Raw genomic sequence first — 137,412 nt, forward strand, 5'->3', positions numbered from 1 at the left:
ACACTGCAGACATCTGCTGAGATGGTGTGCTCTTTCTCAAAGGGCATTTTCTTGTGTTGTGAGCACCAGGTGGTCAAACTTTATTTGTGGCTAGCTGTCTTTTAAAGCATATTTTTAAATAACCGATGTAAAGACCTATCAATAAGCCCAGACAGGAAACGTGTAATGATGGACAGTAGGGTGGATCATCAGGCAATGAAACGCTGGCAGAACTATATTGTCAGATACATTAAAACTATCAACAGCTACTAGCTATGTTCTGCCTTCATGGTGTTTTGTCAATGGGTTCTTTATCTGGGATGTATGAAGCAAATGCAAAACACAAGCAGTAAAGGAAGTCTGAAACTTATTGAGCAGCAGGCTTCTCATACACAAGGATACAGAATCACTCCTTTGCACATGCATAGACACAAGATAGGATAGACTAACATGCCAGGCCCTCCTTTACACAAGGATATCAAGCAAGCAACAATCCCTCCTTTACACAAGGATAGACACAAGAATAGAATGCACTAACATACCAGGCGAATGGCAGAATCCCTCCTTTCAGCTGCTGGAAGCACCAAGGATGTAGCAGCAGAGTAGACCCTAATCTGGCCAGACTATACAGCACATTCATCAGTTTAGGCCTGCATCAATACTGCTACCCCCCAAGTTACCTTCACCTGGCTTGATTGTTACTACCTTCACCCGCCTTGGGGGTCTCATGAGCTAGGCCAGCAGGCAAGCAAAGTAATTTTGCACCAGAAGCCCTCCTGTGAGCAATCAAGTCAGCAGAACTCAGCATTAGAATCACTGCTGCTGAGCTCATGGTGACATGAAGGGTTCATTGTGAAAGGCCACCTACACCTCCTTGGTAACCATCCATCTTCTGCATTTCCACTACTCCTAATCAGAGGAAGTATGCTTCTGAATATTAGTTGCTGGAAATCACATGTGGAGAGAATGCTGTTGGATCCTGTTTGTGGGCTTCCTACACACAGGCATCTGGTTAGTCACTGTGAGAACAGGATGCTGGACTAGATGGGCCATTGGCCTCATCCAGCAGGCTCTTTATTATATTTAGATAGTCTCATGGTTGCTTTTTGTTTTGTTTTTGTTTGTTTGTTTTGCTTTTAACAGGAGAGCTTTTCACAGCAAATTACCCCATTCATTGATCTTGTCCGGTGCTGCTTACTCAAACCAACAACAGCCCTTCAAGGGCAAAGGTCTCTATGGATCCTGTTACCAAGACCCTTTATCTGGAAAAGCTGGGCAGTGAATCTGGTGATTTCTAAATTCAGAGCACAGGCACTGCCAGTGGGTTGCGCTACATTAAATATATACAATTGGAACATGCAACAAAATCCCTTTTGCAGTAAATCCTCACCTTCTATCAGCCGTGCTCCTGTTTAGGGTTTTAGTCAGCCATGTCCCATTCCAGGAGGATAGGCCATTCCACTTAATTCCATCCCGTCCCACAGCACTAGTTTCTTCTTCTTCCAGTCATTAGAATTCTGCGGCATGCTCAGTCCTCATTGGGCTGTTCGGAACGTTGTGAGTTTCTGCACCTTTAAGGTCCTATTTTCTACTTGCCATTTTGCAAATCTCAAGGATCCCCCAAGCATGCTGATATCCTCCTCATTTCTCAGTTGTTTTGTTTTGACTCCAGTTCTGTCAGCGCTCACCACCTGAGTTTGCTGTTAGATGGACTGCTAGCTACCTCTTGACAACAACTCTTGGTAGGGCTTGTAAAATGCGAACCATTTTAAGAACATTTTAACCAGCCTTTCAAGGGGCATAACTTTGAGTGCCTCTTTATTTCCCCCTCATTGCTGGCTGCGCAGGAAAAGTCTAGACATTACTCTTCATGCAGAGAGGAGGAGGAGAATAACAAAGAGATAGAGGCAAATTCCCACTGAAATGAGTGAGATGTGATTTCAAATGCAGGTGTGTATCACTCAAGGTGCACAGTTTGGATAATGGATTTTTGCCTGTATAATCCCCACAGAAGCAAATTCAGTTTTGTTGCCACTGATCTTATCCAAGTGAAGAAAATAGGCTGAGGGATACTCTAACCTGCCTTCTGGAATATTTATAGCTTCCCATTCTTGCATTAATTCTGTATTCTACAGTGAAACAAGTTGTGTTTCGTTCTCCCAGAGGGAGAAACAGGTAGCATTAAAATTAGGTTCTTGCTGCCTCCTTAATGAGGCATCCTCATTTGTTATGGATGTGCTGTACTCTGCCAACCAGAGAGGTTTTGACTTCAGCTACCATTTTCTTATACAAAAGACCTCAAAGTCTGATTGGGGAAAATATCAGAGATCTTTTAAAAAGTGGGTGTGCTTGTGAAAAGGCCTTTGGTTTTGTTAGGCACCTGTGTTTCAGCTCCAAATGCAATTAAATCATTACATTGTACCTTTAAATTCACTGACATGGAATGGGCATGAGCACAAAATTTGCATTCTCAAGAATCTCCATTTTAATAATAATAACAATATTAATAATAATAAACCTAACCGAGGATTTTATCTGATTAGTCCAAACAAATGGACCTAAGTTAGTCATGTTCATTAGCATCAATGGGTCTGCCCCAATTATGATTTCCCTCATGGCTATAAATATATGTGTGAACATGAGCGGGCTGGATGATGCTTGCCAAAAATCAATAATAATAATAATAATAATAATAATAATAATAATAATAATAATAATAATATACCCCGCCCATCTGGCTGGGTTTCCCCAGCCACTCTGGGTGGTTTCCAATAGAATATTAACAACACATTGAAAAATCAAACATTAAAAACTTCCCTAAACAGGGCTGCCTTCAGATGTCTTCTAAAAGTCAGATACAGTAGTTGTTTACAGTGGTACCTCAGGTTAAGTACTTAATTCGTTCTGGAGGTCCGTACTTAACCTGAAAGTGTTCTTAACCTGAAGCACCACTTTAGCTAATGGGGCCTACTGCTGCTGCCGCACCGCCGGAGCACGATTTCTGTTCTCATCCTGAAGCAACGTTCTTAACCTGAGGTAATATTTCTGGGTTAGCGAAGTCTGGAACCTGAAGCATATGTAACCTGAAGCGTATGTAACCCGAGGTACCACTGTATTTCCTTGACATCTGGTGGGAGGGCGTTCCACAGGGTGGGCGCTCCACAGGGTGGGCACCACTACCGAGAAGACCCTCTGCCTGGTTTCCTGTAACCTTACTTTTCACAGTGAAGAAGGCCCTCAGAGCTGGAGCTCAGTGTCCGAGTTGAGTTATGGGGGTGGAGACGCTTCTTCAGGTATACTGGGCCGAGGTAGTTTAGGGCTTTAAAGGTCACCACCAACACTTTGAATTGTGCTCGGAAACGTACTGGGAGCCAATGTAGGTCTTTCAGGACCAGTGTTATATGGTCTTGGTAGCAACTCCCAGCCACCAGTCTAGCTGCCGCATTCTAGATTAGTTGTAGTTTCCGGGTCACCTTCAAAGGTAGCCCCATGTAGAGCGCATTGCATTAGTCCAAGTGGGAGATAACTAGAGCATGCACCACTTTGGCGCGACAGTCCGCGGGCAGGTAAGGTCTCAGCCTGAGTACCAGATGGAGCTGGCAGACAGCTGCCCTGGACACAAAATTGACCTGCGCCTCCTTGCACAGCTGTGAGTCCAAAATAACTCCCAGGCTGCGCACCTGCTCCTTCAGGGGCACAGTTACCCCATTCAGGACCAGGGAGTCTCCCACACCTGCCCACCCCCTGTCTCCCCAAAACAGTACCAGAGAGATGGCGGAATAAGAGTTTCAGTGGGTGGAGTTAAGCATTCAATGTGTCCTACAATTTAGCAAAACATGGAAAACTTCAATATAGATGAGGTGGAGAAATAAGATAAAAATACAAATTTGCTCGATATGTACCATTTGGGCATGTCACAGAGTTTACTGTGGCCTGCCACGGGCTTAGAATTGCCCAGGTGCAGAATTTTAGTTGGATTTTAGCCTAGATTAGTAAGTCAGCTCCAACTAGCCTTATAGCTCCATGTGGTTTTCAAGGGGCTACTTGGGAGCAGAAAAAGAACAGTGTCACTTCACAGTCTATCCTAAGAACACTCAGAACAGTCACATGTCCCTGGCAATAGTACACAACAGGGCAACATCACCATTCATGCGACACTTGGAAACTCTGTTAAATTGATTTATTCCCACCCACAATTCCATTTATTGTTCAGTTTATTATGCTGGCACTCAGTTGTCCTTCCCTTTTCACGCTGGGTTGTTTTTTGTGAAATAGTTTCAGATGCGCTGAGAAAACTAGAAAACAAACCACTACCCAGACATACCAACCACACCTAAAATCTGTAAGCATGCTAGACAACCAGGCACATTTTTTAGCACATATAAAGACTCGTTTTACTTCTGGCATTCCATGTGCCAACAGCTAGAAAGAAGTTTGGGAACCATAAAATCAAACAAACTCTGGTGTTTTTTCAATTATTTTCAGATGATTTCATTGGTAGGACCAAGGAATTGCTTTATTTAAAAAAATGTGTTTTGGTCAGGGTTTTGCAGGAAGGATTCAAGTGCATGTAGGGATTGCACAACTGGAGTGAATTAAAGTGCTCTGTTTGGCCTAACACAATAAATCCACTTTTAAAAAAAAAAAAAGTGGACTTTTTGCAGTTTAGAAAGTAATGGGGAAATTCACTGAAAAGTGTGGGGTGGAGATTCATGGGAAGACATATGAACACTACGCAAGCAAATCAGGATGATTTGTTGTCATATCACCTTCCCGTAAACAAGTCAGAACAAACACCCAAGCAAGAAAAGACATAGTCTAACCTCCCCATTAGCATTACGCAAGCAAATCAGGACGAACACTCAGTAAACAGGATGTTATAGCCCTGCTTCTCTAGTGCTGCTCAGACACCTCTTCCTTTCCTTTTCTTGCTTGGTGCAGCTGAAAGCGCTGTCATGCTTTGAAGGGCACTATTTTAGGCTTAGTCCTCCCTAAGAGCAGAGGAGGTGGTAAACCTGTTTGTGGACTGTACCATGTCAGATGGAAGGAGGGGTAATGGCAGAGCTTTTTTTTTTTCAACTGGAACTCCCTGGAACTGAATTCCGGCAGCTCTTAGAAGGTGGAGGTCCTAAAGCTCAACAACCTTGGGTGGGTGCTCAGCAAGTTCCACCACCTCTTTTTTCTAGAAATAAAGCCCTAGGTAATGAAATGGCCAACTGCTCCCCATCCAATAGACATTTCTTGCACATAGAAAAGTGGCATGTCCCTTGGACTTTATGGATTGGCATGCCAAGGGTGTCTGATGTAAATGCCCTACACCCACCCTCCCCTTCTTCAGACATAACAGCACCCCAACCTCTGCAAGCAGGCCTGTGCAGAGCTTGTTTAAGGTCTGGGGCATGAGGCTTATTAGAATAAAGTTGTAAACTCAAACAAAAAAGCAGCTTATAATTTACTGGGATGCTTTCTTAGGGAGGTCTCTGATTTTATGTGGAACACTAGTGACACCCGGTGGTTGCTTGTACTCATTACAGTTTTACTTTTTTGAACAGTATCTCCATTGCATGCAAGAACAGGCCTAACAACCAAGGTCTATGAAAAAGGAGTGTATCAACAAGGCTTCAGGGTTTTTTGGTGTTGTTTTGTTTTTCTGCAGAAACAGGAATGGCAGCAGCAGCAGCAAGTAAGCACAGTGGCGTAGCGTGGGGGTGCAGGGGGGGCGCTCGCGCTCGCAGCTCTCTGCCCCTACTAAAATCCACAGGTTAGGGGGCGCAAATTACTTGCCTTGCCCCGGGTGCTGACAACCCACGCTACGCCACTGAGTAAGCACATTTCTGACCTTAGTGGCTGTAGAATACAGGGCATCAATCAAGTGTAAAGATCACAGTTTAATGATTTCCAGAAAGGAGCAGCCAAGTTAGGTATGTCTGGAATGTACTTCGGCACATTTTTGAAAAGGGAATTATTGGGGTTAATGCTATTCTAACACTGTCATAGTACTAGATCTGTTCCACAGAACTTATGCGTTACCTAACCCTCACATACAAAAGGGAGCATTTTTGTTGTCACGTTGAAGTAAGCTACTGTAGCTGAGCAACTTCCGCAAGTTCTCCCACCAGCTATACCTGCCCACTGGGTTCTGAGACAGGGCCAGCCATAGCTCAGTGGTAGAGCATCTGCTTTGCATGCCAAAGGTTACAAGTTCAATCCCTGGCATCTCCAGCTAGGGATGGGAATGCTCTTTGTCTGAAGCCCTGGGGAGCCACTCACTGACAGTCGGTGTTGACAGTACTGAGATGGACCATAATATCTAAGAGCAAGGAAGCTTCCTATACACAAAATGTCCAATGCAGGACATTCTGTTGCCTGAAGCAAAGGGCAAGATGCCACCCTCTCATTCCACATACAAAAATCAACCAGACTGGCAAATTAAATCATATTTCAACACTCTAGCAATGAGACAGTGTCTTTTACAACACCTGAAGGCCAACGGCTAGCTTAGTGGGTGCAGGGCAAACTATCTCCAAAACAACAGCAATGGACAGTTCATATTCAATAGCTTTACACTGCTATTGCACAAGAAGTTGGTTTTTTTAATTAAAAAAAATCACTTCAGCTCTGGCCCCAACTCTCCTTTATTTTTTGGATTCCTGGCTTGTTCTTTTCATGAGCTCATTTCTGCCTTGGGCTTTCTGACACAGAATGTGCAAATGAATTCAGTCCCCAACTCCAACCCCTAGCTGACGGATAAAAAACACGTACCCTTCTTTCAGGACACCTACAAATGCAACAGGTAGAAAAGGGCGTTCAATCATCACGTTGTTCCTTCTGTCTTTGAACCTGAAATGGCTATTCATGCATTCTGCTTAATGGATTACTTATCCCTAGAAAATATTTTTGTCAGTAATAATTGGGAGATAATATCCAAGAATTCCATGTGCATTATCCATGCACACACAGAGAGATTGAAAGTGTCAATCAGTATTATCAGCATCTACTAAATGCCTTCCATCCTAAACTCTTTTTATAAGAAAGTTAAAATATAATCCAAACATGGAAAACTTTGGGGAAAGCGAAGGAGAAAGGAATAACGACACATGATCCAGGTTTAGTCTTCTGCAATTGTTAAAAGCCTTGGATGGGATTCATATAAAGAAGTTATCGAGCTAGTTTAATAGGGCCCAGCTGAGCATTAGCGCATGGATACAAATGAGTATTCAGGTTCACATTTGCAGTCTCATTCATTGCACATCTGTAAACCTGCTTGTGCTATCAACATCTCTTGCTAGATTAGATGCTGCTTGCAAGCCTGAATAGGTAAGATAAATTGACATATGGAGGCAGCTTGTTCCAAAGAGAAGAAATAGAAAGCAAAAACCGTCAAAGATGCAACATGAAAGAACAAACCTTAGGCATATGTAAGGCAGCAAAAGGTAACAGGGAAACAGATGCCTTGTGACAGGTTTTGCCAGCCTTCTAGTGCTGGGAAGTTGCATAAACACAAGGTCAAAGTCCGCAAAGCAGAATAGCAGGAAAAGAAGCCAGCAGGTTTTTCCCCATGCAAGGAAGTCAATGGTCAAAGCATGAGAGCACTTAGGAAAGGGTACAATTCCCCTCTCTGATAAGACTAGGTTATGCATTTGAGGCAAAGGCAAAGATTGACACACCTGCAGTCCTCGGGGCGTGGGTGGGTGTTTATATATCTGTATCTATAATCCTCTTAAGTGAAAAATTCTCAACAGAGGAGAGCCTTTTTAAAAAGCAAGAAGTCACCAGAGAATTGCTCACCTGAGGCCCCATGAGGCATCATTATGAATTACTTGCTCATTTCCTGAAGTGTTGGAATATTTCTCCTCTGCAAGGAAAGTGTGAAAAGCCTGGAATAAAAATGCAAACAGCCAGATGTCAAATTGTAAGATGATAACTGATTCGGTGCATAGCATTACACAATGGCTAAACTGCCAACATGCAGTTGTAGCCAGCTAACCTCTACACAGAGTAGACCCTTCAAAATGAATAGACCTAAGGTAGTCATCTCCATTAATTTCAGTATGACTAAGACTGTACAGTACTCAACTGAGGGTGTAATAGTATATCTCTTTTCAACCACCTTCATTGGCTTCCTGTTTGCTTCTCTACTGAATTCAAAGTGCTGGTGCTTATTTATTTACCAAGTTTTACATCCTGCCTTCCTTCAAGGAATTCAAGCTGATTGCATAGGATTCCCTGTGTAACTTCAGCAAAATGGTTGCCTCATGACCCGTCAGATCAAATTTTCACTTTGGAAGTGGTGTTTGAACTTGCCAGTAGCTGGGGAATGGGTGCTGAAATGGCAGTAAAATCCAGGGGTGTTTTTTTTGGTAACCAACTTAGGTTTGCTTACCCTACCTGGAGAGAATGGACCTACTCCAGGATGCCCTACTTCAATGAACGCTATGTGTGTGTGGGGGGGGGTCTCCCTAGAGATGGTTTGGAAATTTCAGCTGCTCCAAAATGCTGTTTGGGGTCAGTCAGTCAGAGCATATCATGCCCATATTGTTACTTCAGTCTCATTTCTTTATTGAGTTTATGACAGGTGTTACAGTTAAAATGCTTTTGACACTTTATAGCTTAATACTTTGGTTCATGAGTAAGGGACACTTTTCGTCAGTTACCCACACTATTTGCAATTCTACCACTGAGGTACTCCAGTTAGAACCCAGGGAGTTACCTCACCCCTTGTTACCGGCTTGGGAATCTTTTCCTAGAAAAACTCTCTCCTCCTGACTGGAATGAGACCCAGGGAATCTGTATTCCCACAGCTTCTACCTCTCCTGCCTCAGACTCAGCCCTCCAGTGAACTCCTGTCTGTTTACCTTCCTCAGACACTCAGTGCCATGTTCCTTTCGAAGCTGCGAGGCTCTTTCCTCTTGCTGTCGACGGTCTCCTCAGAGCAGATGTTCAATTCAAATCAGATTCTCTCAGACAAACCCTCTCCTAATCCCCACCTCCCATTTCAAATCGAGCCCTCTCTCTCTCAAACTAAACCCTCTCCCTTCTCTGACCCTGTCTAACTCTGTCCCTCAGAAACTGCTCCTTTTATTCTTCCCTCCAAAGTGCTGTTCCACCCCCCCCCCCCCAGCTAGCTGTCTTGGTGGTCATCAGGGTCTGGGTGCAATTCTGAAGGACTTCATCACCAGATTTTGGTCTGGTTCCGCTGTCTATCACAAATACTATTATGTTGGTGGTTATATGCAACAAGACCTTCTCAGAGGTGGCCTCACAGCTGTGGAATTTCATCCCATGTGAGGTCAGGCAAGCCCCGCCCCTGGATAATTTTAAACAGGCCTTTTTATGGCCTTCAGACGCTAATTGCAAATATTGCTGTATAAATGGCATTGCGGCCTAGTTTCTAAATAGGCTATTTGCTATTTCCCTGCTGGCTTTTAGAAAATACGACACAGATATTTTAAATGGTTTTCAAATGTGTTTTCAAATATAAATCATTGTCAATTAGGGTTTGACGTGAGTGTGGAGAAATTACCATTTAAAATGTGTTTCCTGAGACAGGGTTTTGTTTTTTTTAAATAAGAGTTTGCTGTGGATGTGGGGTTATGTGAAGGATTAAGTTTAAAATACCATGAATCTGAGGGTCGATGCCAGTTGGCAGCTACTCAGTTGCAAAAAGAATGGTCATGGAAAAGCGGGTTCTTTTTATATGAACCAAGAGGATTGTAAAATTTCACTGGGTAGAAATTCTTGGTCACTTATTGGACACAAACAAAGTGGTCTGGTGAGGGGGTAGAATTATATGCCCCTCAAATCTGACTGGTTGGTTGCAAGGGTAGGCTGGCTGGAACATAAAAAGAACCATTCTCAATGTATTTTTGCTCTGCAACACATTTAAATAGGGCATGTTCATTCATCTACTGCTGCTGCAGCAGCTGCTTCTGCCATTTTCATCCCGCACTATTTCAGTTACCTTTGAGTTGAAATCTGACAAACTTTTTTTGTGCTTGCTTTGCACGAGGAACCTGTTAATGCAATGTCGGGGTTATTTGCAATGAATAATACATTGACATTTTATTCTCCTGAGGAAACAACTTTATTTTGAATTCTTTGTTTTGGTGTGCTCATTTGAGGCTGGAACATTTTGTACACTTAGCTGCAGGAACTGGAATAGCTGGTTGCACCCTTCTGCTTCACTTATTAGGATCCCAGCAATAAAATTGTCTAATTTCATACCTACTCCCGTATGTCCCCCCCCCTTTACTGCTGATGTAATTATTTTAATCAAAACTGCCCTGTTCCCACAGGCTCAGGCAAACTTACTATTAATAAAGCAATATTTCCTTTGCTTTTTGCTTATCCTCATCGTTTACTTAACCTCCCTACAAATACTTTTCATTGAAATTATTTTAAACAAAATCTTAAAAATTGTCCTCTCCCCCCCCCCGGGGGGGGGCAGGGAAAATGAAGCAGGCACTGGGTAGAATGTGCTAATTATTTTGTTCCTATCAGCATCCTATTGGTTGCATATCGAACCGACGGCAATCTCCAAAGGCAGCCACAGACATGTAGCAATCCCAGGAGCCCAGTCTGAATTTAACCAGTGCAGGAATAACCAAAAGCAAATTGCCATTTTCTGCTAGCTTTGGCAGCCTAGCAAAAGCTGGTGTTTCTAGAGACCAATGCTACCTGGGTAAGCAGAAACACTGAATCACAGAGAACACCCAAATTGTATCCTTACCTTTTTTAGCTCTCTCCATATCTTCACCCCTATCTTTGTACCATTGTTTCCAGTTCTATCTCTCCCCATGAGCTTCAGTCCTCCAGTTTGAACCAGCTCAGCCACCGGCTCTGCCTACTCTTCCTTGCTACCTCTCGTGCCTACTTCCAAGAGTATCTAGCGAACGGGTAGGTGACGTGGTGCCCTCCAGATGTTTTGTGGACTACAACTCTCATCAGCCCCAGCCAGCATCACCAATGGGCAAGAATGATTGGAGATGCACTCCATTGGTGATATTCCATTAAATATCTGCACCAGTGCAATGGGATTTCCTCCCTCTCCTCCCCTCCTGTGTGACCTGAACCATTACCAAATCTGCTCTGGAGGGTTGGAGGAACCCCCAGTACAGATTTTGGGGATACATGGTGTGTGAGAGAACAGTCTATTGTACAAGGAGAAATCTTGCATTGGAGGAATGTTCACCTTATTGTTAGGTTGAATACAAGCCCATTACACCAAGAGGGCACCACGTTGGCTACCCCTGATCTAAATAGTGCTCCCTTTTTGTCTTCATTCAGATCCCCACCTTTAAGCTTCACCTTGCCGGTAAAACCTTTGGCCTACCCTTTTAAGTCACCATCGCCGGCTAAATTTTAAGCTGTGTTTGTATCTTGTGTTCTCATCCTGTGAACCACACCGGGATCTTTTTATGAAGGGAGGTATATAAATCTAAATAGTAGCAGTAGCAGCATCTAAAGTACATGTATTCATTCATACCCACCCCTTGCCCCTTAACATCAGCTTCTCTCGGCAGAAGCTCGTCTTTTGGGGCTAACTCTGTACAGTAGCACATAGACTGATAAGATTTCAACCAGCGCTGGCAACAGGGCTCTATATTGTTACAAGTTCCTTAACATATATCCCAAGCTGCCTGTGGCTGGAAACGAGGATACTGGACTTTGATGGGCTACTTGCTTCACCTAGTGTTCATTGCAGTTTGAATCTGAAGCTGCAAGCAAGCACCGACCGCAACCAGTGCACAGAGTTGGTGTTTAGTGTTGCCGCAGTCATCCCCACCGTTAAGGAGAAAAGTCCCAACTGATGCAGCAAGCAGGAGAGATGAAATGGCACAAGAAGAGTATTTTGGAAAGCGGATGAAGACGATGCCGCGAAAGAAATGCAGGAGCCAGGTAGGAACACTCAGAAAGGTGTCGGGTAGGTGTGAAAGCATGAGATCCACTACATTTAGAACAGGTTTAAACATCTTAAAATTCTGGACCCACTTTCAATAAGGCACAGGATTCATGTTTGTTTGTTTTTCTTTTACCATATACCACGCCCCCCTCCTTTTTACACCCTTACATTATCCAGAGACACAGAAAGAGAGAGGAAGCTAAAAGTATATTGTTTATGATCAGAGCGTAGGTTGCTTTGTGGACAAAAAGACTATATAGTTTCAAAATTCCAAGGGGTAAAGAGAAAAATCATATATTGTTTGTTTGAACTCAACATAGCTAAAATTGTACAATCCTTCTAGCAAAGCTGAACATTTAAAGCCAAGTTTTAAAGCCAAGCCAAACAGAATGAGCCCCACAAAAAGCCAAAGCCAACACAGATGGCATTAACGTTATAAAAAAGAGACTACTTGTTTAAAAGCCTTTTTATTTTCCTTCACCATTATTGTTTTACAATACAAATTTCACCTTGTTGAACACACAAAAAAACCCTACAGAAGATAACTCTGTTTCACGTAAAATACAGAATGAATATATATATTTTTATATAGATAGATAGATATATGCTTCTTCATTCTTAAAAAACTATTTTGTTCTGCACATTGGCAAGTATAGGATAGAATACTTCCCCCAGACACAATATGTATGGCAGGACTGAAATTTTAGAGTTACATGCAGTTTCTGCACAATTCTGTTTTCAAGAAATCAATTGTTTTTCAACAAAATTTTCATTCAGGGATGAGACATTGTTTATAGTTTGATTTTTGATTTGCTGATCATTTGGAGAGAAAAATAATCTTATAAAAAGGAATCCATAGCTGTTTTCTTGCTATAGTTAAAATCCATGTATGGAATGGACAATAAAATAATTTAAGAAGCAAATTTCACTCTAACCTCTCCACAATATGTGAAGACTTGATTATGGTATTTGGTTTTTCTTCCAATTTAGTCATCTGAACATTGCAAGCAGATTCCCAATTTAATTTAGATATAAAATCAAAATTTAGTAATGTATACAATACATATAATATTTGTTTCATGGAATACTTTATTTTAAATTAAAACTTGTAAAGACTGCCTACTGACCATACTATCAAGACAAGAAAGGCACTAGAAACAGATACATCTCTCTCCCAAGAAGCTTTTTTTTATTTTAACTCTTTTCTCTGACATGTAAAAATCTTTTTTAGATTTTATTTTTACGCATATCATTTTGAAAAATAAAGTTAGGAAATACTTAGAAAAATCACTTTACAACAGAATAATTTTTTTGCACTTTTTGACACTGTCACTGCAGATTTACAAAATCAAAGTTTACCAAACCTTTCTGTGTCTATCATTAGTAGCTTCAGTGAAACAGGTAGAAAGATTCCTGTATATTATTATCCCAATCAGGTATTTAGAAACCTTCATATAGACATTTGCTAGAAAATGGCTTACAGCCCAATCTTTGGGGCAAGAGATATGAAAATTATGTTTTCCCAAGAAAATAATACGCTTTGTTCCCAGACGAGACTGGAAAGACCAGAACTTATGATATAAAAGCCTCTTTTTCTGTTTACGCTGCTGCATGATATACAAAGAAACATGGTGATGAGCAATGCAAATCCAAAATCTATTAACAAGAAATGTATACAGTGCATGATAATTTACGGTTTCCTTATTGTTGTCCATCGCAGATCCTTTGGAGAGAGAAAAAGATCACAGTGCTTACCAGGTAAGAGACTAGATTACAGTCAAGGTAATGGTTAAAAGGTAGAGGAAAGGGAGCAGTTCAGTTTTTATGGCATCTCTTCTTGCGGAGTTCTTAGCACTTTTGGACAGTTCTTTCGCCATCTCTTCTTCTTCTTTTTTGTAGCTGTTATGTGTCATTCACCAATCTGCTGTACTTAGGCTGTCTACCCAGTCGGAGAGCTTGCCAGGAAAATGGCCAGTGGTAAGAGCGTGGGACAATGCCCGGAACATTCTTTTCAAAGTACTGGAAGGGTCTATACCACCACACTCGTGCAAGGAGGTTTGTCTGGGAAGCTTCTTTTAGCACCTGCAAAACAACAGCGTTTACAAATGAAGCCTCAATAAAGGAAAACCCGCAGGCAGCAGTTTATTTGCTCTTCCAATATATTCCATGCCTGAAACACATTATTAGGGTCCCATTATGACTACTACTACTAGGGGCTGGGGGATAGAAGAAACACGGGGGAGAGCTTGCTATGTACCCCATCACACCAACAGAAAAGATGACGATCACAACAGAAGTGGCACATGCAAACTATGATTTAAATGTGCTTTGCTTCAGGAACTCTTTTTCCTTATCATACCTTATTATATCTCGGGAAGCAATCAGTGTTTTTGCATAGTATCTATTAATAATGGTTTCACATCTTAGAACAAAAAAAACCCCCTGTCCCTGACTGTTTCACAAGTAGGAAAGCACCGAGCAGGAAGTACTTAACATATTCAGGACAGGGGACGCTAGGGGGCGCCTTGGAAGATCTATCCAGCTTGCACGAGGTAATTAGAGGCTGATTATGGGGAGTATATCAGTCTCCCTTCATCTCTCCAGGGGGGAGAGATGCCGTTTTCACCCGCTGTTGCCATAAATCACCCCCGAGTTCGGAAGAAGGAGGGGTGAGGCACTGGGTGCATAACCCTTGGCGGGCCTCGGAACTCCTCCGAAGCTGCTTCCAGGAGCAAAACTAGTTGCGTTACTAAAGGAAAAAAATTGGGAAAGATAACGCACATGCTTCAAGAGAGGCAGGAGGTTTTTATCTGCTAACAATTTTACCACTGAAAGGAAGAAGACTGAGACGGACTGAGAAGGAAGATTACATCAAAGTACTACAAATATGGTATGTGGATTGGAATGCCGGAACTAAGGGGGGGGGAACGACTTACTATTTTTTTTGCTCTATGTGATTATTAATAACCCTCCCTCTGAAGATCTGTCACAGAAATAAATTGCAAATGGGACTAAAAATGAATTGTGTGGGAATAATTATGAACTTAAAGGTTTTACTCTGTGAAGGATTTGGAAAGAAGAAGGGCTCTCTCTTGTGACGCAGTAAGAATGGAAACTTGATAAGAGACCTGTGTTGTTGGAGTTGGTCTTGGGGAGGGCGAGCCGAAGATATATTATTTTCGAGGAGATTGCGAACTGGAAGGGGCAGCCCTCCTGCAAAAAGACTAATTTACGATGCAACAGGTCAGAAAAGCTAAAGAGCGAGTTTCGAGACACTATTTCATCGGAACGACAAAAATGGCGATTACTCGCTCGAGCGGAAAAGACTGTTGGAGGAGAGTGATTTACGAGAGAGCAGCACAAAGCCCACACAGAAATACAAATAAGACTGTCTTTTTCAACCCACTTGCGGAGCATATCGGAGGAAAATGGAAAGGAAAATGAGTAATGACAAGTATTGAGAAGAAGAGACTGGAAACATCATTCTTAATATGGAAGCAGAACAAATATTCGAGGATTGGACTCCTGCCAATCAAGAAGCTTGGGTACCCCCCCACAAAAATTTACAATTTGGAAAACAATTGGATTATATGATATGTATTGTTATAATTTGGACTAATTGATTTGATGTGTTTAATTTGGAAATATGAAATTTAATAAAAATTATTTTTTTTAAAAAAACATATTCAGGACAAGCCTGAAAGGCAGATATGAGTAGCCAAACTTGTTTGAGCTTGTTGCTTCTCACTCTCCCACCCAAGTCCCCTCCTCATGACAGAAAGTGTGAATGCACACATATATAATTTTTGCTTTCCTAGAGGGTCTGGATAAAAAATCAGATCCAGCACAATAACAAATGTATTGGAATAGGTCAGCTTAAGCTGTTGGGGGAAGAGAGACTCACTTGTTGGTTGGCCATTGTGTGATACCACCAGAAAAGTCTTGTAGTGATGTAGTAAGCCACCACCACATCCACAGTGTAGTGGTCGTGAGCCAAGAGGATACAGAACATCCCCACTAAGCTGAGAGTCCAACAAACCCAATGATACCACCAGAGTCGCCGAGGTGAATCTGAAGGCAAGGAAAGGTGGAAAGCATTAATGCCATGCACACAGAACATTCTCTTTCACAGGATGAAGAATTAAACACAGTATCATAAGCTGAACATCTTCAAATGGGATAACCCCCAGCATTCTGTGGAATGGAAAGAGGATAGTAACAATATCATAGATATCTGTGGCTTCAGAACTCTAGCTGCCATTGCCTCCCTGAGAACGTTTCAGGGAATAGTGCAGCCATTCAAATGAGAGCTCAATTTAAGCATGCATTTCTTGTTTACTTACTATTGCTTTCATTGTCACTACAATTTATTACCTGCCCTTCTTCACCCCCAAGCCCCAGGGTGGGTTACCACAATTAAAACACAGTATTAAAAGCAGTTTAAAGCAATTTAAAATTGCCAGACACACTTCTGTTGGAAGGGAGTTTCACAGCCTAGGGTCTGCCACAGATAATGCCTCTCCCTGGACCATCACCCTCCAAGCTTCTGAAGGCTGTGGAAGGGTGCTCCCTCCAATGATCTTACTATCCAAGGCAGTCTGTAGGGAATGAGGTGGCTTTTTTCCATCTCTCCCTCAATAATTGTTATCAAGCACGGCTAGCAAAGTGGTCTGAAACCAGACTGGAATGGATCCAAATAACCAGCTTCCTCCAAGCATGCCTGAAGCTGGACTGCCACCAGCTTCTTGAGCACCTTGCCGGAATGGGATGGGGTGGGGGAATGGGGTGTTTGCAGGCTTTATCAATGGTGTTTCAAAAATTATGCAATTTCACTTACACACGCAGTGCCTCAGAACATAAATGGGGAGTTGCCTGTATACTGTACTAGTTTGCACTTTTAATAAGCAGTTATCAGCCATAAAGCATACAAAAACAAAATTGAAAGAACCAAAATGAATGGGAGGATCATGATTCTCCAAGAATTACAAGTGTATGGGTATTTATTGATGCTTCAACTCTGCAACTGGTTTATAAACGGCTAATACTGAAATTTGGTAGCAGAGAATTAATCATGACAAAGGGAACCAAAGACTTAGGCTAATCTTCTTCCAATCTCAGTTGCTTTAGAGTTGAATTGGTTTTCCCATTAATCTTGGCTACAGATCAGAAATGACTGAGCCAGCCACACCAGACCAGCATAACTGTATTAGCATTCAGATGTGATGTCAGGTAAAACTTTTATTCAGCAACTATTTTCCTTGGAAAATACATTAACATAGACTACACTCCAATCCCAGCAAACAAATATTATTAAGATGAGATGTGCCTTTCCTTTTCCCCCAGTTTGTTTTACACTGTAAGTTGTTGTTGTCATAATAAGAGAAGGATGAGAATGCTGTGCAATGAGTTTGGATAGAAGGGCTAAATTACATTTTAATCCCATTGTATGTTCCTCTAAAAACATGCTCAAAGGAAGGCTAGCGTTCTTTGTTAAGAGTTTCAGTGTTTACTTTCATTGTTGGATATTTATTTCCACTGACATACTTTTTAGCAAAAATATCAAGGTACAAAGTGCTAACAGCAAGGCAGTATTTTACAGTGTGTTCTCATATTAACCAAGATACATTTTTAGTCCAAAACTGAAAAAGTCAAACTTACACTCTTTGATAAATAAGTATGTAAGTGTTAGCATAACTGTGTGACCGCTGAACAAGTAGTCACCACACAGATCGTGTGATCCTGTGATGGACAGCCCGCCTCCAGCAAGCATCTTCATTATCCTCCTCATGTGCGATTCCCAGTCTCCAAAGAGCTGGTGGAAGGAGAGGGGGGAGGAAACATCAGCACATTTCATCGATACCATTTAGAATAATCTTATAAAAGAAAGCTTAATTTACATTCAGAACCTGGCAATTAAAAAAAATCTTATTAGGCATTAAAACTCTATACCACTTAATGTATCCTAGCATTCAATAAATAAATATATTTTTTAAACACACACACACACACGATCCTAAGAAGCCAACAACCATGTCTTTGCATTCATGAATTTTTCAGCAACGGAAAGGCTTAAGAATTGAAATAATATCACTTTAATTATTTCAACTGCAAATGCATGAGTAATTAAAAATATAGGGTTGTATCGAACTAAGCCATCCCATTAGCGCTAGGACTTCTGCTTGCATAATTGGATTTCTTCTCCTTTGCTCATACCTTCCCTGCCCCTCCCTCCAAATCAGCTCCAGAGGGTTGAGGAACCCCCTGAACACATTTGGGAGGCATTCAGAGAGAAGAACTCCCACTGCACAGGTGCTAGTAGTATGACTTTGTTCGATACAACCCAAAGCCAAAAAAGCAAATAACTTGCCCAGAACCATCATTTGCTAGGTCTGAATAATTTGGCGAAAGAGAAATCAATTGGCATCTTCTTTAAAGAAGCTTGTTGGCTGATAAGAAATGGCTGACATGCATGTTATCCTCCGTGGCTACTATGTACATAAGGCAAGATCCAGCCAGTGTTGCACACTTTTAATTGCCAATGGTCTCACATGTTAAACACACGCCTATTAAACATTATAAATCTCGCCTGAAAAATCATGATATTGGAATTCATAAAACATCTGGGATTCACATTGGCTTCTGAGATCATTACTCTCACTGCTATTACATTTCTCTCTCTCTCTCTCTGAGATTTCCCTCTGCAACAAAAGGAGCTAAAGATAATTAACAGGCTGTAAGCAGCTCACCTCCAATGACCATGCCTGGGAGCATATCTTAACAGCAGATAAATGGCCATTCAGATACAATAAAATAAATAGTGAAATGTTTATAATGTTTAAAATCCTGTCCCTGCCCCCAACCGGGTGTGCATGGCTCACAATGTTAAATGATGCCCATTACTGTGTAGAAAAAGTGTTCCCGCTCAAGCCATGTAAATGGGTAACTTGTCTGTATTCTCTCAGTAGCTATAAAGGCATAATTGAGAATGGTTTGTAAACTGTGGCAGCACACTGTGGAATGAAAAGGAGAGATGTAGAGCTCCTCCTAGAAGAACAGCTGTTCAATCTTGTATCTAGCACTTGCCTTCTATAATATACAAGTGCTGGAACATAGACAATAAACCAATAGCAACCATGTGTGAGATGTTCCTTATAAGTACCATGGCTTCATATTATTTCAGCCAAATAGTAATTAAACTTGTCAAACTGCAATATCCAGTGGAGCCCTGCAGGCACTAACTCTGCATGAATCGGGTCAAAACAGATAAACAGGAAGCTCCAGCTGCCTCTCACAAGCTGCTCGCCATTGTCTTGGATTCCTCTCACCCCAACATTAGTTCTACAAAATAAGAAGGTTCACCTTTGGATATACAAGTATATACAAGACTTGGTCTGCAGGATTTGTACATCGACACCAATGATTGTTTTGGCATCCAATAAAGACCTACAGGTCCACTGGAATAGTATGCTAACCCTTGACATGGTATATTTAGGAGTTCCTCTTTCTCTATCCCAGGGGTGACAAACTTGCAGCCATCTAGCTGTTGTGGGAGCCTCATCTGCTCTAGCTAGCATAGCCAATTGTCAGGGATTATGGGATCTGTAGTTCAGCATCATCTGTAGGGCCACTTCTCCTTAGGTTTGTTTAGAAACAGAGAGCTTTGCAATGGCAAGGCAAACAACAGACAAGAGATTCACAAAAACCTTGCTGCAAATGGCATGCACAGTGCTTGAGAAAACATTATGCAGTGAAGAATATAACTCTTTCCCGTTATTGTGCCTGCCCTCTATCATGCAATGAAGACTTATAGAGAATTGTTGAGGCTACTCCTCTTCCAGTGACAGAGTTATGGCATGTTTGTGGGATATTGTGCAGATAGCAACGCTTGCATGTATATAATCTGAAATGCCATTGGTAGAACAAGGTTGATGCCAGAGATAGCAACAACAACCTCCTGTCATGCTTGCTTGTACAACCAACGGACCTCATCTGTCCTGCTTGGTGAAAATCACTAAGCATCCCCAGTGCTCTACTGCATGGTATAAAAGTAACAATTGCCACTGAAGATGGTAGTCACAAACAATCCCATAAATTATGAACCAGTCTTTCGCATTTTCATTTCAGGGATGGTGACTTGATGGTTGCAACTCAGCTCCTGACTACCCTGGCTTTTCAAGGATTTTTATTTATTTATTTAGCAGGATTTATATACTGTTTAATCATCAAAACCTAAGTGAGTTACAAAATTTACTAATAAAACTCAGGTATTCCAACACAAAGTTAGCCTAAAGGTTTTCAAAATAAAATCAAAGTGTTTTTAAAATAGGCATTGTAAATCAAACTACATGTTTAAACACATGTCAAATGCATGTCTCTAGGCAGGTTCCCTCAAAAACAAACAAAAAAAACAACCCTTTCTAGTGGTTGCTGAAAACAGTACAGCAAAAGCACCTGCCTAATATCAATGGGCAAGGAGTTCCAAAGTGTACTGTAGGCGCCACTGCACTGAAAGTGATGATTCCCTGCAAGTTTGTCAGCAACATTATGTGGCACCTGTAGAAGTGGTGGTTCTATAGTTCTTGTCCAGGTTCTGGCCTAAGCACGAGGCAGAGATATAGTAAACCATAGTATGAGTCGCATCTCTATACCAGCAGAGGGAAATCAACACTACTGAGCTTCCTGGAAATTTCAGCAACCTGCTACATGTGTCTCCAGCAGAGCTGATGGTATAAGCACAGGTTAGTCCTAGTAATGTCTAAAAACCATGTTCAAAATGTGGCAATAGGGGACTCCCTACATTCTGGGAATGTATACAGCTCTATCCTTTGTAGTGAGGAAGTCACTAGTAGTTGTGCTCAAGCTCCGACGGTGCTGATCACCTTTCAAGAGGGCTGGTGGGAATGTGGACTGCCTTCAGAATGACAATCATATGACTGCTCTCAAATTGAACACTGTTTGTTTCAGGTGATCCAAGGAAGGTGGTACTGAGCTAAATTCTGATAGAACCTGTTTATTATCAAACACTACGGTTGAGCAACAAGCAATACTGATCAGCTGTGAAAGAACTGTTGCCAATTCTCCTTGGCCAGCGATTCGCAGCTCACCCTGACTCAAGTTTTCCAAATCTTTGGGAAATTAAAGAGTAAGATTTTAGACAACAATAACACAAAGAGGGGGGGGGGAGTTACCTTTGGAGAACAGTTGAAATGCATGCCAGGTACCGGGAGGGTAGTAACATACATCGTAATACACCGATACAGGTACAGTGTGCCAACTATACAAAAATATCGCCTGCTAATAATGGACCTGGAGAGAAAAGGGAGGAAATTATGCATCATTTGAAGTTCTTCAGGATTGTAAGTGTTTTCAAGGCAAAATAAGCATGGGGCTCTAGATGCAATTTATGTGCTCTAGAACAATAAATAATTCATATTCATTTTGGTAAATGAAACATTCATTTAAAAACAAATGGAAGCTATTATTCTCACTTAGTGGAATAGACCAGAAAAATCAAGATAGCAATGGCAGCAGGGTAATCGGTTCCAAACATTCCCTCCTAACCTGACCAAGAACAGAACTGTGGTCAGAATCATCCAGATATCAGCAGGCTATTGGACAAAGCACAGGCTGTAATCTGGGATCCAGCTGAGGGGCAGAACCAGTGGCATGTGGTGAATTTTTGCATAGGGGAACAGTCAGGGCCAGAGGCGCCAGCTTGCAAGGCAGATGACGTCACGCACATGAGCATTGTGCTTCCCTCTGGCAGGATGCTGGAGCCCTCCTGCTTCCTTCCCAAAGCTGGGTGGGCTTTGGGAAGGCCGTGGGCAGGCTTTTGGACCCTCTGGAGCATCATGCCTCCCTCCTTAAGCCGGGTAGAAGCTTCCCAGGCTTTGGGAAGGAGACGCCAGGGGAACATTTAGGGGACTATCCTAGTCTCCCTAGTCCAATGACCGCACGCCACTGGGCAGAACCCGCCTCTAAAGGGGCAAAATACAGCCTAGACTCCAAGTGGGTCCTTAAATAAATGCCTTTATTCTACCCATGCCCCCATAAATGAGAGGTTGTCATTTATTCCTTTGGGGAAAGGTGAAGTGCACTGGAGGTCCAGTATGACAATGCTCCTGCAGAGGAAGGCAACAGGCTTCTATGAACATTGTGCAGAAGCTTCTGTTTCTCCAGTACATCAGTGTGAACCATTTGTTTCTATGGAAGAAAGAGGCTTAGAGGAGAAAATCGGGAAGACCTGAAGGTAAGCTCCCCTATTGCCTCAACAACCCCCCCTCCCTGTTTACACAGACTTAACTTTCTTTCACATAAGCCAATAAAAGGCATTCAAGAGAGAAAAATAAATGTATCTTGCCATGTTTATGGGCACCTCACTTGTTCTGTACAGGCCAATTTTAAGTGCAGCCAGCCAATTAGTATAGCTTCATTCTAGGTCTTTTTGATATCTACACTAAGCTAGCTTGGAACATAAATAAATATCACAAGACATTAAATGCCATTTATTGCTATTCCTTTTACATTTGGAACTAGTAAGTACTTTATATATTAGAAAAAAATATTATGAAACACATTTTGAAGTTTTCTTTATAACCTTATAAGGCAGAATTTCAGCTGTACTGGTAGCAAAGTGTGGTTATAAACAATTTTCATAACATTCCAAACTATCAGTGCATTATAGCCTGTGGAGAATTTTTATTCTTATCTCTTAGGAAGTGAAGATAATGACCTGAGAACAGAGGATATACTCACGGAATGAATATATGTGTGTGCATGCGCAAGCACAAGCACACACACACACACACACACACACACACACAAATGTGTTTGAGGTGTAATGTAGATAACAATGAACAGGATCCAAAACGGCATGGGACTTAGGGCTATTTTCTCTTAAGTGCAAACATACACTTCATAACCGAGGCCATATCTCATACTGCTTTTGCAAATCCCCCTCCTGCCTCCCCAGTTTAAAAAATGCCATGCCATGAGGCAGGAGCTGCTATGCAAAAAGCTTTATTAGATGCACGGAGCTATCTTTGTGCACATGCTATTTTTGAAATACAATGGAATCTTTCCCTCATAAAACATCAACACATTTTCAAAACTAAACAAACGAACAAAAAATGAACTCGAGGCTTGAGATTGCATTTGTGCAGGCAGCATTCTAGGGGGAAACCATGCTGCAATACTACTATAACGGGCCCTCTTCCTCATGCCCTCTAAAAGCAAGAGTGGCCGTCTTTTTCAGCCAGGTGGCAGCACTGAGAGTTGGCCAACCCTCTGACAGCGGCATGCCAGCAACAGGAATTGCTGAAGGGGCCAATGCACACATGCACATGTGCTGACATACATACACCCCACACATTCTGATGCCCCCCCAACCCCCGGAAGGAAAACTCCCTCCCTTGTTACCTAAACCTCTACAGCTTTCTTTTTAATGGTGCTATGCCAGAGAGAGAAGAGGCACTTTTCCAAAGTAAGGTGAGGTGCCCAATTTTGGCAGAGGAAAGGCTGACTGCTCTAGGCTCTTTCATGGGCCTGATCTGGCCCATGGGTCATAGATGTGCCATGTCTGCTTTAAGGGCTTCAGCAGATCAGGCACCAGTGATCTTAGCTGCATGAGCAGCCCAAGTGCTTTCCCCTCCTATGGACATGGCTCTGAAGGCACATCATGCAGCAGCCTGGCTGAAGCTAAGCAGGTCCATGTATTAACTGGATGGGACACTGCCAGGGACTCCCATGCAAACTGCCTTGAATTGCATGGAAGGAAGGAAAACAAAATGAATAAAATGGTCCTTTGATACTAGAGGAGAGCAACATAACTAGTATGGAGAAGCATCGTCATCCTGCAAGGAGAAGGAGGGGTAAATTGCCAATGCAAGTGAGCAGTATTGGGGCTGGTGGGAAACTTCTTTCTAAATAATTACTTACAAGCCAAGTTAACATCTTAGTATAAAAAAATCCTTATATATCTGTTTAACATACAGATTTCATAAAATTACTGTTCTTGCCTCCGACTGTATTTAACACATCTCTCCACCACATTTTACAAGCCAGGCTCATTATTAAAGAAGCAGAGTCAGCTTGAAAAAAATAAATCAGCAAAGTATAAAAAATAAAATAATATTAGTATCTGGGACTGAATTAAATATTATCAAAATATGCATGTACTTACTTGTATTTTAAGAGCAGCCACTGAACTGCCCAGAGTCCTACAAGGATCAAACCATTAATTTCACAGATAGAAAAGGCCCATTGAACTCGACTAAAGTGATCAAAAAAAGCGTCTGGTAGGGGCGGATCCACCTCCTTGGGAGGCACTCGTTCATGGACAACTGAGATTGTCACTGTTGTAAGGACTAGACAGCAAAGTGCATAAAAGAAAGCCAAAAATGTCTTCCCCCATTCCATGGGATACTGAGAACGTTCCGGTTCTGGCATGTGGATTTGTATCATATCCTTCCTGTACCCATTTGGCATCCCGTTTGGTTTGCTTTTGCTGCTGAAACCATTTTCATTGGTGAGGGCCTCCGTACTGATGACCAAGTGGCCGTTGGCATGCCCGTTCTTGTGTACCTCAATATGGTGCTCCATTTTCAAAGTCTCTATCATGTCCAGCAGACGTTGTCCATTGTCCGAAGACACACGCGACAAAGGGGGCTTCTTGAAATCCTCCTTTGTTAGGTTCACCAAGTCCTGCCCAGTGAAATTCTTCAATGCCTCACAGTATTCTGGCACAACATCTGACAACCAATCGACCACTTCCTCGCATGACCAGAGTGCGATTTCTTTCATTTCGTCCAAACACTTGCCTGCAGTCTTAAAAATCACGTTTAAACAGGACAGTTGTCACTATTTTTGCTTAACAGGAAATCCTTCTTTGACTCGCTCATCCTGTCTAAAGATCAGTAGAAACCAGTTTTGCAGGTCGATGCACAACAGCTTCAAATCGCCTGGTACAGATATTGACATGTGGCATGTAAAAGGAATGTTCACTTCATTTTGCATTTGCCTTTCTACAGTTAAGGGAGAGAAAGAGAGAAATGCAGTTAGAACATTCATTTTTCTTACTGCTGCAAAAGACATGATATTCAGGCAATATCTGCTTTAATAGAATCAGATGCATTTCATTTATTTATTATTTGTACTCACAACCTGCCCTTCACCAATGGTCCCAGGGAAGATTACAAAAAAACCCCCACAAAATTAAAGCAGCTAAAAAACTAAAATAAGCTACAATTGTAGTAAACCCATAAAATAAAAACTGTGAAATTAACAAACTGGCACAGAACATCAATTCAGCAGGAGGGATAACCCCTACTCAACCAAAGGCCTGGATAAAAACATATAATGATTTGGGGGAGGGGGGCTCATTCCACAATTTGTAGCTTCTCTTTACTTTGTGCCAGCAAATAATCATGGCAAATGTGTGTCTGTGTCATTCCAAACACTTTGAATCACGGATGGCATGAACTTGCTGGCGGAAGTAGAGAATAAGGTAACCGGAGCCCCATCCCTTCAATGATCAGAAGCCAACCAGGCAGGCAGCTGAATCTTACTTTGACACTGGCAACAGGACAGCATCTCATTCTGCACCAGAGGGCAGCAAGATAGGGGACAGAGGATGGCCATATAGCAAAGCAGGGGGGTGGGGGGGTATGGTTGTGGCTGTGACTGTGACTGTATGTGACAAAAGGTAAAAATATACTGCATGACCCAAGACGAAGCAATTTGCCCTAAGTGGGAAGGGTTTATTCACTGGTGCAATCTCAATGCACCACAGGAGGTTAAGGGATTCCACCTGCGATGCCTTAAAATTAAAAGAGATGATGAAATTGTCATTCAGATCAATTTCTTCTGGCAAGTGTCGGGGTGTGGGTGGGAAAATCACTCTATTGAGAAGATGGTTTGAGATCACATAAGTACCAACAGGCAATCTGTTGGGAGAATCAGAAAACAATACCTTGGGCCGCAATTCTTAAGCATAGCTTTCCTTTAAAGTGAATTACACAGAGAATTGGGACGCGAGTGGCGCTGTGGTCTAAACCACAGAGTCTAGGCCTTTCTGATCAGAAGGTCGGGGGGTCGAAACCCCACGACGGGGTGAGCTCCCGTTGCTCAGTCCCTGTTCCTGCCAACCTAGCAGTTCAAAAGCACATCAAAGTACAAGTAGATAAATAGGTACCAATCTGGTGGGAAGGTAAACGGTGTTTCCGTGCACTGCTCTGGTTCGCCAGAAGCAGCTTAGTCATGCTGGCCACATGACCCGGAAGCTGTACACCGACTCCCTCGGCCAATAAAGCAAGATGAGCGCCGCAACCCCAGAGTCGTTCGCGACTGGACCTAACAGTCAGGGGTCACTTTACCTATACACAGAGAATTAAAGGGCACTTTCAAGTAGAGGTTCTTAGGCTGAAAGTGCAAGTCACATTCACCCTTCTGCAAGTCAATGAAGAGAACACAACACATGATGAAAGCGGGTCCCTAGCCCTACTGTTGGAGGTGGGGGGGGGAGAAGCCTGGAAGCATGTGGGCAGTGCATGAAGAACCTCAGACAGCCTACTGTTGCTGAAAAGGGAATTTCACATCCACCCACAGAGACACATATAACCCTTCTCTCTCCCTGACCCCCATGCATAAGGCAATATAGTCAGCTTTGTGAATAGTGAGACTTTTAAATATCAAGTCCCCCAAAGCAGCCCCCACAACCACATTGCAAGGGAAAAAAGACTCCAGAAACTCTGGTTTTCAAAAGGTTCTTTGGCAGAATAAGAAGCTAATTCTTGGGGTTGGAACACCCCTGTGTGTGCAAATCCAAGTCTTTTATAGTGGGGTCGTTTGGACTACGGCAGTTCAAAATGAAATCTGTTTCTTTGGGATTTGTTTAGCCTTATGCTGGTTACTTCTCCCTTTAGAACAGCATGCTAGCTGAAAAATGACATCTGGGTAAATAATCTTGGATAAAGCAAAGTATTAACTTCAGTGGAGATACCAAGAGACAAGGGATTGCACAAGGCTAACTTGCTGGCAGAGGAACAGTTTAATATTTTTCAAGAATTCAGCAGAGATGTCTGCCTATTAATTGTCTGTGCAATCCAAGTAGGTGAAAGGTTGGGTTGAACAGTAAGACATAAGATGGGAACATGTGTTTGGAAACTGAGTGGGTGAAAAAAATGGAGTGGGTGAAAAAAATGGGTGCAGCAATACTGAACCTGTTCCCATATAAACACAGTACAGTGGTACCTCGGGTTACAGATGCTTCAGGTTACAGACGCTTCAGGTTACAGACTCCGCTAACCCAAAAATAGTACCTCGGGTTAAGAACTTTGCTTCAGGATGAGAACAAAAATCGCACGGCTGCGCAGTGGCAGCGGAAGGCCCCATTAGCTAAAGTGGTACTCCAGATTAAGAACCGTTTCAGGTTAAGAACGGACCTCCGGAATGAATTAAGTTCTTAACCCGAGGTACCACTGTAGTAGGGACTCAGGACACACTGTTACTCAATCTATTGCTTGGAAGTTCATGTAGATTCAAGTAAATAAAGTAAACATGTTTAACCAACGAAATATATAAAGCAGAAGGCAGAAGTTTTCATTGAAAAATTGTGCTTGCGAATGTACGGTCTGATTAACTAGCCAAAATGGCCCAGTGTAATTTGGTATCATGATTCTGATGACAGATTCTGCTTTAAGAAGTAAAAAATCATATAGTTACATACTGTCATCCATATGTACAGCAATGGTAGCCAATATGGTGCCCTCCAATGGTTTTGGACTCCAGCCCCCATCAGCCTCAGCCAGCATGGCTTGTAATTAGGGATGATGAGCAGTTATAGTCCAACAACATCTGGAGGGCAGTGTGTTGGCTTTATAAAGAATTAGAGGACAACTCCCTGGCCCAAGGGGCTTACAATCTAGATAATGAAAGAATTAAAAAGCAGTGGAAGAGGAAGGGAATAGAGGCAAGAATAAAGAATGATCAGTGACTAAACCGATTCATTCCTTTGATGTAATACATATGTAGGAATTATTCATTTCATTATTGCTGTTTTGTTTTGTCACTTGCAGGTTTTCCAATTAACTATTTATTAGGGTTCTGGGTCCTTTTATATCAGTAAGGAGCAAAAATAATTTCTTCATTGCAAATTGTTAAACTTAAAGTATTGCTCCTGTTGCAAGTTCTCCTCTCCAGAATTTGCATCATTGGTAGCAGTGTAGCACTTGACTGCATAGGCAATAAATAGGCTGTAGTTTACAAAAATGTTTCATTTCTTATTCTTCCTGCATTTCTGGTTCTACTGCATCTCATGCAATTGGTGAGCACTAGTTCTAAAAATGGTTAGCTTATTTTCTTATGCTTGTTTCCATGCTTGTGCATTTCAGACATTTTTGTATATATAGCCCAACAGAGTTGCCAAACTGATGTATCCAAAATTGTAGTGGCCTATGTCACATCTCTTCCCCAAAATTTATTTCAATGAAGCATTTTTAGGCATAATCTGTCCATGGTAAAATAAAAAGAATCTGACATGCATAAACCATGCTGTAATCTATCTGCTAGCTCAAACAAAACTCAAATTAATTCTGCAATAGGCTTTACCAATGTTCAAACTATCCCAGGTTGAGCCAATAATGTGCTGACAGTCTGTTATTTCTGTGAGTAAGGCTACAGAGCATTAAAAAGACAAAAGGGCAAAAGTGTATGCTTACTGTGAACACAATCAGTGGAAACTTTATTCATTAAAAAAAAATGTGCCAGAGTGTTATTTCTTTGTAGACTACTTTCAAAACAACTGGTCTGTAAATGGTCACTTTCAGGAACCCTAGGAGACAAAGACAGGTGCTGGAAGAGACACAAAGTTTGCTCTGATCTTTCCCTGTAACGGTTTCTATTAATTGCTTCATAAATGACAGCTAAACTAATGTGTGACTTTTCAAAGAGAACTAGTACACTACAATGTAATCTAGTGATTAAGAGAATCGGTTGTGAAATTGGTTATCAAAAGTGGGGTAGAGAGACTAGATTTTGTGGTGTACTGTACACTAGAATATGATGCAAGCAGCTGTTTTTATGTTTTCCATTCAGTTAAAAGCTTCTTTCTGTCAGCAACCTGGATCCAGTTGTTTCCAAGGTCTTAAATAGGTACTCACAGAAAAGCTAATTTTGGGGAATTAGCAATATTACTGCTGGGAACTTTACTGGCGACAATTGTGCGCACACAGAACACCATTGGCTTTGAACGTGGTGCTTACTACAAGAGATATGGCAAAGACCAATAAGAACCTGATACTAGTGTGCCTGCTCCACAGAGCCAACAATAACCACACTGTTGTTGCAAGTGTGATATTTATTCATATAAAAAAGGTTTAAAGGTAGTAACATGACAAAACAAAATGATTCCGAAGCAAAAAAATGCCGCTGCAACTTGAAATGCCACTATAAAACTAATGCGTACACAGGCTACCCCAAAGTGTTGCCTGGTCTATATGCTTAGTTACTGTAGCAGAGATAAGACTAGAGATGGAGAGTCACCCAATTTTGAATTGTGAGGTGGAATCCTAAGAGCTTTGCTACAGGAAAATGAAAGAACAGGGAAGAGAAGGAGCGATGTTAGATGCAATTATAGAATTTTTTCCTGTCTCATGAGAGCCACAGAACTCTGGAAAAACAGGAAGGCATCCAAAGGTTGAGATGCCATATTTATGCATCAGGTGGTAGGGAAACAGCTTAATTTCTTCACCATAACTTAAAGGTTCACTTTCACAGACAGGCAAAAGGACTCTTATTGAAGTAGGCCGCAGAATGGCAGCTATCCATCAGAATTGGTTTGCAAACCCTTTGGTAGCATCAGCCTCATCCTTTTGCTACCCATTACAACTTGGAGATAACAAGCCAATGCTGTTATAAGAATTACTGAGATGTTATACGTGAAGCACTTTGAGGACTTTGGGAAATTGCTTTTGAAGTGCAGTTTATAAAAAATATACTACGGCTGCAGTTCTGTGTACATTTATGTTGAACCTTGAAGCAATTCATTACGAAGTAGCCTGCACAGCATTGGGCTGCATAGTGCAAACCTATGTACAATTACTTCAGATTAAGCCTTGTTGATTTTAGTGGGATTTACTTTCAAATTAAAACGCAGAGCATCTGGCCATCAGAATAAATCTGCAGGGACTCAGAAGCATACATTTATTTTGTGCTTTGCCACCTTGAAGCATATTATGGATTGCTGAAATTCTGTTCCCTCACTTTTGCTGAACTCACTGCAAAAGATAAACAGGGCAAGATGAAGCATTTCACTGCTGTGCAGCAATGCAGTTAGTGAAGTTTTCTTCACTCAGCCACATCACTTTGCCTTAAGGGGAGACATAAGAAACAGTTGCAAGTTATTTGCCATTTTTGCTATATTATTCATCCTGCACTCAGCTCTCACCTGTGGATCCTAGAAGCTGTCAGCATGCGACAGTGGCCATACCCTGGGATCGGCTTCAACTAGCTGGTTAAACCAGATGAGACTAGCCAATGGGTCTCAAACCCTCAGTGAGTTAGGGACATGCCCTGTATGCAAAGATAGACCCTGTCGGATGGAGCGGACAAGACCAATAGTGGGTCCAACAGAGCAGGCTTCCTCAACCTCAGCCCTCCAGATGTTTTTGGCTTACAACTCCCTAGTTAGCAGGAGCAGAAGTCAGGGATGATGGGAATTGTAGTCTCAAAACATCTGGAAGGCCGAGGTTGAGGAAGCCTGCTGTAGAGGGAAGTAAGGGGCAGATGAGGCTCAACCTTTTCCATCTAAGAAAAAGAAATCTCTGGTCCTAAATCTATGCTGCCTTGTGGGATATCTTCAGGAAAAGAAAAACCTAAAGGGTAAACCATGGGTAGGCAAACTAAGGCCTGGGGGCCGCATCCAGCCCAATCGCCTTCTAAATCCGGCCCGCGGATAGTCTGGGAATCAGTGTGTTTTTACATGAGTACAATGTGTGCTTTTATTTAAAAGGCATCTCTGGGTTATTTGTGGGGCATAGGAATTTGTTCATTATTATTTTTTTCAAAATATAGTCCGGGCCCCCACAAGATCTGAGGGACAGTGGACTGGCCCCCTGCTGAAAAAGTTTGCTTACCCCTGGAGTAAACCCTACACAAATCTGGAGTGGACACCCTAAGACAGTTGGATGGTGCCTTGTACACCTTCTTCCGGGCTGGTACCAAACATATTGCTCTGCTTTGCTTTCGACCACATCAGTGAGGCTGGGGGTATTGTCATCTGACAGCCTAGGACTTCCATACACACCGCCCAGGCTTGCACCCTGGAGAGGTCGCTTTGTTGCAGCTAACGCAGCAGTTTGACTTCACCCCCAGAGACGCACTCAGTTGTATCTTGAGACAGACGGATGCCAACTTTAACATTACCAATTTCCTTGACAGTTTATTGTGAAGCTAAAGGAGTTTGCGATACAAAAGAGTGAGTCACTGTAATAACACTAAACTGTCAACCTAAACCAAAGAGGTGATTCAGAAAAACCATGGCAAGCAAAACAAACTTCCTACTTCTTTACAACCCAATCAGCAAACTTTCCAGCCTCTGCCGTTTTAAAATGCAATGCAAGTAATTTTAAAATACTAACTGGAAATTTTCTTCACCATAAGTATCCATATCAGTGTCTGACATTTGTCATTTTAAATACCCTTCCGAGAACCAGGTGAGCCAGAGTTGAAGAAGAGAGACTGACTGCTATTGATTTACTATCTATTTAAGTCAAGGCTGAATGAGAATTTGAACTGAGATCTAAAACTACCCATTTTTCTACTCAACCTGCTTGGCTCTTATGCATTTAATGCCTGGAATTGCATTGCAAGGGCAAACACAAAATAACAAACCAAACAAAGGAGTTTTCAGTAAAAGCCTAAATGACATTGAATTGATCTTTAAATGCACGTATGCATTACCTGGTGTATATGCACTGGACAAAAAAAAAAAGGAGGAGAGAAGAATGTTGTCTTCTACCACAAACGTGAAGCCTACTTAAGGGCACAAGTATGTAGAAAAAGGCAACATTTTCTTCGGGACTCCTATTCAGATAGCTCTATTATATCAAAGCCTGACAAAATTGTCCAGTTACTGGTGAACCAAAAGTAGCACAAAATATTCACACTGCTTTTGCCAGCATTTTCCCCCTAATCCCATGTCTTGTCTTAAAATTCCCAAGGAAATTTTACCTATATGAAACTTTCATCTCAAACCCACATGCCTAAAGCCATTCCATTACACCACTGTTCTGTCTGTAGGTTATGATGTATCCCTGCCTGTAATGCATGGTATCTATGGCTACATTAAAGGTAAAGGTAAAGGGACCCCTAACCATTAGGTCCAGTCGTGACAGACTCTGGGGTTGCAGCGCTCATCTCACTTTATTGGCCAAGGGAGCCGGCGTACAGCTGCCGGGTCATGTGGCCAGCATGACTAAGCCGCTTCTGGTGAACCAGAGCAGCGCACTGAAACGCCATTTACCTTCCTGCCTATTTATCTATCTACTTGCACTTTGGCGTGCTTTCGAACTGTTAGGTTGGCAGGAGCAGGGACCAAGCAACAGGAGCTCACCCCGTCACAGGGATTCGAACCGCCGACTTTCTGATCAGCAAGTCCTAGGGTCTGTGGTTTAAACCACAGCACTACCTGCGTCCCTATGGCTACTTTACCTTGTAACATATTGGGACATGGTTTTGTTTTATATACGCAGTGTATATAAATTCACAATGTATGTGGGATTACATGAAAGGTTCAGTTCAAAATACAAAGTATCTGTTGGTGGTTGTCACATAAGACTAGCCTGGGAAAAGTGGGTTCTTTTTATACTGAGCTAGAGGAATTGTAAAACCTCGCTTCTAATTGGCCTGCTGGACGGAAATTCTGGATCGTTCGCCACACAGGAAAAGCATTCTTATGAGGAGAGAGAATTCTATGCCACTCAAATCTGATTGATTGAAGCGTGGGCTGGCAGGAACATAAGCAGACTGGGTCTACCACTGTTCAGAGTGTGTTGACCAGAAGGAGTAGAAAAAAGAAAAAGCTGGGATAGAAGACAGAAGGCTTCTGGATGGACAGCAGGCTACTGAGGCAAGGGAAAACCAGGAAGTACAGTCTGCCCCCAAAAGAGCTGATTCACTGGCTTATGCCAAAGATTAGCAGAGAAACCATGAAAAGTCTGTGAGCAGTGAAGGGAGAGTTTATAGCAAGAAAGCTTCTGGAGCTGAACAGAAATTCCGGCAAGCCTGGCTGATAGGAAAACCAGCAGAAGCCATCTGCACCCGATAGTGGTGATAGCTGCATGCCTGAGGAAAAGAGACTATGGATAATTGGCACTTTTAGGAACTGCGTTTTAGAAATCCATCTTAATTCAATTTCTGTATTTGAAAGCAACTGTCATTATAACAGTGTCGTTATAAAAGCAAGCATTAGTGACCAATTTAACTGCGGTATTGCCCTTATTTTACCCCTGCGGGTGGTAATAAATAAAGAACATTTCGTTGTTTTGATTTGCTTACAAAGCTGCTTGGCTACTGGGTTATAGTTTAACATGTCTGTAAACAGTAAAGCATACATCACATGGTGGGAGTGCTTAAAGGGTTTTGAAACATACAATAATGGTGGGAGTATAACAGAAACTGTTTCATACATCTGATGAATCAACAGGGAGAAATAGAGGCTGTTTCTGCGCATATAAGAGGAAGTAATTCTCCATCACAGAACATTATAGCGCGGCTGAATGGACCCTTATGATAAGAGAAGGTGGAGCTACACTAACAACACACTGCAGCCCTCAGCATAATAACTTTGTAGGCTGGCATGCATGAGAAAAACAGGCTGACTATTGCTATCATATCTTAACACTTGTATAGTATAAGTAAAAAAACCCAAAAACTAGCAATGCCAGTTTCCCAACAACTTCAGGGTATGATTATTTTCCTACCTAGTGTAAGAAAACAAGTGTTAAATGGTTGCAAAACGTTAGCCACACTACTTTAATTTTGTTTTTCAATAGGAAACACTCTCCAGAATTAAGACAAGTCACCTAATACCCATTCTAGCCACAATTTGAAAAGCACTAACATGCTGCTAGGTCTTTCCACTCATGCTAGAGCAACAATCCAGAAAGCACCAGTGGTTTTGGCCTACTAGAGAGTTTCCTCTTTAATTTCTAAAGCAGCTTACCATGGACCTGGGGTGAGGGGAGGGAGGGAGGGAGAAAGAAAGAAAGGAAGGAAGGAAGGAAGGGGGGAGGGGGAGTGCTGCTGTTGCTGTTTGACGGGAGGAGAGTGTGTGCCTCCTAGCTAGTCACATTGTTCTCTGGGTTGTGGCCAAGATTTGAGCTTAGTATTGCAGCTTAGAGTTGTTTGAATTGTGTGCTTTTACGTAACTTGAAGCTGGTCCTGAACAGATATTACAGCTTCGACCAGTTATACTATCTTTATTCCCTACTCACGTGGAACTGCAGTGATTTCAAAAGATCACCACATATGTTGTGGATACTGAGAATGAGCCATAGGCGCAGGAGCAGATGTCAGTCATGTGGACAGTATGGGGGGAGGTGCAAAAGGGCAGACTGTGTGGTGCTTCTCTGAGACAACAACTATGGCTGCTTCTAATTACATCACTGCCCACAAATTATCCTGAAGACATTGCCCTGTGGGTTTCTGGGAGTGGCATCTGAAATGCTAAAGATTAAGAACATAGCACAGCCTATTTCCACTCTCTTTAAAAACAACAACTGGAGACTTCAGATTTGTCCTGGCTCTTTTGACTTTAGCATATAATACTTTATGTGAACCTGAATAGTTTTTCTCCCCGCCCCCCCACCTTGAGCCTCCAATGTGTTGGCCCCACAGTGACCAAGTGTCCTACACTACAGATGACAGTCCTCTGTTGGGAGGGCTGTTCAGTCTTATCATTTGCTATTGGCAAGGTATATAATATTTCTACGTATAGTAATTCTTTCTAAATTTGTGCGTGTACCTGTAAATTAGCACATGCACATTTCACATAGTTCTGTGCCCTCTTTTGACTTTTTTGAGGATGCATTTCTTCCTTTTCATGGCAACACAGAAGGAAAGGTTCATCATACATCGAGCTCAACCAGCACAGTTCCCACTCATCACAGGGGATCCATATTGTGCATGCACTCCTGTCTGAAAAAAGTGTTAAATCTTTTAAGACTATTTTACTAATGTTTAGCTATAAAGACTACCTCACTTCATAATCTCTCCTTATGTACAACCAGTCCAGTACTCAAGCCTTCTTCAAAAGATGAGCAAGATCTCTACAATGTTTGGGGAAAGCAAATTTACTATGGTTTTACCTAAAGCTACAGTCAACGTCTATTGATATTTTTAGTGTTTCTAGATGGAGATTTTGCCTTGTTACTCATAAAGCAGCCAACGCTGAACAGCATTTTTTCCGCAATATCTTCAAATTCAGCAAGACACTATGCAGAAACGTAATAGACTCAAGGCACTTTGGAGTACTAAAATTGCATTCACTAGTGTTCATTTCACTTACAAAATATATGTAGCTGCAGTAAGTGGAGAATTCCCATCAGGAATTCCTAATACTACCTAAATTGTTTAGTCAACCATGGAGACAATGAACCTCATACACTAGTCTGAAGTTCACAGACTGTGATCCATTGCTAAGGTGTTGGCCGTTCCTCGCATCCCAACACCTACACTGCATTTGAAGATGCTAAAAATACAATTGTGCCATGGCATAATCCTATTATGCCGTGACTCACCAAGTGACTATTAAAGACGCAGCACAGTCCTAAACAAGTTAACTACTAAAGTATTAGGGCACCCTTGGCTGGAATCCTTTATACAGAGATTACAGCTGACCCAGATAATGAAGACAGCTTTGTTACGGAAACCTGGATGAAAGAAACACGCCGACAAAAGTACCCATTAAACAGCCGGTACAATGGACCCTGAAACCTGTTTGCTTTTGAAATTGCCCACTATTGTAATGATACAGAAAGTGCACCCTAAAGAGAAACAGTGATGGCAACTTCTATATTCTAAAACATACAATGGTAGAGAACAGAGGTAGGTAACCTAAGGCCCGGGGACCAGATGCGGCCCAATCATCATCTCAATCCAGCCCGCAGACGGTCCGGGAATCAGTGTGTTTTTACATTAGTAGAATGTGTACTTTTAAAAGGCATCTCTAGGTTATTTGTGGGTCATAGGAATTTGTTCATTTTTTTTCTCTCTTCAAAATATAGTCCAGCCCACCACATGGTCTGAGGGATGGTGGACCAGGCCACGGCTGAAAAAGGTTGCTGACCCCTGCTGTAGAACAACATTGTTAAGTCTTAAGTAGGTTTTAATTTGCTTTTCAATTTATCACAATTTCTAAGTAGCCAATCGGCACGTCCACACAGTGAAATACAACACTGCAATCATTATCCCTATTTCAAGTGAGAAAATTTGGTTCCTTGTTTTCTTTAACCGCTGCCTTTGCCATGTGCAAGTGCAAGAGGCACTTTGGCAGACTGGCTTCAGAGTGCTCACATTTGAGAACTGCTACTTCCCTGCCTTAGTGAGAACTCCCCCATGCTGTGTGATCAGAGAGTAAGGGGAGGCTACGATTACATGAAATCATAAGGAAAAAGAAAAGAGTCGGAACTTCACTGAAAGTCACACAGAGAGCAGCAACGCCAAGTCATACATGCCTAGATAAAGCTCTTAAATAAAACACTCACATTTTCCCCCCTCCAGCTGCATTTCTCCATACAATGTGTACAAAGCGCGACATCAGTAGCTTTTAAGAAAAAGAGGCGGAAGAGAAGACTTTACTGGGGAATTCGGTTCATCTGGAGGAAGCCTGTAACTTATGTGGGAGGAACTATGTACCGTTAGAGAGAACTTTAAGCCTATCGCCATTCACAAATGCTAGATTTATTTCACTGCAGCTTTCACAGATCACAGAATGAGGAAGGGTGTGCCAAGAGAATGTAGATTACATGGTATGTTGGGTGTGGTGGTATTCAGCAAGCTCAGTTTTCCAGTGCTTAAAAATGGTGGGGCAATTTTAGGATTAAAATATATTGCTTTTAATTTCTTTTTTGCTCCTGAAAAGTATCTGCAACCTAGATAATTAAAGCTGAGTTACAAAACTCCAGTTTTGAGTATCTTAAGTATATTAATGGGGCAATCCAAAATTCATTCCAATTCCTACCTATGTAAGTATTTGCAGATGCTAAAGTTGCAAATTGAAAACACAACAGTCAGTTACTGTAAAGAAAGCCTTTGTTTTGATTGGTTTTACAAACAAAGCTAATTCTTTTAAGAAGGGTGCAAAATCACAGAGAGTGGATTTTAAGGGGGGAAACTGAGAAAAGGCAATCCTATTTTTACCAAATTACTCTGTGAAAATATTAAACAATTACAGGGAAAAGGAGGTTTCTAAAACTGATCTTTTAAACCCAAGTTCCCTTAACAGAACACGGGACACGGGTGGCGGTGTGGGTTAAACCACAGAGCCTAGGACTTGCCGATCAGAAGGTCGGCGGTTTGAATCCCCGCAATGGGGTGAGCTCCCGTTGCTCAGTCCCTGCTCCTGCCAACCTAGCAGTTCGAAAGCACGTCAAAGTGCAAGTAGATAAAAAGGTACCACTCCGGCGGGAAGGTAATCGGCGTTTCCGTGCGCTGCTCTGGTTCTCCAGAAGTGGCTTAGTCATGCTGGCCACATGACCTGGAAACTGTACGCCGGCTCCCTTGGGCAATAAAGCGAGATGAGCGCCACAGCTCCAGAGTCATCCGCGACTGGACCTAATGGTCAGGGGGCCTTTTACCTTTCCCTTTCCCTTAACAGAGACACATCAGAGGTCAAGGGATTGTACTGTGCCAATCTGATCTTTTTGACAGTATAAGAACTTATAGACCAATTCATATTGTAATGCTACTACTGTAGTTGCAGTTGCTACCTGCTACTAGTTAACACCTGTAACAAAGTCTGACTGCCATTCAATGTTCCTTTGCCACTACTGATACACACTTACCGCTGGTCTTAGAAACACTTCCCCAATGCAACACTCCAGATATAACAGCTGTCCCCAATAACTACTGTGGTTCTCAGGCATGACCCATCCCATTTCACCACTTGAGGCAAAACAGGAATTACCGCCTCCTGCCCCTCCTACTTTCCCACCAACATTGAAATGTCCCAGCTCTCACTGAGCTCGGCAAGCACTGGGGTGTTCCTCAAAGTGTTGCCTCTCAGCTTTTCCACCTTGGGTGAGGAAAGACTAGCAGCAATGCTGCGTGCTGAAATGTCTCCCTCTTGCCAGCAAGAAGGGGCGTTCCAGCAGCAGTGGAAGCGGCGAGGTGGGCGGAGTTCTGCCTCTTGTGCTTTGCCCACCTGAAGCAGGTGGTTCTGCTCAAGTAAACATTCTCAATGGAAGTTACCACGGTTGGTAGCTTACCAATGATGCAACAACTACTGCTAAAAATATTAGCACTTAAAAGAGTCAGCAGAAGAGGTAAGAAAGAGCAAGAGTCAAGAAGTAAAAAACAACACATGGTGTAAATAATCAAAGTGCCAGCACACGTTCCTAAATAAGAATGAAAAAACTGCAAGTAAACACACACACATAAAGGTAGAAATTGTTTCATGTGTGGTCAGAGAGAATATCAAAGCAACTTCAGCCAGGCAACAAATAACTAACATTCATAGAAAATCATTTAGTATGGTAACATGGGGGAAGGAATAAACCAGAACTACAATTCAATGCATGTCTATAGAAAAGTAAGCCCCACTGACTTAAATGGGGTAATGTAAGTATGCACAGGTAATAGGCACAGTAGGGCTGGCCGATGATTTTCAACATCGCAGTGTATCACCAGCTAAACACTGCAGTTTGGCAATATATCACAATGCTGAAAAGACAAGATGCATTGGCCTCTGCCCGCGAGACATCAGGTAAAACTGCCCTAGCTCTCACCTTGAGAGCTGAGGCCGTCTCACCCAGGCTCACGGGCTGGGACAATGCAGCTTGTTTGTGCCTCTCAGTTGTGGGGAGGGAACTCCCCCCCCCCCCGACTGAGACAGTCCCGGTGCTCTCGCCACTGGCACGTGAACGGCAAGATCATCGGGGCTCCTTTAACTGCTCGCTGCAGGGAGCGGCAACCGCAACTCCCCTCAGTCAAGCAGTCTAAAGATGCAGAGGGAGGAACAAGGTCTATCCACACCTAGCCATGTGAGGGCAGAGTGGGCAGTTTCACTCAGCGATATATCGCTGGTGAAACCGTCACCGCTGCTGAGTCCCTCTGCTAGCGGTGCCGCTGGAGGAAGGAACTCTTGAAATGCAATGTCACAAAAATTAAACGGAAGTGTAAAATTAATTCTCGAATGAAAATAGGAAGGAGAAACAAGGCAAGTGTACTTGCTGAGTTTTAACATTTCCCACGCAAAATGCAGTTCAAGTCTGCACAGGATTAAACAGAAAGGGCAGGCATTGCCTCTTTCTCCTGCCTCAGTGCCACTGCCTTTCCATAAGAATTGCCATCTACACCACCAATGCAGAACGTGTGTTATGTGGACTGTGGACAGGACAAAGGTCAAAAGATTAGCCATGCTAAAAAGATTTATATTCTCCCCTAGAGTTTATGTTCTAAGAATAATGCTGGTCATTGACCATAACAAAGAGATTGATTGATGAAGGCAGAAATATTAGCAAATTCTACATATGGTATAAGCTTCTTTGAACTCTGAACCTCAAAAGCATGGAGTACATTCTGCAATCTCGTATCATATATAGATCTCTGAGTGGTTACTTACAGTTCATGGGCTAGCTGAGGAGTAGCTAACATAGTGCTTAACTACAAAATTCCTGATTTGCCATGCTGGCTGAGACAGTAGCATTATAGCTTAACAGCAACCTTGCTTTAAATAGTAGAAGATTAGCCACATCCACACAGTCAATAAATAATCTATGGAAGTAAACTGTAAAGTGGCAAACTTGTTTCAGGACCTGCAGGAGTATCAGCGGGGGGCGGGGGGGGGAGAAAAAACCTCAACTTTGCTGAAGCCTCCCTCATAGAGACTCAACAAATGTGGGTGTTCCTCTCCCCAAAAAGCTCAACAACTTTGATAAAGGCTCCCCTAAAAAAGCTCAACCAATGGGTAGATCATTGCCACTTTTTTTATAGTGGGAGTAGATCACAGTCTCTTGGAAGCTGGACATCCCTGATATGAAGCGGGCGAGAACCTTTACAAAAAAAGATTGTCAGCCACTAGAATACATATTTGGGAAGCTATTCAAAACAATGCACAAAATATTTATTTAGCACATTTATATACCTCCCTTCATAATGCAAATTTCAGGACCGTTAAAATATGAATTGAAACTTGCAGGAAAATCTTGTATTGCACATTGTTAGTCAAGCTGATGTTACTTCATGTGCTCACTTTTAGTACTTTAGCCTGTGTTTGCGCACACACACACACACACACACACAAACACAGATGTCTGTATGTGGCGAGAGATTTGATGGTGCTTGCAAAAGTACATGGGAGAGGTGAAAGAATGCAAGAGATTTTACCTTCAGGGATGACTGATGCAGTACAGTGATAACTGCAAGTTGTTGGGCTTTTTTTAAAAAAAAATTATCAGCATTTCTTAGGAATGTAAGCTTTCTTGTTTTGCCAAAATCCAGAGATCCCCTCCCTCTATCTAGACTTTACAACAAAACACATTTCACATGCTTTTTTTATTAAAAAAAAAAAAAAAAACTTGGCTTCAAAGTTTCCCCAGATATTGCAAATGAAAGGATCACTTACACATGAACCAAACTACATTGCAATTTTGATTTCAAAGTATTTGTAAAAACAAACCGGATAGTATGAACTTTGAAGGTGGGGGAAAAAAATACAGTCGTACCTTGGTTTTCAAACGCCTTGTGAGTCAAAATGTTTTGGCTACCAAACGTTGCAAACCCGGAAGTGACTGTTTCAGTTTCCAAACTATTTTTGGACCTCAGATATCCAACAGCTTCAGAAGCTGTGCTCTGGTTTTTGAACATTTTGGAAGTCGAATGGACCTCCAAGGTATGACTGTATATTTTAAATGCACACTAAAAAAAACCAAACTACTATAAAATGTGTGAATTGGCCAGATTAAGATTTGAACTTTGCAAGGTGCTTTTAGACAACTCTTGCATAGTACTAATACAGCTATCTATACTACTGTATTTCCTAAACTGGCTACTGTAACACCCTAGCAGGAACAAATTTAACATCTTAAGTATATGACATCAGAGTTTTCTTCCATGCAATTAAAGCTTGTTATTTTATCATGAACAGTACAAACAAGTATTTGAAACAAATATTTAATCAGATGTCACACATGGTGGGGGAAAACCTCTTCTTAATTCAGAAACATGGCCTCTGAAAGAACATACTCAACTGTGCAGATAGTTGGTGACTTGAAACTGGGCTAAGAAGACATGCCTGCATGAATTAAACAGCACCAGTCTTTTTCTCTCTGGTGTGATACTTTACACATGTACTTTTTAAAAATAAAGAAATGGAACTGCCTTACCTATCTTGCTCCTTGAAGTCATAGTGTCACCCATCCTTTCAATTTGTTGCTGTCTTGCCTTTCATTTGTCTCCTACCAAGCAAGAAGAACTTTTTCACTAATTTCTCACTCAATGACATTGTTTCATATATATTTTTCTTACATACATTCTATAATACCAGGAAATACAAATTTAATTTTGCAAACATGTGTTTGGTTGCTGCTGGAATTCTTCTCATATACCCCACTCGCACACAATCTTGAGGATTGGACAAAAGTCCAATGTATATTTTTTGGTCTAATTTTTATTCCTGGGCAGCACTACAAATGTCCTCTTCGCCAATCCAATACTTATTTGGAACTCACATCGCAGCATTCCTGTGCCTCTGTGCCAGTTGCTGTGATGATAGGAGGCAAAGGGAAGTTAAAACAGTATCTGTGCCAAATTTCAACTACCTCAATCACTTTTCAGCGAGTGAATGAAGATCAAGCTTCACCACATAGAGACACTTGAAAGTCAATGTTCACAAACAATTCCAGCTACTTAACATAGGTAAAATACAACTGTAATTGCAGTGCAGTTAAGGAAAATTCATTTAACTCATCAGAAAACAAAATACAGTGGTACCTCGGGTTACAGACGCTTCAGGTTACAGACACTGCTAACCCAGAAATAGTATCTCAGGTTAAGAACTTTGCTTCAGGATGAGAACAGAAATCGCGTGGCGGCGGTATGGTGGCAGCAGGAGACCCTATTAACTAAAGTGGTATCTCAGGTTAAGAACAATTTCAGGTTAAGAACGGACCTCCAGAACGAATTAAGTTCTTAACCTGAGGTACCACTGTACTTTACTGAAACTACAACATCTTGTTAACATATATCTGCACACGCATATATCTAGCAAGAGCCAGACAAAGCACTTGTAGGCGGCCAGCACAAGGTCTGAGGTGAAAATTCCTTGCTTGATTGTCCTGTCGCTGTTTGCAAGCCAAACAAGAACATTCTTTGATCCACTGAGATACAGGGCCCCAGAATGCAACAAGACCAACCTTATACATTTTGAGAAGAATGTAGCTATGCTGGAAGAATTTGACCAGCTTCCAGGAACAGAAACAGATGCTGTTTCAAACTAAAAAACAGCAGGAACAGGCGCACACATTGCTACACAAGTGTGGAGTGGTGGTCAGAGTGCTAGATTTCGGTGTGGGAAAACCCAGGTTAAAGAGCTTTACTCAGCTGCAATATTTATGGAATGTCTAGGGCAAGTCACTGTTCTCTCTGCTTTATCCCACCTCTCTGGGATAAAGATCCTTGAATCAGCTGGCTATATATAATAAAAAATGGTTACCCATTCTGATTTTACTTGAGATGCCTATTCTCAGCAGCACATTTCTCAACAATTGCACACTATGAATCGGGTTGTTACTTTTATTGGTTTCTAAAGATACAGAATAAGGATTTCTGCAAGTCACCTAAGAGAATGTGGGGCCTTTCGAATTCAGATGTCTTCAGTGGTTTGGAACAAGATCAGATCAGTGATCTTCTTGCATGATAGGCTACCAGTAACTGCAGAGGGTATACCATGGACATTATATGCATAGAGTTTCTCTTATACTCCCCATCCTCATGCTGTTAACAAACCAGGAAAAAAAGCCAAGACAGACATACAGACATTAAGCCAGGGTTCCCTGGTTTGGATGCAACAGGGAACGGCGGCTTAATACAAACTAGAAGGGGTGAGGTATAGGAGCACTCAGCCCAAACATTAAATAGAGTGTGTGTGTGTGTGTGTGTGTGTGTGTGTGTGTGTGTGTGTAAAACCTGCAGGACTGCAGCTAACTTGAGTATTGTTTTATAAATTGTTTAACAAAGGACAAATGCCAATTTTTAGTGGGTGGGGGATGCATGTGCATACTTTACAATAGTCTGATCTAGAATTGTAAAAACTCTGGAAAGTGTTTGACTGATTACATGCACAGTAACCACAGTTGGGTCTCTCTTTAAAAAAACAAACCAAAAAAACTCTTCAATCTTTTCAGCATTTCTGCCATCTTTAACAGTAAGAACTAGAAACTTTAAATAAACACACAGCAGATGGTATTCTGGGAAGGGTCCGACCAAAAAAAAAATGCATAAGGGGCTGTATTGCAGTCACTTTCCTACATGCAGCCTGCCTCAGCCTTCTTAAGCCAAAAGGGTGTTTCCCCAAATGCTTTGCTGTGGCAACAGCTCCAAAACAAAAACAGTTGAATTGTACAGCCATGAATAATTTGCAATATTCAACAGCAACAGTTTCAGTTCTTCCCCGAAATGAATCATAACATAATACTTTCAAGTCAGTCATTTCCATGTCAGTATCCGTTGCCATAGTGGCAGACAAATGCCACCTTTATTACCTTACCCAAAACCTTATGATGAAGCAGTGTGCTTTTACAAATACACCTTCTAAAGTTGCATCAAAAACACTGAGCAAGTCTCCACACAAGCTAATAAATATGCTCATTTTGAGAAAGGTTTGTTAAGGTGCATGTTAATCAATAAATCCCAAGAGATAGATGTGTTTTCCTCTGCTGTCCTTGGCAATTATCCAAGTTCTTAAAAAACACATGAAAAAACCTCCAGAAAGAGTTGTGATCATTTTCCAAGACAACTCAAGGCTTAGAAAATGTGTTCCTCCATGCACAACAGATCTTGCATCTTCTAAAACAACTTTCCTGCTGGGCCCTCCAAACACCCCACCTTCCAACTGGTTACTGGCATGTAGAAATGGGAGCACCTCTTCATCACTCTAGTGTTTTGCTATACTGTATACTAAGGAGAAAGGGTGTCATAGTTCATACATATCAAGGGCATTTGTGCCAGTGTGCTGGAAATGGAGGAAGGGGATAGATCTTCCTTCCCTATATATCACCAGGGTGGGGAGGGGAGAGAGAGAAAGGTAGGCAGGGAATTTAATCTGAGACTGAAATGAACCAGAGAACTTGTAAGGCTCACCTCCACCATCAGGTAGGCTTTTTTAGGAGCCATCCAAGTTATTCTCAAAGTTTTTGACCTGGGAGAACTTTGCCAGCAATCTCCAGTGATTTCCTTGAAACTTGGTAGTCCAAGTGCCATCAAATCTTTCTGTTAACCAACAACTTAACTGCAGGCTTAGCCACATTATTTATTTATTAAAAGTACATCCTGCCCTTCCAACAGCATGCTCACAGACAGCTTAGCAAAACTGTGAAAAGGAATTACACAGACGAATATCAAATTAATAAAATTCACAATATCTACTTCTTCAAGAAGGGATGACAAACTGAAGGCTATTCCTCTCCTATTAGCAATTGGTAGACCTGTAGCTACACCAGGTATTGAGAGCTTTATTGATTTGAGTACTCCTGGAACTGAAAAATGTGGTTTTCAACAAGGGTGAAGAGATGATCACACTATGGATAGTGGCAGTTAAAGAAAGCAAACATATATATATCACATGTTATGGGGCAGTGGTTTGCCAACTTTGTTGTATTGCAGAACACACTGCTAGTTCTTTGGGTTCTCAGCACATTTTTCAGCTCCAGGAGTACTCCAAACAATAGGAATCAAAAGTAAATAAATGTTAACAGCATAGGATCAAAACAATTGGTGTGAGCCGCAGATCTTACAAGCTTTACGACAATGCTGAAGTGAAGAACTAAATCAAATTCAGTGTTGCCTGTGGTACCCAAGGGTCATCTAGTCCAGCCCCCTGACATGCAGGAATCTCGACTCAAATATCCATGACAGGTGGCTTAAAAACCTCCATGGAACGCAAGTCTACCACCTCCCTAGGGAGACTCAGAATCTGAGCATCTGAGAACTTCCTAGCCAGGGAACTGAAAAACAGTAATTGGCATCAAAACACAGTTTGCCCTCTTTTTCACTATGTTGAGCAGAATACCCCCCAAAAAGTTACAAAACTGAGTTAGAACATGGTATGTACTAAGCAAGTGTAATCCAGAGTGTTATTATAAATAAAAATTACTAATGAGGATCAGGATTGGGTATTGCTCAGGCTCAGTATGCCCAAAGCTAAACATGAGGTTCATGAGCTTGAAGGTGTCCCTTGGAAACCCAGGTCCCAAGCCATTCAGAACTTCATTGCTTACTGCATGCACTTTGAATTATTCCTGAGATAGACTAGAGGCCTTTGATCTGCAATTAACTTGGCTTATGGGTTTCAACAGAACTTCATTGTGATTAACTTCCACTGGATCAGAACCAAAGTCAATTTCCGTAAATTCACTACTGTTGCTAGCACCAAATCATAAAGGTCAATAACCAGTTCCATCTTCACCAACAGAAAGGTGAGAGAAGATGTGATCTTATGAAAGAGTCCAAATTTCTAAACACTGGCCACAATCCAGAGCACATGCTGGACTTTCTCCCTGCCAGCTGTGAAAGAGAAAGAACCTGATGTACTCAGAGCTGTTTATCATAGGTGTCACTGGAAGTCCTATAATCTGAGGCATTGCTCTGAACTACTGATGTGCAAGATAAATTTGTTAATAAACTAGTAGTACTTATCAACATGCCAGTAGCAACAAGAGCTTGGGCTCTTTTTTTGTGGAAAGAAGAGCTCATTTTGTTTAGCATGACTTTCCTGGAATGACTTGCTACTCCAAGCAGTTCAATAATCCAGTAAGTCTGTGCTTACCAGGAATGAGATAGATAGCATAGGCTAGTTTACATGATGTGGTTTGACGGGAGAAATCCAATTATTTTTTCAAAGGCTTAAGTAACCAAGTTGCAACACTATTACCAGTTCAGTGGAAAACTCATAGTGAAAATGCATCTACATCACAAATACTATACCCTGTCCAGTTAAAATTACTCTGCTTTCAACAGAATAAATTCTACGCTCTGTCAGTATTGCTACACTTTTAATACAGCACATGTCCAGAAACAGGTTTCATTACATTGGCCCATTTATTAGGTTCAAAACAGCATGCAATGGAGTTTTTATTTACTTTGTGATTACACTGTCTTTGCAACTTACTACTGTCATGTCCTCTTTGCAACTCTTGAACTGCCAGGATTTCAACAGAAACTGAAAGGGCACTTTATGAACTGTAATATATAACAAGTCAAGAACTGGATGTTACTCTGAACGAGACTGCAATGTTCACTGGGAAATTATATGCAATACTATCAAGAGAATAGCAGCAAGCAATAATACAGTTGTACCTTGCATCCTGAACGCCTTGCAAGTTGAACGTTTTGGCTCCCAAACGCAACAAACCTGGAAGTGAGTTTTCCAGTTTGCTAACGTTCTTTGGAACCCAAACATCCGACAGGGCTTCCACGACTTCCAATTGGCCGCAGGAGTTTCCTGTAGCCAATCGGAAGCTGTGCCTTGGTTTCTGAACGTTCTGGACTTCCAGAATGGATTCCGTTCAACTTCCGAGGTAAAACTGTACACCGAGTATGAACAATTACCATCATACCCACTTCACCACTGTTTAACTCACTAGTGGAATTCTAAAATTGTGAAATTGGCAAAGGGTCCCAAAAAGGCACAATGCACCATTTAAAATTGGAGGGTGGTATGAGAGGCTGGGGTCAGGAACTTATCTTAATAGAAACTGCACAGGCAGGGGTGTGGGAGGCAAACCTCCCTTTCTCCTAGAGAATGATCAATTCCTCAGTAAGTATGGCAAAAGAAAAATTCAAAAACATGGAGGGAAAGCTCCAATCCTTCAGGTAGCAAGGCCTGATTAATAGTTGCTAAAATAGGTTATATTATGGTTTATTTTTATGCTGCTTTTTGACCCCCCCCCGACCCCCCAAACAGTGAATATATTAATACAGAATAAATATGCAGTAAAAATACAACACATACAGTAAATCAAAACAATGTACGACAGCAACATCACAAAATACCTGTCAGCCACACTGGGTAGGAGTTTGTAAGCTGCATTCATGCTCTAACTACAGATACAGCTCCCCTGCATAACTTTCTCCCATAAACCAAGTTAACCCATATCCCTCCCACCCCATGCCTCAGCTGCCACAACCTCTCACCTAGAAGCAAGCCCATCTACAACAAATTGCCCAGGAAGAGTGCCCTCACTCTCATCATGCCACAAAAAATGGGAAACCCCTTTCGGTGTTTCACCCTTCAAGACCATCCCATTAGCGCTGGCCTGCCAGCACTAACCCACCACCAACAGAGGCTTTCCCATTGGAAGCCAGCTACGGTTGTGGCAAAATTCATGCTCTTTACTGGCAGGTCTAGCTAGCCAAACTTTCTGTTTCCACTGACAGGCTGCAACAGAAAAGGGCTGGGGAGGCTAAGGTTGCTATCCTAGCCTCCGAGCGAGCATCAGTCATGTTACGGCTACCCGCTTCCTCTCTGATCCAGTGGTGGCTTGACTCAAGAGGGAATGGAAATCTTCATCAACCAATAGATCTTGGGAAGAAGTAGGCTCCTACTGGATGAGAAGAGACACTACCCATTGTGGAGTGCTGTCTGGTACAAGCAGAAATTAATGTACACTGCAGATACCCTTTCTGACATAGGCTGTCTTACAAACCTAGGTACATGGAGGTCTAACCCTTCAAATAATTTCATATGGTATGCTCGGCTCTATGAATAAGTGACAGTTTTTCAAATATTTGGTTCATTGCACCCAACTGGCATATTCCTACACTAAAAAAAGAACCATTGTTACATTTATGTTAACACTCAATATTTTTCTTTCGCAGCAAGTATTATATCCCTGACTGCACAAGGAGACTTGTCTATTTATCAGAACCAGAATGCATCACTTATTCATCATAATCTTTTTTATTATGTACCTAAGGATACATTGTCTTTATTCTAGAGACACAGAAGAATAACTAGGACAAATTATTCCATATCAGTGACAAACTCTTTTTCCAACCTGCTCTAAACCTCTGGCTGGAGCTAGCAGGATCAACATTCATCATTTCTGAATTAAGTACACCAACTGAATTTGGGGTGGGTGAGGTGTTATTTTTTATTTGGTTTTTGTATTAATTTTCCGCTATACATTTTGTAGGGTCCATAGATGTGTAATTTTCTTCTACTTGTACCATTATCTGACAACTGATCTTGGAAGCTGTACTTGATGTTTTATTACAGTATTTTTAAAAGCAGATCTCAAAAAAATAATATCCTTATATTTATTCTCATAAGGCTAGGCAAGAAAGCATTTTTATTTTTTTTGCATGAACATCCTACAGTGCTCTCACAGTCATCATAGAATGAACTACTGAAGAAACCCTGTGGCAGACAAACAGCAATACAATCCCAAATGCACCATTACAAACTGGGGGGAAACCAAGCAAGGTGGTTTCTGCTGCATCTGGTCTAAAACTAATTCCTCTTCTCTTACCCTACATTTCCCCCCTCCCAATATTGCCTCAAGTATTTTTCTTAGATGTGTTAAAATATTCAGAACAGGAATATTCCTCCAAGCGAAACGCAAATTACTTATTTCTCAAACCCTTAATTAAAACGTGTTGTAAGAAAATCAGCATTTAAGTAAAGGGTGGGGGGACTGCATGAATAGCTCTGCCTCACAGCATGGGATGGGAACACATGGGAGTCTTGGCCCTTCCAAATCCAATCTGTGTACAGTGCAAGTTTGCATGGGGAGCACATAGAAAAACACACAAACCTCCTAGCAGAACAAATGACATTTTATCTGTGTAAAGTGATTGATTCAAAACGTTAATAAGCAAAGTTACAAGCATGGCGATCTCCTGGTGCTGTTGGAAACCAACACCCATCAGTCCCAGCCAGTGGCAAAGCTGCATGCTCCGGCAGCTGGGGCGGAGAGCAGGCGGGGACATGGCTGGCGCACATTCCAGGGGCGTTATGTGCATCCTGGGGGCGTGGCGCGCTGCCTGGCACGACGGGGGGGGGTGCCCGGCGCGTTCGGGGGCGGCCATGATGGAACCCCCCTCCCCCATGGTGCCAGGGGCGATGTTCTCCCCCTGCCTCCCCATTCCTCTGCCAGTGGTCCCAGCAATGCATAGGGATGATAGGAATTGTAGGCCACCGAGGCCAGAAAGGCATCACATTGATTACACTGATCTAGAGGGTAGGAACATTAAAATAAGAGGTGGAGGTCACACTGAAACATCCACACTTTGACTCCTTTACAGTTAATACATCTAAATTTGACTTAGTATATGAAAGAGCAGCTATATAATCTGTTACATCATGTGGGCAACAACACTGGAGAGAGCAGGGTGCTCATTGTTAATGAAACCTCTTTCAGCAATGGGCTTTCATTAAGATCCAAAATTCCCATTTTGCTCAGTTGTTATACATGTTGTCAGTTTTTTGGTCTTCTGAAATTACGCTTTTTTGTGCTCCAACTATAACCACAAAGGGATTGTCTGCAGTTGTTGGTTTTTAGTCTTTTTAAACTATTTGTATATTTATGTGTTGCCCAATTAATTCAAGGGCAGCTTTTAAGTAATCAAAATATTTTAAATTTAATTTAATTAACTGACTGATCAGTGAAAAGCTTTACAGGAGTAGAAAATGCACACTTGCATAATAATAGCTAAGCAATTTAACAATAGCAAGCAAAAAAGAAAAAGAAAAACAAGTTGTGAATAAGTATAATAGAAGGGCTGACAAAACCACAAATCCCCCTTCAGCCAGGCAACTCACTAGGGGGCCTTGGGCCAGTCACTATTTTTCAGCCTAATCTGCCTAACAAAATGGGGGGGGGGCAGAGAATACTATTGATGCTGCCTTGAGCGTCTTCAAAGGAAGGTATAAATGCAGCAAACAAATTTGTAATTTTTAATCACTTTTTTCCCAAAGGCTATGCAAATTAAGAAAAAAATACATTAACAACATAGGTGAAAAGCACCTTAAGAAATCACTCATTACACGGACTGTCCCAGAATAACCATTGACATAGTTTCAGATAAGTGCATTCTATTTTCTAAATTGAACAAACTCAACAGAATAGTGGGAATTTACCATCATAATGCAATTTTCCATGTGAGATTAATCTTCTTCTTAGCTTCAAACGTCTCTTTCTAGAAAGAGAGAAAGAGAGAGAGAGAGAGAGAGAGAGAGAGATATTGAGTAAGCCTATAGTTCTTTTTTAATATTTCAGATAATTATAGCTTTCAGAGTGAATGCATTCCCCATTGCTTAGTTTCTCATTCTTGAACACTGGATACACAAAAGGGGGTTATCATCATTACCTATCCCATACACACAATACTTTTGCTGCAGCTTGGCTTCCCAAACTACGCATGTGAAACAACACTCAAGGGTGTGTGCATTCTTCCCTGCTGGCAGCTTATCTTTGTGTAAAAAAACAAACAAACAAAAAACCTCCTGAAGGGGTCCTAGATTCAGGCAAGATATTGCTCAAATATTCTCAAACTATTATTTCTCCCATGGCTTGTGCACTGTAACCAACCATATTAATTACATACATTAACAGGCTAAAGCATTATTTTTCTTTATGGCCAGCAGTTTTCTTTGCCAGGTTTTTCTGATGCTGAAAGCATGGGCATAGGGAAGAGGGGGTAGCTGCCCCCCATTCAGGTAAATAAATAAAAATGCTTAACTAACTGGCCAATTGCATCACAGATAACTCGGTTCTGCCCACCAAAACATAAAGCCTGCCTCTCCCCCCCCCCCCAATTAAATCCTGGCTACGCCAATGCACTTAAGTACCAGATTTAGTTACACTTTAACTAGGAATAACTTAGAAATTTTACTTATGATGCCTACAACACAGATGAAATCCAGTGTAACTTTGGATTTTGCCCTCAAATGAAGCATCGTCAATGTGTTTTATAGCCATAATTTTACTGTTATTTCTTACTGTGAATAATGACTTGGAAAGTATGTTGATAACCTCTAAAACAAACTAGTTCCCTCCGCCATCAAAAGCTGTGCAGTATGTGCAGTAGGAAACGGCAACGGATACTGATATTATGGGTAATGTTATTTTTGGTCTCAGAGCATAATTGATTGCTATGTTAGGGATCAGGAAGGATTTTCCACATTTTTCCGATCTGGTGGCTGACTCAGGCAAGAAAGGAAATGTTGACCTTTCTGTGCAGCATGAAGGATTGTTATATCCCTGCCTGAGTCACAGGAGAACCATTTTACTGTGCATACCTATCCTCCTAGCATCCAAAGCAATCAGTGCTTTATGCTAATGTGACAAGCCCAATTAACAGGAAACAAATAGTAAGCCAATGGTATTATCATGCTCAACAGAATGGGGCCCCCAACAGTCATTTGATTCAGCTGTACATAGAGAAACTGCTGTCCTTGCCACCATTACAAATCCACACCATGTTCCACAGAAAGATACAATATGAATTATTGGGAAATATAATGGAGAAAGTCCACATTTCATGGATTTAAATAAAAGACTGCAACTAGACATGTGTTCCTCTGGGAACACACCACTAGCTTCCATATTTTGGAGCAGTGGCATCTAATACCACATGTCCTATGAGTAGCGCAGGCATTAAGAACTCGCCTTTTCCATCTTGAGTTACATTAACAATGCAATTCTAATCATGTCTACTTAGAAGAAAATCCTACTGAATTCAACAGATAAGTGGGGTTAGCGCTTGAAGCCTAATCTATCTTCTTGACCGAGAGCTCTTGTATAATAAACCTAGCCAACCCAAGGAAATTTTGAAGTTAAATGTTAAAGAGTTAAATCTAACCCCTTTCAATGTTCAATCTACCCAATCCTAAAATCTGTGACCCAAGCTTTGGTACTGATTGTGAAGATTCTCTATCTAGGCCAAGTCCATTATGTAATTTCTGTAATCTTTCATACTAACCCTCATTAGCTTGGCACATTCTCCAGGGTATCTTGGGTCATGTGTTACATACTGTTCCCTTTTCCAGTTAATAAATTAAGGCACATACACACAAAAATCGTATAGACCATGCAACAGCACTCTGCCTATTTGTTGTGAATTGGGGATGGCTGAAGATCTCCAATTAGCTGATAGTAACGCCATCCTTATTCCAAAATCAGTGGTAATACCATTTCCTACTGCTCCTTCCCAGTTTAAGGCCCTATACAAAGAAAGCCAGTCTTCCTCCCTTATGTTGACCTCTACAGTCCTAATAGGAGTTGGCCATTCCCATCATGTACAGTGGTACCTCGGGTTAAGAACTTAATTCGTTCTGGAGGTCCGTTCTTAACCTGAAACTGTTCTTAACCTGAGGTACCACTCCCACTACTGCCGCACCGCCATGCAATTTCTGTTCTCATCCTGACGCAAAGTTCTTAACCCGAGGTACTATTTCTGGGTTAGTGGAATCTGTAACCTGAAGCATCTGTAACTCGAGGTACCACTGTATGCAGCATGGCAAAGCATCTTCACCCCGGTGCATCCGTCTCATGAAGGTAAGGCAGCTGGCAGTGGGTGGGTGGCGGGCCAAGTCGGCCTGGCCAGGTTGGGGGGTGGCGTGTGACATCATGCACACGCAATGCCCCACCCCCCAAAAAAAATGTTGGAGGGACCTCTGCATATATCTGTTTACACTTCCATGCTTGCAGCTGTCAAATAATCATAGAATAGTAGATTTGGAGGGGGGCCCAAGGGTCATCTAGTCCAACCCCCTGAAATGCAGGAATCTGACAGGTGGCCATCCAGCCTCTGCTTAAAAACCTTCAGTGAAGGAGAAACCACCACCTCTCATAGGAGTCTTTTCAACTGTCAAAGTTCTTCCTGTTTAGTCAGAATCTCCTTACTCGTAACTTGAATCCACTGGTCATCTTCACGTTTGATTAGCATTCCCTCAATACATTAATCCAAGTTGTTTATAAATATGTTGAACAACAGCAAGCCCAGGGTAGAATCCTGCAGCACCCCACCTGTCACCTTCCCCCCAGACTGATGAGGAGACGCTAGTGAGCACTTTCAGGCAAATTCTTTATTACCGTATTTTTCGGCCCGAGCTTCCCCCGACCCCAGCCCCCAGAACAGGCAGCTCTCCACAAGCCGTGGGAGAGCTGTGCAACTTTGTGCAGCCCTCCCACGGCTTGCAGAGAGCTGTGCGAAGCCCGAATCCTGGGGGGCGCTGAGCTCAGCGCGCCCCCAGGCTTCGGGGTGCAGGCAGCTCTCCACAAGCCGTGGGAGAGCTGCGCGAAGTCGTGCAGCTCTCCCACGGCTTGCGGAGAGCTTCCTGAAGCCTGGAGAGCGAGAGGGGTCAGTGCGGACCGACCCCTCTCGCTCTCCAGGCTTCAGCAAAAGCCTGCATTCACCCCATAGGACGCACACACATTTCCCCTTCATTTTGGGAGGGGAAAAAGTGCATCCTATAGGGCAAAAATTACAGTATTTTTTTTCCCCTCACCTGTACTGTGTTCCCTGTGTTTCCTGCAAGTATTTTGTTCTAGCTTTGCCTTTCTTAGCATTCCTCTCTCTTCTGTCAGTACAGTACAAGGTGAACTTTTCGTCACTGTTACAGTTAGTACATTGTTTCTGTCTAATCAAGCATCATCTCACTTTCTACAAGACCAAATAAGCTCACATTAACCTGCTATCCTCTGCATAAGAAATAATTCAAAATAGAAAGCAATTCCCTTTCCTTACCAAAGGACTGCAAGTTTCCTTTTGCTATGATAGAAACCTATTTTAAAATATTTGCCATTTCCCTGCAACCATCAGGATGTAGCACAAGTAATTTAATATATTTGTATCTGTATATGAACTGAATAATTATTTGATTGCTATACTGTACTAAATATCAAAAAACTTCACCCAAAATATCAAGCTATAAAAGCCAGCAAATGGGGGGGGGGAGTAACCTGACATTTCTCTGGCAAACAATTATGTCGAAATTCAAAGTAATCATCAGACAAAATATTAATATAAACATTATGAGTCACAGCGTTGGTCTGTGCGAACCTCGCGTATCTATCAGCCTGGGGGTCCTTGCAACAGGAATCTCACCTGCAATATCAACAGTTGGGAATATAGGTGTGGTGTTACCGCACAGGGAAATTAATCTGGTTCAAACAGGGTCAACATTTCCTTGCTTAAAACAAAGTACTTCACATGGAAATATAATTGTACCTGAAAGAATTATCCATGAAATATTCCAGAAGTAGGATTCTAGCTCAAATGTTTTGGGTTTTTTGTTTTTTTGTTTTTTACAGGAACTGTTGCCTAAACTATGGGAAGTGACAACTGTCAATTTAGCAAGTGAATGGCCTATTTAAAAGTGAATATAAAGGGGTGCAGGATGCGGGTGGTGCTGTGGGTTAAACCACAGAGCCTAGGACTTGTTGATCAGAAGGTCGGCGGTTCGAATCCCTGCGACGGGGTGAGCTCCCGTTGTTCAGTCCCTGCTCCTGCCAACCTAGCAGTTCAAAAGCACATCAAAGTGCAAGTAGATAAATAGGTACCGCTCTGGTGGGAAGGTAAATGGAGTTTCCGTGCGCTGCTCTGGTTCGCCAGAAGCGGCTTAGTCATGCTGGCCACATGACCCGGAAGCTGTACACTGGCTCCCTCAGCCAATAAAGCAAGATGAGCACCGCAACCCCAGAGTCGGTCACGACTGGACCTAATGGTCAGGGGTTACCTTACCTTTACCTTATAAAGGGGTGCAAAAGAAGTTTGTTTTTTTAAAAAAAAACCAATGAACCTGGGCTTCTCTTGTCAGGTTTCTAAGGAACAAGCCTTCATTTGGAATTCAAGACAAATATCGTTTTTAAAAACACATTTTAAATTACAACCTTCTAATAATAGAAATCAGTCACTACCGGTTATTTTGTAATTTGTGAAACATTAAACAGCAAATGAGAATTAGATAGTTTCATTTTCAGAGATTGGCAGGAAAGTCCAACACTGTTGCATTTGATTTCATAAAAGGAAATTTATCTAAAATGACAGGGCTAATAAAAAAGTTAAAAGGGAAAGCCAATGTATTCAATTCTCTCCAGAACACTGTGGGTGGATCCAACTAAGTTTTTGTATGAGTAGAATGAGGTTCGCTCGTGCAATGGGACTTCCACAGTCTCCCCCCCCCCCCAAAAAAAAATCTGCTCTGGAGGGCTGGGGGGAAACCCAGAATAGGTTCAGGGGGTTTGGGGCATGAATTTCCACTTTTATATTTTAACACTATACTGAATTGCACCTTTGGGGATTATATAATAATAATAATAATAATAATAATAATAATAATAATAATAATAATAATTTATTATTTGTACCCCGCCCATCTGGCTGGGTTTCCCCAGCCACTCTGGGCGGCTTCCATAAAAACCAGAAATACACTGATTAATCAAAAACACATTCAAAGAAGCTGAGCTGGAATGCATACCGTCACATGAAGGTTTGGTTTTCATTAGAAGCATGATAGGGAAGGGGTTAAGCCTCTCCTCCTGTGCACCGTGCTCTGGATGAATATTGCCTTCCCTGAACCTATGCTGAAGTTAGACAATATGTTAAATCATGTGGTTAGCAACCATGTAAGGGGATTTTGAAAAATACTAGGTACTAACTTTACGGATGCATCCTCTCTACAAGAAAAGTCCACAGTTTCAACACTTTGTAGTTCAGCAAAAGGGAAATTACAGAGGAACATGATCAACGTTCATAAAAACCTTGCAAGGGTGTAGAGTCTAGGCGAAGCTTCTTTTTCCACCCCTCCCTCAATATACTGAACCTCAGGCCAACCAATAAAGTCAAAAAGTGGGAGATTCAGAACAGACAAAATGGACTTCTTCGCATTGTGCAAAAACTATGAAATTAGGCAACACAAGATGTGGTGATGGCCACTACCCTGGAGGCTTCTAAAGGGGATTGGACAAACTCATATCAATGATACGATGGCTATCTGCTACCTCCAGGATCAGAATGTGCCACTTTTTATTTATTTGTTCCTTTATGATCAATTTTAATTAAGATTTTCCAACACACTATACAATAAGAAACTAACTAATCTAGAAAGAAATAATAGAGAACAATATATAAAAAAGGAAAGAAGGCAGGAGAGAGGGGGGAAACAAAATAGTAACAACCGCCATAATAGTACTGATTCTAATAAACACGAAGTTATATATTTATGTACATAGGTCTCTATCATCATTTAATCTTAATCTTCCATCTACATACAGAGTTTCCTCCTCCTAGCTCCCACCTGGGAGGCTTCCCCCCTTTCTCAACCTCATACCCGGAGAAAGACCATATACTTGAATACAACCCTGTCTTGCCTAAAGCCACCCAGAGAGTGCCAAGTCTTAAAATGGAGATGAGTACCCGTAGCTCAGCTGTGTGTTTTTAAACTAGAAGGGAACCCGCTGGATTTCATAGAATCATAGAATTGTAAAGTTGGAAGGGACCCTAAGAATCATGTAGTCCAATGCCTGGAATGCAGGAATATGCAGCTGTCCTGTACTTGCAACCTTGGCATTAATCAGCACCATGCTCTTATCAACTGAGCTACCAATCCTCATACTGCAGCCTTATGCAAACACAGTGTTGTAACTTAACCCCAGCAACAGTATAAGCACACCTGCTTGGCTGGAGATTATTGCTACTTGGTCAGCCAGAAAAAGAGAAAAAATGTTTTACTAACATATCACATCTAGCCTATTGGATGCTAGAAACCCTTCATGTCAATTGGTGAAATTTTACACACATATATTTCTATGCTTCTTAACTATGAATCAGAACGGTGGTCCAGTATATGGGATGTTGGACTTTTATTGAGGACCCTGCACTCAGAAAGACTCACCGAATAATACTCAATAGGGCTGTTGTGAAGATTAATGTTGTATTACCCCTACCTGAGTTTTAGGTCCGCAGTCTCTTTGAATAAATTAACCCGAATCCATCCATTTATCAGCAACAAGAGAAGAGTAGGGATATAGATTTCTACATATGTGCAACTCTTAAGTGTTTGCTTTACTTTTTTTAGTCTTCCTTTATTTCTATGAGACAAAATAGCAGCTACGTTCTTGAAAATCACAGAAATGTCGAAGTTGAAGGGTTTTAAAAAAAGAGAGTCCTAATGCAAATGAGTTCCAATAATCAATTCTGTAGTGGAGAACAAAAAAAAAAAAGGTGAAAATATATGCATCCACTACTAAAACTATTCATACTATTGCAAATAATGATGTTCCTAAATGGAAAGAACACTGCTAATTGCGTGCTGTCTGAAACCAGAATTTGATAAATAAGTTCAATTATTTTCCCTTGTAAATCCTTAATGGCACCTTGTCTGGCACAGGATATTTATTCTTATTGAAGGTTTGCAAAACCTGGCAGGTGCTATGAGACTTCCTTTATCTAGGCAATAAATTGTTAAAGCTGGGAGAATATTTATTTGAAGCATGTATCATATTTACCGTGCAAGATGATCTAGAAGAAAGTAACAGTTTCTTGGGTTTTTTTAAAGCCAGGCAATGAAATAATGCCACTACAAAACATTCCCCAAAACGGAAACAGTTTTACTTCCAAAATGCACTTTCTCACTATGTTAGAAGTGGGTGTAATATCCCATGTTCAAATAGCCAATTTAACTTAGAATCTTAACAGTTGCCTTTGAGATAACATCATTCCTCAGTCTACATCTACTTTGCAGGCTCACCGTGAGGCTAAGATCCTGCTCTAAAACCCATGGGGAAAGGGTTAGATGCAAATCAATCAAAACCAATAAAATTCTTTAAGATCCCACTGATTTCAACACAACTCACTTTCAAAAAGAATGTGTAAACAACAGGTAAGTTCCAAAGAGCATCAATGGCCAACACTAGGGGCAGTCAATGTGATGTGCTCCAGATGATGTGGGACTACAACTGTCATCATCTCTGCTTATTGGTCATGCTGCCTTGGGCTGCTGAGAGCTGAAGTTCAACAACATCTGGAAAGCACCATGTTGACTAGACCTGACCAACACACACTAAAGGCATACTTCTGAGTAGACATGGACAAGATAACTGTACATCCCAATGAGTTAAATGGAGCTTAGTCACAGGTATAGTAGGATTACAGCCTTGGGTGGTTTGTTTTTACTTGATTAAATGAACTGCTGTAGCTAGCTTCTTATATTTATTGGAAGCTGCTCCAGAAGCTCCTATAATAGCCCACTGGGTGTAAGGACATTTGGCCGCCTTATCTCCCTCTGGACTCCGGCATAAGTAAATATGTACATAAGGGACTGAATGGCTATCAACATTTACATCCATTTAATACAAACAACATACATTGATGATCAGGTTTCACTGAGATAAAGAAGGGTGGGGAACCTGTGGCCCTCAGCTTAATTTAGGGAGGTGGGGGAGTCTGCAAGGAGAGATGGAGGGTGAATACTAAAACGAATGGAGCAGTGTGAAGAGAAAGGGGGAAAGCCCTATTCAAGCATGCAATTCAGACCTCACACAACAGCAATTTCTTCCTTCCAAGGTAACCCACTAGGGCAGGGGTCAGCAAACTTTTTCAACTGTCCCTCAGACCTTGTGGGGGACCGTGTCATGTGACAAAGACACATGAGAGCAGAAGCAGCAAAGCAGGCTGGGAAGTGCTGGGACTGCACAATCATTTGGGCCTACTAAGGTTATTCAGGCCTAACTGCTAACTGTTGAGTCACTCTGACATGTGACTTAGTAGCCAGTTTCTCTTTTGTGCTCTCTGTAAGATGTCAGTCAGAGTCAGTCTGTTTCAGTTGTGAACAGTCAGTATGTAATCTCAGTCAAACTGTTTGGAACCATGTTGTTTATGAAGTTTATTTTAATTCAGTAAAGCTTTTATTCTTTAAAACTCTGCATTATTAATTTACGCTGCGTGTCAGACAGGACTATATTTTGAAAAATAAATGAATGAATGAATTCCTATGCCCCACAAATAACCCAGATACGCATTTTAAATAAAAGCACACATTCTACTCATGTAAAAACACCAGGCAGGCCCCACAAATAACCCAGAGATGCATTCTAAATAAAAGGACACATTCTACTCATAATAATAATAATAATAATAATAATAATAATAATAATAATAATTTATTATTTGTACCCCGCCCATCTGGCTGGGTTTCCCCAGCCACTCTGGGCGGCTTCCAACAGAGATAAAAAATACACTAAAATGTCACATATTAAAAACTTCCCTGAACAGGGCTGCCTTCAGATGTCTTCTGAATGTCAGGTAGTTGTCCATCGCCTTGACATCCGATGGGAGGGCATTCCACAGGGCGGGCGCCACCACCGAGAAGGCCCTCTGCCTGGTTCCCTGCAACTTGGCCTCTCGCAGTGAGGGAACCACCAGAAGGCCCTCGGAGCTGGACCTCAGTGTCCGGGCAGAACGATGGGGGAGGAGCCGCTCCTTCAGATATACTGGACCGAGGCCATTTAGGGCTTTAAAGGTCAGCACCAACACTTTGAATTGTGCTCGGAAACGTACTGGGAGCCAATGTAGGTCTTTCAAGACCGGTGTTATATGGTCTCGGCGGCCGCTCCCAGTCACCAGTCTAGCTGTCGCATTCTGTATTAGTTGTAGTTTCCGGGTCACCTTCAAAGGTAGCCCCACGTAGAGCGCATTGCAGTAGTCCAAGCGGGAGATAACCAGAGCATGTACCACTCTGGCGAGACAGTCCGCAGGCAGATAGGGTCTCAGCCTACGTACCAGATGGAGCTGGTAAACAGCTGCCCTGGATACAGATTTGACCTGTGCCTCCATGGACAGCTGTGAGTCCAAAATGACTCCCAGGCTGCACACCTGGTCCTTCAGGGGCACAGTTACCCCATTCAGGACCAGGGAATCCTCCACACCTGCCCGCCTCCTGTCCCCCAAAAACAGTACTTCTGTCTTGTCAGGATTCAACCTCAATCTGTTAGCCGCCATCCATCCTCCAACCGCTTCCAGACACTCACACAGGACCTTTACCACCTTCACTGGTTCTGATTTAAAAGAGAGGTAGAGCTGGGTATCATCTGCATACTGATGAACACCCAGCCCAAACCTCCTGATGATCCCTCCCAGCGGCTGCATGTAGATGTTGAAAAGCATGGGGGAGAGGACAGAACCCTGAGGCATCCCACAAGTGAGCGGCCAGGGGTCTGAACACTCATCCCCCCCCCCACCACTTTCTGAACACGGCCCAGGAGGAAGGAGCGGAACCACTGTATGACAGTGCCCCCAGCTCCCAGCCCCTCAAGACGGTCCAGAAGGATGTCATGGTCGATGGTATCAAACGCCGCTGAGAGATCCAGCAGAACTAGGAAACAGCTCTCACCTTTGTCCCTAGCCCGCCGGAGATCATCAACCAGTGCAACCAAGGCAGTTTCAGTCCCATGATGAGGCCTGAATCCCGACTGGAAGGGATCCAAATGGTCCGCTTCTTCCAGGCGTGCCTGGAGTTGTTCAGCAACCACTCGCTCAATCACCTTGCCCAAGAATGTTTTTACTCATGTAAAAACATGCTGATTCCCAGACCGTCCGTGGGCCAGATTTAGAAGGTGATTGGGCCAGATCCAGCCCCCGGGCCTTAGTTTGCCTACCCATGCACTAGGATGAGAAGAAAGATTGTATGTGAGGGTGACAAAGGGTAGCCCTACCCACTTTTTGCTCCAGCCCCACCACCCACTGCTACTCAAATCCACCCTCTCCCAATCATTCATTTGGCAAAACAACATTAGGAAGCTATTAGGATCAGAAAGTCATCATTTATAGATAACTTAGACTAAATTAAAATTTAAGAATAATTCTAAAGAAGTGTAATTAAATGCCTTTGAAAGAATATACATATAAACAGAGGTGTCCATGTGGCAAATCCAGAGGGTGCTCCTGTACTGATTTACAACTGAAAGAAAATGTCATGCAACTGACATAAATGCATAAGTTCCTTTTAAAAACAATGATTGCCTCAAAATACCCCTTTGAATACTATTTTTTGGTCATAATTCCAACTCTTATATCACTTCCAGTAGACTTTTATAAAGGGCACTGATGAACATCTAGGGAAAGCTGTAAAACATCAAATTGTTCTACAATTATGGTGCTGCCTTCAAAAGTCTCTGTGTGGGTCAGCATTGTATAATGGTACTGATGGTGTCAGCATGAGACCATCGTAGCACCACCACAGGTTACAATGAACTTTTGTAGTCTATCTTGCAGCTTTTGAAAAATGCAGAATCCATGCAGCCTACAAGCTTTAAGCCAATTCTTCTCTATTTCAGCAAAACAATTTATTTGCAAGAATACATAGAGAGCAATCAAAGGCAGGAAGATCTGCCAACACTTTCCATTTATTAAGGCAGAAAAGTGTCAATTACAGTATTAATTTATAGCACACTGAAAAGACAATCATTAACATCTGCCTAAATTATTCATAGCATTTTACTACAGAAAAGGGAGAGAAAAAGAGCAGCAAAGTTTGAATTCATAGGGTGCTGCTAGTCACTGCTGTTTCTAGGAGAAGAGAATGTGTTCCATTGTTAGTCTTTACATAAGTGAAAAGCTTGGCAGGAATTTTAAAGTCCCTCATGAAAAAGAGACCCAGGTTCCACAAAGATTTCTGCAGAACTGTCAAGCTAACATTATTCTAAAAATGTTGGAGACACAGAAAGCCTCTTTTTCAACTGAACAGCATTTGGACCCGTGTGCCCCAAAATGTCAACATTAACAAACCCAGAATTAACAATAACTTTATTTGGCCACCTCATGAGAAGAGAAGACTCCCTGGAAAAGACCCTGGTGTTGAGAAAGACTGAGGGCACAAGAACAAGGGGACGACAGAGGACAAGATGGCTGGTCAGTGTTCTTGAAGCTACTAACATGAGTTTCACCAAATTGAGGGAGGCAATGGAAGACAGGAGTGCCTGGCGTGCTCTGGTCCATAGGGTCACAAAGAGTCGGACACGACTAAACAACAATATTTTATTTTGTATAGACCATGGGCAGGCAAACTAAGGCCCAGGGGCCGGATTCAGCCCAATCACCTTCTAAATCCAGCCTGCGGACGGTCTGGGAATCAGCATGTTTTTACATGAGTAGAATGTGTCCTTTTATTTAGAATGCATCTCTGGGTTATTTGTGGGGCATAGGAATTCATTCAATTTTATTTTATTTTTCAAAATATAGTCCGGCCCCCCACAAGGTCTGAGGGACAGGGAGTCTTCTCTTCTCATGAGGTGGCCAAAGTATTGGAGCCTCAGCTTCAGGATCTGTCCTTCCAGTGAGCACTCAGGGCTGATTTCCTTAAGAATGGATCGGTTTGATCTTCTTGCAGTCCATGGGACTGTCAAGAGTCTCCTCCAGCACCATACTTCAAAAGCATCAATTATTCAGCGATCAGCCTTCTTTATGGTCCAGCTCTCAATTCCATACATCACTACTGGGAAAACCATAGCTTTAACTATACAGGCCTTTATTGGCAAGGTGATGTCTCTGCTTTTTAAGATGCTGTCTAGGTTTGTCATTGCTTTTCTCCCAAGAAGCAGGTGTCTTTTAATAGGGTAAGGCTAATCTCTACTCAGGGTCTAAAGCAGAAATGGGGCAGGAAACATAATTTTGACGCTTCTTGTATGTCAGGTGTACCAAAGTGTCAAAAGAAAAGACTGCTGTGGCAAAGATTGAGTGGACATTTTGTAGCAAACAAAGAATTCCTCAGCATCAACAAGCTACTGTTCTCCACGAGACAAAAGCAAGCTCTAACTTCTGTAACTTAGTACATTTACTGAATTCTGAATTACAAACCAAAAGGAAGAAGAGGGTTTTAGCTCAAACGCTTTGATTCCAGCAACTCCAATACATATTTGTAGCTCCAGGTGCACAAAAGCTTCACTGAATGCAAACCTTTCCCTTCAAAAAAAGAGGGCAGAAATTGTTGTGCATATATGTCTTGTGCGCATTCCATTTATCTATAAAATGTGCTGTGAAAAAAATATTGCCTGCTTAATAAATGAGGCGGTCAACAAAATCATTTACGCTCACTTGCTCCATCAATAGACACCCTTTGTTGATCAAATGTAAATTACTGCCAACTAATTTTAAACTTTGATGTCTCTTGCTTGATATCTGTGTGAAAACATGTTTGTATTTATAGCACGAAAAGGAAGCAGTTCTAGAAAAATAGCTCTATTATCTGAAGAACAAAACAAAAGTTCAAGAACAGCCCAAAATATTCTTAGAAGATTTCAAGTGTTCAGCAAACAATAGACATTTCCTTCAGGACCTAATGTACTTGCTATGGGACAGGGTGAGGGAAGCCAAGGGAATAACTTGCTACACAGGACAACAAAAGTACCAGCTAATTGAAAAAGCTCCACATTATGGATGTATTGTCTACAAACAACAACACTGACTATCTTGTTTTCTGGAAACACACACCTACAAGGTCATAACAAAACCTGAGAGAGCTATTGCTTCTATTTTGCTGTAGTTTTGTTCAACATATTCTCTTCTAATATATCACACATGGGGTTACCATTATCTTCCTCAACAAGGCAAGATTGGGAATATTATACTTGTAATATTCTAAGATAGATTCTTTACACAATCATTGTCACTCCAGCTCTCAACGGCAATTTTCTTAAACTCTAAATGCTTGAATATCGGCAAAGCAAATTTGTTTGTCTTTTCAGCAGGATAACACTCCTGGCTGCCCAGCCTGGCATACACATAGAAACATGAAAATAAAGTTTTATAGAACAGACAAAATTCAATTCAATCAGAAAAAGTCCTGGTAACAACCACAAACCTATTGGTTATTTTTAGTAAAATATGTAACAGTAAGATTATATAATTGAATTTAGGTCTTCTGTCCTTTAATTCTGGTGGGAAAAACTCCACTTTATATATGTCAACCTACTGACTTGTCTACGAGCATTCAGTATCTTGTTCATAAGAGAAGGTTTAGCCATGTGCATGGCTTGGACCTTGAGCCAATCCTACTCTTCTTTTTAATAAAAGTACCCTGTCTTGTTGGGGAAACGGGTGGCGCTGTAGTCTAAACCACAGAGCCTAGGGCTTGCCAATCAGAAGGTCGGCGGTTTGAATCCCAGCAATGAGGTGAGCTCCTGTTGTTCAGTCCCAGCTCCTGCCAACCTAGCAGTTTGAAAGCAAGTCAAAGTGCAAGTAGATAAATAGGTATCACTCCTGCGGGAAGGTAAACGGTGTTTCTGTGCGCTGCTCTGGTTTCACCAAAAGCGGCTTAGTCATGCTGGCCACATGACCTGGAAGCTGTCTGCGGACAAACGCCGGCTCCTTCGACCTATAGAGCGAGATGAGTGCCACAACCCCAGAGTCGTCCGCGACTTGACTTAACGGTCAGGGGTCCCTTTACCTTTACCCTGTCTTGTTACGTGCTGGTTTAAGTTTCAAAACTAGAATTAGCAATTATCTGCTTTCTAACGAGCATGAGGAAGCAGGAGCTCAATATGGTTTTATAGCAAAGCCCCAGGGACCATAACAAGACAACTGATCAACAAGACTGTGGATGGAGATGGAGAAATGCAGACACAACAACACTGGATGCATTTGTGAGTGACATGATCACTCCCCAGTGACCCTCTCTGGCTGCAGGAAACCCAGAAACCTTATTGATCTTCTGAGGAATTCCAGGCAATGAAATGGGCTGGATGGTTAGAGCACAGGTGGCACGAGTCTTGGGTGAATACAGCAGAGAATATGTGAAAGCATATAACCATGGCTACCATGTGGATTGGCAGAATGGAAAGTCTATTCATCTGCCTCTATTGCATCCTCAGAACAGCTCTGGCTGAACAGGCTGGTTAAACCCAATCTGAGGGGGGAGAAACAGCTAATCACTCAGAAGTGCACTGTGATGCATTTACAAAAGCACCAAGAACAAAGCTGCAGACATCTGTATCAAACTAGACACCACAGTTGAGGCAGGTCCTGCAGATCTGTGGGATCAGTTTCAATTCCTGAGGCCTGAGAATAATAAACTGGACATTTGCAGGCAGTGTTAGAAACTCAGATATGTAAGCTAGGCACCAAATGGCTCCTTAAAACAGGGTTATGGCCACCAAAATTGAATGCCTAGTTGCCATTGGGGGCCAGATGGCTCAAAAGTCATATTTTTCAATATGCATTTTTGGTTCCTGAAATTTGTTCTGATTGTGCAAATAAAATACTACAGATAGAATTATTGTTGCTTGTTTGGGAAAACAGGCAAGATCCAAGGATTCCTAGGCATGCACCTCCAGATGGTGGAGACATCAGGTGCCATCCTGGCACCCAGGCATCTTCACTTAGTGACAAGCTACATACAATGCGCCTGGTGCCTGATGAATTTCGAACACTGCTTTCAGGGGTTAAGCTCTGCGAATGCTCTCACCCCATAGTTTAGAGGAGATCGCAGTTTAAACCAGCCTTCCCTCACCTGGTGTCCTTCAGATATTGTTGGCCTCAAACTCCCAGTCTCGGCCAGCCTGCCAATGGTCAGGGAAGACAGGAATTTTAATCCAAAACACCTTGAGGTGTAACCCATATATCTTCAAAATAAGTTTTCACATCACATTTTGGTCTTCAGTTTCACTTCCAAATGATAAGAATCCTATCAATGGACTACCTTATTTCTGCTGTTCTAAGTATTAAAGTTGTGCATAATACACTAAAGCAAGTTATTCTGCTGCAAATATGAAACATAAAAGAAAAACAGTGCAAAAACAGGGGTATGATGGCCATTAATGAGCTAATTATCAGATTTCCAGAACCTGTAAATTACTTTCTGTTGGGGAAAAACCTAAGAAGTGCATACTAATTGTGTGTGACTGGAACAGTCATGCAAAGGCACTGTTAATTAACTTTTAAGTTCAACTTGCTGTGATAGTTGCATTTTATTTACGATCTTGTATACCTCTTTTTAGTCATAATTGTTCTGACAAGTGCAATATGAATGACAAATAGTTGTAGCTGATGTCCAACATGCTAGTAGTGTTCAAAGCCTGTTCCCAGCTCCAGCTACTTAGCCCTTACACATGCTTGCCATTTCTTTTAAGAACAGTTTCACAGGCTACAGCCATAAGTGTGCTCATGCACACCTCTAAGTATTCCATTGTCTAAATATTTAATGTACTGCAAAATAGAATCACTGAGAAAAACTACTTATACATGAGTGTATCCATATAGTGCAATAATCATATGAATTTCCCATATGTTTGAAAATTTCAGTGTAAGAATTCACTGCTGTGATACATATAAACGGCATCCCAAACATAATGCAGTCCTAAAACTGCACCAAGAAAGCAGCTTGTCTGTTCCCCATAAGTTTATAAAATGACAGAATTGTAGACATGGAAGGAACCCCAAGGGTCAACTAGTCCAATCCTCTGCAATGCAAAAAATCACTACTAAAGAATTTCTGGCAGATGACCATCCAACCTCTGTTTAAAAACTTCTGATGATGGGGAGTCCATCATCTTCCAAGATAATCTGTTCCACGGTCAAATAGCTCTTACTGACCAAAGTTCTTCCTAATGTTCAGTTCGAATCTCCTTCCTTGTAACTTGAATCCATTGGTTCAGAGCCTACCCTCTGGAGCAGAAGAAAACAAGCTTGCTTCATTTTCCATGTGACAGCCTTTCAGTTATTTGAGGATGGCTATCATATCACATCTCAGTCTTCTCTTATACAAGCTGGACATACCTAACTCCCTCAACCATTCCTCATAAGGCTTGGTTTCCAGACCCTCTGTCATCTTGGCCACCCTCCTGTGCAGATATTCTAGCTTGTCAATATGTTTCTTAAACTGTGGTGCCCAGATCTGAGCCCAGTCTCTTCCTGTAAAGCCTCTTCCCTTGCAAATGTAAAAGCAGCTCGGTAAGAAAATTTTCAACAGGAAAATGCCCAAAGGAAAGTGGTTTAACCATCTATATTAGTACCAGTTCTCAAACAACTTGGAAAGGAGCTACTTCTCCCTTGCTTCAATTCTCAATCTTGTTTCTCTCCCCCTCCCCCACTTCTATCAAAAACAGTAAATATTTTAGCTTCAGCTGAGAGAGCTGCTTTTTTAAAATGTTATTTCATACTACTGCTTATTGTTTTTTGACTGTAAGTTGCCCTGGACTTTTATGGAGGGGAGGATATAATTGTTTTAAGTAACAAATTGTCACTGAGTGGTTGGACACAGAGGAATAGTGAGAAGAACCAGCTGGGAAACCACCAAGGGAAGAAGGCTTAGAGCCAGGGGAGCAGTGGTAGGATGACAACAACGACTGGTCAGAGGGAGAAGAGGGAGAAGACTGGGAAAGGGAGGTGTTGGAAGCTAAAGATGTAACACAGCTTAGTGAGCTGGGAGAGTCTATGGCAGAGAGAAGTCCAGAATCAGAGGCAGAAGCCAAGGCCAGCGAGTGGGAGGAGAAATGAGGGCAAGAGGCAGACATGAGTCAGGATGGTGAAGAATCATGGGTATCTCCCCCTCCTACTATGCCAACAAGCACCCCTCCTCCCCATATCCCAGAACCAGAAGGGGGCTGAAACGGGCGGAGAAGCGACAGGCTGCATGCAGGTGAAGTGTCTGATTGTGTGGGGAAAGCCCTGGAAAGGAGAGAATTTAGAAAACTCTGGGGAGGCGGGAACTTTCGGTCTCAGCAACTGATTCATGGGATAAGACCTACCAGGAATGAGGTGCAGTGCTCATTAGGCCTGACACTCTGCCAAGTCTGTGGAGATCATGTTTTTGCTTACAAAGAGTTAACTCCCAACTTTGAATGGTCTGATTTACTGCCAACTCGCTCTTTGACATAAATACACAAATAATAAATTTCCAGCATCCACTGTTAGGAAAAAGAGGTGTATGATTGATATTCAGAAGGCAAGAAGGAATGTCAAGTATGCTGTTTCTCACTCTCATCCAAACATGTTTGAGTTAGCAATTACAAGACTCCTGGGCATACTAGCTAAACAGAAGTATCAGCTGGTAAGAGAGACATGGCAAACAAAACCTCCCATAAGAAACTGTTGGAGGCATGCAGCTCATGTGAGAAAAAAATGTGAACACACGTATACATGTTTCATCTGAGTAAATAAAACAATGTTCTCCTTTTTCCTGTCCCCCATTACTTGAAGCTGCTAACAACTCAAAGTACCAAATGCTAGAAAAGATTTGGAAATATTACCAGAATTTCTCTACTGAATTGCATACGGAGGACAATTGCTGCATGACTAACTGTCCAACGTTCTCATTTCCCCTAAATATCTTGGGGAAGGGGAAGGGAAACTTTTCTATCCCGTAGAGAAATGTTGTGCCTGGATGGAATGGCATTTATTTAAGCAATGCAATGCAACTGTATTGCCCAGCACAAGAAACACTGCCACATTCCAGGGACTCACATTATAAATCAAACTCCCTATCAACTTTTGCTTTCATTTGATAGCAAAACTGCTTCTTTGTTTAAGCTACAGAATGGTATCCTTGTTATTATTGGGCTATCTTGCCCAAACAGCTGTGTACTGTACTGCACTTCTCACAGCAAGACATTGCAGTTCACTCAAGCCAAAAGGTAAGAGAGAATGACAGAGTAGTTTTGCAGCAACTAATAACTAGATTTGCAATACATATTTCTCAAATTTCTTTAATAGTTCCCAAATAACAGCCTTGTTAGTCTCCTACCCTAATGAAGACATATCTTGCCCTTTTTGGTTTGCCACAATAGGTCAAATTACTTTTCCTCTTCTCAATCCCTCAATACCTACCAACTTTTAAAACTAAATAGTTAATCCACCCAATGTGCTCTGGTCCATAAAACCTAATGCAGCAATAAAATTATTAAGTCTGTAAAGTATCCCAGAACTTTCCTCCTTTTTCTTGACTACCCAATCTCTATCCACCTATACATTTCAAGGTTGCAGTTGCCTTTTATTATATGCCTAAAAAGAGGAACACATAGTTTATGCTGTGAGGATTCCACTAAACCTGTAATCGCATTACATTCTTTGTAGTCTCAAATAATTCCCAAAAAGCCTTTATCACTGTTACCCTTTTGCTCCCTCTCTAAACTGAAAACTTGTCTGGTGTCTTCAAGAGATATAGAAAGGCTAGATATCAGTGCTGACTGGTGAATGTTGGTGTCAGACAAGGAATCACTCACTTCATTTCCTGTACATCACTGTAAGTTTACCAAGTACTAAAATCCATTTGTCGTTTCATAAGCTGGACATTTTATCTTGACAAAACTCAGGGTTTCACTTCCCATTTAGGTGGTGCTCTGCTGAAGTGACTAAGCGGAACCTCCTGTAAGTAAAAAATGAACAGTGGTATTTCCTTTGGTAGACCTTTGGGCAATATTCCACTAACGAGTCTCGTCAGTGCAAGGATTTTGACTTCTACAACAGGCCTTTCCTACCCTCTTCTCCACCCACACGAGTCCAGCACCTACCTCAAATCTTCTCCAGAAGGTTGAGGGAACCCCTGGAATAGATTTAGGGGCATGGGGAAGGAGAAAAGGATTAAGTTCTGTTGCACAAGCAGAAATCCTTATGCTGATGAATGGCTCCCCTTAATGCTATTCTGGATTCCAACCTTTGACTTTGAAACCAATTCCTTTCTTGCTTGGATAGTTATGAGTGGATGCCAAATGTGAAAACCAAGGGAGTACAATCAGAGTTCATTTAATTAGACACCTGAAAGGTTGTTTTCTATTATGACGAGAAAGTGTATTCTCCAGACACAAAGAAAGCAATATTGTTTTACATGCCCAATGGGTCTCCCCATAGGATTTATTATTATTATTCTGTTATAAGCACTTGTTGTGCTACATTTTGGAATTAAAAAGAACATTTATGTTGCTGAACAATGATTTATCACATTTTTTAAAAACGTAGGAAATATAGGTCTGTGTTACAGACAGAGTTCAAAGATTCATATTGCCCCTATTAGGAAGAAAAATACTTAATTACCAACCTACATTGCAGAGCCCAGACACTGAAAAATGCTGTGGCACCTTTGAAAAGGTCTAATTGCTTTGAGCCTCCTTAGGCTAGAGTCCAAGCACGTATCTTTACAATTCCTTTCAGTACACTGGTGGTAGTTCTGCAGAACATTTCACAATACTTATGTTCTAATCGGTATATAAATAGGTCTCTTCTGGTTTGGCGGAGCAAGAGGAACTTCAATAGCATGGTGAGTTATTACTTTAAAGCAAATGAAAGATTGCACCAGACGTTGACATAGTATGCCAAGTCAGCAGTAGGAGGTCAAAGGTTCATTACAAGAAAATTTCGTGAACTTAAGGAGCAGTCTGAGATGGCAAGTGAGACAGTCTACCTAAAAGGGCACAATACTGTAGAGCAGGCATGTCCAAAGTCCCTTTCAGGGGCCTAATTCGGTCCGCCAGTCGGTTTAATGCGGCCCCCGCGGCAGCGTATGTCCTGGGGTAAAATCCTAAAGAAAAGCTCAACAATTTTGGTTGGCCCTCACGCATGTTCCCTTCAGCAAACCTGGCCCTCTTTGAAAAAAGTTTGGGCAACCCGCTGCAGAGGCAGAAGTCTACTGCTGCTGGTTGTCACAAACTTCAGTTGATTACATAGCTATTACATATAACACACATACTCATGGCTCAACCCTATGCACAATCATTTCAGTCTTTCAGAAATGAGATGTACATGCATGGGTAGTCATGCCAGGATACTACCACAATTGACAGCACTGAAGTAATGACCAGAGTAGCCCCCAAAACTGATGCTACAGAAGTGGGCTGCCTACCCATTTTTGTCAGAAACCCAAGACCCAGCCTGGATCTAGAGGTGGGGTTTATTGCTTTATTTTTACTGATAATGCTAGTGTTTCTGTCCCAATTTCAACCATTCATTTTACACTGCAGTACCTACTGTGTTATGGAACCGTGGCTTTTTTTTATCCATATACTGCCAAGTTGTGTTAACTTTTATATAGAAGGAAAGAACTGCATACTAAGATACCACCCAAGATTTCAACACATCATCAGCAGTGGTGCAATCATGTAAACCTGAGGAAAAGCACAATGCAAATCTCTGTGGTTTTCCAAGCTAACACGATTGCTAACCATTTTTATCTGAAAATGGATAACATGAAATGAGCACTAGATTTCTGCTAGACTCCACTGGATTACCAAAAGTGATTTTTAAGTTGTAATAATAATAACAGCAATAATAGTAGTAATAATAGTAAGAGTAAGAGTAATAATAATAATAATAATAATAATAATAATAATAATAGCTGTTGTTGTTGTTTATATGCCACCCATCTGACTGGGCTGCATAGCCACTCTGCTCTGGGTGGCTCCCAACAAAAAATAGTAAAAGATCAGATAAAATGTGGAAATTAACAGGTAAGGAAACATCAGGAAAGGGGGGGAAGTGCCATCTGAATGCAGTCATTGTGACAAGTGACAGCATTGCGTCACTATGGATGAGGCATGAAGCTTATATTATTAGAGACTCATCAGCCAGTGAAACCACACATACTAGAATCAGCAAACTTTCCTCATGTTATTTGATGAGAGCACATGAATCATCAAAGACATTTTTCAATCTCTTTACACAATCATCAGCTAACACGAGACCTCATGCAGCACCTTGTACAACATGTCAATATGTTGTGCTTGTGCTATGTTCCACATTTTGCTAACTCCTGTGCAACACTTTACAAAACAGTACCACTGCCAGAATTCTTTCCATTGTTAACATCGGGAGTATTAGAGAGGATACTACTTTTAGTATCAATTTTAATAGTCTGAGTGCACAAAAACTGTAAATAGAAGATTTCTTATTCCCACACTCCTCAATATCATTGCAACCAGCCTCTTCTTTAGATACAGAAAATATATATACTGTATGGATACCATTGCTAACCACAAAAGACAGGAGACAAGAAATGAAAGGTAACAAAAATTTGCAGAAAGGGTTATGCAGTACTAAAAAAAAAGAAGTATTTTAAAGTGCTGTAATATGTAGTACTATTTATCTGAAAGACTTTCTATACAGTCTACATATATTGCTTTTTTAAAAAAAGAAAAAGAAAACAATCAAGAAAGTACTCATTATTCAGTTTTAATGACAACGTTCTAGAGACACACTCTAGACACTTGTTGATGTATTTTGCAGCTCAACCATAAGAGAAATTCCTGATTTATAGGACTTATTTCCAAGTTAAAGTGTTATTAGTATTGCAATCTTAGCCACAACAAGCTACCTGGCATTCGCAATTTCAGCAGAACGTGTTAAAGCCAACAACAAAATTAACCCACATGTTAAGCAGGAAGTGGCAGAGAAGGTACTAGAAACATCACTATGAAAGACTGCATTAATATTTGAAGCACTACTTTAGGTGAACACTGCTGTGTGTCATTCCCTCAAACAGCTGCCAGATCTTAACTGTCAGGCTGATCCTATGCATACTTACACAAATGTAAGCTCTATGTCCAGTGGAGGCAACTTCGAAGTAAGGAGCATATATTTTCTATCTTTGTAATACAGCATATAGACCATACCACCTTCTATTAATAAATCACCCCTTCAAGAAAATAAAAGCCCTATAATGACAGACAGCAACCCCCTGCTGTTGACAACAATAATCATAAATTCACGTACTGGCTCATTCCTTTGGTTTTTGACAATCCAAGCTTGTGGGTGCATTTCTTGCAAGATGAAACATAAAATAGGAATAGAAAATATATGTGAAAGGGAGCCCTATACTAGCAGCTGTCCACAAGTTGTTGGACTCCAACCCCAGTCAACACTGTAAGAAATGACGGGTGCTGTACTCCATCCAGCACCAACTAGAAGAGTTTGGGGTTCCCTACTCCTGCCCCATAATATGCTCTCCTGTTCAGCATTATTTATTAATGGAACAGATTTATATCATACTTTCTGCTATCTAGGTCTCTAAAATAGCTTACAAACATGTTTGGATAAAATGTATCTTCTGAGCAAGGACAGGCCTTAATCTTATAGATAACCTATTTTCCAGGTTATCTTTTAGCATTCAATCAGACCTAGCAATCAAAGTTAAATATCAAAAACCTAAAGAAGAAAGGGAACTACTGATGAACTACAACACACAGGTCCAAGTTTACGACTTATTTTGCGAGGAAGCTAAGCTAACACAAACTTGTTTTTAGATGTCAAACTATTAGCAAAATAAAACTATCAGATATATTGATTATCTTGTGTGGCAAAGCTAAAGCAGAAACCTATGTGCAGCAGAGTACTGAATAAAGATATAAGACTCCAGTCCTTAGCACACTTGCAAGTGCGGTTCATTGAAATTGCCAGGAGTCTCTTTCAGGTAACCTCATTATAGTCAAGTTGTAAGAATCTTGATTATGAGTTGAATTCCCTGCTGTGCAGAGTTCACAGTGAAAACTCTCATGCCAGCTCTTCAGATCATCTTCTGTAACTGAAAATTGCATTATCTCACTTAGCTGTTATTAACCATTATTAATATTTCATACAAAGCCACAGCTGGAATGCAGTAAGCTCAGGAGTAATCTCAACTACAAAAGAGAAGAGGGTGTGGGAAGAAAAAGGACCTAACATTCTTTTACTTTGAAGCACTTTTCAAAGCAAAAACTCCACCCCTCCAGAAGAATTGTTTAAATATCATGTTTATTATTGTTTCCAAATCAAAGACAACAGCTTCTAAACACAACTTTATCTGCTGCAACAGCAGATGAACAAGTGACTTTTACATCACATCTGCAGTTCCTGTGTGCAACATTTGGAACTGACTTGGGATGGGTGGAGAGACTTTATGGTACAATGGCATCTAGGACAAGTAGCAATGTTAAAGTTCCTAGTCCGTTCATGCAGAAACTTTCTTCCGTGAGCAATCAAGTTTCAATAGTTTGAAAAGCCTTAAATAAAGGGCAGCTGGCCACCCGGTTTTATAAGCAGGCAAATCACTGCCAATGCTAACATGTGAAACTCAACTAAGCTGCTCTGTATTGTGTACAAATAGTTGCTAGCTCAATGAGTGCTACTTGACCCAGAGGACTGAGGTAAGCCACATGCTCTGCTCCTACCATCATAACAAACCTTCTGCTAGGCAGAAGTCCTACTATGCAAGATGCACGGAAACATAGGAAACTGCCTTATAACTGGGTCAGACCAGTAGCCCATCTAGGTCATTACCTTCTTTGCTGATTGGCAACAGTTCTCCAGGACTCGATACAGCAATTTTGCCCAGGCTTAACAAGAGATGCTATGGATTACAGGCTTGTTAGCTGCTACATTTATACTAGAGCAAGTGGAAGATAAGCCAAAAATAATTAAATGCAAGCTCCTCCTACAATTCTTTTCAGCTTCCTAACTAGGCCGAAATCCCACTGTTACACAACGTAATAGCATCAACTGTCTTCCCAAGCTCCTTATTGCAATACACAAGTTCTCAAACTCTCATTGCCTACTGATCAGGAGAACTGACCAAGATTTTGTTATACTCTGTGGAAAGCTGTATTTACTGTTAATTATTCTTCTAGTCAGCAGAGAGTGGGGCACAGAGGAAAGGATTAACTCCACTTCTAGAAGGCAAGGTCAAAACGGTATTAAGCTTCCTGTGACCATCCAGAAGAGGAGGGGGTCAGTCCCCCAGTCCATAGACTTGGTCCTAGCAATAACAGTGTCTCCCACAGACAACTCTAGAGCAGTGGCAAACCAGAACTAGGTAACTAGAAGAGAACAAGGAACCCAGAATAAATCTGAGATAGAATAGTGAAAGGAACACTGCAAAGTGCAGAAGATACAAAACAGAAATCTCTCCCCACTTCATAATATTCCAGGCTGAACTCACAAGGCAGGGCTATCTGCTCCAGAGGAACACTTCATGGTAAATTCAACTTTCCACTGTCAGTCAGCCGAGGACTGGAGCACACAGGAAAAGTTTTTCAGAAGCAGTATCCACAAGACTAGGTGGGAGAATTTCCAGTCACAGGACCTGCTGAAGGACCCTCCTGCTAAAGGCCACCTCGTCAAGGACATATTTGTCTCCCTTGTAGAGTCTCCCAAAGATGAAGCAATGGGCTTAGCGGTTGGCTAAGATAGAATGGGTCACAGTGCCTAAGAGAATAGGCTGAGACTTAGAATGGTAGGTACACCAGTGCTATACATTCCCTGACCAACCAGTTAATGGTTCCTCTGGACACTTTCTTTGCCCTGGGCCTCTGCCTTGTAAAACACAAATAGGGATTCTGTGCATTTCAACTCTTTGGTACGTGACAAATAGATCCAGACTCCCCTCCGGACATCCAGTTTATGCCATTTCTTTTCCTATGCTTTCTTTTTTCTTTTCCTAGCTTTTTCCTAGCTTTGAGAAGTCAAGCAATATAGACCCCAGGAACGGTTGACAACTAGAGTTCACCTTGGGTAGGAAACTGAGATCAAGATGCAAGGCAACCCAGTTCAGGATAGATGCCACATAGTTCCTGACTGACTGATTGATAGCACCCACAATTTCCCTATCTGCTCATGGAGGCAACTGCCACCAGGAACACAAACTTCCACATAAGCTCATGTGGGATGGAACCCAATGATTTGAAGGAAGATACCATGAAGGTCCTCTGCATAAAAGGAGACATCCCAGTCAGGAGGTATGTGGATTACCAGAGGGGAAATTATGGAAGCCACTCACAAAAACTGAGATGTACTCTGGTACCCACATAATGCTATCCAGGGCCACTGGCTGGTGTTTAAAAATGTTGGGAGCAAGGCCTTGCTTCAGATCTGCCTTCAAGAAATCCAAGACTACTGGGACTCTAGCCTCCAAATGGCAGACTGTGTCACGTGCACCTCTGGAAAGCCTTCCACAAAAAATGTTGCAAAATGTGTTAGCAAAATGTGGAACATAGCACAAGCATGCATATTGACATATTGTACAAGTTGCTGTATTAGGTCTTGTGTTAGATGATGATTGTGCAAGAGACTGAAAAATGTCTTGTGCTTGCAGAAACACTCCTGAATTTCATTTCTCTTTTCTTGCCTGAGAGTTTTATATTAAGCCTACCACAGAGCAACTGACTTGGTTCCCATGCAATGATGTTATCATGTGCGCTCATCAAACAATGTGAGCAAAGTTTGCTGATCCAAGTATGTGTGGTTTCACTGGTTGATGAATCTCTACTAATATACCGTTTTTCGCCCTATAGGACACACTTTTTCCCCTCCAAAAATGAAGGGAAAATGTGTGTGCGTCCTATGGGGCGAATGCAGGCTTTCGCTGAAGCCTGGAGAGCGAGAGGCGTCGGTGCGCACCGACCCCTCTCGCTCTCCAGGCTTCAGGAAGCTATCTGCAAGCCTTGCGCGCCCGGCGGGAGTTCCCGCAGGCTCGCAAGGCTTGCGGGCAGCAGCCTGCAGCGCGGAGCACGGGGCGCCCTCCGGAGGACGCCCCGTGCTTCATGCAGGTGTCCGCAAGCCTTGCGAGCCCGGTGGGAGTTGCCGCCGGGCTCGCAAGGCTTGCGGATAGCAGCCTGTTCTGGGGGCTGGGGGTCGGGGGAAGCTTGGGCTTCCCCCGCCCCAGCCCCGCGGCTGGGGGGGGGAATATATTTTTTTTATTCATTTCCCCCCCCAAAAAAATGAGGTGTGTCCTATGGGCCAGTGCACCCTATACGGCGAAAAATACGGTAATGTGCATGCATAGTGATGCATAATCTCATATATCCAATTAGTAGATACTTGTCAGTGACTATGTTGAGGAATCCCTCTTCTAGCAATGTGTGTTGTTCAAACTCCCGATGCAGAGTTGGAGCTAGTGCATGTGTAGAACTGCCCTTGGAAAAGCCCAGGCATAATGGAAGTCACCATGCCAGAATGGAAAGTCCAAAAACCATGGTCCCCACAGTGCAGAGCCACTAGAAGGACCTGGGCCCAGAGAGCCCTAGTCTGGGTAGAAGAGTTGTATGCACCTTGGGGTCCCAGAATCTGGACACAAAGAAGTCCATTTTCTTGTTGTTCGTGGCAAATGGATCAACCGTGGGAGGCCCACCTTTGTTTATGATGGATTGAAACACTACTGGATAGAGATACCACTCCCCTGATCAATCTCCATTCTGTTCAGCTAATCCACCTTGATGCTGTGGATTACCCAAATGTGTTCTACTGAAATTACAAGGAAATGTTCTTCCTTGTAGGACAGTAATAAGTTGTTTCTGTTTGATCAGATCAACAAAGGCTAGGAGGATTAAGTAGACAGACCTCAACTCTAGTCAGCTGATGGGAGTGGGCTGCCTTCTCCACACACACTTGGACAAAGCTGCCTCTCCATCCAATCAAGCTGACATCTGGAACAACCCTGAGCAGTTTTGGGAAGTACAATCACCACTGGAGGAGGTGGTGGCGGCGTTCCCTAGACAGACATACCAACCAACTTCCCAGCTATCAAGGTCTGGAAGGGCAGAAGAAGCCATTGCAGCGAATGTGGCATGGAACCGCCCTAGGGCAGCAAGTTGATGACTGCCATGGAGCCCTGAAGGCAAGCAAAGTCCATGGTCTAATGGTTAAAACTTGGAATTGGCCAGTTCTCTCTCTTTTGAGCAGTGCTTATGGTCACCTCAAGATGTTGAATTTAATGTTAAATGTTGAGAGAACTCTTCCAGTGATTCTTATCTGAAGGAGCATGGGTTCATGATGAAAAAAATAACCTGAACATTCCTGGTTGATTTGGTGTAGGAAAGACCCTGATCATCTTACCATTGACACAAGGATACGAGTATACCCCTATGAGCCACAGCTGGGCCAACAGTGCCAAGGACTGAAGAACAACTCACACACCCTCCCCCTACAAAAAAGGTATGGTGGACAACCTTGATTTAGATTATTGATTGCCTTACCAGGGTTTGAGCCACAGGTTATGTCCCTGCAGCACTTTCTGGAAGAGCTGATGAAGAAAAAGAGAAAGATGGTGGGGGGAATGAATGTTCCCTTTGTCTCTTTGATCTATGCTCTCAGTGCCTAGGCAGGCATGAAATACATTCGGCAAGTGTTTCTTTCATAACCTCTTCATTAAGCCAGCCCAATATCTCTGTGGGCAAGTGGATCTGATCCCCTGAAGGATTCACTGTCCTTGCAGCAGGGCTATCCCCAGATAAAAGCTCCTGTCCTTTGCTACATGTCTGAAGTTTCCCTCCATCCAAGGAGATGATGCCTCACAAGCAATGGACTCTTCTCACTAAGAGACATGATGGGCCTTCAATTCCTTCCCTACACTCTCAAAACATATAGTCTGTATTCCCAAGCAACTGGCATGGGCCAAAGTTTCCTGCTACAACCTGCCTCCTTACTGTTTTTAGAGATGGTGAGGAGACACAGAGCTGCCTGGAGCACATTCCTTGCCTATCAACCTGGCCCCAAAGAAACAGAGCACCAACATGAGCTAGCCATGCTGTGTTTAGCACTGGCCCCAATTTTTTGTTTGCTCAGGAAGAAGGGGGGGTGGAAGGACAGATACATGCTAAGCTGTACAAAAGCATGTTGTTGTCCCTCTGCATGGTGGTACGCTAGGGAGGGGAAGAGCCAGAAGGGGCCTCTAGATATACCCTCCCCTTAATCTGGATCCCTGTCTCTCCTGGCTACAACGCTGGGGTGAACAAAAGATAAAATAAGAAGCTTCCCTTCCTTCAAAACATGTGATGCTGGAGAGCAAAGGAAAAGGGAAAGGAAAAGGAAAGGGAAAGAAATCATAACTGCTCCTGCCTGCAAAGCACACAGACCTAAAAATTAGTCATGCTCTCTAATTGAAAGAGTCAAAACTGTGGGGGAAAGGTTCCTTCCTCTTCTGGGCAGCCACAGCAAACCGTTTTTTAAAATATAGTTTTGACCCTGCCTTCTAAAAGCAAAGTTAAACTTTTTGTCTATGCTCCACTCCTCCAGTGACCAAGAACTAGGTATAGTATTAAAAAAATGCTTTACAACCACAGAAGATCTTTGACAATTCTAACAGTGCATGCAACATGGCATGTGATATGGTTATTTAAATGTTCTCCTAAGAACTGATACCCATAGCACTGCTAAAAGAGACTAACAGCACACTAGCCAGGTCCAATATTTCCCAAACACACCCCTCTCCAACCTTCACATTAACCTCAGATAGTACACAAATCTTCTTTCCCAATCAATTTCCTCTATGGTGAAAACTCTAATTTTAATCTTAGCACACCTTCAGATAGCATGCTAAGGCTACAACTCTAATAATTTCTACTCAAAAGAATTGACAGGGATTGCTTCTACATAAGTGGGATTAGAGCTGCTTCCTAAGCAACTAGTTCAAAGCCAACATCAGGTATGAACTCAAATGATGGCTTTATGCCAGAGGCGTAGCTAAGGGGCAGCTAGCCAGGTTTTTTGCCCTGGGTGAAGTCTCCAGAGGGGTGTGCCATTGAGGCTCCCAGCTTGTGTGTGTGCGTGTGTGTACACAAATGCACATGGGGGGATAGCCAAACTGAGTCTTTGGCACGGGTGAAATAAAGCCTAGTTTTACCCCTGCTTTATGCCATCACCCAAAGCCCCTCATCTGCATGGTATCTAATATTGCCGCACTGTGCATGTGCACTGATATAAATGCACACAAAGCAGTTTAAGGGAACAACAGGTGTTATCTAGTTTTCACTGCAAAACATCCCGTAGCCTCCTGTTCACACACACAGTTAAAACCTTACTACTCTTAACCAGAATCACCAGCCCCACCTCATCCCACTTCCTGCCTTATATATTTACCCCAGGCTGTAACCCTATGCACACTTGAGCGTAAACCCATTTAAGTCACTGGGACTTCATAGGCCCAGCCTTTCTTCAAAGCTGCTGTCTCACCCCACTCACTCACACACAACCCTGGCCCTGTAACTGCCTCCAGTCATAGTATTAAGAACCTAAGAGCTGCCTTTGCAGGATCAGACCAAAGGCCTACCAAGTTAAGTCCAGCTTTCTGTTGGCCAAGCCAGCTGATACCTGGGGGAGGTGATACCTGGGGGAGGGAAACCCACAAGCGGGGCGGAAAGCACAACAGCACTCTCTGCCGTCCACGTTCCCCAGCAACTGGTCTCACGAAATACTTCACCTGGTCACTTCAGACGGGCAAGGCGTGTGTACACAACAGCTCTCGACTCGACCGGCTCCTGGCTGAGGCGACGAGGCCCCTCTGCCTCAATTCCCTCCTCCTCCTCCTCGGCCCCCCCCCATATCGTAGCAACTCACCTGGCCAACAACCGCAACCCCGTCCTACGTAACACACCAGCCGCACCTCGACCTCGGCCGCCGGAGTTGCTGCTCTCCTTTCCTCGCCAGCGCGCGCCCCGCCCCGGCCGCATCTCCTCGCTCGAGCAGAAACCCCGCCGCCCTCAGCCGCCCCGACGTTGCTACCAGAGCGAAGGCTTAATAGGAGGACGAAAAAATACCACCACCACCACCACTATTACTACTATTACTGCTGCTGCTGCTGCTGCGACTAGCTGGAGTGCAATTCCTCAAGTGTCGACCCCCGCTCTCCCGGCCCCCTCCCCCGGCCACTCTTGCAAACATCCCAACCCCACGCTCGCGCCTCCCTCGCCCCCAACTTCGGCGCGTTTCGCCTCTGCTCCCGCCTCCCCCCCTCCAGCCACCAGTTCGCATATGTCTCCAAACCTGGCCCTCTGCCCGTGCTCCCCTGACGCGTCAAGAGCTATATTGGGAATCCCGGTTGCTCCCGCTGGCGCCGCTGGTTAGCCAGCGGGCGGCGGCGGCGGGGGGGGGGGAGGTTCCCGAGGGGACCCACCGGGCACTCACCTACCTTCCTCTTCCGTGGGCCGCTTTCCCTCCGGAGGCTCCCGGTTGCCGGTGCCTGGCGTGCAGCAGCAAGCAGCTGTGGTTCTGCAGCAGGCGCTTCTCCGCCGGCTGGGCTAGCTCGCGACGGGATGGAGGAGGCTTCTTTGGACGGGGCTGCCTCGCCTCCTCGCCCGCCAGCAACACGGGGAGCGCGCGGCGGCGGCGGCGGCGGCGGCGGCCCGTGGGGTCTCGGACGGAGGCGGAGGAGGAGGGGACTGTCGGCCGGGCGGGCGAGCAGGCAGGCAAGCAGGGAAAGAGGGAGGGAGGGAAAGCGACGGCTCCGCCACGTGACGGGCCGTGTCATCCTGCGCAGCCATCTTGCGTCCTTGCCGCGCCTCCTCCTGGAAGAAGGCGGCGGCGACAGGGCAGCGGCATCCCGGCGGCCTCGGAGCTGGCTTCCCAGGCGCGGCCTAGAAAGAGGAGGCGGCCCGGGGAAAAAGGACGTGATGCATGCAAGGGTGGCTACTCGGCCGGCTTGTAGGGGCAGCGGGAGACCCGCCGGCGCCGCTTTCTATAGGCGGAAAGCCGGTGACTTGACTCGGGTGTGAAAGCCGCCAGGTTACTCGGGACCTCACCTACCTCGCAGGGTTGTTAGTGAGGATGAAATGGGGGGGGGGGGAGAAGCATGTTGAGTTGAGCTCCTCGGGTGGCCAAGCGGGGTGTCCGTGTGAGTAGGAATTAAAAAGGGACAAACCATCGACTGGGGAAACCCAACTAGGAGCTGCGAGTACGTGTGTGCGCGCTGTTTGAGTGGTTTGCTCAAATAGTCCCCTGGGCATAATGGAGCAAATGTGCGCAGGGTTGCATCTTCAGCCTATTCACTTAACTGAGCAGTGAATCCCACCGGGTTCCAGAACTCCTAAACAAGGGTGTGAAGGGTTGCGTCCTAACATGGCAGGCATTTGAAAGCGTGAAGCCTTTCCCTGTATATACGGATTGGGGTTAGGTGGGAGTTTCAAGCTGCTGGTATTTCTGCATGGCAGCTTACTGTTAAAAGATTGCTAAAGCAAATTACATTCGCTTACAGAGAGTGAGAAGTTATCCCAGGGTTCAAATAAGTTTTCTTTGTTTTGTACAGTAGTATCTGTTTCCAAGCAAGCATGTCCCTAACATATATCTAAGCTGTAGAATAGGAATTTCTGACACCCTGTATATGTGAGAAGACTTGTGCACAAAACAGTATTTTGATCACCCCAGGCAACCCCCCCTGGTTTTGGGAGTTTGATCTGGAGTAATTCTGCTGGTGCAAAGTAGTAGTGGTTTTATTGGAGAGGAGGAACGAGACTATGTATACTAATCGCTTCACTGACATAAATAGCAATAGACAGTGCCTGGCGTTTATAAATAGCTCCATTTCCTCAGTGATGAAACCACTTCAACATACACAATTTTTGTAATACTTCAGATGATGCTAGTCTGTAAAGTAAACTTTACCAGTCTTATAGACTAGCAGGATAGAAGTTGAGAGAACAGTGACTTGTCTGAAACCACCTGAAAAGGTGATGGCTGAAATGGGATTTGAACTGCGAATTGTCTAGCTTACATTCATAGTCACTATACTATAATGCTTCCTCACAGTCCTTTTTTTTTCAGGGGATACCTCTTTTGTTGTTAAAAAGTGTGGCACTTGACTTACTGTAACAACTCATGGTGAGTACCTGCACCTCTTTCTTTTTGGTTAAAAAGTGTGATACTTACTGTAATAGCTTCATGGTGAATACTGACACCTATTTTTCTAGAAAAAAACACCGCTTCCTCATAACAGTTTAAGTATGGGGGGTTGCTTTTAAATATAAAATGTAAACAATATGGAAAGGCACCCTTCGTATTAATTACATACATATTTTTAATACCAAAGTACATTCTCTATTTCCCCCTATAAATAAAATCATCCTGAAATCAGTATATCTGACCTAGAATCTTTTCCACTCACACTCTGCTCTCTAGGAAGGAAGTATTTCACTATGGTGGGTGAACCTAGAAGGGGATGTATGATTACCCTTCCCCCTCCCGCCCGCCAATTCTCAACAAATATATCTAAAATGTCCAGACATTGTTGGGAGGGGAGAGGTTAATATAACAATACAGGCAGTAACTGGCATAAAAGGAACCTTGAATAACTGTTTTTAGATACAGATAGGTAGCCATGTTGGTCTGCCATAGTCAAAACAAAATAAAAAAATTCCTTCCAGTAGCACCTTAAAGACCAACTAAGTTAGTTAAGCTCATACCTAGAACTAACTTAGTTGGTCTTTAAGGTGCTACTGGAAGGAATTTTTTTATTTTGTTTTGTTTTTAGATAGCAACCATAGCATATGACAGTTGTACAAATGCTTATACTTCAAAGTCCAATAACTTTAATAAGCTTTAGACCTAGCTCTATGACAAATAGTTCAGTAGTTACGGAAGAGAAACACAAAAGGCTACATCACAAGGAAGGACAACAAAGAAGGGACTTTGAAAATAATTGGAATGGGGGTGTATAGAAAGAACAAGGTGTGATAAATTGGATAAAAGGAGAATAAGCACTTAGCCAATGTCAGGTGTTGACTTGAAATTTTTGCAGTTCATCTCTCCTCCATAAATTCAACAACTAATGGGCTGTAAAATTGACTATATAATACAACTAGTGTTCAGTGCTTGACATACTCAACCAAAGAGGTGTCCTCTGTAAGTAAGCAAAATACTTGGGGAGAAACATGCAGGAGTTTTTATTATTATTTTCAATTGCTTGTGCTTCCTTTTTAAGGAAGGTCACTGCCCACAAGGTGAATCTTGGTTTTAGCAAATTCAGGGTATGTCTACACTATCATTCATTGTCACATTTCATTTCCATTTATCCTAAAACTGCCACTCACTTTTTGACTATAGAAAAACACACTTTCTCCTCTTGGGATGTTGGGCTCAGTTTTTTATATATCCTGCCCTCTCCCCAATCATAATGATAAACAATGTGCCTCTACAGGTATCAATATTTTTTATATAGCATTCCAGAATGCTATATAAGGGAGGAGGTGGCTGACTGGGCCCAACCTTGGATACTTTTAACAGTATAAAGCATTTAACATCAAATAAACGTTTATAAATGAATGCACATGAAACTGCACTACACTGGGAGGAAACGCATTACAAGCAATTGGTCTGTCTATGCCAGTAGACATAATCTGGCTCTCAGCATCAAGTGAGTGTCTTTTGGATCTGAAATCCTTGTAGCTGGAGATTCCAGTTACTGAAGCTTGGACTTTTTGCATGTACATCATGTGTTCTTAACAAAAGTACGCACAGAAGGCAAGTGCAGAGCAGAAGCTCATGCAGAATTGCAACAGGCAAACTCTCCTGAAGGCAGATAATGCAACAGCATACCTGCATGGACAATGAAGGAGTAGCCCTTGTCCACTTGGAAACCCAGCACAATTATACCTACTCTACTCTCACAGGCTTTGGGAGTAAACCCCAAGGAAAAATCCACACCCAGTGCCTTGTGAGACATCTTTGGGAGAATAAAGAGCTAAGGAGTAAACCCTACACAAATCTGGAGTGGTGTCCCTAAAACGGTTGGGTGGCGTCTTGTACACCTCCTTCCGGCAACTCCTGCCCCCAAGCTGGTGCCAAATGCATTGCCCTGCTTTCCCCTTGGACCACATCAGTGAGGCCAGGAAGGGGGTCTGGTTATCTGGGCAGCCCAGGACCTCCATACACACTGCCCACGTGTGTGCCCATGGAGGTCACTTCAGTGCTGCTAATGCAGGAAAATAATGCAGGAGGCAGCAGTTAGAAGTTATTGGTCTCTGCAGCCACAGCAGGTGCTGTGATTTCAGCAGTTTGACTTCACCCCCAGAGGCACAGTCAATTGTCTCTTGGGGTAGATGGAGGTCAACAACTCACACAGAAGAACGAGACAGTTACCTAGAATTACTGTTCTCTCTGGTTTGCTCATTTTCTGGGGGAAAGGGGCCATCGTGGAAACACACAGCATCTGTTTTGCATGCAGAAGGTCCCAGGTTCAAATTCAACACCTCTAGGTAGGACTGGGAATGTATCTCCAGAAAGTCACTGCTGGTCAGTGTAGACAATACTGAGCTAAATGGACCAGTGGTCTGACTCGGCATAAGGCAGCTTCCTGAGTTCCTCACATTCCTATAGCAATAAAAAGGTTAAGGTAAAGGTATCCCTGTCCGTACGGGCCAGTCTTGCCAGACTCTAGGGTTGTGCACTCATTTCACTTTATAGGCCGGGAGCCAGTGCTGTCCGCAGACACTTCCGGGTCATGTGGCCAGCGTGACAAGCTGCATCTGGCGAGCCAGCACAGCACACGGAACGCCGTTTACCTTCCCGCTGGTAAGCGGTCCCTATTTATCTACTTGCACCCGGGGGTGCTTTCGAACTGCTAGGTTGGCAGGCGCTGGGACTGAACGACAGGAGCGCACCCCGCCGCGGGGATTCGAACCGCCGACCATGCGATCGGCAAGTCCTAGGCGCTGAGGTTTTACCCTATCAATTAAAAGAGGCATAGTTTTAATCATAGCCCGCCCCGGGCCCCCTCTCACACACAGGGCAATCTAAGGGGAATTAGCAACACTAAATCACTATGCAAATAATTCATTTTCTTTTACTGCATGTCTGTTTTCTATTATCTACAAGCCCATGTTGGAGAAATGGGCAAAAGTTATTTCGCAAATAATAAATGTGTTTCTGTTATTGTGTAGATTGGTGGGTTTTTTTGTTTTTGCAATAGTCTCAATAGAGAAACTATAGCTTCTGATTGGAAATACCAACGTCACGCAAAGCAAGACCTTCATTTCTCAGTTCCTCTGTTTTGACTTTGTCCAAGCAAATAAGAAAATGAAATTGTAACCTTGAAGGTGTTTTCAGTGACAAACATGAATGCAAACTGCTTCTCATTCCTACTCATCTCATTCGCTGTCCTTGTTTTTTAATAAAAGTTTTTTTTAATAATAATCAAGAGTTTGTTTATTGCATTTATAACTTGGACTTGAACCTGAAGGTTCTCAGGGCAGTTCAGAACATTTCAATAACATTCAACATAATGTAACATTTTGTTAAAATACAGCATATCAAATAAAACATAGAACCCCATAAAATCAATGTCCTTCTTCAAAGTAGCTAAGAGGCAAGCTAAAAGAAAGAAAGAAAGCTTAAATGTGAATGATGGATATGAGCTAATATGATGGTAAGTATCAGGAAGTCCTACAAGAATAAATTTAGTTTCAGAATTGGGTGGAAGTTCTAGAAGAGAATCCAGGAAAATGGAAAGTGATTAAAGAGGGTTTCAAAAGACTAGTAAACTGGCAGCCTCCTGTGTGCTTCTAACCTCAAGCTGCTACCACAACCATTGGCTGTTCTTATTCAAAAGGTTTGCAGTTTTTCTGGTTTATGCAACTAGTTTATTGCCGCTTCCCCTCTGGGAACTTGAAGGAAACCCATCAAATCTTACTTTATTTGGACTGTGTGCAATGAAAATACTTTTGTTGGTGCCTTTAAGACAGCAGGGAAAGTGTCTTGGTTGGTTTTGAACTAGAGTCCCTGAGATTTCAAATACATTCATACAAAAAACCTGTGGTGGCACCAGACTTGGGAGCACATTCCCACATCCTCTTTCAAGCTGTACATAAGGTGTTTCATGTCAACTATTTCTGAAAGACAGAAGGCAAAGACCACAGCATGTCTAAACTCTTCTGTTAATCTATTGTCATGAACTGGCTGGATGCCATGGAGTGGTGGGAGGCACCAGCTGGGGAACCCCCAGGGGAAGAAGGCTCAGAGCCACGGGAGTGGTGGTGGAATGATGATGAATAGAGGGAGAAGACTGGGAAGAGGAGGCATTGGAAGCTGAAGAGGCAACAGAGTTTAGTGAGCAGGAAGAGGCTGTGGCAGAGGGCAGTCCAGACTCAGAGGCAGGAGAGGAGGGTAGAAAGACAGCCAGAGAGCTGCTCTCCGAGTCGTTTATGCTCTGCTATACTCTGCTGTGCGATGACTGTCTTCTTGTGGAAGTGAATCCGGTGCTCACAACTCTAAGCTGTGAGTCCACAGCACTTTGACCTGTTCCTGTGCAGAAGGTGGTCTCTGGAAGTGCTACCCAGCTCGCCTGGCCCAGTCGGGGCTGAAGTGGATGAGTCCAGTTGGTGGCACTGGCTCAAGGGTGATGCTGACATATAAGATGCACCGGACCATAAGACGCACCTAGTTTTTGGAAGAGGAAAACAAGAAAAAAAATACTCTGAATCCCAGAAGCCAGGACAGCAAGCGGGATCGCTGCGCTGCCCGGGAGAGGCTGTGCACGGCTAAGTCTCCCCCAAGAGCCGCGCTCCCTTTAAAGAGCACGTGGAGTGTGTGTGTGGCTCTTGGGGGCTTTTGCCCGAGGAGGGAGAAGGGCAGCCCTTCTCCCACCTCGGGGAAAAGCCCCCAAGAGCCGCACACACGCTCCACGCGGCTCTTTAAAGGGAGCGCTGAGCAGAGCCTCCCGTCTGCATTCGCTCCATAAGACGCACACACATTTCCCCGTACTTTTTAGGAGGGGGAAAGTGTGTCTTTACAGAGCGAAAAATACGGTAACATGCCTGACTTCACTTGTGCTTCAGCCTGGCTTCCGGTCATTTATTCCAATGATGGTTCATGACAGCAGGTCAGTTGCTACCAAGTTGATGGTAATAACCACTGAAGATCATACGGCACAGTACAGACAGTACAGCTGGAGGATGGATAACCAGACAATTGAACAGGTTAAAGCCTTCAAATATCTGGGCATCGTTTTCCAGTCGACTGGGTCCTGGGATGTCCATCAAAAATGTGCCAAAGAAAAAGCAGCTCAAAGTATTAAGATGCTGTCCCGCTTCTTTTACACGAAGGGGGGCAGATACATCCCAGCAGCCCTTGAAGTTTTTCAAGCAAAACCTCTGGCGCAGTTACTGTATGGGGCACAAATCTGGACGGGGAACCACTGCTCCAGTCTTGAAACTGTTCAGTCTAAATTCCTAAGGCAGATATTCGGCGTCCCCACCTGTGTTCCAAACGCAGCATTACGACTCGAGGCCTGCCTTCCATCTGTAGAAAACTCAGACCTGGCAAAGAACATTCAACTATTGGCTTCGTCTTAATCTAAATCCACCTGGTCTACTGCCTCTAGTAATGCAAGACCCTCACAAAAGCAAGTGGCTCAAAACTGTGCATCAAAAACTCCTTACATGCGGTTTGCATTCACAGTCCCTACTATCAATGGGCCTCATTAAAGCAAAGAGTCTAATAGGCCAGCGCCTGAAAGACATTGAACGGCAAAACAACCTGACTATCTTAAAGAAACTGTGCCCATGGTATACCTACTCTCCCCCTTCTCATTTTGACTCCCCAGCTTCATATCTGTTTAAATTAACCATCCCAAAATACAGACGTGCCTTTACATTGGCTAGATGGGATGTTCTTCCTTCTGCCGTACTCGAAGGTCGTTATCAAAAGACTCCATTTGAAAAACGTCTCTGCCCATGTGGAGATGGTAACACGGAAACAGTGTCCCACGTCCTCCTATCCTGCCCCATTTACAAAGACCTAAGGAATGAGATTATTACTCCACTCATTCTCTCCAACCCCGGCCGCTCACCAGACATTACACTGTATTTTCTCTTATCTGATACGGATAGTCAGATAACAGAGAAGGTCGCGAGGTACATCGAGAGAGCTGTGAAATTGAGGGCCACCATCTGAGTGACAGACTTGTTCATCTGACGGACCTCCTTTTGCCTGCTCTTTTCTTCTTTTTATTCTTATTTTTATTTTTAATTCTTGTATAGCTGTGGCCTGTTGGCTTTGCTAATAAAGTTTTGATCTTGATCTTGCCTGACTTCACTTGTGCTTCAGCCTGGCTTCCGGTCATTTATTCCAATGATGGTTCATGACAGCAGGTCAGTTGCTACCAAGTTGATGGTAATAACCACTGAAGATCATACGGCACAGTGTTTTAATAAGAGATGAGTTGCGGTGGGGGAATGAAAGGACCTTATTATTTAGCCTATTTCTTAAAATTGGGTGATTGCAGCAGCATAGTACATATTCAAACAGTAAGGCAGTCATTTCAGATTTAATTGCATTACATTAAGCATTTGAGGTGGTTTCAGTGAATTGGCATATATGTATATCTTGTTTTGTTCCCCACCCCCCTGACGCAATACAGCTCTCCATAAAAGTGTGGGCTGTCCTTTACAGATTAATACCTTTATGAAAAAAATTATTTGTAATCTTAGCAATGGAATTTTGATTATGCTCTATTGTATTGTTGTGTGGTTTGTCTGTAATCTTTTGATTGTGAGCAGCTTTGGGAGGACTTTCAGATTTGAATACATTGCAATATAATAATAATTATTAACACTAATGAAACAGCTTGGGCCCCTTGGAGATTTTCCAATATGATTTGACTGCGATCTGGTGGTTGTTGAGTTCCTGCATAGTAAATCCACATAAGCCAGTGCATAGTAAATCCACATAAGCCAGTGCAATTTTCCCATAAGATTATTTCTGCAGCATCTGTTGTAGAGGTACAGAATCTTTTTCTGGGCTGATTGCCATTTCATCTGTTGACACTAAGGGAATAAGAGCAAGACTATATCCTGTAGATATAGATTCCTCACTGGCCTTGCAGACAACTTCATTGTCCAGAAAGTGGGAGAAGCAACAAGAGGAACAGCCATTTTAGATCTGGTCCTAACCAATGTTGATGACCCGGTTAGTGGGGTAGAAGTGGAAGGATCATTAGGCGTGAGTGATCATGCTCTTCTGAAGTTTACTATACAGCAGAAAGGAGCAGCCAAGCATACTAGGACTCAATTTCTTGACTTTAAGAAAGCTGCCTTCATAAAACTTAGGGAAGTGCTGGGTGAGATCCCATGGACAGTAATACTAAAAGGAAAGGGAGTTCATGATGGCTGGGAGTTTGTTAAGAGGGAGATAGTAAAAGCACAACTTCAGGCAATACCAATGAGACGGAAACATGGAAGGTGCCTAAAGAAGCCAGGGTGGCTATCTAAAGAACTTTTAACTGAGTTAAGATTAAAAAAGGATGTGTACAAAAAATGGAAAAGGGTATTGTCCTCCTGGGTATTGTCGGCCAGAAGGTGTTAAAGAAGGATCGAACATTTTTTATGTATGCAACAACGGCAGCAAGGATACTCATTGCTAAAAACTGGAAAACTCAAGATCTACCCACACTGGAAGAGTGGCAGATGCAGCTGATGCACTATATGCAACTGGCCGAGATGACTGGCAGAATCCGAGACCTGGGAGAAGAGAGGATTGAAGAAGATTGGAAGAAATTTAAGATGTATTTACAAAAACATTGTAACTTGGTTGAAAGTTAAGAAGGATGCTAGATTATAAAAATTGGCCACCACTAAACTAGATTTGAACTCGATGATAAGTGAGATTAAAGAAAATATAATTTTTTTGGAGAATTGCTAGATTATATTTAAATGAGTGGATATAAGACTGTAAACAAGTTGATAATTTGCTTGGAAAAACCTTTTACGATGAAAATGGGAGCGGGAGACGTGAGGGAGTCCAAAGAACTGATGAAATCACGTTGCGTTGGAAGTAAGATTGTTTATTATTTGTTATTTGTACTCAAAAACTTTAATAAATATTTATATTAAAAAAAAAATGGAAAAGGGGGGAAACCACCAAAGAGGAATTCAAACAAATAGCCAGCACGTGTAGACACAAAGTCAGAAAAGCTAAAGCACAGAATGAACTCAGGCTTGCTAGAGAGGTTAAAAGCAACAAAAAAGGCTTTTATGGGTATGTTCGTAGCAAAAGGAAGAACAAAGAAACAGTGGGGTCACTCAGAGGAGAAGATGGTGAAATGTAAACAGGGGACACAGAAAGGGCTGAACTCCTCAATGCCTTCTTTGCCTCAGTCTTCTCCGATAAAGAAAACAATGCCCGACCTGAAGAATTTGGAACAAATGATTCAGCAGAGGAAACACAGCCCAGAATAACTAAAGAGATAGTACAAGAATACTTGGCTAGTTTAGATGTATTCAAGTCTCCAGGGCCAGATGAACTGCATCCAAGAGTATTAAAAGAACTGGCAGATGTGATCTCAGAACCACTGGCAGTCATCTTTGAGAATTCCTGGAGAACAGGCGAAGTCCCGGCAGACTGGAGGAGGGCAAATGTTGTCCCTATTTTCAAAAAGGGGAAAAGAGAGGACCCAAATAATTACTGCTCAGTCAGTCTGACATCAATACCAGGGAAGATTCTGGAGCAGATCATTAAGCAAACAGTCTGTGAGCACCTAGAAAGGAATGCTGTGATCACCAATAGTCAGCATGGATTTCTGAAAAATAAGTCATGTCAGACTAACCTGATCTTGTTTTTTGACAGAATTACAAGCCTGGTAGATGAAGGGAACACAGTGGATGTAGTCTACCTTGATTTCAGCAAGGCATTTGACAAGGTGCCCCATGATATTCTTGTAAAGAAGCTGGTAAAATGCGGTCTTGACTATGCTACCACTTAGTGGATTTGTAACCGGCTGACTGACCGAACCCAAAGGGTGCTCATCAATGGTTCCTCTTCATCCTGGAGAAGAGTGACTAGTGGGGTGCCACAGGGTTCTGTCTTGGTCCCGGTCTTATTCAACATCTTTATCAATGACTTGGATGATGGACTCAAGGGCATCCTGATCAAATTTGCAGATGACACCAAACTGGGAGGGGTGGCTAACACCCCAGAGGACAGGATCACACTTCAAAACGACCTTGACAGATTAGAGAACTGGGCCAAAGCAAACAAGATGAATTTTAACAGGGAGAAATGTAAAGTATTGCACTTGGGCAAAAAAAAATGAGAGGCACAAATACAAGATGGGTGACGCCTGGCTTGAGAGTAGTACATGTGAAAAGGATCTAGGAGTCTTGGTTGACCACAAACTTGGCATGAGCCAACAGTGTGACGCGGCAGCTAAAAAAGCCAATGCAATTCTGGGCTGCATCAATAGGAGTATAGCATCTAGATCAAGGGAAGTAATAGTGCCACTGTATTCTGCTCTGGTCAGACCTCACCTGGAGTACTGTGTCCAGTTCTGGGCACCACAGTTCAAGAAGGACACTGACAAACTGGAACGTGTCCAGAGGAGGGCAACCAAAATGGTCAAAGGCCTGGAAACGATGCCTTATGAAGAACGGCTAAGGGAGCTGGGCATGTTTAGCCTGGAGAAGAGGAGGTTAAGGGGTGATATGATAGCCATGTTCCAATATATAAAAGGATGTCACATAGAGGAGGGAGAAAGGTTGTTTTCTGCTGCTCCAGAGAAGCGGACACGGAGCAATGGTTCCAAACTACAAGAAAGAAGATTCCACCTAAACATTAGGAAGAACTTCCTGACAGTAAGAGCTGTTCGACAGTGGAATTTGCTGCCAAGGAGTGTGGTAGAGTCTCCTTCTTTGGAGGTCTTTAAGCAGAGGCTTGACAACCATATGTCAGGAGTGCTCTGATGGTGTTTCCTGCTTGGCAGGGGGTTGGACTCGATGGCCCTTGTGGTCTCTTCCAACTCTATGATTCTATGTGTCAGGCTTTAGTATGTGATACTTTACCTAATGCCTTTGTCTATATTTGCTTGTAAAATTAGGTTTCGTGCATTTTTACTTAGAAAAACCAATTTGTATATGTACGCCGAGGTTCATTGCTTTCCGGATGACAAGGATAACTCTTTCTTGTTTCTCAAATGTAATTATGTGATTTTGTAAAGGTGGTCTCTGACATGAGTCAGAATAGATCCAGTCAAAATCCACTGATTTCTGTGAGCCTACCCTTAGTGTGACTTAGTTCACCCTAAACTTTGTAGTGTTAATTCTCAAAAGAGGATATAATCACATCCATAATGTTGTCCTTGTTTAACTATTTGCTAAACTTTTAGTTTTGAATACAGTACTGTACTGGACCTAAAGTCAGCTTTAGCTTTAAGACACTGAACTATCCTGCTTTCTCAAGGTGGTGTTCCCAGTTGTAGGACTCCCAAGAACATTTCATAACAATAATTGGGATCCTTTAGTAGCTTCAAAGAAAAGCAATTTATTGTTGTTGCTCCTTCAGTGGTATTTCATTAGCAGTGGCTCAAATAGTGAGCAAGGGAGGTTGCTCTTGAGATTTCTAATACATGGTCTGGCAAGATGAAAAATGAAAGAGAACCACTATTGAGTTTGTTTTTTTTTTCAGTCTGCTATTATCCGTTTTGGCCCTTCCCATCATTTAAAGCTTTTTCTTCCATCCATACACTTAATGCATAATCATATTGGTATCTTTATTAAAGGTTATGTAAACTGTGTGGCTGCATTCCAAAACCTTGCTTTTAATGTGGGGTTTTCCAAAATGTTGACTACAGGAAAAACAGCTTCTCAGCATAATTATTTAGATTAAATCTGTGTAGAGTTCATCCTGGGTTATAATGACATGACTGAAAATGCTGGAACTAGTATATTTCTATAGATGGGATTCCCATTTCTTCTGTTAAGTTTCCTAGATCCTGAGATCTAGAAGAGTCTTCCTCAACCTCGGCCCTCCAGATGTTTTTGGCCTACAACTCCCATGATCCCTAGCTAGCAGGACCAGTGGTCAGGGATGATGGGAATTGTAGTCTCAAAACATCTGGAAAGCCTGATCTAGAACATGACTATTAAACTAAAGATGTTTGCCTTTTTTCTTCCCATGCTCCTGCAATTAAATTATTTTAGTTTAACTAAAACTCACGTTGTTGGCATCCATATGTCTCACAAGACAATGGAATGTGCCTCCGCTGCATTAGCAGCACTGAAGTGACCTACCCAGGACACAAACTTGGGCAGTCTGTATGGAGGTCCAGATGGCAAGACCCCACCTCTTGGCCTCGCTGATGTGGTCCAAAGGAAAGCGGAGAAAAATGTTTTGGCACCAGCTTGGCTGTAGGAGTTGCCAGAAGGAGACATACAAGGCGCCATCCAACCATCTTAGAGACTCCACTCTGGATTTCTGTAGGGTTTACACCTTAGCCTGCCTTCTCCCAAAGATATCCCGTGAGGCAGTGGAGGTTTAGGATCAGTGTTTTCCTTCTAGGTGAGTTATTTCCCAGGTTGACAAGCCCCATCTGCCCCTCACTTCGCTCTACAGCATATGCAAAAACTGCTTTCTTGACCACTGGACCCACTATTGGTCTCATCCATTCAGTCCACCAGTGGCTGTCTTCGCATGCAGGGGAAGTCCCTAACTCACCAAGGGTTTGAGACCCATTGGCTACCCTCATCTGGTTTAGCCAGCCAGTCGGAGCTGTTCCTGGGGTGTTGCCACTGTCACATGCTGACAGCTTCTAGGAGCCACAAGTGAGAGCTGAATGCAGGGTGAAGACCAAAGGTAGACATACAAGGTAAAGGTAAAGGACCCCTGGATGGTTAAGTCCAGTCAAAGGCGACTATTGGGTTGTGGCGCTCATCTCGCTTTCAGGCTGAGGGAGCCAGCGTTTGTCCACAGACAGCTTTCCAGGTCATGTGGCCAGCATGACTAAACCGCTTCTAGCTTAACGGAACATCGTGATGTAAGCCAGAGCGCACAGAAATGCCATTTATCTTCCCCGCCACAGCACTACCTATTTATCTACTTACAATGGCGTGCTTTTGAACTGCTAGGTTGGCAGGAACTGGAACAGAGCAACAGGAGCTCACTCTGTCATGGGGATTTGAACCGCCGATCCTCCGATCGGCAAGCCCAAGAGGCTCAGTAGTTTAGACCACAGCGCCACCCACATCTCTACAATGCCTACAAAGACATACTATCCCAGAAGGAGCACAACATGTCCCTCACCATTGGTACTATCCTTCCCCTAACACCCCATACAGCCCTATATTTACTCATAGTTCTTACATAAGAAGAGGCCTACTAGATCAGGCCAAAGGCCAATATCGTCCAGCTTTCTCACAGCAATCAGATGCTCATGGGATGTCCACATGCAGGGTATGAGTATAATAGCTTTCTCCCCACTTGCGATTTGCAGCAACTTGTATTTGCAGGCATATTTCCTCTTACAAGGTACATAGGATCCATGTGGCCCTTTCTTTCTGCCGCTTCTCATATTTCGCTTGAAATGTTACTGCCTCAGTGAACGTGAATGTTCAAAGAAAGATGGTTTGATAAGCCTTCAAAGAAGTGGTTTGCGGCAGCAGAAACCCAATAGTCTCAAGGCAAAACTCTGGGTCGTGTCACAAGGCTGGCCAAAAATCTAGCTAAAGTACCGTAAATTACAGTAGGGATCAGCAATCTAATCCTGGGGCCAACATGAAGAGCACTTCCAGTAGCCAGTATAATGATTGGCTACTATTGTAAAATTGTGAAACAATATTTGACAGACAGTAGGAGAGACGTCTTCAGCCTCTTTCTTGCTCACAAGCTGGCCCTCCTCTAAATTTAATGGATTACCAGCGCTCTAGGCCAACATTTGGCTGGCCACTCTGGGAAGCAAAATGCTAAATTTGATGGATCTTTACTCTCTTAGGTGGTGGTGGGTGTCTCTGACAGCAGAGGGATTTGTGAAACAAACAGGGCTCTTCTCTGTGCTTGCAGTGATATTGTTAAGCCACACCAATTTTGTGAGCTAAAGTCATATGGAGACTAAAATAGAATTTTATTATAGGAGTTCATTGCAGCCAGCACAACAATATTTCACAGTTAGTGGTCGGGAACTGTACTATATCTCACCATTATTCCAGCCTTATAATCCTCCCCAGTTTCAATGTATTGTCAAAATGAAAGGTTCTCGGTGAAATGACCCAGTTGTCTTTAGTCAGCTAATGTTATTGCTGCTTTTTGCAATGGCTGTGATTAATTTTCCCATGCAATAAAGTACTGTATTTGGAAATAATATATATTTTGCTGTCTGAATAGATAGGTGTACAGCTTCTCTCCCGGGAAAAGATCTAATTACTTGTTTGAAATAACTTACTGTAGGCAATTTGGACTTTCTGTTAAGATTAATTGACTTTAATTGGTCATTGAATAATAAAGAGATGAGAAAAATAGGGGACAAATGCATGTAGAAAAATGGAGAACTATTAAGTCCTCTGCAATCCACCAAAGCTTTTATGATTATTTTATTGTTTTAAGCAAAGAGAATTATGAACCTGAATTATTTCCCCTTAGAAATGGCAAAAACTCCAGTGTTGTTACATTTTCAAATTATTCCTTGTTATTTCTGGTTTTAAATTCTTAATTGTTTTTATGACTTAATCTGTTTTATATTCTGTTTCTGTACTCCACTTTTTATGTTGGTTTATTGTTTGGTTATACTGTATTTTGTATCTTTTTATTTTATTGTCAGGTGGAGTTGAGATTATAAGATGCTTTGTGGAGGACGTTCCTCAAAAAGTGGAATATGAATGTTTAAATAAATATTTAAATTAAAGAAAACACTGCTTATACCTTATACTGTACTAAGACATCCTTTTATCGGACATCCTCTGTAGGAGAGCAAATAAATGAAGGTATCAGTAGCAAGCATAAAAGTGCTGAAATGGAGATAGGAGAACAAACAATACTGATTATATAAATATATATATATAGTGTTGTAGTCTAGATTTTTCCAGATTGCATATTATGCTTATTATGAAAGATTGAGGCAGTGTTTTGAAAAGTAGCTCCTCAGTTGTCAGTGTAATGTGTGCATTATCAACTAGGCATCCTGGCATATGAACCCTTTAAAAAAAATAGCTATGACCCAGGAAGCCTGCTTCCAGAGAGCGGACGCAGAAGTATGGTCTGGCTGGAGAAGCTTTTTACTACTCGAAGAAGTTTCCCTGACATCATCAGAAATTGAGTCTGTTAACCATTAACCTGGCCTGCGGTGAGTTTCTTCATAAAAAGCTAAAAACAACACTGAGAGGAAATCCATAGGGATTTTTTTGGCTAAAAGGGGAGAAGGAACCTGAGTGTTTATTGTTTCATTTTTCATTTTATGCAATTGTAAAATACTCTATTGTAAACAAATACAGTGGTACCTCGGTTTACGAACTTAATCTGTTCCAGAAGTCCGTTCTTAAACCAAAACCGTTCTTAAACCGAGGCGCGCTTTCCCTAATGAGGCCTCCAGCCACCAGTGCCCTTCCACCATTTGGCTTCCGTTCTTAGACCGAGGTAAAGTTCTCAAACCGGGACACCACTTCTGGTTTTGCGGAGTTCATAAACCAAATCATTCATAAACAGGATTGTTCTTAAACCGAGGTTCCACTGTATGTATATATCAGTGGAAACATGTTCAGCAGTTTAAAGATGAAAGTGAATAAAAACTATCATTATCCCAAATGGGGGGGGGGAGGCATTATAGTGTTACTGAGAAAATTAAACGTGTCCGTCCCCCCCCCCCCCGCTGCTTTTAGATTTAATTTCAAATTATTTAATTCACTTTTTTACTTTTGAGAATGAACACCTCCCCACTACAACAAGATGTGATGATGGTACCTGCCGAAGCTAAAAAAGAAAGGAAGACCGTGAGGTCTCCTTTCAACAACCACCAGCCATTTTTGTTTGTATTTTTAAAATGGTGTTATTTAGGAACATAGAAATCTGCCTTATACTGAATCAGACCCATTGTTCCATCTAGCTCAGACTGGGGACATTCCCAGCCCTGCTCAGAAACGCCAGGGATTAAGTCTGGGAACTTCTGCATGTAAGACAGGTTTTGAACCACTGAGCAATGGCCCATATGAGTTCCAAGTACTACTTTAAACCTATAGATCCATTGGATGTTCCTGAGCTTTTGCACTGTGTGTATAAATAACTCTTCCCTATCCAGTCCCTTCAGAATGCTTGTAAATTTTATATAAGCCTATCATATCTCCAGTGCACATTGGGATAAGGTTAACTCGTTGGTGTTTCCCAGCATGCTCATCATTTAAGGAGTTAGGAAAGTCCAATGAAAAGATGCCATAAATCTCTGGTGTTTTGATAGCACAAAGATAAGAAAGGTTAATGGAACTATTAACATTGGGAAACCAAGATCAGTAAGAAGAGCGCTAGGAGGAGAAAACAGGTTTTGAGTTTTAGTGCTTGCATTGTCCCTGCTAGGAAGTACATTACCATTAATCTTTATTAATGCTGACATGCCACCCATTATAATGCCAATGCCAGGGACAAAAAATAACCAGTACCCTTGAGGAAGAGAATGTAAATTGAATTAGTTTAGAAACTTAGCTAAACTACAGGGAATCTGCCAGAGGATGCTTTTTTAAACAATTTGGCTCAAAACACCACTTTGGAACCTGTCTGTATAAATAAAAGGGGGAAGATCAAGCAAGAGGAAACAAAAAAATGGAAAATAAGTTTAACAATTTTCAAAAGAGATTCTGAATTGGATCTGAAGGTGCTGTACTGCTCAGGGAATGACTCCTTTGGACCCAATCATATATCTTTGGCTTTTTAAGCTAATTTAAGTATCTGATCCAAAGCATATTTAGATGCAAGGATGTACACTAATTACTTGGTGGGGGTGCTTCTGTGTAAGCTTAGAATTGCTGTGTAAGTTTGAAATCCTATGCACATTTATTTTAATTACCGTATTTTTTGCTCTATAAGACTCATTTTTTCCCTCCTAAAAAGTAAGGGGAAATGTATGTGCGTCTTATGGAGCGAATGCAGGCTGCACAGCTATGACAGAAGCCAGAACAGCAAGAGGGATTGCTGCTTTCACTGTGCAGCGATCCCTCTTGCTGTTCTGGCTTCTGAGATTCAGAATATTTTTTTTCTTGTTTTCCTCCTCCAAAAACTAGGTGCGTCTTGTGGTCTGGTGCATCTTATAGAGCGAAAAATACAGTAAATTATTTGTTATCGTTTTTATTATTTAAAATTCTATTCTCAAGAGGATGAATCCAGACTGGAGCTGTATGAAGTCTATATAGCAAAAATGTAACATGAATTTAGTTTTCCTGGGATTTTGTGGATTCATTTGACTTTTTAGCATCACCAAAGATCCTGGGATCTACTTCATTACTAAATGTATTGTGTACCTAATGTGGATTAACACCAATTGTAAGGAATGATGTTTATGTCTTGCAAAAGGGGTTTTGACAAAGTGCCCATTTGCTCACTTTCAACTATGGTTTTTATTGATAAATAGTTTTTTTAAAACGTATAGCATTTTAACTATACCTGAAAATCTATCAGTCTAAATAATTTGAGGGACAATATCAGGAAGAAAATAGGGGAAGCTATGAAGATGCCTCCTGATTTATACTGCCGAATCAGAAACATACTCAACATTTTCCATTGTTTCTTAATTAGCTAACAGAAAAGAAGTTACTTATCATTAGGAATGCAGGTGGAATTTGATATCTGTGAATTCCAAAGTGGACTGACCTGATCCACGTCACCCCAACTAGCATGTGGATTGGAACATAATTGTCCTTCAGACTTCTCTGAATTTTTCCTATACATTTCTCAGCTCAAAAACATACCACAATGCATATTTTAAAAATGTATCTTTTGTGTTAAAATGTGTTTTTAGAAACACATACTTTGAGATAAAGTACATATTTTGTGAAAAAAAATCAAAAGTTAAATATAATTCTCATGCTTTTTAAAAAAGATATATTTTTACAAATTAATGTGTTAAGAGGAGAACAGACTTATGAATGAGTACATGCATGCACAATTCACACAGACTGAAAATAGGCTGATCCAGCCATAATCAACACTTAGTATATGCCTCTCTGACCCTGTTTGGTAGCATAGAAATGTAATGCCCCCAAGTGGAATATACCAACACAGCACCTTAAGGCAGTATGAAGAAGAGCAAGGGATCTTTTCTAAGTTCACAAAGCTTTAACCTATGATATTCTGATTAGATCTTTTTTAAAAAATAAATAAAACGTATGTGCATGTAAGGGGGTGGTGCAATGCACTGTCTAAATTATACAGATTCGTTCCTGGAAGCTAATTTGCTTTCTAGCAGTAAAGAAAGCGAAATCCAGGAAATAGAATGAAGTGCTCTTCAAAGGATGACTTGTGTGCACTTGGCAATAAAATGCATCCCTTCTTGAAAATATGCCATAGAGTAGGATCAATACTCAGTCTTGTGTGAAAGACGCAGACATTTTTTTGAGAATTACTAGAGTTGGTTCACATAAGCTGTCGATTGATTCAAATGTGTTTTCTCGGGCACATCCAGACCCCACATTTAAAACACTCTTATCCTACTTTTAACAATCATGACTTTCCTGCAAAGATACCTAGAAACTGTAGTTTCGACAGGATGCTTGGAGTTGTTAGGAAACCATTAACTAACTGCAATCCCCATGTCTCTTTGGCGAAAGCCATGATGCAATAAAAGTGCTTTAAATATGTAGTGTTGACAGTGCCAGTATTCAATGGGACATTTCATAAAGAAAAGCAAAAGTTGAAATCTGCCACACAGTACAGGTATTTCAATAGTTCAATTATGATTAGATGTTTAAATTAGGAAACTGAAAACCTACAGGTTATATAGATGGATGGTTTGCTTTGACATCACTGACTGACAGACTCAAAAGAGTATCAAAATTCCTTGGGTTTTCCCCTGACAGACAACTGATATTCATGGATTCCAATATATCTTGCATTTTAGACACATCTGAAAATAATATTTTCTTGTGCAGTTTCTTTGGCACCTAGACTACGTGCATTACCTCAATGTAACAATTGGCCCATATGGACAACGGATTGCCAGAATGTGCTAGTTTCTTAAATGAACACCAGTTTTGTGGAGCAGGGAAGGGAATGTAAGGGAGGCTGGGAATGTAAATCTGAATCCACAATCCATCATGAGAGATTTTTGCCTCCTACGTTATTTAACAGAGGCAGTGGGAGGATATTTACGCTAGCAACTGGGAACACCTCTACATTCAAAATTCAAGCTGGTTACGTAGACAGAGACTGGATACACATATGGCATCCGTCCCATGTGCTGGGTTGAAACTGGGTGTGTACCTGACTCTGAAGCTCTTGTTGAAAACAGTACCCTGTAAATATCCTTTTTGGCCACAGCAAGCTGTAATGCTGTTTTCCTATATCAGAGGGATGGTATTGCTTGAAAGTGCATATCTTGAAATAAAGCCCTTGAGCTGCACAGATAATGGGAGGTACTGCCCCAGGAATTTCAACTTTCATTCAGAACAAACAAAATATGTGACTGCTGTCTTAGCATCACATTAAATGTTTTATTTTCTGTCAAATAATATTTTTTAGTTTTTCAATTTTTTAACGAATCAATATCGAATCACATCAGATTTAAATTATTTCCCCCCAAAAAAGTTGGCTTCCAACTCTTTTCCCTAAACGCATCCCTACTCTCCCCCACCACCACCATTGCTGCTTGATATTACATATTTATCTCTAATTCACATTTCATTCCTTATATCAGATTTTATTTTTTGATATATCTTTCCTCAGTGATGTAGATAGGAGACGGCTGTGGAAAGGACTGCTCTGTAAAAGGGGAAGATTTTGCAGAGAGAGCCAAGCTCATGGGGAGGGAAGCTGCAGTGTGCCCCACATGCCCCCCCCTTTATACAATGAGTTCCCGTAGAAGAGTTTTATCAAGCCTGATTGATGTACACAGTGGAGGGAAGGAGGTGAGGCAATACCCATGGCTAGAGTTTTCCCATTGCTGCTGTAACTTTTTCTGTGTAGCTTAAGCCTGGGATATGCCTAACGAGTTCCTGTATTACTTAATGAGAAGCAGGTCACATGTGCTGCCAGGACCTCTTACCTTTTATCTGGCTGATCAATCCTCCTCCTCTAATAGACAGGCCAGACCTTGCCATGCGGCTCTAGGCTTGATTACTGCAATGTAGGGCTACCCTTGACGACTACTATGCAGCTTCAACAGGTACAGATTCCTGGGGGCCACTAGGGGCCGCATCAGAAGATGGCTGACAATAACATCTCTCCGACCCACACGAGGTAATTTGGAGGCTGTGATGGGAGTAAATAGCCTCCCTACCCCCCCCCCAGGATTGTGGGGTGGGACTGCCCTTGCCTGCTGTGCCCTATACCACCCCCGAATTTGTGGGGATGGGGGCACTAGGCACAATGCCCTCCTGTGGGATTTCGGCGCTCCTGGACGCCGTCTCTGATCCGCGCCACTAGCTGCAAGAACTTCAAAAGAAACAATTTGGATGAAGCGAATGCACATATTTCAAGGAAGAAGGGGGAGTAAAGACTGCTAACAGAAGAGATCTCTGATAAAACAAGAAGAGTCGAAGGAGCAAGTATAAATCACGAGAAGATACGCCAAGACTCGGTATGGCAAAGGGACTGATGGGGGAGGGGGGAAAACCTTACTTACTTTCTTATATGTGATTAAACAAGAACACCCCCCCACAAGCCAGAAATGTCGTTTTAAGGACTTAAGCTGTGGATTTAAGGCTGTGTGGAGATAAACTTTCGAACCAAAGCATGTTTTGAGAAGAGCGTGGAATGTATAAGGGCTTTGGAATGACGCAGTTAAAAGTGCCGTCGCCATATTGGGAAGTTCTGTCGGAGGATTTAAGTCTGAGAGGAGAATTAGAGAAATATAGCTGTTTTTATATTGTGGGTGAAACTCCTCAGTGGGACTTAAGAACGACAGTTCTGTAATTAATGATGGAAAGAGCGCTGTTATCTATGAAGGCGATGATATATGGAAACCATCTCGATTTGAGGATTGGAAGAACGGAAAAATTCACACAGGATTATTATTGGTGTTTATCGGCTTAAGGAGACTATCAGAAGAGATCATAAAGAAAAAAGAGAAAATATATGAACAAGAGGTGATGTGGAAACAGCAAGATAAGACTGGATAGAATTATGAACTTTGTTTGGACTGATTTGGACATTAACGCAGTAGCAAGAAGATGTTCAGAATCCCCCTTCGGATCTTGAAATATGGGTCCCCTCAACAAAATTTAAAATTCGGCTTTGTAATTCGGAATTTATGTGATGTGATGTGATGTGATTTGATTTGATTGGCTGTTTAATAAAAATTATAAAAAAAACAACAGGTACAGATTCCTGTTCTGCACTTTCTAAGTGGTTTTAAGGATTCACCCATATCCGTTTTGTTCTGTGCCATACATTTTCTGGCAGTCTGCTTCCAGTTCCAGTTCAAGGTACTAGTTTGAACGAGTGTTCGAAACTCCCATTGTTCTAGGCGCATTTTTGCGACAGGGAATTTCATTAGCGCTCTGGGTGCAGTACTGTGCCCAAGTTTTCAGAGTGGAAGGAAAGGAGGACCCTTTTCTGCCTCCCCAATTCTAGCTCTTCTCTGAAGACTGGAAAAGAGACCTCCTTAAGGATATTAGGGGGGTGGGCAGGGGAAGGACTAGACCATGTGAAAAATGAACATAATATTTTTGCTGCAGTTCATTCATTTTTAGCTTTGTATTCTTGTTATTAAAAAGTGTGCCTAGACATTCTCTTGCTGCACCCATAGCCTAAATTTAAGATGCCATTTATCTCCTAGCTTTCATATCTCAGTTTCTAACACTGGTTTGAACTTTTCAAGCCTTCCATGACCCCAGTCCCTTGCCTTTCCCTATAAAAGCCCACCTACAGGTTTTCTCATCTATGCCACCTTTGCAGCAGGCATGGGCAGCTTATATTAATATTTTTACAGTAGCTGACACTGGACTATCTTCCCAGTAGAAGGGAAGAAGTTTGCAGGCCTGGACCTTTGAAAGGGTTGTAGGAGTATGTAATCTTTTCCACCAGATTTTTGTCCGGTTTCTGTAGGAACTGTTAAGATTTAGAATATTTGGTACTGCTGGTGGTATTTAAGTTGTTTTAAAATGTATTCTTTTACTGCTATGTAAACTGCTTTGTACATTGGGGAAAGTAGTATAAGATTCATTTAAATAAATATGGTTCAAAAATATTCTTTATAGGGTAATCACTTCTTAAGCAACTTGGCACAGCAATATAGGAGGAGGCAGGATAATGTGAAGGGTAGGAACTCATAGTCCCCAATATAAGCTTGGGGATCGGACCCACCCCAGCCCACATCAGTTTCATGGGAGGAGGAAGTTATCCTACATACCAGCTGGCTGAGCCAGTCCTGCCAGTGGGATTGGTGGCAATTGACTCTAGTAATTGCAGCACATTGTATTTCACACATGCAGCAATGGAATAATTAGACAACATGTTTACTCAGTAATAGAATCATAGAATTGTAGAGTTGTAAGGCGTCCCAAGGGTCATCTAGTCTGCAAGTAGGAAATCACTGCATATATCATATGTAGTAGATATATGGCAAGATGTTTAGAACTCTGTTCATAATAGCTCAGTTGATAAAGCATGATACTCTTCCTTTCAGGGTCATGGGTTCGAGCCCCATGTTGGCCTAAAGATTCCTGCATTGCACGGGGTTGGACTAGATGACCCTCAGGATCCCTTCCAACTCTACAGTTCTGTGATTCCATGTCACTAATGTGTTCCTCCATTCGCTCTCAGGTTCACCTGATGGTCTTATTAAGATAGATGTCTTCTATGGAGTTCCTTAAATATGCCCCATATTATGCCCCCAGACTAGGAGACCTTAGTTCCAATCCCTATTTAGCCACAGATCTTTTGGAGTTAAAGACAAAAAAATGTGACTGCTATATTAGCATCAGACTATATTTTCTTTTCAGGGACACATGCAGGCATATATTTTTACACCCATACTGCACCAATTTGAATGCAAACTGAAGGCACTCGGGGGGGAGGGGTGCATTATCAGTAATTAGGTCTATAAGCAATAAAAGCGCATGGTGTTTTTCCAAGTATGAATCATGTCCCCACTAGTAATACTAAAAGCAGGGTTACCCTAGGCTGGGCCGAAAGCTATGCAACAATTATGTTGAAGGACTGGGCATGTGGTTGGCTGTGTGTGTGTAAAAGATTTAGTACACTCAGGAGCCGTAAAGCTGACTTTCTTCTAAAGCTTAAGGAATATGTTTCGTGATACACTTAATTATGCCACCCACTTCCCATGATTAGAGTCAGTAACAAAATTGGCTTCAAGTTATTTGGCCAATGAAATAGAGCCAGACTGTCCCTCGATTTCGCAGTCCCAGAGCACCTGGTGGTTATAACACAGTTCTTACTGGCAGTGGGTGTGGAAGAAGATGTGATTTTTCTAACCAAGGGCTGGGCCTAGTCTGATCTTCCTCATACCATGGATCATTTGTATTTTTTCTGTAAAAGAAGTAGTATGGTGTCCTATTGCCTCTGAGTCCTCTGGCAGATGGATGGGGACCATTTGGGCTTCCCTTCAGTTCTGAAGTCCCAGGGTAACTAATAGATTATCAGGGGTGCCCAAACTTTTTTCAAAGAGGGCCAGATGAAGTGAACATGCGTGAGGGCTGACCAAAGTTGTTGAACTTTTTTTAGGATTGAAGTTGTTGAGCTTTTTTTTACAATTTCCCCCCAATTGTTGCGAATTTTACCCCAGGACATCTACTGCCACGGGGCCCAGATTAAATCGACCAGCGGGCCGCATTAAACCCCAAAATGGATTTTGGACATGCCTGGATTAAATGGTAGCTAGAGTTTCAAATATGCTTTGAATTGCTTCTGTTTGCTTCTAGTTTGCTCAACACTCTAGCCGCATTTGGCACTGGTTTCTGGATTGCCTTCATGAATAGACCCACATAGAATGTGTTGTGTTATGTTTGCTTTTGGTACCTCATTTATTTTATTTGCTTTTCATTTATTTTACATAAATCAAACACCATGAGTTTTCTTGGTCGCTGCTCCCAGACTACCTGCCAAAGAAGACCAAGGCAATACTGTCTTTTACGACTTTCCACTGGTAGGCAAAAGCCTACTTTTTCAGGCTCCTGATGCCGATCTGTACAAATTGGCTTCTACTAGTTGTGTTTGTTTATGTTTATGTGCCTTGTTTTTTATTTGTATTTTATTACACTTCTTTGCATCTATATTATATTAACCGTCACAGTGGGTAAAAAGTCAGGATACAAATGTAACAAATAAACACATTTATAATAATAAATCAGTCTTTGCACCAGTCTTTGATACATTTGCCTTTCTCTTCAATCTGATTTGAATTAGGCCATCTAAAGGGTCTTTCATTATTCCTTGGAATTGTAACATACCAATTCCAGATGCTTCCAAAATATTTGTGCACAAATCTGCATGTATTTGTTCAGCGCTTGCCCTTCATTCAGAGTTACAGGGAAAGAAATGAGATGATCTGTTCATTATTTCATTTTATAAATGCAAAGATTATCCAACACCACAGACTGAATAGGAAAGAGACATGACTCAGAGCCACGTGGACTCAAAACAGATGATCAAACTTTCCTTCTGCCAGAAATGCTACCTTTGCTTTGCTGATGTTGCAACCTCTTTCAGAGTACACAGTGGTGATGTATTTGAGAATACCTCCCATTTCTTCCTAACATCTTCTGTTTGCTTCCCAGTCTGCACTAATTAAAGGGGTGCCTTTCTCAGTCACTGACTCGCATGTGTTTGAACAAAGCTATTAAGAGGGAGCTGCTCTGTAGTTTTTAAGGAAAAGTGTGTTTCGTACTGGGAGTTGTCTCTCTGAGACAGTTCTTCACCCTCAAGTTCAGTATCTGAAACCCCTTCCAAATAGTGTGAGCCACTTTACATATTTAGTGAAAAGTGTAGGATTAGAATCATTCTCTTCTTCTGTGTCACTCACCAGGTCCTCAGCACAAGAAACTCTTCTTGTATTTGTACTGAGTGTTTGTTTGTTTGTTTGTTTGTTTGTTTAAGACCATTTCTAAACCTCTTCATATTAAAAATCTCTACACAGTCTCCCAATAAATCCCAAATGTACAATAAAACCAGCCATATAAGCCACTAAAAACAACATCATAGAAAAACACAAATGCAATACACCATCATAAAGTCCAAAAGGACAGGGCCCACCTTTAGGGAAGCTCAAAAAAAGAGGAAACACAAAACTCTTCTTGCATAGGAAAGGGGAAATGTGATGTTTCTTTGATGTTTTGTTGCTGCTTTTATTTCCATTTCACTTGCTTCCAAATAAGAGAGCATATGGACTGCAGTCTTAGTACTTTTGATGAAGGGAGATCTGAGTGAATTAATTTTTTTTAAGAACCTTATGTGTCAAAGAAAGACATATGGGATCATGCTTTTTATTGATTTTGGTTTTTAATTGCTCGGCACATATTTTCTCTGTTATTTTATCAAATTGCAATATTTCTGTAGCTGTGGGTGAAGTAACTTCCTCTAGGATGCCTGGAACACAGCCCTTTTTTAACCATTATAGGCAGTGCTTTTTTCCTTTAAAAATGTTTTGGGGTACTCTCATTTTCCTACCCATATTTAAATACTGCCCCTCAATGAGGCCAAACTTCCATTCACAAAATGTTTAGGGGTACGCGTGCCCCTGCATCCCCCCAGAAAAAGAGCACTGATTATAGGAGCTGCCGAAGGGAAGAGGGAGAAAGTTGATGATCTGAGAGAGAATAGAAATACTGGGGAGATGGTGGGGGGGAAGGGAGGGAACCATAAAAGATCACGGAGAAGAAAACAGCCACAACCTTCTTTCCTCACACAAAAGCAAAAGCTCCACTGTAGGAGTGTGTGGCAAAGCATCTCAGGACTGTATTGGGTCCTCTCTTACTGTGTTTTCATAGAGCAGAGTCATTCAGACGTACTTTGTTGTTTTGGGGTGTGGTTTTTTAAAAACTAAAATCCCGCTCCACCAGCTGGAGCCTGGTGTAACACTTCAAATTAAAGAATTCTGAGGCCAAGAATTAAGGAATTTGAAGGGCCATGGTTTGTTTTCTAAAAAACTGAATGGAGCTTACACTCTTCCTACACAAACCCCTCCCTTGGTTAACCAATCCCCACCTGAGCTTTCTTCATTTCAGCAGTGTCAATTATGGGGCAGTGGGGTATAAGTTTCTTGCTGGTAATGTTAAATAGGAGCAACTCACTCAGAGATCTGTCACTCAGAGATCTCTAAGCAATGGTCAGGGATGATGGCAGTTGTAGTCCAACAGTGTCTGAAAAGCCACAGGTTCCCCATCTCTGCTCTGGGTGAAAACATGGTAAAATAAAAGTGTTTGTCTAAAGGCATGAAAACACCACCAATGATGGGGTCAGCTGGGCCTCCCTGGGCACAAAAGCCTGGGTGCCACAATGGAAAAGGCCTTGCTATGTCCTCACCAACCTCTGTTTGTGGTAGGAGGCGGATGAGGGCCTCTGCCAAAGACCTGAGTGGAAAGACAGAATCACGTGGCACCAGGCAGTCTTTTGAGTACCTTGACATGATACCTAGTTTGCTGGGCACGCTATTTGACAACTTAAAGAGAGACAATTGCACTGAGACATAAATGCATGTTCTATCTGTGGTATCACATTACAACTCTTTATTTGAAGCATCCCACTCAGGGTGCTAGCCAGACTTCATCTGGCTTTTCTGGTTCTATTTTTAAACACTGACGTTAGTTTTTCCATGCTTATTATCCGCCTTGTGTGTAAATTATTCATTGATTGCAAGATGCCAGGGAGGGATGTTTGCAATGCTTAATAATCTGTTTGTGGCCTGCTAATAACAGCAATCTGGTTAGTTTCTATGAGCTGGCACTCTGCTTATTAGATAGCCTCAGTACTGTATTTCCCCTGCTCTCCCTAGGAGAAGTCTCTCATCAATGGGTATGAATCACTGCACATTGTTGTTGTTTTGGAATCTTGTAGCTTGGATGCAGAAATTTAGCATATGCTCAATATACAGTTTCCCCTCTTCCCTCCCCAATGTGGTTTTTGTTTGTTTGTTTGTTTGTTTGTTTGCAGGAGTGTGGCTGAGGTATAGCAGGATCTAGAATATTCATAAAGAGCAGCTCTCCCCTCTCTGGAGGGGTGAGAACCTCAGCTCCCTTCACAGGGTCCTCTCAGACCAGGAATTGTCTCTGATTCCTGCAAGCAAGCAGCTTGGTAGCCTTGCACTGCCCCCCCCCCCCACTTTTTAAAGGCAAAACCACCAGATATTTCACAATTTGTCAGTATTATCTATAGTTTGAGCCTGTTTGTTGTAAGGACCTAGATGTTCCTTAGAATGTAACAATGTTGGGTAATTACAGAGAAATTACACTGCAAGTTTGCTGTAAATCTTTCAGCCTTAGCCTCTTCTGTTTCCCAGATTATGAGGATACTAGGACTGGACTGCATTGCAAGGTTGTTGTTAACCACTCACTCAGCCTTGACCCCAGCTTCATATGAGCACAGGGCTACTTTGGGCCACGGGGGTGGGGAGTCTAAACATACCTAAAATAACAGCGTTGGCATCACCCAAAGTCCATTCAACCTGCAGTCAAAGCAGCCTTATAATAACTGGGATCCGCAGCAGCATTTTTTTGTTGTTTGAGTATTTCTGACAAGACCCTCAGTAAGATATATGGTCGTGTGCTTATTTTGCACAATTATTCCGCCTTCCCAAGGCGCTGAATGGACTTGAGGGAACAAGGGAAAGGGAAGAATACATGATAGTGGTAGAGGGGTGCTTGTTTCTGTTCAGCTGCCCTGTCGGCTTTGGGAAGAGCTTGTCAGGCTTCCTCAGCCTCTCTCAGCAGGTTCCCGAGGAGGCTGAACGCCACTTAGGGCTGGGCACTGTTGTATATATAGGATGGCAGGGAGAACGGGGAGGGATGGGAAGCAACAACCGCCATCTTGCTTGAGGGCGGCAGTGGCTTAAAGCGTTTAGAAGTCATGCGGCGAGGTGGCCATTTTGGGTGCGGGCAAGCAGAAAGTGGGCGGGGAGTCGCCGACCAATCAGCGGAAAGGAAAAGCCAAAGCGCGGAGGGGGAGGCCCCTGTGGCTCGACTTCCTGCGTGGGCTTCGCGCTTTACACCGGGGTTGCGGTCCGGGCACCGCGCTTAGGAGGAGAACAGCCGCTTCCTCGCCGCTCTCATGCTGCGACCCGACGGCTGCCTCTTGCTGCTGCTGCCGCTGCTCTTCCTCCTGGCGCCGGGGCCCGCCGAGGGGAAGGCGGAGGCGGCGGCCGAGAGGCTGAGCCCCTACTTCGGCACCAAGTCCCGCTACGAGGAGCTGCACCCGGAGCTCCTGCGGGACCCGCTGTCGCTCGGGCCGCCGCAGCCGGGCTTCCCGCTGCCGCCGGCTTCCTGCGCCCCGCTGCAGCTCGGCGCCGTCTTCCGCCACGGCACCCGCTTCCCGACGCGCAAGCAGATCCAGAAGCTGGGCCGCCTCCACGGACTCGTCCAGGGAAACGCCGGGAAATGCAACGCCAGCGCCGCCTCCCGCCTGGCGCGCTGGACCATGTGGCTCCGGCCGGACATGGACGGCAAGCTGGCCCCTCGGGGGCGCCGCGACATGGAGACGCTGGCCAGGCGCCTCGCCCGCCGCTTCCCCAGCCTCCTGGCCCGGAACCGACGCTTCGCCTTCGTCAGCAGCTCCAAGCACCGGTGCCTGGACAGCGCCGCCGCCTTCCGCGAAGGGCTCCGGCAGGCGCTCGACGGCCAGCGGCAGGGCACGTCCCAAAAGCATGGTGAGAGTAACCCCGCATCCTTCCCACTCCCAGCAAGCCGTCCATTCTCTGCTTCATTATAACCTGCATGGGCGTAGCTAGGATTTATGTTAGTGAGGGCGGGGACACCCACCTGTCATCGTCCTCTGTTTGGCTCTGTCCAGCAGTTTCCGAATGATATGTCTCAACAACAGTTTTTTTACCACTTTCTTTTGACCCCAAGAGTGATTCTACAATTGCTACTTTCAGTTAAGTATTTGGAGGGGCGACTGCCCCCCTGCTCCCCACCCCCAGCTATGCCCATGATAGCTGATGGCACTTTGGGGTGTGGGTGCAGAGGTCCAGACCATTTAAAGACCCCAAGGCAGCAATAATGTACCCCACTTACTATTTTTATTTTTATTATTTTATTATTATTTGCACGTATTAGGCACTTTAGGCAAAGAAAAAGCATCAAAATGAAATGCACCACATGAAAGCAGTTTGGCGCCTGGGAGTAAGTGTCATCATTGAATTCAGTAGGACAGGGTTGTTGGTAGAGAAGCCTAGGTTTGCAATATGAGACCCTCCCCACCCCCAAGCAGATACATTAAAACCAAGAGGAGGAAAGGTTTTGCCTGGCAATGCCAGGCTGGCGTCTAAATATATATATATAATCATGGCGCCAGACAATACTTTTTGGAGAAAGCATTCTGTAAGTTGGGAGGCACTGCATAAAAGGCGCCTGGTGTTGCCACCCTCTGGGACTCTCATGGAAAAGTCCTGCAATGCTGATCACAGGGTCTGGGTCAGTTCAAATGGGGAGAGGCAGCCCTGGAGGTATTGCAGTTTTGAACCGTTTAAGGCTTTATAGGTCAAAACCTGCAATTTGAATTGGGCCGGAAATTAATTGGCAGCCAGTGCAGTTGGGCCAGGATTGGTGTTATATGTTCAAATGGTATTGCTCTGATGAGCAACCTGGCTGCCAAATGTGAGCCCCACAGATAATATGTTGCAGTAATCTAACCTAGAAGTTGCCAGAGCATAGATGACAGAAGTTAGGTTATCACTGTCCCTGGGCCACCAGCTGAAGCGGATGGAAGACACTTTGTGCCACCAAGGCCACCTGAGCCTCAAGCGACAGCAAAGGATCCAGAAATACCCGCGAGTTGCATACCTGCTCCTTCAGAGGGAGTGTGTAACCCCATCAAGAGCAGGCAACCTCCTATCCTTCGGTTCTAGGGAACTACCCACTAACAGTGTCTCGTTCTTATCTGGATTGAGCTTCAGTTTATTGTCTCTCACCGAGTCCATTACCGAGGAAATACATTAATCCAGCACATCCACTACCACACCCTGCAGGTGTAAATGAGAAGCAGAGCTGTGTGCCATCAGCATATTGCTGACAACATACTCCAAAATGCCAGATAACGCCACTCAGGAGTTTCAGGTAAACAGCGCGGTGAATGAAATCGAACCCTGAGGAACTCTACATTGAAGTCTCCATGGGGCTGTACAGCACTCCCTAAGCATCATGCACTGGAAATGACGGTCCAAGTAGGACTGGAACCATTGCAAAGCAGCATCACCCACCCCTAACTTGGACAGCTGATCCAGAAGGATTTCATGGTTGATGGTATTGAAAGCTGGTGAGAGGTTGAGGAGAATCAACAGGGGGACATCTCCCTGTCTCTCTCCTCTTTCTGTGCCAAAACTGGGTCTAAACCCTGATTGAACTTAGGGGGTTGGATAATCATTTAAGACCCCAGTCCCAGCCATTTTCTCTTGATAAGGGTTGCTTTTGTCCCCCTTTGTGTGTGATACTGGTCCCTCTCCTAAAAATAGAAGACCTGGCCAGAACTTTCAAATCATAGTTAATGTGCTTATCTAATATTCCTGCTCACTGCACAGCTAACTTAAATACCAGCCTTTTTTGTTGTGGTTTAACACTCGCAAAATGTTTGAAGGCATGAAGGCAGCCTTTGGAGCAATAGTAAGGAAAACTGCACTACTGAAAACCTTTTCTGGAGAGATTATTACAGCAGCAAGCAGGTGAAGCAGGGCACTTTTAAGAGTTATACTCACAGGAAAACAACAATTATCTGACACAACAATTTTCAACATCCAGACTCTTGACAGCAGAGCTAGGTTCATCTCCTACCCTTGGCAAGCTGAGGAATGCCATCAACTCTCAGGCATGTGGTAAAGCCCCAGGACAGGTCAGAATCCCAACAGAAGTGCTGAAAGCCGGCCTCAATTTCTCCCTCATAATACACCTCCACAGCCTTCTCTTGCAGTGTTGAAAACAAGGATCCATGCCACAAGACATGTGTCACCACAGTGTCAAAAGTGGATGCCAGGAATAAATCACACAGATTAAGTGACGTTAATTCTTTATTGGAAGAAACAAGGTCTGCTCAGGAGTGCCTGGCCTAATGATCACCATTCAAGGTGGAGGTCTGTTCAACCTGACATGTCTCCACACCAAGACAAAAGTGTGGCAGGTTCTTGTCTGCGAAATGTTGTTTGCAGACGACGCAGCCTTGACAGCACACTCTTAAGCAAGCTCTGAAAAGACTCGTCAGCAGTTTTGTCCAAGCTCGCATGGAGTTCGGCCTCACCACCACCCTGATGAAGATCAACATATTGGGTCAAGATGTTACCAGCACTCCAGCATCAGCATTGAGGGTGGTAGACAATTTTATCTACCTGGGCTCCACCATAACCAGCAACCTTTCCATCAATGCTGAGCTGGACAAGTGCATTGGCAAGGCATCTATCTATGGCAATGGTTTCCCTCTTCAAAAGGGTAAGGGAGAATGTGATGCTAACAACCAATGCCAAGATGAAGGTCTATTGGGCTTGTGTGTTGAGCAGGCTGCTTTATGGAAGTAAGTTCATGGGTAACTTATACCCACCAGGAGTGATGCCTCAGTGCCTTCCATATGCATTGCATCAGGTAGATTTTGGACAGAGTCTCAAATAAAGGTATGTTCTCCCAAACCCACATTCCCAGCATGTTCGTAGTTCTGTCTCAGTGACATCCCTGCTGACTTGGTCATGTACACAGAATGGAAGATGGCAGGATCCCCAAAAGGGAGCTGTCACTAGACCTGTTGGCAGACCAAGTCTGCATTACAAAGATGGCTGCCAACATGACACAAAGGCTGGCAACATCAGTCCCGTTGTATGGGAATCCCTTGCAGATGATTGGAGTGCCTGGAGAACGACAGACAGGTTGTGCATTTACAGCAGTGACCAGAGGAGGAATGACTACTCGGAGGAACGCAGACAGAAGAAATGCCATAGTACACCTGCATCAGTGCAGCCAGACTCCTTCATCTGCCCCAGCTGCAATAAAACATGTTTCTCCCTTATTGGTCTCTACAGCCACAGCAGACGCTGTATCTCTCCCAACGGTTCGACTTTATCCTCAAAGGCACACTCCTACATTGGCTCCTGAGACTGATAGAAACCAGCAACAATTATGATCAGGAACATCTGTTCTTTTTCCTTGTGTTCATAATAGCAAGCATTTCTATTTTATTTTTTCATAAAATGCCTTATAGGTTCTGTTTATTCTTCTGGAACAGAACTGGCAAATTATGAATTGTTTCCTAACTTTCCTTAAATGTTTTTATTCATCCTTAAATTGACATCCCCCCCCCCCTCGCCGTTCTACATTTATCAATATCTTATTTGCCATGCTAAGTAAGTTAATGGAAACTGCAAGTTCAGAACTTGCAGTGGCTTAGAATATCAGAAGCTGGATAAAGAGGGTCAACATGTCTGTGTCCTGTTTTATGAGCTTCCTGGAAGCAACTGTTGTATGGAACAGTAGGCTGAGTTAGATGGATTTTGAACTAGTTCAGCCAGATTTTTTATTGATCTTTTGCTTACTCAAGCTGTTTTTCCAAAAGCCATACTTATCCATTTTACTTTTTGAGGATTATTTAATAAATCACAGAATTCCTGCACGTTACACGTGTCCGCTTTACCACAGAACCTTTAGATTAAATCTTATTCCACAACAGAAATTAAGCTGAAGTGTATAACTATCATTCTCTAACCTTGATCCTCACAAGTTAGCCTCACTCTCCCCCCTGCACCCTGGTTAGGTTGGATCTTCAAAAACGTTTGTGCGTGCATTTGCTTTTGTTATTGTATGAAATGACACGTACAGGCAGCCCTGTTCAGGGAAGTTTTTAATATGTGATATTTTAGTGTATTTTTTATCTCTGTTGGAAGCCGCCCAGAGTGGCTGGGGAAACCCAGCCAGATAGGCGGGGTACAAATAATAAATTATTATTATTATTATTATTACTGTACAGAGATAGCACTTACTACTAATAATACATGGCAGATATGCTTGCATAGGAACTAACATGATACTCAGTATAGATTGGAAACGTTGGCATTTAATACATTTCAAGTATGAAATATATTGCAGTATATTTAAACATACAAATTTTAGTAATATTAAGGAAATTTAAAATGAATAAATAAAGTGAAAATATTTTATGTAAATCACTTCAATGATTAAGCAATACACTAATTGTGTTAAATAAACAAATAACATAAGACACACTGTTGGTAACTGGATAGTACTGCGTATGCCAGCAGTTAAAATTAATCTTGAACCAAAGGCTCCTTGGGTCATATTCAGCGTTTGGGCCATTTGTTCCTCGCTCACGATATAAACAGTGCATACTGAGAACTGCAACCAAGAGATTGAAAAACCAATGTGATTGATGTCAGAGTAGGTTAAATTTACATGAGATTTTCATATTAATTGTTACACAGAAGATAGGCATGTTGAAACACATGAAACATTCCAAGGTAGTGTATTCTGTTTATATGTAGGAACTGGGGGAGAGGAAGATCAGTCTCAGATTTTTGTACTGGGATTTCAGGTAGGGGCACTCAGAATGCTAATGAGCTGTAGCACAAAGTTGGGAGATAAGGAATAATGGATGTTCTAAAGGGCACTGAGCAAAATCACTTCCTTAAGTTCCAAGTGCCCAGAAGTGAGGGGTGGTAGTTACTGGGAAGATAATCATAATTTTATGAACTAGGGAAAGTGCAGAGCTTGGTATTTGGAAAGGATAAAATAAGAGCAGTCCAGGATCATTCAGATGGTTGATTTTAGTGAGACCCTGAATAGTGTCAGGCAGGCCATTGCCTGTGGTGATGTGACTTTATGGTCCCTTGTTTCTAGAATCAAGCCCACTATATTCTTTGCGCAAACCATTTGTCCAGTTTACTTTTAGCAAGGTTTTATGTTAATAGAGGAATTCACAGAACCCTTGGTTTCAGAACCCTTTTGAGAAATTCTGTGCAAAATGCTTTATATAAAAAAGCATATGCCCCCTGTAGTTTACTTGAAGCAACTACCTTTAACTCAGTGTTTGACAGAAGATTATTCAGTTTTAAGAGTGTGTATTTTGCAACGTGCTTGCTTTTGTGAATTTATATTCCACTTTAAAGCAACTTACGACATTTAACAACCTTTTGCCCTTTCATTTTCAGCCACGACGACAGAAGGAATTGAAACCAACGACAAACTGATGAGGTTTTTTGATCTATGTGAAAGATTTGTTAAAGATATAGAAGACAATGATACGGCTATGCATGAGCTGGATGCCTTCAAGGAAGGTCCTGAGATGAAGGAAGTAGTGGGGAAAATCGCAAATACCTTGTGTCTACCAGTGAATGACTTAAACGCAGGTAATGTTCTTTTATCAGCTTCCTACCTGTTCTCAGTTATTACGAAGAGCAAATAAGCAGTAAACATAAACATCTGTTGGAAAAGCTTTAAAGGTTAACTTCTGTTGAACCTGACTGGGGGACATAAAATATTTACCCTTCCCCCGTCCCCGCCCCCCAGTGCCTTGTTTTCATTTTCATCGCTCTTAGGGACTGGTTCACATAAGTTAAAGTATCTCAGCTGCATGCATTATATGACTCTCACAAGTGCAGAGATGCACACTTGTGCCACGCAGAGCGAAAACTGAAGCCTAGTTCATGTTTCTGTGGTAGCCTGGAGAGAGCAGACAGTCGTGCTCCATTGAGACACACTCTTAGAAGTATTGAAGATGCTTGGGAAAATTTGTACGATGAAGTGTGGAATGCAGAAAGGAAATGGCCTATCAACTCTTGCATGCGGTTTTCAGGTAATGGTGCACACATGCCTATTTCACTGCTACAGTGCTTTTTCTTTTTAACTACAAAACATCCACTACCAGCAAGCTCTGTAGCTAGTAACTAACAATATCCATGTCACGACCCATTATCAACGTTGTCTTTTAATAAGCTTTATTTTGGTGTGTGGCATAAGCTACTGGTGTCGGCACCCTTTCAAGAACCTCTGTAGGAAGAGCAAACAACTAAAACTATCTACCACAAGAGCTGCAACTTTTCCAAAATTATGCCTAGAATAAATGTACAACTAGTTCTCTGTGCCCAGCTGATATCTACCCACAACTGACTGCTGCCAGAGTTGTTTAAAGAACTGCTGGTGGTGAAGCATAGAGGAAGGATGTTTGTGGTTGCTTTTCTTTGTAAGTCTGTTTCTCCTGGGTACATGCAGATGTTTGGGGCTGCCTAAAGGAATGCTTTGGCTTGTGGTCAAACACTTAAGAAGCATGAGAAACCAACTATTGTGTACAAGTTCTTTGTGGCAACCTTTTCCCCCTTCCTGGGCCACAGGCTAACTTTATTAGATTTTACCAGGAAGAAAGTATTTTCATGAGAAAAGAGAGGTCCTCATCTTGCTGTTGTTGTACAAACTTTATGGATCCAGATGGTGATAGTGCTTTTCTCTGTGGGGGACGCAGGGGTAAGCATACCCCTAAACATTTTGTGAATCTAAGTTTGGTCTCATTGAGGGACAGTATTTCAATATGAGTAGGAAAATGAGAGTACCCCTAAACATATTTTTAGAAGAAAAGCACTGGTGATAGATATTCCGCATAACTTTGTGAATCAAGACGGTGTTAGGTATTCCAGTCTGGGACTAAAAACCCACATGCACCCAGTTTAGTGGGACACAGATGAACAGTGAAATGGGCATCTGGATGTGCATTTGCATTAATTATTTGTATTATGGATCTCCTTTTACTGAATCAGGAAGTATTATTTCATTCTACAGTATTTTATCCTTCCTATCAACCGTTTCAGGTGGTTAACATTCCATTTAAAATACAACAGAACATCACTAAGCCCCAATCAAACACAAAAAGTGGGGGAAAGACATACTTTTATCGGATGAACATAGGTAGTATCATTATTACAGTTCACTACTCCCCAGAGCCACTGCAAACAACTCTATCCTGTTTTTATTTGTGATAGATAAAGGCAGGTGCATCAATTCAAGTTTTCTAACAGCATAAAAAGTCCTTTCTGTCTCACTCTTGAATTCATTAGGCAAGGGATTTTGAACCATAATTGATGAAGAAGGAGCTCTAAGATATGCAGATATAAATGTAGTAAAGAAGGTCAGTGTCATATGATATAGTATTGACACTTCCGTAACTCCAACTGATGCAGTTTTGACAGTTTCATTTGTCACTTGCCTTTTCTACAGATTGGGTTCTGGTGTCCTTTTTCACTTGACCATCTGAACTAACTAAAGAATATTGAGTTTCCTGTAGTGTACATGCAACAATGATTTCTAGTTACTTTAATCATAACCCTTCTAAGAGTGATTGAAACAAGAGCAGGTAGTAAGATGTTGTCTGAGTATATGTATTCACTTATTGTATGCATGCTGGGTTTTTTACAGAATATATGATTATGATTCTTTCAATGGTAGAAAGTTTAACATGTTAAGTTTCACCTAACAGCCTTAAAAATGAGGCTTATATTTATACAGTTTGCAATTTTAATTAAGTTGAGTTTTTGAACAAGTTTGTGAATATTTTCAGAAGCACATGCATGCATAAAACACTCCAGGCACTGATGTGTTCTTGTTCATACAAATCTAATCAAATAATTCATTGCAAATATTTAATACCCACCATGTATTCCGTGTTTATATCATATGTTAAAAACATGCTTGAAATACATAAAAATCCCATATTCACTAGCTCATTTCTTTTTGCTTATAGTTTGTAGTGTATTATATGTATTGATTCCAGGGATGCAGCAGACTACGGACCCATTTGTGGAATTGCAAGCATAGTTCTTGCTCGTCACCCCTGTTTGTGCCAGGGATAGGGGAATTTCTTGCCTGCAGGCTAGATCTAGCTCCTGGTGCCTTTGGATCCACTCTGTCTCATCCCTCTTTGCCCCTCCTTGACACAGTAATTAGACTAGAAAAAAGCTTCTGTTGTTGCCAATGGAAGCTTTTTTTCCAAAGCCTAATTGATGTACGGAGGATAGGAGTTCAGAAGTGAGAGAAAATCATGACCTTGCCCCCCACGCTTGTTATCCATTTCCCAAGATGTTATCCCTGAGGAAATACGACTCTCAGCGTACAAAGGGTTCCCTAGCCTTGTTCTATACACAGGACTTGGTTCCCAGATTGTATCTCTTTTTATTGCATACCTTCATAGCAGTTTTGTAAAGGGGCGTTTTGTTCACCACTGATGTGGTCCTTGTGTCTTGCCCTTTCTGCGTAAACATTTCATTGATGGCTTGTGGCATCCTGCCTGACGTACTGTCGGTGTGTTGCTAACTGTTGCTTTCTCTTTACAACAGATTTGGTTCAGGTGGCATTTTTCACTTGCTCATTTGAGCTGGCCATAAAAAACATTAGCTCCCCCTGGTGTTCGCTCTTCAGTGAAGAAGATGCCAAGGTAGGTACTGTGTACACATCTGCAACCCCCTTAACTAAAGAAATGGAGAATTGAATGTTGCAATGTATTGTGAAAAAAACTATTATTCGGTCTCACAGAATTATATAGGACATAGCGGGTAGTATTCAGCCAAGAGTAGAGCTGCTGAAAGGGATGCGGGTGGCACTGTGGGTTAAACCACAGAGTCTAGGGCTTGCCGATCGGAAGGTCGGCGGTTCGAATCTCCACGATGGGGTGAGCTCCCATTGCTCTGTCCCTGCTCCTGCCAACCTAGATAATAGTAGATAAATAGGTACCGCTCCAGCGGGAAGGTAAACAGCATTTCTGTGTGCTGCTCTGGTTCGCCAGAAGCGGCTTAGACATGCTGGCCACATGACCCAGAAGCTGTACGCCGGCTCCCTCAGCCAATAAAACGAGATGAGCGCCACAACCCCAGAGTCGTCTGCGACTGGACCTAATGGTCAGGGGTCCCTTTACCTTTACCTAGAGCTGCTGAAATTAATCAGCATTACTCAGCTAAGTCCATTAATTTCAGTGGTCTACCATGAGGAAAACTTAGTTGAATTCTAACCATGAGCTGAAATCTGGCACTCACTTAACATGATTTAATTTGACCAAAACAGCCTACTGAGGCACAATGAGAGGCACAAATACAAGATGGGTGACACCTGGCTTGAGAGCAGTACATGTGAAAAGGATCTAGGAGTCTTGGTTGACCACAAACTTGACATAAGCCAACAGTGTGACGCGGCAGCTAAAAAAGCCAATGCAATTCTGGGCTGCATCAATAGGAGTATAGCATCTAGATCAAGGGAAGTAATAGTGCCACTGTATTCTGCTCTGGTCAGACCTCACCTGGAGTACTGTGTCCAGTTCTGGGCACCACAGTTCAAGAAGGACACTGACAAACTGGAACGTGTCCAGAGGAGGGCAACCAAAATGGTCAAAGGCCTGGAAACGATGCCTTATGAGGAACGGCTAAGGGAGCTGGGCATGTTTAGCCTGGAGAAGAGGAGCTTAAGGGGTGATATGATAGCCATGTTCCAATATATAAAAGGATGTCACATAGAGGAGGGAGAAAGGTTGTTTTCTGCTGCTCCAGAGAAGCGGACACGGAGCAATGGTTCCAAACTACAAGAAAGAAGATTCCACCTAAACATTAGGAAGAACTTCCTGACAGTAAGAGCTGTTCGACAGTGGAATTTGCTGCCAAGGAGTGTGGTGGAGTCTCCTTCTTTGGAGGTCTTTAAGCAGAGGCTTGACAACCATATGTCAGGAGTGCTCTGATGGTGTTTCCTGCTTGGCAGGGGGTTGGACTCGATGGCCCTTGTGGTCTCTTCCAACTCTATGATTCAATGAGGCAAATACAAATGGTACCACCACGGTTTGGTTTTGGGGAGTGTCATTTAACATTCCTGCTCTCGTTAGATACCCTCTCCTACTCTGCCCAACCTTCCAGCCTGTCACCCTGAACATCTGCATGTAGATGCTTAGGGTAACAGATGCATATATATTGGCTATTTTCAGTCTCTTTCTAAGGAATACTAAGTTCCTAAAAGTAGCATCTGCTTTTAACAGGGCTCATAACCAATGTCTTTAGCATTAGCTGCACCTATTGACTTCACTCCTGTGCAGGAAAACAATCACTCATATTCCTATTAAATTGTAGACTTCAGTGCTCATTCCCGTTTGCTGTTCCTGGCTTGCCCCTGGGAGGTTCGACTGCAGTGTTATAAAGGCAGATCTCTGCCAAAGCATTTGCTCCTGATTGCAATGGTGGTGGGGTGGGAAGAGGAAAGAACCCATTGCCTGGGGTGGAAAACGTGTTATCTATCTATATTGATGGGTTAGGTACCAATAGCTATATGAAAGTTTGTGTGCGTTGGAATGGCCTGCCTGCAATTTACTAAAATATCTTGTTGCATGTAAAATAATCTTTCTCTGTAACAACTTTTAAATGTGTGTGATACTAGGTTCTTGAATATCTGAATGATCTGAAGCAGTACTGGAAGAGAGCTTATGGGTATCCTATCAACAGCCGCTCCAGCTGCATTCTTATGCAGGATATCTTCAAACATTTGGACCAGGCTGTTACAGAGAGTAAAAGGTAAAAAGTGTGTGGTGGTGGTGGGAAAACATACTCTGTTTCGTGGTCCCATTCTAGGTGTCACTAAAATGGTTCCACCTTCTTGAATGTGCCACAGCTGCTATTTGTGGAATGATCAATATATGTAAGCATTCTTTTTTATGTTTTAAAAGACCAAAATGAGTGTGTGCGTGTGGCACAGAGCTTTCCAAACTTTTCATGTTGGTGACACACTTTTTAGACATGCATCATTTTGTGAAACAGTAATTCAGTTTTACTAGCTAACTAGAGGTTAAATTAACCCCTTTCCAGCCCCAGGAGGAGTGTGGGGAGCATTCACATGACACACCCACACACTGCAGCTAACACACTAATGTGGTGTAACATGCAATTTGAAAAGCTCTGGTGTAGCAGGTGGTGGAAGAAGGGGACAGGGAATGTGGGTTGGCGAACCTTTTTCAGCCCAAGGGTTGCATACCCTTCTGGGCTATGTTCCAGGGACAAAAAGAGGCAGAGCAACAAATTTGAATGTTAACTTTGTACAGTAGGCTAGTTTTTCTACACCCCTGCCTCTTCCTACAGTCAGAAAAGCCCAAAGCATCACAATTCAAGGACTCATTCTAGCCAGCCAAAAGCATTTAAGGCCACAGAGCAGGGAAAGTAGCCTAGGGAGGAGGGGGCGGCCTGGAAAAAGTCCTGAATGTCAGATATAGATGCTTACAAAACAAGAGGATGATTTATTGAGAGAAGTGTCTTCTACAGGACCGCCTCTCCTGGCATGCCCCATGGAGAATCTTAAGGTCCACAAATGACACACTTTGGAGGTCCCAAGTCGCAAGGTGGTTAGATTGGTCTCAACTAGGGCCAGGGCCTTTTCAGTACTGGCCCTGATTTGGTGGAACACTCTGTCACAAGAGACCAGGGCCCTGCAGGACTTGACATCTTTCCGCAGAGCCTGTGAGACAGAGCTTTTTCACCTGGCCTTTGGTTTGGACTCAGTCTGACCCTTATGTTTCCCTTCCCTTATGGTTTTGATCTATGGGCTACTTTTAAAATGAAGCTGCATTTTAAATTGTATTTTAACTTGTATTTTAAATTGGTTTTTTTCTTTTTCTTTTTCCTATTATGTTTTTATTGTAATTTTACTGGTGTTAGCTGCCCTGAGCCCGGCTCTAGCTGGGGAGGGCGGGGTATAAATAAAATATATTGTATTATTATTATTATTATTATTATTATTATTATTATTAGATTTAAATTCAATTGAACCGCTATGGTCACAGTTAGGTGTATGATCAGGTATTTTATTTGGCTTGCAGCCCACTTGCGACTGATTTCCCACTTCAGTTTGGATCTGTGGCAAAACCTCCCTTTAGTTTGTTTCTGGATGCCTGGATATCAAACACATGACTATAACTTTTTATATTCTAAAATGAGTGGAGAACATATGGTGTCCGTTCTTTAGTGAGCATTTATTTTGAATCATTTGCAGAAAGGCAGTATGACTTCCCATCAAACATTATCCCAGTTTTTAGGGCCCTTCCCTGTCACTTTCCTTACTGCAATAAGTCATTTTTATTTTTTTAAAAAATGGATTTGTTGCACCAGAGCACTTTAAATTGTGCAGAAGACCTAAATATCCATAAGCTGTTGAATCCCTCCTGAAAAATAGTGCCAGTCTGTAGGCAGCTGATTGTTAAACAACAAAAAGCTGCAGGAGATCCCAGTTATGAATTGCCTGCATCGTGTCTAGATTTGATATAATTAGGAGCTTTGTGAAACAGTGCTGTTCCTTTTCCTAACAGTTGATGGCAGTATAAACAGAAGATTCTAATCTAAATTTTGAATAGGTTTCTCTTAACTAAGCGTAGTAAACTAAAGTACCTAATTGCCTCTTTCACCTACCAGCTTTTTCTGAATACTGATCATTGTTTATCCTGACAAGGGAGCAGAGGGCAGCTGTTGCCTTCTATGGAGGGTGAGTTGAGACACACATGGAAACAAAGTGACTTGCCGTATGTGACACTTAGAATCGAGTAGATAAGTTTAACTTCCAGCCACTAATCCCCAATTAAAGCTGCAGCTAGATGAGATAACGTATGCAGAGCTAATGTAAAATAACAAGCCACTATTTATCTATCATTTTTCTATTAAAATGTACTTAGTATGGAATAGTAGAGTATTTAATCAGTGTTACTTGTACCAAGAGGCAAACAGTTCTTTCCCACAACATGAATTAATGTTTAAAAAACACTGTGAAATCATTGGAAGTCTTTAAACTCTGTTTTAATTTGGGGTAGAACTTAATTTTCTTCCATGCGAAGGTAAGATTTTGAGAAGTGCCCATCTCTAGATATGCCCTATTCCACAATTCCATTCAGTATCATTCATATATATATATATATATATATATATATATATATATATGCTTTCGTAGATTGGACAAACAAACAGACGAATAAATGCACGTATCGCAGAACACAAGAATGCCGTCAAAAAAGAAGAAAAAACTTCCTCTCTTTTCCAACACATGAAAGAAACAGGACACGAAATTAATTTTGCAGATTCCAAATTGCTCTTTAACACGGAACATCACCACAAGAGAATAATCATGGAAGCCATCGAGATAGAGAAACACCCTCACAACATGAACAAGCGTGACGACACATCCCGCTTGCCAGACATCTGGAAATTAGCCCTCCCCACAAAAACTGACACCAGATCCAGAGGCACACAGAACGCCAACACCAATCAACCACACCAGACCCAAACCCAGACCCTCTCCACAGATGAATTACAGACACCATCCAGTAGCCAATCCATGGTGGCACCTCCGGATGCTGCACCCCCCTGCAATCCCTACACAGATCTGGCTGACACAAGCCACAAAACCACAGCTCGCCCCTATACACGAAGCCAAGCCAGAGCACAACTAAGTACAGTACAGCCATCTTCTCAGGAAAACTCTTCACAAAGTTCAAGAGGTCAAGACACAAAGACTTTAGCAACTAATCCACACCTAATGACCCACCTAAGTGGTACTCAGGATATCACTCAAGAAATCACTCAAGATATCTCTCAAGTAATTAAGGAACAAAAGAAGAAAAGGCACACTAGCCTGGGAACTTCCTCTCTGCCCAGAACATTGGAGGCTATACACCACACCCCCTCTACAGTATTTATAGGAACTCAAACACTGAGATCCTGCTCTGTTCCAGTAACAAGAAGCCGAAAGCACCAGCCTGAAGATGACGAGTGAGACCTCGTCGAAACGTCGCCTAGACACCCCAACTTTTACACGGGAAGACACCCGAGGACACCAAAACCTGCATATATATATATATATATATATATATACACACACACACACACACATATACATATACATATACATATACATATACATATACATATACATATACATACATACATATATGACCAGACATTTGACTAAGCCAGGCATAGGCAAACTCCCATCATCCCTAGCTAACAGGACCAGTGGTCAGGGATGATGGGAGTTGTAGTCCCAAAGCATCTGGAGGGCCGAGTTTGCCTATGCCTGGACTAAGCTACATAGAAACATACAATTGTAGAGTTGGAAAGGACCCCAAGTGTCATCTAGTCTAGCCCCCTGCAATGCAGGAATCTCAAGCAAAGCATCCAAGGCAGATGCATAGTTGCTTCATAATTTCTTCCTCCTCACTTCGTAAATTGTTTCCCCCCCCCCTTAAGAATTTTAATTTGTATATGATATGTTTATTATAAGGTTAGGTAAAGGTAAAGGGACCCCTGACCATTAGGTTCAGTCGTGACTGACTCTGGGCTTGCACGCTCATCTCGCTCTATAGGCCGAGGGAGCTGGCGTTTGTCCACAGACAGCTTCCGGGTGATGTGGCCAGCATGACTAAGCCGCTTCTGGCGAACCGGAGCAGCACACGGAAACACCGTTTACCTTCCCACTGGAGCGGTCCCTATTTATCTACTTGCACATGACATGCTTTTGAACTGCTAGGTTGGCAGGAGCTGGGACCGAACAACAGGAGCTCACCCCGTCGCGGGGATTCGAACCGCCGACCTTCTGATTGGCAAGTCCTAGGCTCTGTGGTTTAACCCACAGCGCTACCCGCGTCACCTATTATAAGGTTAACCCTGCCTTAATAGAGTGACCATATGCAAAGGAAAGCACTGCTTCTGTGCTTTTTAACTGAGGGAGGAATTTCAGCAGGTGCAGCCTATCCTATGCATGTATAAGAGACACTTCGTGTGCTTAAATCTTCTTCTACACAACTTTTAAACATTCAGAAGTTCAATTGGGTTATTCAGCATTGTGATTCATTAATACCTTATGACCAAGGATTTATTTGAATCAGTGGAGGTGTGTGTGTGTGTGTGTGTGTGTGTGAGAGAGAGAGAGAGAGAGAGAGAGAGAGAGAGAGAAAGAAAGACAGAAAGAAAGAAAGAAAGAAAGAAAGAAAGAAAGAAAGATTCTCTTCAGTGACTGGGAGGGATCACTATTTGACATCAGAAGACAGCCTTATTATTGACCCTATATGAGATATGCTCCTCTGTGTATTAATCTTTGTGTGTTTAGGGATTAGCTTTGTTTGGAATGGCTTTACGGAATGTTTAATTATATAACCTTGTAAAGATTTTTAAGAGCTCTAAACAGTTTAGGGGAGAAATTGACTTGTCCCAACCGAAGTGACTTTTAAAACTGCATCCTGAGGTTGAGGAACAACTTCTCTCATTTGATTCCTATCGGAAGTTAAGACTCCACCTGGTGGACCGTAGCCACAGCCTCAGCTTCTGAACAACGCACACTGAACATTTCAAAGCCCTGTGAAGTGAATGGTTGCGCTTCTGTTGTGGATTCCATTTATTTTTACAAAGACATGGCCATGTTTTTAGTCCTCTTGCGTGCTATAGAAAGAAATTGAAGAAAACTTAGAAGGAGCAATGGCAGTCCTCATAGTTGGAATCATGGAATTGCAGAGTTGGAAGGGATCCCAAGGTTCATCTAGTCCAACTATACTGTACCTGCAAACCCAGTGACCTTTGTGACGCTATCAGCTGGCAGCTGATGTTCGAATGGAGATAATGCATTACATTCTCTTCCTTACTGAGAACAGTACACAGATCAGAGCTGTTGGGTTGTCATCGGGCCAACAGGTGGTAGGGAGGGCAGCATTAGGGTTGGTTTGAGAATTCAGTGTTGAGCTGTGAGTGCCGAGTTCTGTCACCGTTGCCTTATAAGCTTGGTGCCAATTTCTGCCTATTTTTTGTCTTCCTGCGTAGTACTGCTTTACAAGCATAACTGAACGCAGTAAGGCATGTGTATGCGTAAGACATGGACAGGTTTACACTGTCAGATACTTTTCAGAAGGGCAGGGAGAAGCAGAGCAAGAACTGAAGACACTACCACTATAGTCAGATAGCTCCAGTGTTATTTCATCAGATTCAGCCTTTGCCAATACAGTGTCCTTCAAATGCTCTAGGGCTACAAGGGCTACAACTCCCAACATGCTGCCTGGAATTGAGTTTTACACTGAGCTTTCTTCTTCATTGCAGCTTAGAAATGAGAGGGTAGCTTCTAGTTATTATATCATTTCAAAAGGCATTTGGTAGTCAACAGAAGGAGTAACAGGAGTCATTTAACAACGATTGAAGTTGAGATTATGTACCTTCCCTCTTCTGAGTCATACCATCTGTCCATCTTCGAGAACAGTGTTCCTCAACCTTCGGTTCCCAGGTAACGTTGGACCACGACTACATCCCTGACCACTGGCTAACTGGATGGATCCAAGGTTGAAGAACACTGCTCTAGAGGGTGGGGAATCTTTTCCTGGGGCCATATTGAAAGCTCCCACTTCCTCTCATGGGCCATCGTGACAGGTAGATGGGGTCCAATGGGAACTCCGATGCCCGCAGACTTGCTGATTTGCACTGACAGCAAGCCTTGCTTTGTCAAGGAACAATAGAGAGTGCTCTCTAAGGCTCCTAATTGTTGGCAAACACGTCTCTACCTGCTCCACACTTAACATCGCAGATAATATCAGGTGTCGGGCAGGTTGGTGTGGCTTGGGGAAAATGGTCTCATAGACCAAACTGGAACCCATGCTGGGCCTGACTAGACTTGTAGACCGGAGGTTACCCATCTCTGCTGTAGAGTCTAGACTGGGACTGGTGGTATTTGAAGTCCAAAACACCTGAAGCAGGCTTCCTCAAACTCAGCCCTCCAGATGTTTTGAGACTACAATTCCCATCATCCCTGACCACTGGTCCTGCTAGCTAGGGATCATGGGAGTTGTAGACCAAAAACATCTGGAGGGCTGAGTTTGAGGAAGCCTGATCTGGAGAGTGCCAGATTGACCAAGGCCGATCCAGCCCTGTGTTATGTATTGTGACTTGCAGCAGCTCACCCAATAGCAAGGGATAGGTTTTAGGGTTTCTGAACACATCTTGACAGCTTGGTGGCAAGGTATTCTGTGTGCTGAATTGACTTTGGGATACCCACTTCCGATTCTTTGAAACAGAAATAAAACTTTAAAATGCCAGCATGTAAATTCAGATTTTATTGTTTTCTGATATCTCTTTACTGAATGGGTTTGTACATTACTCCCAAACTCTTATTACACAAGCTAGAGAATTTTGGATTTTGTTGTTGTTGTTTAGTCGTTTAGTCGTGTCCGACTCTTCGTGACCCCATGGACCAGAGCACGCCAGGCACTCCTGTCTTCCACTGCCTCCCACAGTTTGGTCAGAAGATAATTTTGGATACAGTGGACTATCTCATTAGGCATTAAACTCCTGAGTTCATGCTTGAGAGAAACGCCTTCTTTCTAAACCAGTCAGACACTGCCTTCATTTGTGGGTGAGGCTTCTAAGCTGGCAGCCAACAGATGAAAATGCCAAAGATCACCTTTTGCCTAAAGAAAAAGAACAAAGATCTGTTTGCTATGATAGTTTACTAAACAGAAAGCAATTTGTGCTGTTCTTTCAGATGTCAGATGTTGGCAGAAACATTTCTGCTCCCAGAATTTTGATACTGATTTCTGATCAGTGTCCAAAAATGTGCGACAGCACATTGGTACAGGCTTCATTTATTTGAGTTTTATGTTAGAGTTACCTAGCTTATTCTTATGCGCCTTATTAGGCTATGCATCACCTGCCAACCTAGCAATTTGAAAGCACGTCAAAGTGCAAGTAGATAAATAGGTACCGCTCTGGTGGAAAGGTAAACGGCGTTTCCGTACGCTGCTCTGGTTCGCCAGAAGTGGCTTAGTCATGCTGGCCACATGACCTGGAAGCTGTATGCCGGCTCCCTCAGCCAATAAAGCAAAATGAGCGTCACAACCCCAGAGTCGGCCACGACTGGACCTTATGGTCAGGGGTCCCTTTACCTTTAGGCTATGCATCAGAGAAACCTGAATGTAAGAAGCATGTACTAAGAAGCACTAGCCACATGGCAAAGACTATAGGAAGCAATGACTTTGGTAAAGGAGGCATCTCATCAAACAGCTAAAATGTTCATCCTGACCAAAGACTAAATTCACTTGTGTTGGTTTTCTTAATAAAATAAAATAAAAGAAAGAAAAAAGAAGGAAATTTGGTATTTGTTGCTTGCATTGGGTCAGTAATTGTGGGAAAGGGGAAATTGTATACCTTCATTTCCTTATGTAAAAACAGTTTTTAGTCTGATTTCTTGGGCTTGCTAAATCACAGTATTGTGGGGAATTTCTTCTGTACTACCCCACCATAAGCACAAAAATATGTATATGAATTCTTGGAGAAATGAGTAATCTATCTTATTTCCTTAAAGCTTTCCGGTTATAAAGAACTGAGGATATAACATAACTTATGCAGTACTTTATTATGTCAAAGTGTCATTTTTAAACTTCAGAAGCAGGATACTTCAAAGCATTCTTCTCTAAATGGGACAGGTCAAACAAGTAGTTGCATTTTATTTCCTTTTTGATGTTACAGGTTAACATGAAGTACCAAGAACTTTCCTCTGTTGAATTAAAAACTGTATTTTCGCTTTGGCTTGTTGCTTGGCCTTCGTATGCTTGTCATAGCTGCTGCTAATAATTCTAAGGCTTGAAAGTTTTTACATTTAATTGTGATGAAAACCTGGATTTATGAACTGGGCTTTGTTTATTCCATTCACAAAACACAACATATGTCAAGCATGGCATCCCCTAATGCAAATTATAGTTACATCTGTATGTTCCTTTATAAAGATTATGTTACAAGCTTCTAAAGGTAGGGACAGCATAATTTGATAAGTATCTTATCAAGCTTACTACTGAGAAGCTTGGTTTAGCTGGAACTCTAAACATACTTACTCATTTCTTAAAATGTATACACCGCTTGATGCGGGGGGCACACCTCAAAGCAGTTTACAAAAAGATAAAACTGAGAAAAATCCACAACCTTACTTCAAAGCATACAAAGAATAAAAATACTGGAGTTGACATTCTGCTTTACTATAACATGAGCACATGGAATCATGAGTAGCATGGGATCTTGGACCTTTAAATTTTCTAAAAAATATATTAACTATAAATAGTAGTGATGATAATAGTTTTGGGGAGAAGAAACTAGACAGCTGCTTTTGCATTACTTTTTTATATTGTACCATCACCGCGGTACATTAGAGTTACATAAGCAACATAGACGCTGTAGGAACTTACAATCTGAAATGAAACAGGCATTTGGTCAGTTGACTGTCAAGGTGGAGGAGTGGGCAGAGATAAAATGAGAAATAGGAGTCAAAATATAGGTTGAGCAGGGGCAGAGAGAGGCCTTGAAGGCCAGGCTTTCTGTTGACTATAGAAGATCATGGGAAGTCAGGGAAGGAAACAAATGATGTGGTCAGATCAGTGAGAAATGAGAATAATTTTGGTTTTGGTTTCTCGATATACGGGAGAGGACTAAGATGTGAAAGAGGAAGAGGCCAGAGGGCTTACATAAACCAGAGTTGTAGCCACGAGGACAGAGAGGAACAGTTGGATTTTTAGTATGTTGTACAGGGAGAAAGGTCCATAACATGGCCGTTCTAAACAGGTGGGTAGCAGTGGAAAGAAACTAATCCAAGAGAAGCTGTGACACTTTGCCTGGACAATAGGATGAATGAAGTCGTCGCCATTCATGTGCCAAAAAAATCACTACAGAATGAGCACATCATCTGTAGATGAGTTGCGAGTTGCACATTCTCTGCTTTGCCATTCATTCTCTTTAGAGAATTGATCTCTTCCACTGCACCCCAATATCCACATGATCTCAGCTGTAACTGCAGGTCATCTCTTAACCGGGAATGAGATTGAACTCTGTAATCTTCTAGTTCTTTTCTTTAAAATAACATGTTGTTGTTGTTGTTGTTTTAAAAATGATTTCTTGACCAAGAGTTTTTTAGCAGTCAAATGCCATTCCTACGATTCAGACCACCAAAAGTAAAACAACTCTATTACAGTAGCATAGTTTGCTAATTCTTGTAACTATACAGTAGTTGTGCCTCACTGCTTGGAACTCCACTACATTAGTAAAAAAACACCGTTTTGAATGCGTTATAAACATGCAACACCAGATGGTGTTGGAGAGTGAAAAAAAATTATGTGATTTTCCATAGCGTTTCTTTTTCTTTTGTTATAACGATTTAATTTCTGACTTATTTATAGCGTGTTTTCCCCCGAATGTGTAGATCCACCCTTAGATTCATCTGACTAACCATCTTTTGCTTGGCTTTTAAACTTTCTAGTTCGAAGCCTATTTCCTCTCCCGTGATCCTCCAGTTTGGACATGCAGAAACCCTTCAACCTCTCCTTGCTCTCATGGGCTACTTCAAAGACGAAGAGCCTCTTAAAGCTAACAACTACCACAGGCAGATGCACCGGAAATTTCGTAGTGGCCGCATTGTCCCTTATGCCGCAAACCTGTTGTTTGTGCTTTATCACTGTGATCAAGCCGCAACTCCAAAGGAAGAGTACAAGATCCAGATACTGCTCAACGAGAAGCTGCTGCAATTTCCACACACGGGAGAAACAGTTGCTTTGTACACCGACCTGAAAAACCACTATAATGAAGCCCTCCAAAATTGTCACTTTTCTGAAGTGTGCGACATGCCAAAAAATACTACTGAAGGTGATCTGCATATAAAGGGGACAAAGTAGAGGAAGCGTTTTTTGTGTGTGGAAGTGTTTGATAAAATGTAGCTCTTTTGCTTTTGCTACTTTTTAGGAAGATGTACCATCACACTTTAAAAAAACAACTTCATAAACTGGTTTCTCAAATTCAAAAACAAAATTACAAAAACAAAGATACAGGACATCTCAAAACATTCAAACAAACCTCTGAAGCTGTTTCTGGGGGGAAAAGCTGCCTTTTTTAGGATCAAGAATGATCTAGGTGTAACCACATGGTATTTGGCATACAGTTTACTTCATAGCTATGCCAGTTATTTAATGTGAATAGTTTGGAAGTTATTGTGGATCTCAATTGCTGCTTCACTGGAATATTCACTTGTGAATACAGCCTCTTATCTACAAACATCTCCTAAGTACAAACATCTCTTATATAAGATTCCAGGTGGTTTTCATGGTTATGTTTTACAAAAATAATTGGTTTTTGCCAAGTATTTTGGAGACCTTGCATAAAAGGTTGCATCTAGTTAAGTTATACTCAAAATAGTCCACTGAAATAATGGACTTTACTAATTACTGTTTTTAATGGGTCTGCTCTGAATATGACCTATTTGCGCACAACCCCAAAATTGTAAAGCAATAGGAGAATACTAGTGCTGCTTAATCTATTTTCATAATTCAGTCTTTTTGGTGTTTTGTTTTGGTAGCTTTTGCCCAGCAATAATGTGGCTCTGCGGCTTCAAAAAGAGGCGTCGTACGTTTGCCAATTGGGCAGATGCCAATCTGTGACGGGCATTCAGGTACTCTATAATAATAACATTGAAGAGAAGGGGGTCACTGCTTTGAGTTCAGTTTCAAAACGAACAAAATTACTCAGCTAGAGAGAGCACAGTTGTACCTTGGAAGTCAAACGGAATCCATTCTGGTAGTCCGTTCGACTTCCAGAATATTTGGAAACCAAAGCATGGCTTCTGATTGGCTGCAGGAAGCTCCTGCAGCCAATCAGAAGCCCCGTCAGATGTTCAGCTTCCAAAAATAGTCTGCAAACCGGAATAGTCACTTCCTGGTTTGCGCTGTTCGGGAGCCAAAATGTTCGAGAACTTAGCTGTTCGGAAACCAAGGTACAACTGTAGTACATAGTGTACATTTTAAAGAGGAAATCCATGATGCTTTAATATGGCTTCCCCCTTTAAATCCATTCTTGGGTGTGGTTTCCATATGTAAACTGTAAAGAGACTGCTTTTCCCAACTAAATATATTCAATCATGCATTGAAGCAGGAATTAGTTTTTCAGAATTGAAAATAGTATTATCACCTCAGTCCTGGCTTTTTTTTGGTCTGTTTCTCTGTAGCTTTTTTTCATTCCTATGAACCATTCCTTGAAACCGGAGTGTTGTTTTTTTAGTGGGGCACTATCTTGGATACAGTATCGCTAAACACTTTGAAGATTTGGGTTTTGGTTTTTACCAAGAGTTGCTGCTAAAAAACCCATGCTTTAAAGAAAAATTAATAAAGAACAACTATCCATAAAAGAGACTGCATCGTGGTTATACAGTGTGCAGCGTATCTCTGTGTTAAATTGCTGGTCTATAACGTGAGATGCCATACACCACCATTTTGAAGGGAGCTCTTTCTAAAGGGAAGGTTATACTGACAATTTGGGGTGGGGTGGGGAGGGGAGGTTCTTAATTGGGAGTGTCAGGTGAACAAACCTGTAAGGATAGGTCTGTTGACACTGAAGTCTTGTCTATCCAATTCCACAGGAGAAATGAAATGTAGCATATCACATGATAAAGCTGCTTTCATACTGGATGAATATAAGTATTTGTGAGCAATGTGGTTGCTAAGGTGTGTGCTTACAGTGGAGCTTTTTGTGTGCCTATAATTCAGTTTATGGTTTCAAACTCCTGCATATCATATAATGGTTTGGTTGCTGTATAACAAAGGAAGGAAAACTTCACGATAGTACAAGCTGTTTAAACACCTCAGATGTTGTCAGATAGCTAAATCACGCCATTCCAAGAAAAAAAATTAAAGAAAAAAGTAATTATTGGACTGATTTGTCTCATTTGTTAAATTCAGGATAGATGTTTAGGCTTAAGGCACAAAATGCGCCATACAGACCTAAAATGTGGGGAGTAGTCATTTCAAGTGGAAGAAGAGCAAACTAGAGAGGCTAGTGAACTTTTCTCAGCCAGCTGCTTTTCCCCCCCTGTCTGGGCTTGGAGACTGGAAATGAGCTCAGTTTCGGGAAGGTGTAGTGGTGACAGGGCTGGGAAAGGGTTTAGCACCTCCCATTGCAGCCTCTGCTTCTCTACTTGAAGTTGTATTCTATACATATATACCTGTATGTGCACACACATATACACACACAATTTTATACCTGTTCAGCAACCCATGTCCTAAGATAAGAATCAACAGGAAGTGATGAGTCATAGAACAGGGCTATGTAGATAAAAGGTGGAATAATGAAGAGATGCAAAAAATGCACGCAATTCCCGATGAATAACTCTACCAACTAGAGGCATCATGCAGCTTTCCTTTCTACTTGTGGCAGGGCAGGGAGATGGAAGAACTATATACCGTATTTTTCGCTCTATAAGACGCACCAGACCACAAGACGCACCTAGTTTTTGGAGGAGGAAAATAAGAAAAAAAATATTCTGAATCTCAGAAGCCAGAACAGCAAAAGGGATCGCTGCGCAGTGAAAGCAGCAATCCCTCTTGCTGTTCTGGCTTCTGGGATAGCTGTGAAGCCTGCATTCACTCCATAAGACGCGCACACATTTCCCCTTACTTTTTAGGAGGGAAAAAGGGAGTCTTCTAGAGCAAAAAATATAGTATTTCATTACTTGAAAACTAGGGTGAAAGAATGGCGCCCCTTTCTGTATGTTAAATAAAACAATTTAATTATTGTTCTGCACTTTCAGGTTGGCAGTCAGCCTGACCTACCTCACAGGGTCGTTTTGTGGGGATTATATGAGGAGGGGGGGGAACAATTTATGCTACTTTACGCTTCTTGGAGAATAAAGCTGAAGTATATAAACAATAATACTAAGGTAGCTCCATTCACTGCAGTGGGGCCAGCAAGTTTGCTATTTGAAGAAATAATGATGACTCGTACCTGATGCCCTACTTAAATGTGGTATGAGGTTATGGTAGCACACCTGCTTTCTAAATTGCCACTCCTAAGCGCTTGTTAAAATAGTGATTTGAGCGGCTACTTTTAAAGCATTGAAGATAAAACGGGGACATGATTTGCAATCAATTAAAAATATTTGCAGAAGGTGGGGAAATGTATTTTAGTGCAGGAACAGGCTCTGGCTTCTGTAATTTACAAAGTGGGTCAAATGCTTCTGTCCTTGAGCTTTAAGCTGGCAGCCCTTGGATCTTTCATTCAGCTGTTCATTGGTAGTCCTAGCATGGGTCATAACACTTAAGATATCTCCATATTTTAAGACGACAGTGGTACCTCGGAAGTTGAACGGAATCCGTTCAACTTCCAAAATGTTTGGAAACCAAGGCATGGGTTCCTATTGGCTTCAGGAAGCAGCATTGGATGTTTGGGTTCCAAAGAATGTTTGTGAATTGGATCACTCACTTCCGGGTTTGTGGTGCTTGGGAGCCAAAACGTTCAAGTCGCAAGGCGTTCATCAACCAAGGTACGACTGTATAATGTTAAATGTAGTCAAATGTCCAGGAAAATGCAGTTTCATGTTTACAGAGCAGCTTTGCAATGGTACCCCAAAATAGTTACTACCTACAAAGTAACAATTGCATTGTATTTGCCTTATGTAAGCTTTTTCTTTCTCTTCTTGGCAGCAAGCCATTAGTCCTCAACAACTTTCAATGAAGTGATGGCAAGTGGATTAAAAAGTATTGTTTACATTGCTTCAAAGAAATTAAAACTCCCTGCAATTAAGCTTTTTTTTTTTAAGGTAAAACTGTCTTCTTGAATGGTTACACAATTTACCCATATGAGTTTTCTACCTTCCTGCTGATCAGGAAGCTGACACAGCAGAATTGAAAACTCAGATCATTTGTTAGAACAGGGATGGAGGAGGGAGAGAGAGAGACAGAAAAAGGTTCAGACTTAAATTGTTCTGTGTACAGTCCGAACCCAATAATGGTAATACACTGCAATGCACAGTTTTGGATACAGAGAAATAAGAGCATAGAGAAATTATGCAGACAGATGGAGGTGCTAAGAGTCACATTGATGGCTCACTGGAGAGAAATTTCCTTCTCACAAGGCAGTCAGTTTGTACACACATGCAAAAATATCTTAGCAATCCATTGCCCTTCACAAACACCCTTCTTAAGAAACAAAATAACAAAATGGACTTTTTTAGTGGCTCCCTAATTGTGGCTCCATCCCTGCTCTAGAAAGATTTTCTGCATTTTCAACCATAGGATGGATTCTGGCATCATGCAAATATTTTGGTGAGTCATAACGTGGGTAAATTTATTACAAATTCTATAAAGAAATCTACTTGCACTTATACTACCTTATCATGAGGAGACAATGCAATGCTTGCTCACATAAACGTTCTCTGCTGCTCGCTTTCATTTGCTGTTCGCATATCGCAGCATCCGTAAATGAATCTCATTTCTCATTTGGGGTAGCTAGTGCCGGTACTTGGAATACGATTTGCCTAATAGATGATCTGTAAGATCTTTGGGTGTACTTCCCAATCTTTGACTAAAAGCACGGCAACCAGTTGCCTGACTTCTTGAAGACTGGCCTTAGACTGCAGCAGCAATCTGTATGTTTTAAAATGCAAGAGTAAACATGTTGATGCAAAGCCAGTCCTCCTCATCTCCATAGGCCTTGCATGCATGCTTAGACTTAGAGGACCTGAGTGACACGTAACTTTTTGAAACAGGCAATACTGATTATTTGCATGTTGTGGCAAAGATATTTCTAATCAGGCAAATGGAGAGAAAGGGAAGTAGAGGGCTGTCTAGCTGCAGAAGCAGCAAAGGTATTTAAGCCTGTATAACCAGCTTTGCAGTCAGTTGGGTTTTTTGCTTGTTTGTTCTTTGCAGCTCTTAGGAGGGAAAAGGTGTGGGTTTGTTTCCGTAGTGAAAAGCCACAGCTTCTCCATGACTCCTTTTTCAGCCTCTCTTCACCACACCCTCCCTTGCATTGATGAAGCAGTCCCAAGTGAAGGTGGAATAATGCACACACATAAAAGCAAGTTGCATACGTGTTAATACATCACGTGAACAGAGGCTTTTGCACACACAGCGCACACAGCGTTATAGATTTTAGGACCTTCCTAAAACATTAATTACTAGCAGGCTTGTGTCTGGCATTGCTTGGAAGTCCTAAGAAAAAAAGAAAAATCAGTACAATTTTGAAAGGGTTCAGTCCACCATCTTGATTCAACATGGAATCCAATTGTATCCAAACAGGTAAAAACCCTGCTCCTTGATCTCAGGAACCACCACATAAAAAAGTGATTATGATATCTTAAGAGGTGTCCAAGTGCACAGTGGACCAATGAACAATTTCCCAGAATAGATACTAGATATAGCTGAATTTAGGGACGCGGGTGGCACTGTGGGTTAACCCACAGAGCCTAGGACTTGCCGATCAGAAAGTCTGCAGTTCGAATCCCCGTGACGGGGTGAGCTCCCATTGCTTGGTCCCTGCTCCTACCAACCTAGCAGTTCGAAAGCATGTCAAAGTGCAA

At 42.3% G+C, this 137,412-nt stretch overlaps 2 protein-coding genes across 10 annotated transcripts; one reads left to right on the forward strand and one right to left on the reverse strand.

The window, feature by feature from the left end:
- Positions 1-12,332: 12,332 nt before the first annotated feature.
- SGMS1 (sphingomyelin synthase 1) lies at positions 12,333-81,446 on the reverse strand. 9 transcript variants are annotated; one of them, XM_081861908.1, is made up of 8 exons: positions 81,168-81,446; positions 50,454-50,512; positions 41,482-41,553; positions 24,063-24,903; positions 21,070-21,187; positions 17,540-17,693; positions 15,786-15,952; positions 12,333-13,963 (listed from the first exon to the last, which is right to left on the reverse strand). In XM_081861908.1, the coding sequence occupies exons 4-8, from the start codon at positions 24,680-24,682 to the stop codon at positions 13,784-13,786; spliced, it is 1,239 nt and encodes a 412-aa protein (XP_081718034.1). In that variant the 5' UTR covers positions 24,683-24,903; positions 41,482-41,553; positions 50,454-50,512; positions 81,168-81,446; the 3' UTR covers positions 12,333-13,783. The 9 variants fall into 9 exon arrangements, with proteins under 9 accessions (XP_081718034.1, XP_081718035.1, XP_081718036.1 ...); XM_081861909.1 differs by having other exon boundaries at positions 81,164-81,446; XM_081861910.1 differs by lacking the exon at positions 81,168-81,446 and adding an exon at positions 80,597-80,942.
- Positions 81,447-109,935: 28,489 nt separating this feature from the next.
- On the forward strand, positions 109,936-131,939 carry MINPP1 (multiple inositol-polyphosphate phosphatase 1). The gene is made up of 5 exons (XM_081861880.1): positions 109,936-110,735; positions 116,223-116,420; positions 119,394-119,491; positions 121,465-121,598; positions 131,332-131,939. Exons 1-5 carry the CDS (start codon positions 110,141-110,143, stop codon positions 131,741-131,743), a joined length of 1,437 nt encoding a protein of 478 aa, XP_081718006.1. The 5' UTR covers positions 109,936-110,140; the 3' UTR covers positions 131,744-131,939.
- Positions 131,940-137,412: the final 5,473 nt, after the last annotated feature.

This window comes from Podarcis erhardii (assembly GCF_964252035.2).
Source record: "Podarcis erhardii genome assembly, chromosome: 5".
Lineage (NCBI taxonomy): Eukaryota > Metazoa > Chordata > Lepidosauria > Squamata > Lacertidae > Podarcis > Podarcis erhardii.

What these genes read in the sequence shown, in the direction of transcription:
- SGMS1 (XM_081861912.1), bottom strand. Translation starts at nt 24,682, where the DNA reads ATGAAAGAAATCGCACTCTGGTCATGCGAGGAAGTGGTCGATTGGTTG. An exon ending in ATTTCAACTGTTCTCCAAAG is followed by an intron (nt 17,694 to 21,069) that starts GTAACTCCCCCC and finishes TCCTTCCACCAG; the next exon opens with CTCTTTGGAGACTGGGAATC. An exon ending in ATACTTATTTATCAAAGAGT is followed by an intron (nt 15,953 to 17,539) that starts GTAAGTTTGACT and finishes CCTTGCCTTCAG; the next exon opens with ATTCACCTCGGCGACTCTGG.
- MINPP1 (XM_081861880.1), top strand. Translation starts at nt 110,141, where the DNA reads ATGCTGCGACCCGACGGCTGCCTCTTGCTGCTGCTGCCGCTGCTCTTC. An exon ending in AGTGAATGACTTAAACGCAG is followed by an intron (nt 116,421 to 119,393) that starts GTAATGTTCTTT and finishes TCTTTACAACAG; the next exon opens with ATTTGGTTCAGGTGGCATTT. An exon ending in TCAGTGAAGAAGATGCCAAG is followed by an intron (nt 119,492 to 121,464) that starts GTAGGTACTGTG and finishes GTGTGATACTAG; the next exon opens with GTTCTTGAATATCTGAATGA.